This window comes from Vipera berus (genome assembly GCF_964194415.1).
Source record: "Vipera berus genome assembly, chromosome: 7".
NCBI classification, from domain to species: Eukaryota; Metazoa; Chordata; class Lepidosauria; order Squamata; family Viperidae; genus Vipera; species Vipera berus.
In genome coordinates, this window is record NC_138209.1 from 55,746,177 (window position 1) to 55,890,355 (window position 144,179).

At 42.4% G+C, this 144,179-nt stretch overlaps 2 protein-coding genes across 11 annotated transcripts; both read left to right on the top strand.

Annotated features, from left to right (window-relative positions):
• The first annotated feature begins 13,734 nt into the window (after positions 1 to 13,734).
• Positions 13,735 to 14,355, top strand: LOC308671263 (centromere protein R-like). Its single transcript, XM_081333364.1, has one exon. It carries the CDS (start codon positions 13,766 to 13,768, stop codon positions 14,348 to 14,350), a length of 585 nt encoding a protein of 194 aa, XP_081189490.1. The 5' UTR covers positions 13,735 to 13,765; the 3' UTR covers positions 14,351 to 14,355.
• Positions 14,356 to 16,845: 2,490 nt separating this feature from the next.
• Positions 16,846 to 54,446, top strand: QDPR (quinoid dihydropteridine reductase). Of its 10 annotated transcripts, XR_014027061.1 has the most exons (9): positions 16,846 to 16,992; positions 17,375 to 17,467; positions 20,949 to 21,045; positions 23,003 to 23,143; positions 40,129 to 40,237; positions 40,708 to 40,762; positions 41,475 to 41,558; positions 47,112 to 47,151; positions 54,287 to 54,446. XR_014027061.1 is itself a non-coding variant. In XM_081332363.1 (8 exons), the coding sequence occupies exons 1-8, from the start codon at positions 16,900 to 16,902 to the stop codon at positions 54,296 to 54,298; spliced, it is 669 nt and encodes a 222-aa protein (XP_081188489.1). In that variant the 5' UTR covers positions 16,846 to 16,899; the 3' UTR covers positions 54,299 to 54,446. The 10 variants fall into 10 exon arrangements, 6 of the variants coding, with proteins under 6 accessions (XP_081188489.1, XP_081188488.1, XP_081188486.1 ...); XR_014027062.1 differs by lacking the exon at positions 47,112 to 47,151; XR_014027063.1 differs by lacking the exon at positions 47,112 to 47,151 and having other exon boundaries at positions 23,003 to 23,113.
• Positions 54,447 to 144,179: the final 89,733 nt, after the last annotated feature.

The window sequence follows — 144,179 nt, forward strand, 5'->3', positions numbered from 1 at the left end:
TACAGTATAGTTCCCCCACATTAGGTTGTAGTTCCCCCACATTAGGCTGGCAGTATGTTCCCCCCACATTAGGTGCAATATAGTCCCCCACATTAGGCTGGCAGTATGTTCCCCCACAGGCATACAGCCTCCAGCGATACAGTATGGCTGGAGGCTATATGCCTGTGTACTGCCCCATTTCAGTGTTCCGACCACCGCTCTGGCCATAGCAGGACCGGAGGATCAGTGGTCAGAACACCGAAGGGACGCGCCGCTGGTAAACACTTACCTACCAGCGCGCGTCCTTGCTTCTTCTCTTCTTCTCCGCTCCTCCGCGCTCGGTTGCCATGGGCGCACGCATGGGACGTCAGTGATGTCGCTGCGTGTGTCTGCTCCCGGCGGTCCCCGCTTGTGGCCCGCGGGCCGTAGTTTGAGGACCCCTGGCCTAAAACCACTGTCCTTCCCGTGTTCCAGGAAGCCCCTTCTGTCCATATCCTATCTTTCACCATCTAATTTTCTGTTACCACAGTCCATCTCCTGTAGTTGTTTCGATATTTCCTCTTACAATTTGTAACTTCTGCTTTACACATTTGTACCTGTCAATACTTAGATAAAATATTATTTCTGATCTTCAGTTCGCTTCTGCTTCAACCTGTAGACACATTAGAAATTTCTGAATAATACTTTTATTCCTTTCAATCCACCCTTTCTTTTCTTTATCCTTTCAGAAATTTATAAACAAACAAAAAATACACTTTGCATATATGAGCTACGTTATATACTTATATGTTGGCAAGCAAGCTTAAGCTATAATGATCCCAGTTATAAAAGGGTCTGGGATGTTGTTCTTCCTCCTCATTATTCCTCAAACATATTTCCTCATTTTTATATGGTGTAGGGGAGGGGTTTCTCCTAAAGACATTCTTTTAGTAATGGCAGTTTCTATTAATCTCTGTACCATTCAACTTGTATGTTTGATTAGCTTGTATAGACCTTAAATCTATCCATTCTATATCCCGTAGAATTTGAATATCACTATCTCCCAATATAACTGAATTTAAGTTAGGTTGTGTTTCTGCTGCCTAAATTTCAATTTCTCCTATAATTGGGTATGTGGGCTAAAGAATCTGTTGATGTCAGACCTTTACATATTTTTAACCATCCTCCACTATTACTATGTCACAAGTTTCTTCACAGGGACAGACTGTCCACAATCACAAAAGTGATAAGAACATTCGGTGACACCATTGCAATCACTGAACCAACACATTATGTAGAAGTTTGTAGAATGCAGAGGTCCACAGCTTCTTCTGGAATCCTTGGAATAACATAGGCCACCACTCAGATTGAAAAAGCCATAAAGCTGCTACTCCTGCAATGAGAAAAATCACAAACAAACCCAGGCTATTATTTCTTTACCTCACAATGACCATATCAGTTTTTGTAAATTTTTATTCAGAGCGGGTCTTCTCCAGGAATTATTTTCCACTCTTTTGGCTCCACCCTTTCTTTTCTTTCAAACTGCTGTTTCAATTGTTAGGAGGACTTGGTAGGGACCACCCCAGGCTGAAGTAAGTTTTTCTTTTTTCTTCACACCAGCTTTTTATCAGGACCCAATCACCAATCTGAAACCTGTGGTCAGCAAACTCCAATGGAGGTGTCTGGGCTAACAATCCTTGCTTGCTGAGAAAAGACAAAGCAGAAAACAGCCCCAGTATCTAATTCTTTATAAACATGTCATTAGTTTTATTATGTCGTGCGCTCTAATGAGCAGGAATGAAGACACACAGCTGAGTACAGAGAAACTCATTCTTTTATTAGCTGGAACTGTACTGAGGACTTGGGTGCACCCCGCCACAATATATAGCCAGACCCTCTGGAAGCAACCAATCGGATTGAACCCATGCTTGCCGCCCAAAGTTGACCAATTGCAGGACCAGAGTCTGGGTTGCAAGTGGTGAGGTACCAAAAGCCCAGTACATAACAAGTTTCATATTGTGGAATTTCCCACTTAAGGTAATTTAAAATCATCTTGACTGCATTGAAATAGCCTCACCACTAGATATTATAGAGCATTTTATGTATTTATTTACATATCATACTTATCATATAACCAACCATATATTAACCATAGAAAAGTATCAACCATCCCTCCGTTCAGTGGCTGCTTCAGTGTCCTAGCTATTGCTTTATTCAACAATGCTAACCAACAAGACTTCCCCAAATGTCAATTTTAGACAAAAATACCATTGGCTGCCTTTTCCCCTCCACTTCTGCGTAAAAACCCCTTCCTCTAGCCATTCCTTTGTCCGTATTTACAAACAAATTTCTTAGTAAAGAGCCAACAAAGGAATGCTCACCAAACTCTGCTTGAGTTTGTTTGCACACAAATCTTTACTTAAAACAACATAGCTCATTTATAATCCCAATTTTTTCTCAACTCCTTCGTTTTAAACAAGGGTTGAATTACAATTCCTTCAATTCTCTTAGGTATTATTTTCTATCAGTGTGTCCTGCACACAGACATAAAAACATTAAAAAATAAAATAAAATAAAATAAAATGACAACAAAAAGCAACTCCACAAAAAATAAATAAATAAACAAGCTTAATAAGATATTCTGAGTTACTGAAATAGTTTTGTATCAAACTCTAGTATCAACTCTTTGTTTTTAATATAAATTTAGTCAAATTTCAATTTACTCAGATTCCATTCAGATGGAAACAAATTTCCATTAAGGAGGTTAAAACATTAAATTTCACATCCACCCAGCTTCCTCAAACCAGAATTCTAAACAGAGGGGGAAAAATAGTTTAAAAGATCAGATCCCCTCCTTTTCCTTTCTCTCTCTCTTGCTCTTAAAGCAACACAACCAGAAAAGGGGGGGGGGGAGGAGACAGAAAAAGAAGAATTACACAAAAATCTCACCATTAACAAAATAGTTTTCTCTTCTTTACATGTATTTCCATGAATTCTCTCACACATCCTCCATGAGACTCTTCTCATGCAAATGCTTATATTGCTTTTTCATTTCACTTTTACAGCAACAATAGAGAAACAAAAAAATTCTGCAGTTTACTGTTTCTTTCACAGTCTGTGGTGGGGGAGAAACTCTCTCACACACAGAGACAGAGGGAAGCAGGGCTTTTTTTGTCATAGAACGCTCAGAACGGAGTTCCGACACCTTTTTTGGATGGAACCTTGTAGGGTAGGCAAGGTGGGTTGTATGACATGTGTGAGTTCCGGCACCTTTTTCTTTTACAAAAAAAGCACTGGAGGGAAGATTAGCATATCCACACATTCACTTCCATTCAAACTGCTTGCATAAACAATTTCACATACAGATATTTTATTTCATACTTTCTTCTGACAAATCAATAACTATTATTATTTATTTTATTTATTTATTTGTTCTTATATACCGCCCTTCTCCCGAGGGACTCGGGGCGGTGTACAGAGTAAGGTAGGTATACAGATTGAACAATAGTGAAAAACAATAGTAAAAACAACTGAGACCCCAAGAGCTATCAGGCCAGGCCGGACTGCTGGAACAGGTGAGTTTTTAAATCGCGCCGGAAGGTGCGGAGGTCGGGGGCCATCCGGATTTCGGTAGGCAAGCAGTTCCAGAGGGCTGGCGCACCCACTGAGAATGCCCTCCCCCTGGGGGCCACCAGCCGACATTCCTTGAGCGGTGGCACCCTGAGGAGGCCCTCTCTGTGGGAGCGCACAGGACGGAGGGGTGTTGACGTTGGCAGAAGGTGCTCCCATAGGTAGTCCGGACCCATGCCATGTAGGGCTTTGTATGTCATTGTTAGCACCTTGAATTTCACTCGGAAGGCAACCGGAAGCCAGTGCAGCTCACGGAGGAGAGGTGTGATATGGGAGTATCGGGAGGCCCCCAAAAGTGTCCGTGCAGCTGCACTTTGCACCAGTTGAAGCTTCCGAGTGGCTCTCAAGGGCAGCCCCATGTAGAGAGCGTTACAGTAGTCTAGGCGAGAGGTCACAAGTGCATGGGTGACTGTACGTAAGGCATCCAGGTCCAGATAAGGTCGTAGTTGGCGCACTAGTCGAACCCGGGAGAAGGCCCCCTTGGTCACAGCTCCTATGTGATCTTCCAGGGATAGCTGCGAGTCTAGGAGGACACCCAGGTTGCGGGCCCTATCAACAGGGGGTAATAACTCATCCCCGATGTTAAGGGATGGAATGATCTGAGTATCCTGGCTTGCCGGTACGTACAGCCATTCAGTCTTGTCCGGGTTGAGTTGAAGCCTGTTCCTCCCCATCCATTCCCGGACCGCTTTCAGGCAGCGGGACATCACGTCAAGGGCATCACTGATACTGTTTGGAGTTGAGATGAAAAGCTGGGTGTTATCAGCATACTGATGGTACCCTACTCCAAAACCACGAATGATCTCACCCAGCGGTTTCATGTAGATGTTGAACAGGAGAGGCGAGAGGACCGACCCCTGAGGGACTCCGCAAACGAGAGGCCTCGGGGTCGACCTCTGTCCCCCTGCCAGCACCGACTGCGAGCGACCCTGGAGAAAGGAGGAGAACCACCGCAGAACCGTGCCTCCCACTTCCAGTCCCCTGAGGCGCTGCAGCAAGATACCATGGTCGATGGTATCGAAAGCCGCCGAAAGGTCTAGTAAGACTAGGACAGAGGAATGGCCCCTGTCCCGGGCTCTCCAGAGATCATTCATCAGAGCGACCAATGCCGTCTCCGTGCTGTAGCCCGGCCTGAAGCCCGATTGGCACGGGTCTAGATAAACCGCTTCATCCAGGACCTGAGGAAGCTGATGCGCCACCACGCTCTCAACAACCTTCGTAAGGAAGCGAAGGTTGGAGACTGGACGAAAGTTATTCAATGAGGTTGGGTCCAAGGTGGGCTTCTTGAGGAGAGGTCTCACCACCGCGTCCTTCAAGGCGGTGGGGAAGTGACCCTCACTCAGAGAAGCAGAGATGACCGCCAGAAACCAGCCTCGTGTCCCCTCTCGAGCTGCATAAGCCAGCCAGGAAGGGCACGGGTCCAGTAAGCATGTGGAGGAGCTCAACCTCCTCATAATCCTGTCCACTTCCTTCGGAGTCACAGGATCAAATTCCTCCCAGATGACGTCGACAAGACTGTCCATGTCCTGTTCCTCCAACTCTGCCCAGTTGGAGTCCAGGCCAGTTCGAATCCGAGCGATTTTATCCAACAGATATTGACCGAATTCCTCGGCTCGACCCTGTAAGGGTTCCTCTCTCACCTCTTGGTTCAGTAGGGAGCGAGTCACTCTGAACAAGGCAGCCGGGCGATTATCTGCGGACGCGATGAGGGTGGAAAAGTAGTTGGATTTCGCCACCCTTATCGCTGCGAGATAAGACCTGGTGAGGATTCTTAGTCGCAATCGGTCAGATTCGGATTGACTGGATCTCCAACGGCTCTCTAGGCCCCGTCTCCGACGCTTTATCTCCCGGAGCTCCGCGGTGAACCATGGGGCTCGCTGGGATCTGCGCCGGGTCAGGGGCCGCAGGGGTACAACTCGGTCCAGAGCCTCCGTGGCTGCCCTTTCCCAGGCTTCCACTAAGGCGTCCGCCGAGCTGTGAGCAGGGAGTGCATGTGGGTTCCCAAGCGCTGCCTGGAACCTATCAGGGTCCATTAGGCGCCTAGGGCGGTACCATCTGGTTGGCACCGTGCACCCATGGCGGGGGGTGGCAAAGGGGAAGTCTAGCCGTAGGAGGTGATGATCGGTCCATGACAGGGGCGTAACGGTCGTGGCGCCCCCACCGATATCATCACGCCAAAGTCCAGACAAGAAGATCAAGTCGGGGGTGTGGCCTCCCTCATGAGTCGGTCCAGAAATTATTTGCGACAGGTCCATGGCCGCCATGGAAGCCATGAACTCCCGAGCTAGTTCGGACGATCCTCCCAGGGATGGTAGGTTAAAGTCGCCCAAGACCATGAGTTTTGGGAATTCAACCACCAACCCTGAGAGGACATCGAGTAGCCTGGGCAGGGCTGCCGCTGCACGATTAGGTGGTAGGTACGCCAGCAGCAGGCCCAACTGCGCCCCTGGGCCGTATCTCAGAAGGAGAGACTCACACCCGGATATCTGAGGGACGGTGGTCTCTCGCGGGCTAAGGGTCTCCCTGATGATTACTGCCACTCCTCCGCCCCTCCCATGGGCCCGAGGCTGGTGCAGCACCTGGAAACCTGGCGGGCAGAGGTCAACCAGAGGGACACCACCCTCTGGGCCCAGCCAGGTTTCCGTGATGCAAGCCAGGTCCGCGTGCTCACTCTCCACTAGGTCACGAACAAGGTGAGCTTTGTTAGCTACGGACCTGGCATTTAGGTAGACCAGCCTGAGCTGGTCTATTATAATTTCAAGGAGCTGTTCACAAGTCAATGAGGTCCTTTCTTTTTAAAAAAAATCTCTTTGTTTGTAAATAAGGCCTTTTTATTAATTATTATTATTATTAGACACAACACAGACACACATACACTACCTCCACACTCCTCTAACAAAAATGTACTATATATTGCCTGGGATCCAACAGGCATATAAATTTCTTTTATTAACCTATACAGTATGTTTAGTGCTTGACATAGCTAATTTTTAAAACTTCCATATTTTGAGCAAAAATGCACTAGTGCTTTTAATAGGATTTCTTGGCCACTCAAAATAACAATATTGAGTCATGGTACCTTTATTTATTTATTTATTTATTTAGTTATATTTATATACCGCCCTATTCCCTGAGGACTCAGGGCGGTTTACAGGGAATTAAAAATCCAAAATACAAAAATTAAGAACCAAATTAAAAAATATTAAATTAACCCTGTAGTCAGTTAAAAAGAACCCCAAATTAAAAATTCCTCCTCAGTCTGGGCCCGAGAGCTCGAAGAGCCAGGTCTTCAGGCCCCGGCGGAATGATCGAAGGTCGGGGGCAGTTCTCAGCTCCACCGGCAGCTGGTTCCAGAGGGCAGGCGCTCCCACCGAGAAGGCCCTATCCCTGGGTGTCACCCGCCGGCAGTCTCTTACCGGCGGGACCCTGAGCAGACCCTCCCTGTGGGAGCGCACTGGGCGAAGGGCATTTGATGCCGGCAGCAGGTGTTCCCTCAGATATCCCGGACCCAGGCCATGTAGGGCTTTATAGGTGATAACCAGCACCTTGAATTTCACCCGGAGGGCAACCGGAAGCCAATGCAGCTCACGGAGTAGAGGTGTTACATGGGAGTATCGGGAAACCCCCATTACAACTCGCGCGGCCGCATTCTGCACCAGTTGAAGCCTCCGAGTGGTCTTCAAGGGCAGCCCCATGTAGAGAGCGTTACAGTAGTCCATCCCATCCTGCTAACATTTAAAACAGCAATACTTTATCATAATACTTTTACTTTTACCTCAAGTATATAGTTTATTCTGCCAACCTTGCCTTCAAATGAAGTAATTAAAACTACCAAATTGTGGCCACTGAGTTCCCTCATCTATTTGTTTCTGTCCCCAAATAAATCTGTCCCCAAGTATTGAATCATCAGGTCTTTATCTAAATCTTTTACCATTCTACTATAAGGAGGATGATTGCATCCAGCCAGGATCTTCCCCAGGGGACTGTGAGGAGGGATGAAAATATTATGTCCCTTTCCCACATCTTTATCTCCTTTTCCCTGACCTTGGGAGTCCCCTCTTTGATCCTTTTGTGGCCTCTTGGAAGGCCTCTTACCCATCAGTGGTTACCGTCTGGTTCTCTTATCCTTACCAACCTAGTGAGACCATCTCACTTCCTCCTTTTCGCTCAGGAGTCCGCTCTCACTTCGCCTTGCCAGCCCTTATGGCTCTCAGGGCATCTCAGTCACCTTCTCACAGGTCTCAGATTCACACCACCCTACCCACTCAGCCACCTAGGTAACTGTGAAAATGCCCTGATTTTCTTACCTGGGTCTGTGTACAGAGTTTCCCAGCAGTTGGTATTTGACCCACCTCCTTGCCTTGCCAGTCCTTCAGACCCTCAGGACATTCACACCTAGTGTATGTATGTCTTGCCAGTCTTCCAGGACCCTCGGGGCATCCCAAAAAAAAATTGACCTGACTTCCTTTGTTCCTGGAATCCACTATTTAGTGTCCGGTTCTTCACGGGTACTGGGCCAGGGGTGGTCACCTTTCAGGAAACTGTGAAAATAGACATGGTGCCTGTCCCCTTAGGGGTGGCCACTCCCGGTGATCCAGGGACTGTTTAGATATCCTGGACAAGCCCCCAAGTTGTTTGGAATGTGGCTCAAGATCCAAAACAAATAAACTCACTTGGAATTCCAGCAACAAAGTTTTTATTTCAAAAGAAGCGTTTGCAAAGGCTTGGTAGACTGAAACACACACAAGAGTTCAGCCACTCCTTACAGAGCTCTTTGACACATTTTTATAAACTATCCCCGACACAGATTCCCCCTCCCCTATCGCACTCAATGCCCCTTCCCTAATCATCTGATAAACTTTCTGGACCACCTAAAACCATTGTTGTTCCCATGTTCCAGGAAGCCCCTTTGTCCATATCCTATCTTTCACCATCTAACTTTCTGTTCCCACAGTCTGTCTCCTATAGTTGTTTCGATATCTCCTCTTACAATTTGTAACTTCTGCTTTTCACATTTGTACCTGTCAATACTTAGATAAAATATTATTTCTGATCTTCAGTTGGCTTCTGCTTCAACCTTGAGACTCATTAGAAATTTCTGAATAATAATTTTATTCCTTTCAATCTGAAGGTAGAACAAGAAGCAATGCATGGAATATCATTAAAGAGAGATCCAACCTAGAATTAATGAGAAATTTCCTAACAATGAGAACAATTAAATGGAATAGCTTGTTGTGTGGTGAGTTCTTTGGAGGCAGGAAGCAAGATGAGAGGTTGCAAACAGGAACATTGTTTTATTGAGGCAAACAGGAACAGAACTGGAACAGAGGCTTCTGCACAGCTATTTATACAGTTGGCCACTAGGTGGTGGCCAATAGGTTTAAAGGAACCCATTCCCGCCCCAAATCATCCAATGATCTTTTTGGAGACCACATGTCTGGCTAATCAGTGACCATTACACAGACACCTCAATTGAGCAACCTTAAGCAGCATTCAAAAGACATGTGGAAGCAGTTTAAGTAAAATCCCAATACATTACATAGCTTGTCTTCCAGAGTTGTGGGTACTCCAGTGCTGGAAGTTATAAAGAAAATACAGAATAACAAAGGGACCTTAGAGGTCTTCTAGTCCAACTCCCTACTCTAGCAGGATTACTGTACCATTTTGGACAAATGAATGTCCAGTCTCTTCTTGAAAACCTCCAGTGATGGAGCACTCCTACCTTCCACTGATTAATTGTTTGCACTGTTAGGAAATTTCTACTTAGTTCTAGGTTGGTTCTCTCCTTAATTAGTTTCCATCCATAGTTATTTTTCCAGAATGGTATAAGGACTCCTGCCTTGGAATGGGGGTTGAACTAGAAAGCCCTATGATTCTAAAGCGATATTGCTAAAGGGGTCAAAGGTCAGCTCTTCAAATGCCTCTTTTCTTTCTGGGAAAGATTGAACCTGTCTTGATTTTCTTTGAGTCATCACAGCTTCCTTAATTGAATTGAATTGAATTGGACTGAAACCTCAGTTAAGCTCCAGATAATTTGCCATATGTTGGTAACAATACAGAAATAATATAGTTTTGCTTTTGTTCTAGAATCTTTTAAAAAATGACCCTATACAAGAGGGATTCCCTATGGTCTTCCATCCCAGCACTAAGTATTGCATGCCCTATCCCAGGGCTTTTCAACCTTTTCACCCATTGTACCTCTTTTAGGATATGGGAACATCCGAATACCACCAGTCGCCTAGCAAGGTGTCAAAAACTTGATGACAGAAAAGAAAAGAAAAGAAAAGAAAAGAAAAGAAAAGAAAAGAAAAGAAAAGAAAAGAAAAGAAAAGAAAAGAAAAGAAAAGAAAAGAAAAGAAAAGAAACAAGTGATGAAGTACAGGTAGTCCTCAACTTACAACAGTTCACTTAGTGACTGTTCGAAGTTACAATGGCACTAAAAAAAGTGCCCCCCAAGCCACAGCCAAGCAAGACACCTGCCTGCCTGCCCAGCAGTGCTCTTCCTCCTGTCCGAGGTTTTCATTGTTGTGAGCATTTCTGTTGAGGATTGGCAGTGGGGGTGGGGTGGGGATGTGTTTGGTTTTTATTCCCCCTGTCTGCTGGGTGGTTGCAGCAGGTTTTGGTCACTTAACATGACCCTGGGACACTGTGACCATCATAAATATGAATCAGTTGCCAAGCATCTGAATGTAAATCACAAGACCATGGAGATGCTGCAACATTCCAGCTGATCGGTGCTTCTTCTGGGCTCAGCAGAAGTGCCAGGATTGGTGCCGAGCTCCAGCTGATCCTGGTGCTTCCCCCAAGCCCTGACAGCCCTGCAGTTCCAGCCATCTCTCGCTCAGGCTTGTGCAGTGCTGCCATTCCCCTCCACCGCTACCACTTTTCTAGGATGGTCGCGTACCACCTGCCAGGTGCCAATGTACCACAGGTGATACCCGGACCACTGTTTGAAAAGCCCTGCCCTATCCTACTTTCCTGAGGTCCTGTCAGATCCCCAAAGAAATGTATTGCTTCTCTTCCTATAGTTTACATGCTTCTGTAACCATTTTTGGGGGCCTGTCATTTTGTTGGGAGGGCAGATGCTTTGGGGATGCTTCGCACTTTCTTACCACTTTGCCCTTCCCCCAGAAGAAGGAATGCAGCCGAATAACATCACCCTTATCTAAGAGACGGTTTGCGCTTGGAGCCAGAGGGAAATGAAAGCAAGAGAGTACTTGAAGAGCATGCCAAAAGAGTCAGTTACCAAAACAATATGCCACCTGTAGATTGGCTGGGATTCAAATGGATACTGGGACCCCAGGGTTGGAGGAGTAACAAATATTGCTTTTGATATACTGCTTACATGGGCTATTTCCTCTGACCTCAGTGTACATCCTTGCTATCACTAACTCCTTTCGAGACAATGCCTGGTTCAAGAGTTCTGCTTTCTTGGGAGACCTAGTTGTGGCAGGTTCTTACATAAAGTGAGGTCTGCATAGTGCCCAGCCCAGAGAGACAGCTACCCTACCAAGGTAGGTCGCAATCAATTTGCCCTTCCTACCAGCAAAATGGAAGAAGGTGAAGTAGAGACCTACTGCAAAGCCGTCACCCTGGCAGACCCTGAGGAAGGCACTTCCAGGGACCTGGAAGATGCTGGACCCTTGGCAGAAGGTGATCGAGCTAGGTCAGGGGTCCTCAAACTACGGCCCGGGGGCCACAAGCGGCCCGCGGAGCGCATTTACCCGGCCCGCCCGGTGTTTTTGTCTCAGGACATCCCTGCGGCCCGCGTTTACTTTAAAAATGCGGGGACCACCGGGAGCAGACGCACGCAGCGACATCACTGATGTGGCGGGGTGCACCCAAGTCCTCAGTACAGTTCCAGCTAATAAAAGAATGAGTTTCTCTGTACTCAGCTGTGTGTCTTCATTCCTGCTCATTAGAGCGCACGACATAATAAAACTAATGACATGTTTATAAAGAATTAGATACTGGGGCTGTTTTCTGCTTTGTCTTTTCTCAGCAAGCAAGGATTGTTAGCCCAGACACCTCCATTGGAGTTTGCTGACCACAGGTTTCAGATTGGTGATTGGGTCCTGATAAAAAGCTGGTGTGAAGAAAAAAGAAAAACTTACTTCAGCCTGGGGTGGTCCCTACCAAGTCCTCCTAACAATTGAAACAGCAGTTTGAAAGAAAAGAAAGGGTGGAGCCAAAAGAGTGGAAAATAATTCCTGGAGAAGACCCGCTCTGAATAAAAATTTACAAAAACTGATGTGGTCATTGTGAGGTAAAGAAATAATAGCCTGGGTTTGTTTGTGATTTTTCTCATTGCAGGAGTAGCAGCTTTATGGCTTTTTCAATCTGAGTGGTGGCCTATGTTATTCCAAGGATTCCAGAAGAAGCTGTGGACCTCTGCATTCTACAAACTTCTACATAATGTGTTGGTTCAGTGATTGCAATGGTGTCACCGAATGTTCTTATCACTTTTGTGATTGTGGACAGTCTGTCCCTGTGAAGAAACTTGTGACATAGTAATAGTGGAGGATGGTTAAAAATATGTAAAGGTCTGACGTCAACAGATTCTTTAGCCCACATACCCAATTATAGGAGAAATTGAAATTTAGGCAGCAGAAACACAACCTAACTTAAATTCAGTTATATTGGGAGATAGTGATATTCAAATTCTACGGGATATAGAATGGATAGATTTAAGGTCTATACAAGCTAATCAAACATACAAGTTGAATGGTACAGAGATTAATAGAAACTGCCATTACTAAAAGAATGTCTTTAGGAGAAACCCCTCCCCTACACCATATAAAAATGAGGAAATATGTTTGAGGAATAATGAGGAGGAAGAACAACATCCCAGACCCTTTTATAACTGGGATCATTATAGCTTAAGCTTGCTTGCCAACATATAAGTATATAACGTAGCTCATATATGCAAAGTGTATTTTTTGTTTGTTTATAAATTTCTGAAAGGATAAAGAAAAGAAAGGGTGGATTGAAAGGAATAAAAGTATTATTCAGAAATTTCTAATGTGTCTACAGGTTGAAGCAGAAGCGAACTGAAGATCAGAAATAATATTTTATCTAAGTATTGACAGGTACAAATGTGTAAAGCAGAAGTTACAAATTGTAAGAGGAAATATCGAAACAACTACAGGAGATGGACTGTGGTAACAGAAAATTAGATGGTGAAAGATAGGATATGGACAGAAGGGGCTTCCTGGAACACGGGAAGGACAGTGGTTTTAGGCCAGGGGTCCTCAAACTACGGCCCGCGGGCCACAAGCGGGGACCGCCGGGAGCAGACACACGCAGCGACATCACTGACGTCCCATGCGTGCGCCCATGGCAACCGAGCGCGGAGGAGCGGAGAAGAAGAGAAGAAGCAAGGACGCGCGCTGGTAGGTAAGTGTTTACCAGCGGCGCGTCCCTTCGGTGTTCTGACCACTGATCCTCCGGTCCTGCTATGGCCAGAGCGGTGGTCGGAACACTGAAATGGGGCAGTACACAGGCATATAGCCTCCAGCCATACTGTATCGCTGGAGGCTGTATGCCTGTGGGGGAACATACTGCCAGCCTAATGTGGGGGACTATATTGCACCTAATGTGGGGGGAACATACTGCCAGCCTAATGTGGGGGAACTACAACCTAATGTGGGGGAACTATACTGTACCTAATGTGTGGGGGAACTACAACCTAATGTAGGGGAACTACAAACTAATGTGGGGAACTATACTGCACCTAATGTGGGGGGAATGTTGCTGGTATATTGTTTTTGTAGCGCTGTATATATTTATTGGTATTTTACTAATAGCAATTTGGAATCCCTAGGAAACAATTATGTCAAGAAAGAGAAAAATTGACTCTGAGTGTAGGATATTCAAAGAACAGTGGACTTATGATTACTTTTTCATACAGTACAAGGAAAGAGCTGTGTGTCTGATATGCCAGAATATAGTGTCTGTGTTCAAAGAATACAATTTGCGTCGACACTATGAAACTCAACATAAAGATAAATATGATTGTTTGGCCGGAGAAGTGAGAAAAGATAAAATATTAAAACTGAAAAATACATTGACAGCTCAGCAAAATACTTTTGTGAAGCAGAAGCAGCTGGTGCACCGTTCGGACTTAGGGCGGGAGGCTCAGCTTCGCTGCAGAGGAAAGGCTTTGGAAGCGGTCCTGATGCCGCATGCTAAAAGAGCTTTGAAGCTGGAAAATCTTATTCCAGAAAAAGTGCCAGCAACATCATCAGTAAAAGGAAAGAAAAATGGCCCTTTTTCACCAATGACAGGAACATGTCTACTCAGTGCATTTTCAAGCCCCAGGAGTAATCATGTCAAAGAACAGAGAAATGACCTATCAAATGATTATTCAAGCTGCAAAAATAATGCTGAGGAATTGGATGAAATCAGAGTGTCTTCCGAAGTCCTGCCAATCCAATCCAATAGAAAGGAGCAGCGTCAAATGAAAGACGATGACAAATTCTTGGTATTGCAGTCTGAAGTTGAACATTCCCTGGAAAGATTCCTGCAAATCCGAAAAAAACTAACCAATCTGAAGGCTTTAGAGGGCACCAGAGAGCTGGAAAATATTCTGGGCACTTCAAAGAAGTCTGGTAACTTAAAAATTGAAATGAGAAAATCCAGGAAACTGATTGAGCAAGTCAGAAAGAGAAATCTGCGAAAACTGGGTGCTGTTGGATTTTCTACTCAAGAGAATCTCCAACCTGACGATAGCTTTGCATTCCTGAAATCTCTCATTGGCTAAGGTTGTATATTCACAGCTGAGGACCGCCCCCGACCTCCGATCATTCCGCCGGGGCCTGAAGACCTGGCTCTTTGAGCTCCCGGGCCCAGGCTGAGGAGAAAATTTTTAACTGGGGTTTTTAAGAGTACAGGGTGAATTTAATATTTTTTAACTTGGTTTTTAACTTTTGTATGTTAGATTTTTAATTCCCTGTAAACCGCCCTGAGTCCTCAGGGAAAGGGCGGTATACAAATGTAATAAAATAAAATAAAAAAATAAATAAATATTTCATCACTGAGAGCAATTTTTCAAGTTGCCAAGCTAATAGCGTGCACTGGCAGACCATTCGTGGAGGGAGAATTTGTTAAAGAATGCCTTCTTTCTGTTGCCAAAGAGATGTGTCCAGAGCAGGCCGATTTATTTAGTACAGTGAGTCTTTCAGGACCTACAATTACACGGAGGATTGAAGAAATGGGAGACAATCTGTATCAGCATTTGCAAAACCTGACAAAAAAACTTTCCTATTTTTCCTTGGCACTTGACGAAAGCAATGATGTTCGTGATTCTGCACAACTTTTAATTTTTATTCGTGGGACGAATGACAATTTCGAAGTCACAGAAGAGCTTGCTGCACTGCAAAGCATCAAAGGAACAACTACAGGAGAGGATATCTATGAAAAGGTTTGCCAAACTGTGAATGGTTTGGAGCTGGACTGGGCTAAACTAGCCAGTGTGACAACTGATGGTGCTCCTAGCATGGTGGGGTCTAAGAAAGGAGTAATTGCTCGCATTAACCAAGAGATGGACAAACATAATTATTCTCATCCAATAGCCATACACTGCCTCATCCACCAACAAGCGCTGTGTAGTAAATCACTGAAGTGGGACTCTGTTATGACAATTGTGATATCTTGTGTTAACTTCATTAGAGCTCATGCACTAAACCACAGACAATTTCAGGAATTTCTGTCTGAGCTAAATGCTGACTATGGAGATGTTCTGTACCACACAGAAGTCCGTTGGCTGAGTCGAGGGAGAGTTTTGAAACGTTTCTATGACTTACTTCCACAGATTACAGCTTTTCTGCTTTCAAAAAACAAAGAAGTACCAGAGCTCAATGATGCAGAATGGAAATGGCACCTTGCCTTTCTAACAGATGTAACAGAGCTACTCAACAGTTTCAATGTGCAACTTCAAGGAAAAGGGAAGCTCATCTGTGATATGCAATCACATGTCAAAGCATTTGAAGTAAAATTAGGCCTCCTCATCAAACAAGTGAAGGAGGAAAACTTCTGCCATCTCCCCACAACTCAAAATCTGTTAGCGGAAAAACCATTGGTTGCATTCCCAAACAAAACATGTGTGGATTCACTGGAAAAATTGCAAAAGGAGTTCCAATTTAGATTTAAAGAGCTTCATCTCCATGAACAGGACATACAGCTTTTCCGTAACCCATTTTCTATTGACATTGAAAATGTGGATACAATTTACCAAATGGAACTGGCTGAACTGCAGAATTGTGACTCTCTGAAAGACGCATTCAAGTCAAGCAGCCTTCATAGTTTCTATGCATCTCTCCCCTCTGAGACATATCCTCATCTCAGGAACCATGCACTTAAAATGGCAACCATCTTTGGCAGCACTTATGTCTGTGAACAGACTTTTTCCAGAATGAAACATCTGAAATCTCCAACCAGATCTAGACTAACGGATGAACACTTGCATCACTTGTTACGACTAGCAGTGACAAATATGGAACCGGACATTGACCATCTCATTAGCCAAAAGCAGGCCCATAGTTCCCATTGAAATACTGGTAAGTTTGTTGATTTAACTTTACTTGTTCTTCATTTTAAATATTGTATTTATTCCCGTTTTGTTTCTTCACTTCAAAATAAGATATATGCAGTGTGCATAGGTATTTGTTCATAGTTTTTTTTTAACTATAGTCCGGCCCTCCAACGGTCTGAAAGATCGTGAACTGGCTCCGTTTAAAAAGTTTGAGGACCCCTGTTTTAGGCGGTCCAGAAAGTTTATCGGATGATTAAGGAAGGGGTGTTGAGTGCGATAGGGGAGTGGGAATCTGTGTCGGGGATAGGATATAAAAATGTGTCAAACAGCTCTGTAAGGTGCGGCTGAACTGTGTTTCAGTCCACCAAGCCTTTGCAAACGCTTCTTTTGAAATAAAAACTTTGTTGCTGGAATTCCAAGTGAGTTTATTTGTTTTGGATCTTGAGCCACGTTCCAAATAAGATGAAACTCTTGCCAGGTTTACTCTCCCGCCTTTGGAGGATTTGTGCACATCTCCCTGCTAGATTCGCTGAAGCAGCATGCTGGCTGAGGGGATTCTGGGAGGTGGCTCCCCGCTGCTTAAAGTTACTGAGACTGACAAGCACAGCTCTGGAAAGTCCGCCCTCCCTGTGCGGATGAGACAAACTAGGTTAGCCTAGCAGGGGGCGTGCCTCTTTTTCCGCCACTTAACCCACCCAGCGGGGGCGGAGAGCTCGGGTGCCCGCCTTCCGCCTTTCCTTTCTCCGCAAGAGCTGCTGCTTGTCGTCGGAGTAGCGGTCATGGCAGCAGGGGAGGCCTCCCGGGCGTTGGTTTACGGCGGTAGAGGGGCGCTGGGCTCCGCCTGCGTGCGGCACCTACGGGCGAAAAACTGGGTAAAGACCTGGCGGGGTGCGGAAAGGTTGGCAAAAGCCGCTCTGCGAAGCTCCGGCCTTAATGCAATAAACCTTGGAGACGGCGACTTTCTTGCACCCTCGGATGCAAGGAAGGGGGGCGGCTCGGTGGTGGGGAGGCCGCTGTGCAAACGAAGGAACGTACACGCAAAGGTGTTGCATGCTTCTGGCCCGGGAGAGAAGCTGCGTTGCCCTTAGCAAAAGACTGGCCGGGCGCGGAGAGGCGGTTGCAACGAAGCGCTTCGCTCTCTGCAGCGTAGCTTTGGGGCAAATGCTTGCCAACATATAAGTATATGTTACAAACATCAAAACAAAATCTTGGTGTGTGTGTGTGTGTCTGTGTTTTCCCCCCCTCCCCCCGCAGTGGGTGCTCAGCATTGATTTAGCAGAAAACCAAGAGGCGAGCGCCAACGTCGTGGTGCAAATGGGCGATTCGTTTGTGGAACAAGCAGAGCAGGTAAAAAAAGGGATTCAAGCTTTTAGGCATTTTGCGATTGGAAAAGAGCCCAGAGAAAACTGCGGAAATATTGACTTCAGTTTCCTACCCAAAGCTTGAAATATTTGCAAGTAGATTCCATTTCTTAGGGCCAGATTAGGAACACAAATGGCAGGTAATCAATCACTGTTCCTAATTGTCCTAAATCCCATTCTAGTTGGGAGATTCTGGGAATTGAAGTCCATGAATCTTAAAAATTGCTAAGGTTGGGAAATCCTGTTCTAAATCATTGCAAAATCAGGTGGAGTCTGGTGGCATCTTTTCAGAGGAACAAATATGAAGGCATTGAAATGAAAAACCATTGTTCCAAAAATATGCTACTAGACTCCTCATTTTTGACTACCATAAACTAACACTGCTGTTCTCCCATAATATCCATAAAAATTAGGACGCACTGAAGGGTGGATACTATTCTGATTGAAGTTTTGCCTTTCAGGTGGCTGCTAAAACAAGAGTGCTGGTGTTGGAAACCCTGAAGAAACATTTCACAACTGTTTATTCCATTACAGGAGTTAGGCCTTTAGTAAACCTGAGGATTTTGTATTGATTAGTATATTGGAGAAAAAGGAAAACATCCTAGAGTCCAATTTGTAGACCTCCGTTAGATGTGTCATATAGGTAATCCTAGACTTTACAGCCAATTGTTTAGTGACCATATAATTACAGTGGTACTGAAAAACAGGGGAAACGATTTCTCATACTTATGACCATTGCTGCATACCCATGGTCATGTGATCAAAATTTGGGCGCTTGGGAACTGCTTTATATTGTATTTATGATGGTTGCAGTATCCTGGGGACATGGGATTCCCTTTTGTGACCTTCTGGCACTTAACAATCATGTTACTAACTTAACAATTGTGGCAAGAAAGATCGTAAAATGGGGTAAAACCTACTTAACTGTAAGTTTTGGGGGTTCAATTGTAATTTTGTTCAACTGTAATTTTGTGTTCAATTATGGTGTAAGTCAAGAACTACAGTAGCGGCCAAAATTATGGAAACCTTTTGGGAAAAGTGTACATTTGAGGTTTGATGGCTAATAACACCACTTTTTTTGTAGTAGTAGATTAAAATTATATATCAATGGAAAGATAATTTAATCAATGCAACATTATTTGTTCAATTGTCTGCACTGTATTCTATGAAAAGTTATAGCCAAATAAGCAGAAAAAGGAAGCACAACTTGCTTAAGTTTAGTGAGCTTGTAAAACGCAATAAAATTAAAGTAATGGTGCAAAGAGTTGACTGGTTGCCCAGAAAGTAAAGTAAAATAGTATTATTAAGTGAACAAGGCTACAGTTATAAAGAAATTAGAAGAAAAATTGGTGGAAACTTAACCAAAGGTGACATTTCTAAGTTTTTGAAGAAGTATAAGGAGACTCAGTCACTACAAAACCACACTGGTAAAGGCAGGAAAATGTGCACAACAGCAAGTGATGATAGAAGAATTAAAAGACTGTGCCTATGTGACAGAAGAAAATCATCTGGGTGTATACAAGATGAAACGGCACAATGTAATGTGAAGTTGAGTGCAAGGACTATTCAGCGTAGACTGCAGGAATTTGGCCTAAAATCTAGAATTCCACAAAAGCATTTTTATCTTTCAAAGGTTGAAAAAAACTAAACTGGGCTAAAACCCGTGTTACCTGGACAGAGGAACAATGGGAACGTTATTTGGAGTGATGAGACCAAGATCTCCCTGTTTGGTAGTGATGGCATAAAATAGGTAAGGAGAAGAATTGGAGAAGATTTGCATCCTGATAGCATTACATGTACCGTGAAACACCCATTCAGTGTTATGGTGTGGGGTTGTACAACATCAAAAGGTGTGAGCAGAATTTGTGTGATTAATGGGATTATAAATGGCCAAAAATATATTAATGAAATACTTGAGCCCAAACTGAAGCCTTCCACACATGATCTTTTCCAAGACAATGAAGCATTTATATTTCAACAGGATTCAGCTCCATGTCATGTTGCTGCTGTGTGCAAAAAGTGGTTTCAAGATAATCATATTCCACTGCTAGAATGGCTTGGGAATAGCCCAGACAACCCAATTGAAAATCTATGGGGCCGACTAAAGAAACTTGTTAGTCAGAAGTGACCCAGCAATAGGTTTTATTATAACAGTTGCAGAACTAAAGGACTTGCTTCACTCCATGGGAAGATACTGTAAGGCCGTAATTCATGCTAAAGGTTACCCAATTAAATATTAACTGACACGGTGATAATTTTTGTATATCATTTTTTCTATAATGATAATTTTTGTATATTTTTTCTACATGTTTCACTTTCTTTATAATTGCTAATAGCAAATCCTTCATAAAAGTTATTGCATTACATTCTTGATTAAATTATCTTTCCATTGAGATATAATTTTATGGTACTACTCCAAAAAAAGTGGTGTTATTAGCCATCAAACCTCAAATGTACACTTTTCCCAAAAGGTTTCCACAATTTTGGCTACTACTGTATCTGTGTTTTCAGTGCATATTAAAACATAAAAGGATTTCCTGTGTTGCCATCAAAGTCGCCATCCTGACTTTTTTGACAGTCCTCTTGGGAGTAATATTATTGGTGCATGCTGAGCCACTGTTTGTGAGAGATCCACAGCTGAGAATGGAAAAGAGGGCTAGACCAGCGTTACAAAGCATAGGCTTATATTAAGCATTATGCTTTGCATTCTTGCTCCTATTTAGCGGTAGGGATGTATGGTTCATGCATGTTAATGAGATGAAAATTCAGGGGAAAAGGACCACGAAAAGTTTTGCAAAATTCCCCATTCCATTAGTTACATTAGCGTCTGCTCTGCAGCTTTCTGTCATATTTCACTCCTGAAACAATCAGTCTTATATTTCCCAGTAGCTTTCCAAAACCTGTTTTGTAAGTCTTGCTCAGTCTTAACTCATCCAAACAAATTTTGATGCATCTTCTTCATACCAAAGTGACATCCCTGCCCTCCTACCCCTCACCCCCAAGGAAAAGAAGCCACACTTTCCTTCCTTAGATCCCATTTTCTGTTATTTTCATATCAGTTATTTTTCAAATTCCCAATGTTAATAAAACAAAATGGTGAAAAGAATATGATGATTGCTTTGTCGCAGGTAAGGAAGGAGCTTGGAAAGTTCTCCTTGTTAACCAGGCAAGTAGAGCTCTTTCTACTCCTTTACATCTGAGTACGAGAAGTAAGAAAAAAACTGCAACCTGGCTACTTTAGTTTAATAAAATCTGTGCTAAAGCCGGATGATTTCAGATTACAGGTTACAATCTGCCGAAAGCTTAATACCAACAAAGCCAGGGTTCTAATGATTCCATATGCAGAAATATTTATCTCATTTTAGAGAGTCAGTATACCACTTTGGTGAGGGCTGGTTGAAATATTTACAAATCAAAGTTGCTGGTGCTTGTTCTGTAACTGCTCCCCCAACTCTGACTTTTGAAAGGTGACGGAAGATGTTAGAAAAGTCCTGGGTGAAAACAAGGTGGATGCAATCCTCTGTGTGGCTGGTGGATGGGCTGGAGGCAGTGCCAAGGCAAAATGTAAGTTCACAAAATGCTCTCTGCTTTCTCTTTCCCGTGGTCGTTCAGAATGGCCTCTTTCTGGTCTGTGATGGAGCTGCTCAGCAAAGAATGCTGGAGCTGCCCCATTTAATGCCTTCCTGATGTCTCCAGCTCTGAAATTCCATTGATACAATAGCAGCTGTGAGACAACATCTGTTTCCTGACTTCCAGCAGTGTCCTGGACTGGCTGGCATTGAAAACAAAGCCTGTTGGGAGAAAAATAGACCTCACAGCAGGTTTCTAATTTTCTAAGTTTAAATGCATTTCAGTAGGGCTGTGTTGCACAGTTGAGTCTGCCTTGAAGCTGTGTATGCTTGCCAAGATAGCGACTAGAAAGTATTTGGGATTTCTATTTTACTTATTTGATTTTTATCCCACCTTTATTACTTTATACAGCAGACATGTCAAACACAAGGCCCGGGGGCCGGATGAGGCCCGCGAAGTGGTTTCATGTGGCCCGTGAAGCCATCCTGGAAACAGTGAGGGAACGGCCCCCACTGCCTTGGCCTTGGCCCAGAGACCCTCCTTCTGCCAGAGACCCTCAGATCTGTCCCACTCCTGCCCAGGCCCCCATAGGCACCCTTGATGCGAACAATGTAGAGCTGGCCATGCCCACCCAGCAGGCCATACGCACTCTAGCCACGCTCACCCAGTAGGCCATACCCACCTGGCCCCCTGAGGGCAACCACAATGCTGATGTGGCCCTCAATGAAATTGAGTTTGACACCCCTGTTATACAGTGCTTTCAGAAAATATTCAGATCCCCTTCACTTTTGTCAATTTTGTTATGCTGTAGTCTGATTCTGCAGTTGTTGGAATTTATTTTTATCATTAATCTACACTTAGTACCCCATAATGACAAAGTGAAAACAGAATTTTAGAAATGTCTAAATTTATTAAAAAGAAAAAAACTGTAAGTAACTCAAGGTGGTGAACATACATAATACACCTTCTTCCTCCTATTTTTCCCACAGTAACAACCCTGTGAAGTGGGTTGGTTGAGAGAGAGTGATTGGCCCAAAATCACCCACCCGGCTTTCATGCCTAAAGTGGGACTAGAACTTATAGTCTTCTGATGATTGGCCCAAAGTCATGCAGCCAGTTTTCATGTATAAGGTGGCATTAGAACTCAGGCCTCCTGGTTCCTTGGCCAGCACTACTGGCTCTCAGATATGGATTATATTCCATACGCATAATATTTAACAAAAAGATTTGCATGGGCCATGTAGGGTAGCAATAGGTTAGTGTAGATCTTCCCTTTACATAACCTGATGTTAGTAGAAACAGTTCAGATTGTTCAAATGCATCTTTTGTGTAATGGTTGAACTGCAGACCTGGCATCGTGCTTCCTGCAAAATAAAATTGCCTCCTTTAACTTGCAATCCTAGTATGTAAGAAGATTTAAGTCCCAGTTTGTTGGTTATGGGAAATGGAGTTAGCAACCTATGAAGCTGATCAAAGGCATTGCTGTACATTGTCTGTTTTTCACTCCTGTCTGTCTAGAAACCAGATGGTTAATAGGGGAGTGTGAACTTGAAGCAGGATTGAGTCATCGGTGTCTCATTAAATTTAAAACAGATTAAAAAAAGTGTTGAGAAATGAGCACAAATATATTGCACTTGACAAATTATGTTTGAACTGGGAGAATGATCTAGATGTTCTGAAGACTTCCTTTGAATGTTACACGTGTCTGAATGCCATCAGTTGTTTTTTAATGTATGCCCATCTCATTGTTAAATCCACAAGTATCTGATTAGGCAGGCTGGAGTTAAATTCCTATTTCATGTCTGGCAGCTAAGCTAGGGAGCAGTTCTCAGGTGTCTTATGCAGAACAAGACCTCATTGGGCTAAGAGAACAGTTGGTGATGCTCTCTGCATAAGGTGAATATGTTTCATGATGTCTAATGTGTTCCATATCTTCTTGTCCATCCATTAGCTTTATACAAAAACAGTGACCTGATGTGGAAGCAAAGTGTTTGGACATCAACCATCTCTACTCACTTGGCTACAAAATACCTGAAGGAAGGGGGCTTATTAACTCTAACAGGTGCAAAAGCAGCATTAGTTGGAACGCCAGGTAAAATGGAAATGTTCCTGGGGTGTGCATGTTGGTTTGGTCAACATTTTCCTTGGCCTTTAATATTCAGACTGGAAATTTCAGTTGTAGAAATTCTGTCCTCCAGGGACAACTTTTAAAATTCTGTTATGGTTGAATGTATAGGTTAGGAAGAATGTATGTATGTTTGTGGAAAGCTTTTAGCTTGTACAGAAAGTGCTTTAGCTTGAATATAAGTTGCAAAAAGGCTAAGACCTAAGCTTGTATTTTGTTCCCTAAGTAATAATGCTGATTCTGCTGGTTTACTTTGGATTAGACCTTTGTATTTTCTTGCTTCAAATGACCTTCAACACTCTGACTCAATCCTTACAAAATAGGGCTGGCCCTATTAGTAGCTTTGTGTTTGTATAAAGTCTATAGAAATGTGCTTTCTGCTAAAAATTTAAATTCCCATTCTGCTATGGGAATCCATATTGAAACAGTGACTAATGTAATCAAATCAATGTTAATAACATTTGAAAAATTGCAAATGAAAAAAATCTCAGTCTTTGACCATTGAAATACTAACAGTTTTCACCAATCTTTTGCTGAATTGGCAGAGAGCTTCTAGTTCAGATCAGGGAATCTGCTTTTGTATATAGAACTCCAGCTCAAAGAAAAGGTGGAGGATTAAGGATTCCTATTTTCATTAACAGAGTAGTGTCTGAAATATATAGTAGGATATCATTAGTAGGATATCCACATTCAGATAAGGTCTTTGATTCTAAATGAATTTAGATGTCTTTTTTGGTTACAATTCACATTTTACCCTTCATTTAAGAAAAAAAGTACCCAGGGCAAGTAGCAGAATAAGCAGTTTTGTGGTAAGTAGGTAGAAAGGAAGGAAGGGACTTCCAATCTAAATTCATAAATATGGAATAGTTTAATAAATTCATTGGTTCATTTTATAATACAGATAGTCCTCAACTTACAACCATTCATTTAATGACCATTTGAAGTTACTATGGCAATGAAAAAAAAGACTTTCAGCAGTTCCAAGAAGGTTCTACACCCATTTGCACTATTCAGGACCCTGAAGACACAGACAAACCTCCAAGTGGCCTCAACGACTAAAAGAATGCAAATTACATTCCCCACCACCCAATCAGAGCTGAAGAAGCTTCTTGGATGAGAAGCAAAACATCTTCAAAGAAAAACAAGAAAGTCCAGTTGCCTCTTGAAAAAAACAGACAAAGTGAGTGGGGAAGCTGGCAGGGGAGATCCCAACTTGCAGTTACATTATGTCTTGCTTAACATCTATTGCAAAAAAGGTTATAAAATAGGTGACATGATACTTCACTTAGTAACTAGATTGCTTAACAACAAATATTGTGGCTGTAAGTCAAAGGACTACCGTATTTTCCGGCGTATAAGACGACCCGGCGTATAAGACGACCCCCTACTTTTAAGAAGATTTTGAAGGTTTTGTCTTATACGCCGGAAAATACTTACCCGCCGGCCCTCCCGCTGCTCCCGCGCTTCTGCCGGCCCCCGAGGCGCAGCGTTTCCCAGGCGGCAGGTAGCGCCGGAGGGCAGCCGCCACCCCGCCACGGCCGGCGCCCCTCCTGCTTCCCCCCCCAGGCCTTGAACTTCTCCCATTCGGCGCAGGGCGGGGCAGCTCCGCCCGCAGCCTCTTTTTTAGAACTCACGTGCCGCTTCCCTCTCACTGTCGGCCGAGGTGCGCTCGGCCCGGGCTCCCGGTCCCTCTTCCCGGCCGGCTTCCCGCCCTGCCCCTCATGGAGCTGGCCTGGGCGTGCAGCCTCTCGGTGTGGCTGCTTTTCCTGGGCAGCCTGGCGGTGCGGCTCCTGCGCTCCGACCTGTTGCTGAGCCGGCGGCTGCTGCTGCGCGTGCGCGTGGGGCTGCTGGCCGTCCTGCAGGCGCTGGGCCAGGCCGTCCTGCCGCTGCCCCTCAGCACCGCGCTCACGGCGGCTGCCTGCTGGCTCGTCTCGGTTGCGCTGATGCGCCCGAGCGGCTGCTTCTCCCGTCCTCGGCGGCTCGCACTCCTAGTTGCAGGCTGCTCTTCGGTCACCCGCCGGGAAACTTGCCAAACCGGGAGAGCGACTGCCGCGCCCACGCCCCGCCTGGGACGCCGCGCCTGCCTGCCTCTTCTGGGGACTCCTCCTCCTCCTTCCCCCCTCCTGCCGCCCTCTCGCCTCACGAAACGGCCTCTTAGTCCGGCGCGCAGCTCTGATCCCGGCCACCAGGCTGGCTTGTCTCCGACAGCACCGTCCGGCGGAAACGCATCCCCGCGGGGGAGAGAGCTGGGGAAGGACGACGAACAGGAAGTTTTCTCGAGTCCCTTGCCACCGCCACGGCCGCCGCCTCTTCGCAGAAACACGACTCCCGCTCGGCTGGAGCCCTGGGCTGAATGGAGGCAGGCGATGGCGACCCGTGGTTAAGCGGCCGACGGCAAACGGGTGATGGAAGGCAAACTCGTCAGCTTCTGGGGCGGCTACTGCAGCTGCTGCCGTTGCTCACTCAAGGACTGGGCGTGCTAGCGCCTCCAATGCTTGGCTGTCAGGTCCCCGACGAGAGGACGGGCAGGCGGTCCTCAGAGGCGCCCCGCTCGACCGTAGGAAGGGAGAGCCTTTGCTCCCGCCGAGGCACCGCCTGACTCGCGCTGACCACAAGAATTGCTTGCTCGGAGTGCGGAACTGAGAGCAGCAGCGCAGCAGGCAAGATAGCTCAGAGACAAGGCGAGGCGCCCCTTTGGCGGGAAAGGAGCAAAGCTGGGCCAATCACAGAGCAGGCGGAGCAGGGAAACAGGGAGGGAAACAGGGCAGCGGCTGCTCGAGACGACGGGTGCGGGCTAGTCCCGCTCCTCTCGTCGGGGACCTGACAGCCAAGCATTGGAGGCGCTAGCACGGCCAGTCCTTGAGCGAGCAACGGCAGCAGCTGCAGTAGCCGCCCCAGAAGCTGACGAGAGTTTGCCCTCTATCACCCGTTCGCCGTTCGCCGTCGGCCGCTTAACCACGGGTCGCCATCGCCTGCCTCCATTCACCCAGCGATCCCGCCGCCCAGCAGAAAAAAGATCCGAAGGTGTTTTTTTTCCAGCGTATAAGACGACCCGGCGTATAAGACGACCTCCCCAACTTTTGAGGTGATTTTCAGGGGTTCAAAAGTCGTCTTATACGCCGGAAAATACGGTATCTGTAAAACAAAATTTGAAGCATTGGTATTTATTACTAAATACTAATTTTTAATGAGTTACAAAAACCCACTAAAAACAGCAACTTGAAACAGTCCATAATATATTAAAATGATAGTTTAAATTAACATATTTGAAAGTCATTTTTTGAGCCTGCTTTTATATTCCCACGCTGATGCAATGAATGTGGGCTTCAAGAGGCCGATGTCAATGCTGCAAACATTGACATGTTTTTGCACTGACAATATAAGAGACAGCCTGTTACTTTAATTGCTTCATTTGGGAGGGAGGATTCTACCCGGATGTTGTGAGAAGATTAGAAAGCCCGTGTACAGAATGGGAAGTGAAACCTCATATGTAAAACTAATTGGATAATGTGATTTATGACGTGTAGATAAGGGCGGGGGATTGTGTGTGTGTATGATGGGTTTGTGGGGAGGAGATTTCAGATTCTGGCATCCCTCCACGAGTGCCGATGTTTCGTTTTATTACTAAGACTTTTTAGATAATATGCCTGCAATTTATTTGAATTGTATCATTTAGTGGAACCATGACATCATGCCAGAATCTCTTTCCTTTCAAAGGGGGGTCCTGAACCACCACGGCTGTCTCTGATAAAAGAGATAAGCTGGCAAAGATTCAGGGAAGAATCCTCAGGTTGGAAAGGGAAAGCCTGGCTCCTGGCGAAACTTCTGAAGAGGAAATAATAGATAGTTTTCTGTGGGAAGATGAATTTGGGCCGATCTCCAAACCTCAGCAGATAATTGAGCTTATCTTGTCATCAACCTGGAACCACTCCAGTGCAGAATACGGAGGCCAAACTGTGCTGCAAGAGGCCCCAGAAGCAGAATGGGGGGGGGGGGAGATGCCAGATCATCAGCCACTGAGAATCTGGGTGAGTGGAAAATCCTGTCTGCAGATCAGACTGCCTACCAGCCCCAGGAGTCCCCTTCCAAGCCCTCCAGACCCATAGAAACAGAGGACCCCAGCCTGAGGCCTCTGCAACAATGGGAGGTTGGGAAACCCCCACAAGTGATAGGCTAACAACCTCTGAGCTTGCCCCAGATAATAGAAGCCTTGCACCAGCTGGGGGTGGTGCAGAAGCCTGGAGATCAAGAGCTGGTGGGAGGACAACAGCAAGGGTGACAGCAGCAAGACCCAAACGTGCAACCCCTGAACATACAGCAGGACCAGTGGGGCCAGCAGCAACTGGAGACACAACAACAGCAGTGGGGCCCCCAGCAATCATTTAACCAACAACCAGGGTGGGGCCAGCAGCAATGGGGCCTCCAGCAACCAATGATGAGCCCACCCTTCAGAGCAACCTTCGATGGGCACTCAAAGAAACTGATTTTTTTCCTCAACCAAGTTCGTTCTCACTTGAATTTCTGGGGTCACCTTTACCCAGAACAAGGTGCGATGGTCGATGTGATTGCAGCCAGCTTAGAGGGAGAAGCATCTGAATGGTTGAACAATTTATATAACGAGCAGGCTCCTGAATTGGAGGACCCCCACCTTTTCCTCCTGGGGCTGAGGAAAAGATTTGAAGACCCATCCATTGCCCTCAAAGCAGAAGAACAAATCCATAAGATAAAGCAAGCTGGCTGGCCTGCCCTAGAGTATGTGTGGGAGTTTCAAAAGATGGCAGGTCAGATAGAGAGATGGCCTGAGCAATCCATAATTCATCTTTTCAGAGAAGGATTAGACGACCACCTTTCTATGGCATGCATCTACCGAGCTGTACCTGACCAACTGCATGAATGGTACCAGGCAGCAGTGAAATTAGACGTTCAGCTCGTCTGCTATAAGAAGCCTCACCAGCTTAACTTGAGCCAAGGTCAGAACAACCTGAATGGCAATCCTCCCCTGAAGATCTCCTACTACTGTGAGGGCTGAAAGACCCAAGCCACCTGTAGACCCGGCAATTAAGTGTTTCCGATGCGGACAGCAGGGACATCAAGCAGCGAAATGCCCGGTCCCCTTCCCCCAATGGCAGAACAGACCAGGACCAGCAGTGAGAGAGACCTGCACAGCGGCTAAACGGAGAGAAATCCAACCGGATGACACAGGAACCTGTTGTCCAGGTCACATCCCCCACACGGGAGGACACCAGAACTCAAACTGGATCCACCCCCATTCTACCCTCTTTGGACAGCGACAATGAAGGGGAGAACGACCCGATGGTGAGTCGACGCATCCTACCCTTTTTATTGCCTGCTAAACTCATAATCCCTAAGTCAGGGGCACAAGTAGACCTGAAAGTGCTAGTCGATACTGGCTGCTCTCGATACATCATTAGCCTGTCATGTGCCCTGAGACTGGGCATACGGGCTAAGCCGCTCTCCAAACCTGTGAGGTTTGAGCGAACCGATGGCTCCCTAATGGGAGGGACTTCAGTCACGCAATTAACGGAGCCCTTATGCCAGGAAATAGGCGAGCACTGGGAGTTTATTCGCTTCCTGGTAGCTCCAAAGATGTCTGAGATTGTGATCCTAGGACTAGCCTGGCTAGACAAATGAAAGCCATTTATCTGGTGGGAAAAAGGAATGAGAACTGTGAGATTACCCATAGGGCCCGATCCCCCCATTGATTCAACAGATGTTACAGAGGATTTTAGCCCACCAATGAGCAAGCGCGCATGGCTACGTTATGGCCACCTGGCAAGCTGCTCATTCCCAGCGAGTACCAGGACCTAGCGGAGGCGTTTAGTGAGAAAGAATGCGATACCTTGTCTCCTCACCATCCCAATGTTTGTTCTATTGAACTGTTAAAAAGGTAAAGGTTCCCCCGCACATGCGTGCTAGTCGTTTCCGACTCTAGGGGCCGGTGCTCATCTCCGTTTCAAAGCCGAAGAGCCAGCGCTTGTCCGAGGACATCTCCGTGGTCATGTGGCCGGCATGACTAGACACCAAAGGCGCACGGAACGCTGTTACCTTCCCACCGGAGCGGTCCCTATTTTTCTACTTGCATTTTTACGTGCTTTCGAACTGCTAGGTTGGCAGAAGCTGGGACGAGTAACAGGCGCTCACTCTGTTACGCGGCACTCGGGATTCGACCCGCCAAACTGCCGACCTTCTGATCGACAAGCTCAGCGTCCTAACCCACTGAGCCACCGCGTCCCTTGACTCTATTGAACTGTTACCAGGGGCCAAACTCCCCCGACCAAGAATGTACGCTATGTCCCCCCTTGAAATGAAGGAGATGCAGCGGTATGTCGATACAAACCTAGCGAGGGGATTCATCGAATGGGCCAAGTCTACTGTGGGAGCCCCTCTGTTATTCAAAGAGAAAAAAAGATAGGTCTTTTCTTTTTTTTTTTTTTTTTTTTTTTATTGAAAAGTTTTAAAATACAATTTTGACTTCCGCTGGCGGCGCGGCGCCGAAGACAGCCTCCTCTGGCTGCCCGCGGCTCAGCTGTTTGTTTTTTCGCCCGAAACAGCGCCGATCAGCTGTTCGGGCGAAATTGAAGCCCCCTCCTCGGGAGAAGAGGAGGGGGTGAGGCCCCAGGTAGGGGTAGAGTTCTCCGAGGCCGCCTGAGCTTCGAGCTTGGGCGGCTGAAGGATCGAACTCCCCCGAAGCCTGGGTTGCTCCCAGCTGGCCGTCGTCTCTGCTCCGAACTTCCTGGAGCAGAGCCAGGCGTCTGCGAACCATCCCTGCCTGAAGAAAGGACTATGATTTAAAGGAGCAGGCAGAGCGGTACAAGAGGAAAAGGTGAAGAGATGAAGAGGATTATTTTATTTTACTCTCAAGCTTGATGGACTATGCTTAAAACTTAAAGTGCAAGTGCGTCACAATTGTAAGTAAAAGATGGCGGCTAAACCTCCCCCTAGAACTTTTCGGAGTGCTGGAAATTCTCCGGTGCAACAACAATCATTACTGCAGGCGTTGCATTCTCCTGATGTACTGACATTGAAGGATCTTGAAAAACATACCCAGTTAATTTTGGAGTCAATGGGTGTTAAATTTGCACAGATGGAGGAGAAATTGGAGAAATTGGAGCAGAGAATGGAAGAAAGGATGGAGCAGAAACTTAGAGAGATGAAGGTAGACATTTTGTCCTCAGTGCATAAAGTAGCTAAATGTGTGGAGGTGCTGGATGATCAAGTGGAAGACTTGACTCAAAAGAATGCTATATTAGAAGCAAAAGTATTGGAAATTGAAGATTTAAAAGACAAAATGGATAGCGAACAGAGTTTGGCTCAATTTTACCAGATGCAGTTTGCTGTTAGAATTAGAGGCCTAAAAGAGAATATTAAGGAAGATTTAAAGCAGCTGGTTTCTGAGGCTTTTGAGGGGGTATTGAACCATCCAGCATCTGAAATAAAACAAGGCATGGACAAAGTGTTTCGTGTGAATTCCTGGATTGCTAAGCAGAGAAAGTTGCCTAGAGATGTGGTGGTTTATTTTGTAAAAAGGGAAATTAGAGATGAAGTTATACAAGCTGCCTATGATACTAAAGTTGTGATTGCTGGTCAAGAAGTTTTGGTTCTAAAAGAAATTCCTCCAAAGATTTTAAAGAGAAGGAAGGACTTTATATTTCTTGTGCAAGAGCTCAAGTAAAGAGATATAAGGTTCAGATGGGAGATCCCAGCTGGGTTGAGCTTCATGTATGATGGCAAAAGGTACTGTTTGGGTACTGTGAAGCAAGCGCATGATTTTTACAACAATGTTTTAAAAGCAACCCCATCAACACTTCTGGAAGCTGCAGAGGGCTCTGGAGAAGGAGAACATCAAGAGGATGAAGATGGACAGATAGACGAGAAGGGTACAGGAGGAGATCAAGCTGCAACTCTTTTGGATGATCCTAGAGAACAGAGGGTGACGCGTGCTGCCTTAAAACGCTCAAAAAAGATTAAAAAATAAGACCAGTAGAAATCTATGGAACTTCCACAATATACTTATAGTCAAGTGGTAGCTGTGTTTTTAAGAGTTTTGGGATGATATCTATGGTAACAGAATGTTCAATCTGGAATTAATGGACAATTTACTACAGAGGAAGAGGAAGAAAATTTTGTGGGTTAATGCGGGTTAATTTGTGTAAGAACTATCTATTATAGCCTATTTTGGCTAGAGAGGTTAATAGGGATAGGTGCTTGTGATGTGTAAGTGAGAATATGTCTAGGTAATAGTGAATTGTGGAAGAACATAGATGGGAATGATGCTAGTTTTCTTTTATTTTAGTTCTTTATACATATTTAGTATTGTTAAGGATTGGTTTACTCTATATAAGCTAGAGAGTGATGGATTTTAGAGTTTATAATTGTTAGTATATGATTGTTTATGATTGCTTTTTAGATATATACCTTGTATTTTGCTCTGGGAAGTCGGGGGGGGGGGGAGGGGGGGAGGAGGGGAAGTAGAGGGGTGGGAGGCAGGGGAGGGAGGAGGGAGAGGGGGAGGGGGGGAGATAGGGGGGAGGTAGGGAGGGGAGGAGGGAGGGGGAAGGGGGGTTTTTCAAAGGAAAAAGATAGGTCTTTTCGTCTCTGCGTTGACTATAAAGGCCTGAGTGCTGTGAGTGTGGAAAATAAATACCCTATCCCCCTCCTGAAAGACTTACCCACCTGGCAAAGGGGAGCATCTTCACCAAGTTAGACCTGAGAGAAGTGTATTAGCGGGTAAGAATAAGGGAGGGGGACGTGTGGAAAACGGCCTTCAATTGCCCCTTAGGAAGCTACCAATTCAAAGTCATGCCATTTGGACTGAAGGGGGCCCCAGCCATGTTTATGCAGTTGATTAATGAGGTCCTACATGATCATTTATACAAAGGGGTTCTGGTGTATCTTGATGACATTCTGATATACAGTACGAATATGACTGATCACATAAGACTGGTCAGAGAAGTGTTAAAGAAACTATTGAATGCCAAACTTTATGTCAAATTATCGAAATGTGAATTGCACCAGATTATCTCAGCTATAGAATTTCTGACGAGGGCATCGAAATGGACCCAGCCAAAGTGAAAAGTATAATTGAATGGCAGCCCCCACAGACTCAGCTCCAAAGCTTCCTAGGGTTTACCAATTTCTACCATCAATTCATTCCCTCTTTTGCTGAGATTTCTCTACCCCTTACAAAACTACTCAAAACAGGCAAGGGAGGGGGAAAACTGCGACCTGGCCAGCCACTAGCATGGACTATGAGTTGTCAGAAACCTTTTGAGAATTTAAAAAGACTATTTGCGGCTGAACTGGTCCTAAAGCACCCGTGCCCCAGGGAGCCCTTTGTAATTCAAGCGGATGCCAGCGACGTGGCAGTTGGAGCTGTGTTACTACAAAAGAATAAAAGTGGAGTCCTACAACTTTGTGACTACACCTCTAAGAAATTCATGGAAGGTGAAAGGAGATGGACAGTCTGAGAGAAGGAGGCCTTCGCAATTAGGTGGGGGCTATTAAACTGGCGACACTATTTAGAAGGGAGCAAGGTGCCTTTTGAAGTATGGACAGATCACAAAAATTTAGAGGTACTAAAAACTCCCTGCAAATTGTCCCCAAAGCAGGTGCGATGGGCACAGTACTTTAACCATTTTACCTTTACTTTAGAGTACATACCAGGAAGAAAAAACGTCCTAGCTGATGCGCTATCCTGACTGCCACAGTATAAAAGTGAACGCAAAGAGGTCTACGAGGCAGTTATCCCCAGTGCGCAACCTGCTGCACAGCTCATGCCACGCAGAAACCCTAATCCTAATGACCCGGGAGTGAAGAAGATAAAACGAGAGCTCCTTACAGATCAATGGTTCAAAGATAATCAAACCTCCCTAACAGGCAGGGATGGTTTGGCATACATGGGGGGAAAATTGTATCTACCTGAAACCCTCCATCTCAATGTTCTCAGATACAGCCATCATGTAAAACAGGCTGGACACTTCGGATATTTAAAAACTCTACACCTCATCTGCTGGCAATTTTTATGGCCAGGGCTAAAACGAGATGTGGAAAATATGTCAAGAGTTGTACCATATGTGTTACCATGAAAAGAATTCCAGGGAGAACCCCTGGGCTACTGTAGTCGGTGGCAGACCCTTCTCAACCATGGGAAGAAATAGCTATGGACTTTATTGTAGACCTACCCAACAGTAGAGGAAATAATGTCATATGGACTGTGATAGATCTGTTTTCGAAGCAGGCTTACTTTGTCTCCTGTAAAGGACTCCAATCTGCACAACCACTGACTAAATTGTTCCTGAAACATATCTACTGACTGCATGGTGCCCCTAAGGGAATAATTTCAGATAGAGGAGTGCAGTTCATGGCGAAAATTTGGAGGAATTTCCTTAAATTAATTGGATCATCTCAAGGCTTATCTGCTCTTCATCCAGCTACCAATCGGGCTGCAGAATCTGCTAACAAAATGGTGGAGCAATATCTCAGATGCTGTGTTTCCTATCAACAGACAAACTGGACTAACTTCCTCCCCTTCGCCTAGGAGGCCTACAATAATTCTGTTCACAGCAGCACAGGCTACACGCCTTTCAGAGTAGCCACAGGAAAAGATGCCTGACTATCCTCAGGTGCCCTCTGATTCCCAGACACTTGATCAGTGGGTGAGGGGGTGGGAAGAGGTTTGGAGAAAGATGAAAATGGCGTTAAAAAGACTTCTGAGACTTATAAAAATCATGGTGATAAAAAGAGGGCTCCCCAAAGAACATTCCAAGTTGGGGAAAAGGTCTGTTTGTTGACCAAATACTTACTCCTTAAACTACCCAATAAGAAATTGGGACCGAAACTCTTGGGGCCTTTCCCCTTTGTGAAAATCATCAACCCGGTCACAGTAAAATTGAAACTACCCAGACTTTTGGGGGAAATTCACCCGTTGTTCCATTGTAGCTTACTGAAACCTTTTCGAGCCTGCACTTTAAGACCTCCCCCTAAGAAAGCACCTGGACCCCTCATACTAGTGGGTTAGACCCATTATGAAGTGAAACCTATTCTTGACTATAATCTTTAAGGGAAAATTGCAGTACCTATTACAATGGAAGGGATACCCATTGTCTGAAACCATTTGGGTGAAATCTAGTGATGTGAAAGCTGACAGACTTATCAAAACCTTTTATGAGAAACACCCCAACAAACCAAAAACCAGCTCCTAACTTGTGTTTACATTACAGGATCTGTTCTTTTGTAAAGGGGCCAGATGTCAATGCTGCAAACATTGACATGTTTTTGCACTGACAATATAAGAGACAGCCTGTTACTTTAATTTTTTTATTTCGGAGGGAGGAATCTACCCGGATGTTGTGAGAAGATTAGAAAGCCCATTAACAGAATGGGAAGTGAAACTTCATATGTAAAACTAATTGGATAATGTGATTTATGATGTGTAGATAAGGGCGGGGATTGTGTGTGTATGATGGGTTTGGGGGAGGAGATTTCACATTCTGGCATCCCTCCATGAGTGCCAACGTTTCGTTTCATTACTAAGATTTTTTAGATTAATATGCCTGCAATTTGTTTGATTAGTATCATTTATCAAAACCATGACAGCTGATGTGGTAAGCTTCCAGGTAGTGCCTTATATCCACTAAGGTGCATTTCATAACAGGCTTCAGCTGAAAATCAAACTTTATTCTTACCATGAGATGACTGAGGAAGATACGGTTGCCATTAAAGCTATTTCTGTGGAAAACAAAAAAATCCAATGTCATGGGGTTCAGTTGTTAGGAAATACACAGGTAGTCCTCAACTTACAACACTGTTGAGTCCAAAATTTATGTTGCTAAGTGAAACAAATTTTAAGTGAGTTTTGTTCCATTGTTAAGTAAATTATTATGGTTGTTAAGTTTGTGTCTGTAGGAAGAGAGGGAGAAAGCTAACCATCAGATTACAAGAATAAAAGCAAGCAGTCAGTTTAGGAGACCCGAACTCATTGGTAACCTCACACTATAATGAACAAGGACACACATTCAATTCTGCAGCTATTAAGTTTGTTGGATGAGCAGGCACAAAACAGCCAGGGAAGTGACTGAAGCCTGCAAAACAGGCCCCTTGTCGGTCAACAGCAGTGCTGGTTTACCACCAATCTATCAAGTACTTAGAAGGCAAGGGCTGGGCAGCACAAGCAAATGACAGCCAATGACTTAAAAGCCATCCATCAACACACCCCAATCAACATCTAAAAAGCCACATACAACAGGCATTATAAATACCACATACAGAACAGCACACATTCTACTAGAGAGAAGTTCCCTGAAGATGGGCTTCAGCATGACTGTCATGGTTCTGAGGAATGAGACAAATTAAACAAATTGCAGGCATATTATTTATCTAAAAAGTCTTAGTAATGAAATGAAACATCAGCACTCATGGAAGGATGCCAGAATCTGAAATCTACACCCAAACCCATCATAACACACACACAAAATCCCCGCCCTTATCTACACGTCATAAATCACATTATCCAATTAGTTTTACATATGAGGTTTCACTTCCCATTCTGTATGCAGGCTTGCAATCTTATCACAACTTCTGGGTGATTCTTCCCTCCCAAATGAAGCAATTAAAATAACAGGCTGTCTGTTATATTGTCAGCGCAAAAACATGTCAATGTTTGCAGCATTGACATCCGGCCCCACTTACAAAAGAACAGATCCTGTAATGTAAACAAACACAAGTTAGGAGCTGGGGTCCCCATTGCTGCTGGCCCTACTCTGGTTTTTTGGTTAAATGGTTGCTGAGGCCCCCACTGCTGTTGTTCTGTCTCCAGTCACTGCTGCCCCACTCTGGTTGCTGATTTAATGGCTGCCAGGGCCCCCACTGCTGCTGGCCCCACTGGTCCTGCTGTATGTTCAGGGGTTGCATGTTTGGGTCCTGCTGCTGCCACCCTTGCTGTTGTCCTCCCACCAGCTCCTGGTCTCCAGGCTTCTGCACCATCCCAGCTGTTGCAAGGCTTCTATTAGCTGGGCAAGCTCAGAGGTTGTTAGCCTTTCACTTGTGAGGGCTTCTCAACCTCCCATTGGTGCAGAGGACTCAGGCTGGGGTCCTCTGTCTCTATGGGTCTGGAGGGCTTGTCAGGGGACTGCTGGGTCTGGCAGGCAGTCTGATCTGCAGACAGGATCTTCCACTCACCCAGATTCTCACTGGTTGATGATCTGACATCTCCTCCCCATTCTGCTTCTGGGGCCTCTTGCCGCACAGTCTGGCCTCCGTTTTCTCTACTGGAGTGATTCCAGCTTGACGATGAGATAAGCTCAGTTATCTGCTGAGGTTTGGAGATCAGCCCAAATCCATCTTCCCACAGAAAACTATTTATTATTTCCTCTTCAGAAGGTTCGCCAGCAATCAGGCCTTCCTCTCCATCTTTAGGATTCTTCCCTGAATCTTTGGCAGCTTATCTCTCTTACCGGAGCCAGTGGCGAGGGTTCAGGACCACCCTTTGAAAGAAAGGTGATTCTGGCATGATGTCATGGTTCCAAGGAATGAGACAATTCAAACAAATTGCAGGCATATTATTTATCTAAAAAGTCTTAGTAATAAAACAAAACATCGGCACTCATGGAGGGATGCCAGAATCTGAAATCTCCTCCCACCCAAACCCATCATAAAGTAAAGTAAAGTAAAGTAAAGGTTTCCCCGCACATGCGTGCTAGTTGTTTCCAACTCTAGGGGCTGTTGCTCATCTCCTTTTCAAAGACGAAGAGCCAGCGCTTGTCCGAGGACGTCTCCATGGTCATGTGGCCGGCATGACTAGATGCCAAAGGCGCACGGAACTCTGTTACCTTTCCACCATAGTGGTCCCTATTTTTCTACTTGCATTTTTACGTGCTTTCGAACTGCTAGGTTGGCAGAAGCTGGGACGAGTAACAGGCGTTCACTCTGTTACGTGGCACTCGGGATTTGACCCCGCCAAACTGCCGACCTGATTGACAAGCTCAGCGTCCTAACCCACTGAGCCACCGCGTCCCTTAACCCATCATAACACACACACAATTCCCGCCCTTATCTACACGTCATAAATCACATTATCCAATTAGTTTTACATATGAGGTTTCACTTCTCATTCTGTACACGGGCTTGCAATCTTATCACGACATCCGGGTGATTCCTGCCTCCCAAATGAAGCAATTAAAATAACAGGCTTTCTCTTATATTGTCAGTGCAAAAACATGTCAATGTTTGCAGCATTGACAACGAGTTTGAACGCTCGGAAGACAAAACCTGGTGACCGACCCAGATTGGATCCTGCAACATTATATTGGCACACATATATTCGCCTTCATTTGTGGATACAAACTATTCAAAAGAAACAGACCTAATTAAGGAGGAGATGGAATTGCATTATATGTAAGACATCATTTTTGTATAGAAATGCACAAAACCAAGGATGAAAACCACCTAGAATGCGTATGGGTCAATATAAAAGGAAAAAAGAATGCCATTATCATAGGTATATAATACAGCCCCCCCCCAACTAAGCAGAAGAAATAGATGAACTTTTTGCTAGCCAGTTAACAGTAGTAATTAGATACTTTAACTGCCCTGATACCAGCTAGGAGACAAACTGCATCAAGTGGGAGTTCAAACTGGTTCCTAATCAATCTAGTTGACTACTTTGTAACCAAAAGTTAAGAGGAGGGAACTAGAGGGACAGTTATACTGGACCTAATTCTTACTAACAGACAAGACATTATAGAGGGGGCTGAAGTTTCCAGAACTTTGGGGGAGAGTGACCATGTTATATTGAAATTCAATATAATGGAAGCACAAACAATAGAACATAATCTCAATGTCTTAGATTTTAAAAGAACTAATTTTAATATACTTAGAGCTTGGGAAGGATTCCATGGATGAAAATCTTAAACGTCAAAACAACTCAAGAAACTTGGGAAATTCTAAAAAATATCATAAAAGCTCAGTGGGTACAATAACACTAAAAAAGAAAAACAAGAAATCAGAGAAGAAACAAGCATGGTTGCACAAAGCTCTCTCTGATAAAACTAAAAAATAAAAAGGATAAATACAAAAAATACAAAGACGGACACATAATTAAGGTAGAATACCAACAAATTTCCCAAACTTGCAAACATGAACTCAGGAAAGCTAAAGCTCAGAATGAAGTAAGACTTGCAACAAATGTCAAAAACAGTAAAAAGTTTCTTTCAACATATAAAAAACAAGGAAAAAGTCAAGGCAAATGGTCCACTAATGGGAGAAGATTGTAAGGAAGTTAGCGGGCAGTAGAGAAAAAGCATAGCTGCTTAATTCATTCTTTGCATCTGTCTTCATACACACACACAAAATATAGCCCAGCCTACCAAAAACATAAATGTAAAAGACAGACTAGAAATAAAAATTAAAGTAAGCAAGCAAGTGGTGAAAGAACACCTGTCCCTTCTAGTCAGGGTCAAATCACCAGGACCTGACAGATTACATCCCAGAGTTCTGAAGGAGTTGGCAGATGTGGTCTAAGAACTATTGAACCATATCTTTCAAAGATCCTGGTGAACTGAACTGGAAAAAATCTGATATGGTTCCATCTTCAAAAAAGGGGGAAAACAGGTACAGGGAATTACAGATCAATCAGCCTGACATCAATACTTGAAAAGATAATCAAGCAACAGCAAACACCTAGAAACAAGCAAAGTTATAACCAGAATCTACCATGGATTTGTTTAAAACAGATCTTGTCAAGCAAATCTTATTTCATTATTTGATCAAGTGATCACATTAGTGGACCAGCAAAATGCTGTGGACATAGTATATTTGGATTTCAGTGAAGCATTCAACAAAGTAGACCATAACCTACTTCTTGATAAGCTAGAAAAATGTAGGATAGACATCACCAGTAGATGGATTTGTAACTGGCAGACAAACCACACACAATGTTTAGTCCTTAATGGAACGACATATACCTGGAGGGAAGTAAACAGTGGGATACCCCAAGGTTCTGTCTTAGGTCCCATACTATTCAATATCTTTATTAACAATTAAGATGATGTAGTAGAAGGGGAACTCAGCAGCAGCAATAGACAACACTAAGCTGGCAGGAATAGTCAACACAGATGATAAGCTCAAGATCCAGATGAATTTTGGCAGACTTGAACACTGGCCCTATCCAACAAAATGAAATTCAGTATAGAGAAAAGTAAGGGAACTTACACTTGGAAAACAAAACCAAGTGTACAGATTAGGCGCAGTAACTGTGAGAGGATCTTGGAGTCCTAGTGAACAGCCACTTAAATATGAGCCAGTAGTGTGTGTGGCAGTAAAAAGGCAATGCAATCTTAAGTTGTATAAACAGGCATAGACTCAAGATCACATGCAAGTATTACTGCTTTATAAAACCTTAGAATACTACATTTTAGAATACTTATGAAACCTGGAATATTGGATCCAGTTTTTAGCACCATGTTATAAAAAAGGTGTGGAGACTCTGGAACTAGTGCAGAAAAGAGCAACTAAAAAGATTAGGGGCCTGGTAGATAAAATACATGAAGACAGTCACAGTGGGTATGTCCAGTCTAGTGAAAAGATGGACTAGGAGCCACATGACAGCAGTGTTCCAATATTTGAGGGGCTGCCACAAAGAAGAGGGGTTAACCTATTTTCCAAAGCACCAGAAGGCAAAAGAAGAAACAATGGACGAGAACTAATTAAGGTGAGAAGCAGCCTAGAACTAAGGAGAAATTACCTAACTGAGAACAAATAATCAGTAGAATGGCTTGCCTTCAGGAATTGTAGATGCTTCTTCACTGGAGGCTTTTAAGAAGAGACTGGACAGTTACTTGTCTAAAATGGTATATGGTCTTCTGCTTGAGCAGGGGGGGTGGACTAGGTCCTCCAAGGTTCCTTCCAACTCTGTTATTTTGTATTCTGTATTTTAGGAATGATTGCATATGGCATGGCCAAAGGAGCTGTCCATCAACTCTGCCAGAGCTTATCTGGTTCAAATAGTGGCCTCCCCGCTGGTGCTGCAGCTGTTGCGATCCTCCCGTAAGTCATTCTAGAATCACATGGGAGTTACGTGGTTCAAGGGATGGCCTGAAATTCACTGGGTGCCAAACTCCTGCAGAGTTGAATGAATCTCATAGAGAAGTGGCTTGAACATTGGGCATGGATCCAGCGGCCTGTGCCACACATACAAAAAGAGGGTGGGACTTTGATAGTGTGGTCTCTGCTGCAATCTTGACATTTTTAATCTGATCAGGACTTGTAAATCCAAAGATGTGAAAGGACATTTAATTAACTTTCCAATTTTATTTGTCTAAAACAGTGTTTCTCAAACTTAACAATTTTAAGATGTGTGGACTTCAACTCTCAGAATTCCCCCACCAGTCATGCTGTCTTGGGAATTCTGGGAAATTAAGCCCATATATCTTAAAGTTGCCAAGGTTGAGAAACAGTGATCTAAACACTTTGATGATTAACATTTGAGCACATAAGTAACCTCTCTTTATCTCCAGTTCACTCCACATTCAGAACATTGTTAATCAGTGGAACAGCTTGCCACTCAGAGTTGTGAGTATTTCATTGCTGGAGGTTTTCAAGAAAAGATTGAACAGCCATTTGTCTGGGATAATATAAGGCAGGCATGTCAAACTGCTGGCCTGCAGGGTGGATAAGGTAAAGGTTCCCCCGCACATGCGTGTTAGTCGTTTCCGACTCTAGGGGCCGGTGCTCATCTCCGTTTCAAAGCCGAAGAGCCAGTGCTTGTTCGAGGACGTCTCCGTGGTCATGTGGCTGGCATAACTGGACGCTAAAGGCGCACGGAACGCTGTTACCTTCCCACTGTAGTGGTCCCACAGGGTAGATGGGTCATGCCAAAACCGCACCCACCCCATTGCTGACAATGGGGAAAAAGTTGTGATATGTCACGCCTGATATAAGGTCTGCTGCTTTGGGTTGGAGTTTGGATTAGAAGATTTCCAAGGTCCCTTCCAGTCCTATGATTCTTTGTAAAACTATATTTTCTATATCTGGGGGAAAAAACTATTGGATCTTTGGTGAATTTTGGATGAAATATTTTATTCTGGGTAACATGTTTGCTTTAATCAAGAAGTTTGTAATGAATGAAAGTGCTTTTTCCTGGAAACTGGATTGGAAGAAAAAGTGCTCTTATTCTGGGTTGAGCCTGGTGCTTTTGTTAGAGCACAGAAGAAACACAGACAGGATTGATTAGATGAACCAGACAGCAAGCAAAGGAGCTTATCTCTCTCTCTCTCTGTTCCAGGGTTACCTTGGATACTCCGATGAATAGGAAGTCCATGCCAGATGCTGACTTCAGCTCCTGGACGCCCCTAGATTTCATCGCAGGGTGAGTAAACAAGACTGTGTTGAGGAAACCGTTTTCTAGCTCCCAGTGGTGCCTTGAACATCTGTTGCATGCATTTTGGTTCAGAGTTTTGTGGAATAATAAAATCTGTTTTTTTGTAAATCTGCAAATTGATGCTGGGAGTCTTGGATGTTCACAGTGAGGGGGGGGAAGCCATTATGGTGGCCGTGATTGCAGAAGAAAAACAGAATAACAGACTGAGTTGGAAGGACCCTTGGAGATCTATTTCAACTCCCTGCTCAAGCAGGAAACCCTGTATCATTCCAGACAAGTGGCTGTCCAGTCTTTTCTTAACAGCCTCCAGTGATGGAGCACCCACAACTTCTAAAGACAAGCCGTTCCACTGGTTAATTGTTCTCACTGTTAGAAAATTTCTGCTTAGTTCTAGGCTGCTTCTCTTTATTAGTTTCCATCCATTGTTTCTTCTCTTGCCTTCTGGTGCTTTGGAAAATAGACTGACCTCTTCTTTGTGGCAGTGCTTCAGATACTGGAACACTCCTTATCATGTCATCCTTGATCCTTCTGTTAACTAGACTAGAGAAACCCAATTCCTGTAACTGTTCTTAATAGATTTTAGCTCCAGTCCCCAAATCATCTTTGTTCCTCTTTTCTGCACTCTTTCCAGAGTCTCTACATCTTTTTTAATATGTTGATCAAAACTGGATACAATATTCTGCATGTGGTCTTACTAAGGCTTTGATCGTGATTATATTCTGCTATTAATGTAACATAGGATTGTGTTGGCTTTTTTGGCTGCTGCTGCTGCACACTGCTAGCTCATATTTAAGTGATTTCCACTAGCACTCCAAGATCCTTCCACAGTTACTGCTATTGAGCCAGGTTTCACCTAATCTCTATATGTACATTTGATTTTTCTTGCCTAAGTATAAAACTTTACTTTTCTCTATCTTGAATTTCATTTTATTAGATAGGGCCCTGTGTTCAAGTCTGTCAAGATCCATCTGGGTCTTGAGCCTATCTTTTGGGCTGTTGGCTATTCCTGCCAGTTTAGTGTCATCTGAAAATTTGATGAGTTCCCCTTCTCACTTAAATCGTTTATAAAGATGTTGAAGAGTACTGAGCCTGAAACAGAAACTATTTCTTTTTTTTTTTTTATTGAAAAGTTTTAACATACAATTTTTCTTTAAAACCCCCCCTCCCCCTCCCTTCACCCTCCCCCCCTACCTCTCCCCCCTCCCCCCTCCCCCCCCCGACTTCCCAGAGCTAAATACAAGGTATATATAAAGAAAAACCAATCATAAACAATCATATACTAACAACTATAAGCTCTAAAATCCATCACTCTCTAGCTTATATAGGATAAAACAAACCTTAGTAATATTAAATATATATATAAAAAAAAACTAAAAGAAAAAAAAGAAGAAAAAAGAAAGAAGACTTATTCAAATGCTACATAAAACTTCTTAACCCTATACTTATTCTGGATAAACTCAATCCATTTTCTTCATTCCATAATATAGCGTTCTTGCGAGTGATCTTTCAAATAGGCCGAAATCTTCGCCATCTGCCAGGTCGGAAACCTTTAAAGTCCACTCTTCTATAGACGGCAATTCCTCTTTCTTCCAATACTGACCTATCAAGAGTCTTGCTGCCGTAATTAAATTCAACATCAACTTAGTGTCCACAACTGTAGCATCTGTAATTATTCCCAACAAAAAAAGTTGTGGACAAAACTTTATCCTCTGTTTAAAAATCTTCTGCATGTTCCACCAAACTTTTATCCAAAAGGCCTTAACCTTTTTACATGTCCACCATATATGAAAATATGTTGCATCTTCATCACCGCACCTCCAACATTTAGGCTGATAATTCGGATACATACTTGCGAGCTTTTTAGGATCTAAATGCCATCTATAAAACATTTTGTAAAAGTTTTCTCTTAGATTTTGAGCTTGTGTAAATTTTACGTTCCTCACCCAAATCTTTTCCCACGTGTCCATTGTAATAACTTCCTGGATGTTTTGGGCCCATTTTATCATACAATCCTTAACAAGCTCTGTTTCTGAATCAATCTCTATCAATGCAAGGTATATCCGTTTAATATGTGCCGGTCCCTGGTTTCTAATTTGCTTTATCAAATTTTCATCAGTCATTGTAAAACCATTTTTCTGATCTTCTTTCCACCTGGCCCGTAGCTGAGTATATTGGAACCAGTTTTGAACAACCTTCTCTTCTCGCAAGAGACTATATGATTTCAAACACCAGACATTTCTTTCCAAACTTAGGATCTCCTTGTACGTAGTCACATCATGTTTGAAACCAGCATGTATATTTTCTATTGCGTGTTTTGGAATTGCCCACAGTGGTATCTTGCAATCTAACTTATGTCTGTACTTCTTCCAAACTCTCAGCAATGCCTGTCTTAAAATATGCACTCTAAACACATTGTCTACCTTCTTGTCATACAACAAATATGCATGCCAGCCAAACAACAAATCATGGCCCTCAAGATTTAATAATCTCTCCTGTGTCAAATTAATCCAATCACTTATTCCTACTAATGCAGCAGCTTCATAATATAGTTTAAGATTGGGCATTTTAAGCCCACCTCTCTCACGAGTATCCTGCATAATCTTAAGTTTAACTCGTGGCTTTTTCCCTGCCCACACAAATTTATTGATACCTCGCTGCCATTCCTCCAAATTAGAATCTTTCTTAAGAATCGGTATCATTTGAAATAGAAATAAAAATTTAGGCAGGACATTCATTTTCACTGCTGCAATCCGTCCCAACAAAGACAATTGCAATTTTTCCCAATTCTCCAATTCTTTTTGAATTTTCCCCCATAGTTTTTCATAATTATTTTTATATAACTTTGTATTAGAGGGCGACAAAAACACCCCCAAATATTTAACCCTTTTAACAATCTCAAATCCAGTTAGTCCTTCTAAAAGAGCCTTTTGCGAAGCTGTCATATTTCTGACCAAAATTTTGGTTTTCTGTGTATTAACTTTAAATCCAGAAACCTTCCCATATTGTGTTATTATCTCCATCAGGTCCACAACAGAGTTCTCTGGCTGGGTCACTGTAACAACCAGATCATCTGCGAATGCTCTCAATCTATAATCCTGATCTCTAATTTGTATCCCCTTAATTTTTTCCGAATTCCGTATTTTGACCAATAATATCTCTAATGTTAACACAAATAACAAGGGCGATAACGGACAGCCTTGCCTTGTGCCCTTCTCAATATTACATACTTCTGTCAAGCTATTATTAACTATAATTCGGGCAGTTTGTTTTTGATATAATGCCCTAATCGGTTGCAAAAATTTTTCCCCAAAATCCATTTTGTCTAAAACTTTCAACAAAAATTGCCAATTCAATTGATCAAAAGCTTTTTCAGCATCTAAGAAAATTAGCGCCGCAGAGATCTGGTTGTTCCTTTCCAAAAACTCTAACACATCAACTATATGCCTCACATTATTTTTCATTTGCCTACCACTAATAAACCCCGTTTGGTCCCCATGAATCACCTGTTGCAGAACCCTCATCAATCTATTAGCCAAAACCTTAGCAAATATCTTGTAATCTGTATTTAAAAGCGATATCGGTCTATAATTTTTAACTTGAGTAGCATCTTGGTCTTCCTTCGGAATCAAGGAAATAAAAGCTGTTCTCCAAGACGGTGGCACCTTTCCCCCCCTCTGGATTGTCTGGAACAGTTCCTTTAACGGTTTTATCATCTCTATTTGTAGATTTTTGTAATAGGCCGCAGTCAAACCATCCGTACCTGGTGCTTTATCCACCTTCAATTCCTTAATTGCTGTAACAATTTCTTCTTCTGTAATCAATTGATTAATCCCTTCTTTTTGTACTTGCGTAAGAACCGGGATGCTAGCATTTTCCAAATATATATCAATGTCTTTTTCATTAATTTTCTCCTTAGCATATAATTTAGAATAAAAATCCACAAAAGCGTCCTTGATAAAGTCCTGTTGAAACACAACCCTTCTTTTATGCTCAATCTTGTCTATATTAGAAGCCCTTTGTTTTTTCCTCAATCTATAAGCTAACCATCTACTTGGTTTATTAGCGTTGCAAAAAGTATTATGCCTGGCAAACCGCAAATTGGTTGCCACTTGGTCAGCCATTAATTTATCAAATTGTCCTCTTAACAATTTAATAGCCTCCTTAGTCTTCACATCCTCTGAGTTCAAAATCAAAGCCTTTTCTTTTTCCTTTATTTCATTCTCCAGTTCTTTCCTCCTAGCTTCCACAGCACGTCTATGTTTATTATTCATATATATCAACACCCCTCTCATGTAGGCCTTGCTAGCATCCCACACCATATCCATAGAGGTACCTTTGTTCATATTAGTTTCAAAAAAATCCTTCATCCGCTGTTTACATTCTTCCACATTTCTCTGATTTCTAAACAAATTCTCATTTACGCGCCACGAGCGCCTGTCCCTTTTCTCCTTATCAATCTCTAACCAAACTGGACTATGATCAGAGATAGTTCTTGCACAAATCTTCACCTTTTTAGTCCTCAAAAAAATCATTAGTCACCAAAATAAAATCAATCCTCGAAAAAGATTGATGTCTATCAGAATAAAAAGTATAATCCTTTTCCTGCAAGTGTCTCTCACGCCAAATATCTCGCAGTTCCAAGTCATCCTTCATTTCAAAAAAAGATTTAGGCAGTCTAGCATGACTTGGAATGCGCTTAAAAGCTCCAGCCTTATCCATCTGTACATCCAAAACACCATTCCAGTCCCCCATAAAAATAAAAGATTTATAATCCAACTGGGTAAGCTTTGTATGAAGTAAACTAAAAAAGTCAGCCTGTTGTTGTTGTTGATTAGGGGCATACAGTCCAACTAAAAGCGTCTTTTTGCCTTCTAGCAACAAGTCTATCAGTACATATCTTCCATGCTTATCTGCTTCAATTAAGTCCGCTGTTATGGCACTTTTAATATAAACAACCACTCCATTTTTCTTATTCATTGCAGAGGCAACAAAGTGCGTACCCAGTCTTGAGTTCAATAAAAGCTTTTGGTCCATAGCCCTAATATGCGTTTCTTGCAAACATATAACATCTATCTTGAATTGTTTTAAATATTGAAAAACTTTCTTTCTCTTCTGTGGTGAATTTAGTCCATTAACGTTCCAAGTCAAAAATTTAGTTGCCATGCATATCCTCCCAAAGCTCTTGAAGCACTGCTTTGATAGGACTATCTTCTTTAGGCCGTGCTCCTCCCACTGCTTGGCTATGAGTACGTTGTGAAGATTCCGAAGACTTTTGCTGGTCTTGTTCTTTTATTTTCTTTGCCCGTTTTAAAGCAGCACGCGTTATCCTTTGCTCTCTAGGATCATCCAAAGAAACTATAGCTTGATCTCCTATTTCTATTTCTTCTTCTTGGTTGGGGGGCCTGTGTTCCGGTGGTGGCAGAAAGGAATTAGGTGGGGAGGAGCAGGAGACAGGCACCACATACAGTTTTCACGCAGAGTATGAAAGTTTCTGAGGTTCATGCCTATCCATTTTCTGCTTCCATTGACTCTCCCTCAAAGGCAAAGAAACCGTGGCAGAGAGGAGACAGATCTTTGCAAGGTAAGTGAGTCTGGAGTGGCAGGATGGGAGGGGGAAGCAGTTCTGGGAAGGTGGGGAATAGGGTGAATGTTGCAGAGCCTCTGCAGAACAACTGCTATGGTGCTGCAACATTTGTAATTTCAGGACTTGCTCGCAAATACTAAGGGATGCCTATCATGTAACTTTGGGTGCTAAGTGAACGCTTGTAATTCGGGGATTTCCTGTACTTGCTCTTGTGCACTAGGACTTCACGTTCACCTTGTTTGTTTCCCAAACGTTGAGTTTTTGTGTGTAGACATTTGTGTGTATGGCTGATCCTGGGTTTACTTCCTTTATTTCCTATTTTATTTCTGAGTTTTTCTTCTTTTCCGTCATTCCCTATCTCATTGTTTAATTGGTTTATGGTTGGGATTAGGTCCTAAAGATCCTAAGGATTGGTCAACCTCCTCCCTCAATTTTAGTTTAAAGCCTTTCTGATAAATTGAACCAGTCATTTTCCGAATTCATTCTTCCTGATTCTTGTGAGGTGCAGCCCTTCCCTTGCCAGAAGCCTTTCATGTAGGTAATGCAGACCATGGTGTAGGAATCCGAAGTTCTCTTGGTGACAACAACTCTTAAATTGTTAAGCCAGTGGTTCATTTCTAAAAAAAATTGTTCCCTCACTAACTCCTAACTTCTTAACTTTCTTGCCTAGCTGCTCATAATTTCTTGATATTGTTTTCCAATTTATTGTCTTGTCATTTAGCCCTGTGTGAAGGAGAAGAAAGGGCTAGTAATCTACAGGTTTGATTATTTTAGTAAGGTTCTCAGCCACATTTTTTATTTTTGCTCCAGGGAGACAACATATCTCCAAAGATTGAATGTCTGGTTTACAGATAGCTGGTTCTGGCCTCTGAGAATTGAATCTCCCATCACCAACACCTACCTTCCCCCCCCCCCGAGCTACTTTTCCTCCTTTCACAGGAGTACTTGATGCCTCTTTTCTAGGTGTCTACATGATTTGTTCCAGGGGGTGGCTGTGAAATCAATTGTTCAGTTCCAGAGGGCCTGGACTTGACAGCAGGGCCATTGAGAAGACCTGCCTCTTTTTTTAATATAAAGAGCAAGGCATTTTATGTAACAAAGGCACAAGCCCTCATTAAAGAGAAACGAGACAATACACAACAAAATTCTCACTTTAGGATCCAGGTTTATTTAAACTTGACACACAATTTCAACAACTTATTGCAATAAGGACCAAATGGACAGCAGTCATGAAGTATGATGGCTGGGCCAGGTAGCAACACCCAGATCTTTAAGGCAGACTTTATACCTTAGCATGTGCCCACCCCTTGACATTCTGGTGCCACCCAATAGCCATCCCATTTCCCTCTTGTTAAACTTATCATCATATGATTTTCTGAAACGCTTTCTTTGCTACTTCCCTTTCTCGGGACTGACCTTCAGGTCAGCTTCCTATTCCTGGAACTGACCACCACTTTAGTTCCTTATTCTTATTCCGTTGTCCTGGCTACCAAGCCAGTTTCCTGTTCTTCCTTGTCCTTGCTCTAACCACTACGTTCCTCACCACCGTTCTACATGTGCCATTGACCCACGAACAAGGCTCAGTTCCTTAATTTTTATGCTATCTGGTTCCGCACTCTGTTCCTCTGGAGAAATGTGTGCCAACCACAATCTTTCACCGTCTACTGCAAAGGTCACAATTCTGTCTTTTACTAAATATTTCTCAGCAGACACCGGCCTTTATTTTAATTGACTATCAAAGTAATATGTTTGATTTATACAGAAAGAATTATTAAGATATTTTTTCTTTTCACATGTGGTTCAAGTATGCCTCAGATGTTGCTCAGCTCCCTTATATGGTTTTTTTTATATTTGATTAAAAATCAATAATGTTACATCTTAATAAATCTTTGGATTTAGGAGGTTTGTCTTTCCAGGAAAATAAAGAATTAAATAAATAGACCTTAGGCAGGAAAAACCAAAGGTAGACATACAGATTAATTGAAATCTGGCTCAAAAACAGTAATTGTGAGAGGAACCTTGGAGTCCTATTGGACTATCATATAAATATGAGCAAGCAGTGTGCGGCAGCAGCCAAAAAAGCTAATACAATCCTTAGTTGTATAAACAAAGGCATAGAATCAAAATCACATGAAGTATTAGTACTGCTTTATAAAGCCTTAGTAAGATCACACCTGGAATACTGCATCCAGTTTTGGTCACTCCCAGTGCTTTTTTTCTAAAAAAAAAAAAAGGTGCCGGAACTCAGAGGTGCTGTCACTGGGAGCGGTGTCTGTAAGAATCCCCTCTTGCTACGGCATTGCTGCCCGTCCTTTGCACCCCTGCCCCTGTGGCTTGGAGCCACAGGCTGTGGGGATTCCCCTCCCTGCAGTTGCCATGCCACAGCCCATGCTGAGCCCCCACCCGGAGCTGCTCCGAGCCCTGACGCAGAGCTGTGTTCCTCGTGGCAGCGGTCTCCAGTGCTGAACAGTTGACGGCCTCCAGCACCATCCCTGACACCATCTGAAGATCGCCCGGCCACGGAGTGCTGCATTGGGCCTCCCGGCGTCTCCAGCGCCAAACAGCTGATGGCCTCCGGCCCTGGCCCCGACACTCGTTCACTTACTGCCCCATCGCTTCCAAACGCAGTAAGTGAGCGAGTGAGCAAGTGGTGTTTGGAAGTGTTTAGAAGCGATGGGGCAGTGAGTGAGTGAATGAGCAAATGGCATTTGGAAGCGCTTAGAAGCAACGGGGAAGTAAGTGAATGAGCAAATGGCATTTGGAAGCATTGGAGCAGTAAGTGAGTGTGTGAACGAGCAAATGGCATTTAGAAGTGACGGGGCAGTAAGTGAGCAAGCGAGCAAAGAGGCCTTTGAAAGAGACGGAGTGAGTGGAGGAGAGCGACTGGAGGCTTTTGTGAGCAAAGTGTGAGTGAGTGGGGGGGCTTTTGCAAGCAAAGGGTGAGAGAAAAAGGGAAAATGAGGGAGAGAAGGGAAAAAGAAAAGGCACTGACTTCAGACTTCCTCTGTTGCAGGACTAGAAGGAAGCATTAACATTGAACCTCAACTTTTTACGTTTCTATAACATTATAAACTAGCCATTTCTATAACAGTAAATGAATCTAACCAATGAAACCCAAAATACCCCATCCTATTTGCAAATAATATCTTACTTACCTAGTTGAGATGGTGTACAGTAGTTGGGCAGCAGGGAGGGGTGCAAAGTTCCTGCCTTCGCTGCAGACAACTTGCCTGTGCAATGTTTGCCGGCCGGGTATTTTGGCATACTCAGCAGCAATTCCTATTGGCTTTCAAAAGCCAGTAGGTCAGGGGTAGACAACCTTGGCTCTTTTATGACTCGTGGACTTTCAAAAGCCAATAGAGGGAGCAGGACAGCTTCTTGAAAAGCTTTTTTTTTGCAAAAAAAAAAGGTGCCGGAATGCCGTTCTGAGCGTTCTATGAGAAAAAAGCCCTGCTGATAACCATCTATTTGAAGGGCCCAATATTCATCATAATTTTGTCAGTCACAATAGCAGAGTGCAGGTTTTTTTAGGTAAAACAGAGGAGCAGTTTGCCACTGTCTTCTCCTATAGAGTGTGAATTGATGTCTTTGCTATTGTCACTAAAGTGACCATCTACCTCCAACATCTTTCTGTATCTCTGCTATGCAGTATAGGTACCTGTTTGCTTTAGCTGGGCTTCAAAGAGTATAAACAGTCTTGATGTACTCTCACAACATTTTTGATCCATCCCTTACATAAACATCAATCTCCAGTATAATAAGGCTTGAGGGGACTCCTAGTAGTAAGCTACCCCAATAAAATTACCCCTTAATTCGTTCAATGTTTGCAGCTTCCTCAATTTCGTATACTCCAAGTATGTTGGGACTGCAATTCCTAGAATTCCCAGGTATCTGGGAACACATTTTCAAATTCCACATTTGAAAAGCCTGTTTACGGCATTATAAATTAAGTGCCTTAAATTTAAGGTAGACAATTGGATAAGCATGAAGGATTTTAGACATTCAGCTATAAATGGCATTTTCTTGCTTAGCAGCCAGAGGTGCAAGATTCTAAAACTAGATCATTTTCTTCTGTGATCTCTGTGTCCTATCTCTTTATAAGTTCTAAGAATATACATCTGTATAAACATCTGACAGCCTATCCTCTAGAATATCCATTTCTCTTTTTATTTTAATTCATTAGACAACTAACTTTATCTAGCTGACATTGACTTTTTTTATGCTTGTAGAGGTATGCTTGTTCAGAAAAAGTGAAAACGTTGATTATTTTTTATAAAAAGTTGGAATTATAATTGAGCTGATATAATACGATATAGCAGGGTTGATAAAGCAGTGTAAATTGATTATATAATTGAAGAGAAGCTGAACATTTCTTGCCAGAGTTATCAGGCTTAATACACAAGTGCATACACACCCACAACTACATGTATGTGCATGTATGTGTGGCCATGAATGGTTCCAGCATTTTCAAAATAGAAGATATTGTGGGAAAAGTGAGTGAGTGAGAGAGAGAAAGAGATGAGATTCTTAACTGAAATGTACAAAGAATATGGAAGATCTATGCAAGGACTTAATGTGGTTTTCGGAACACTTCCTGACACATAACGTCAGCTGACATTTAGGGCTGAGTTGGTGTCTTTCTTTTTTTAAAATGTGGCTTGTTTGAACCTGGAACAAATCTGTTCTTTGTTGTTTTTGTTTCCAAAACTATTTCTTCTGAGCTAATGTATGATTCACTTTTCCATTGGATGAACCATTTCTGTTTCTTGGACTTTTCCTTCTGTTATTTTTCTTTGTGAGGTTTTTGTTTTTTGTGTTTCTTTTTGGAGATATCAACTTTTAAATGCAGTGTGTTAAAGCAATTCAACACGGATTTTTCGTTTTTTTCACAATACAATAGCCTCTCATAATAATTGAGAGAGCCAGGGTTGCTAGCAATTGTAAGGGCTGAAGATAATTTAAAGGGATTTGATAAAGTAAATCATAGTCTTTTTGATAAAGTGGAAAAAATGGGCTTAATGGCCCCACTGTGCATGGTTTCACAGTTGACTTCAGAGTCATCCTGGTGAGATAGTCAGCATACAAATTTAATAAATAACTTTTTTTTCAAATGCCCCTATCAGGAATTGAATTTGAATGAAGTTTCAGAAAAGCAAATGTTCTGTGCGGGTGGTACTAAGCTCCCAAAGATCTAGCATGGGATAAATGAATTCTTCCTAATACAAATAACTTCCTGCCTTTTTCTAATCATTTCTTCCCTACAGCAATTTGAAAAGTAAAACAAAGTGAAACAAACCACTACTCCCTCCATGCAGGGAAAATTTCCTTGGATATCCTATTTGCAAATAATAACTTACTTACCTAGTTGAGATGGTGTAGTTGGGGAGCAGGGAGGAGTGCAAAGTTCCTGCCTTCGCTGCAACTTGCCTGTGTAACATTTGCCGGCCGGGTCTCTTGGTGCGCTCAGCAGCAATTCCTATTGGCTTTTGAAAGCCAATAGGCCAGGGGTAGGCAACCTTGGCTCTTTTATGACTCGTGGACTTCAACTCCCAGAATTCCAGCTGACTCAGGAATTCTGGGAGTTGAAGTCCACAAGTCATAAAAGAGCCAAGGTTGCCTACCCCTGGCAATAGGCTTTTGAAAGCCAATAGTAGCACAGTTTGTGCAAAAACTTTTTTTTTTTTGCAAAAAACAAAAAACCCGGTGCTGGAACGCTGTTCTGAGCGTTCTATGAGAAAAAAAAGCCCTGGTCACTACATTACAAAAAAGATGTTGGAAAAAATGCAAAGAAGAGTAACTAAGATGATTAAAGGCCTGGAGACTAAAACATATGAAGAACAGTTGCAGGATTTGGTTTTCACTAGTCTAGAGAAAAGAAGGACTAGAGGTGACATGATAGCAGTGTTCCAGTATTTGAGAGATTGCCACAAAGAGGAAGGGGTCATCTTATTTACCAACACACCTGTAAGCATGACAAGAAACAATGTATGGAAATTAATCAAGGAGAGAAGCAACCTGGAACTAAGGAGAAACTTCCTAACAGTGAGGACAATTAACCAGTAGAACAGCTTGCTGTCAGAAGTTGTGGGTGCTTGATCACTGGAGGTTTTTAAGAAGAGACTGGACAGTCACTTGTCTGAAATGGTATAGGGCAGGGGACGGCAACCTCGGCTCTTTTATGACTCGTGGACTTCAACTCCCAGAATTCCTGAGCCAGCATAGCTGGCTCAGGAATTCTGGGAGTTGAAGTCCACGAGTCATAAAAAAGCCGAGGTTGCCGACCCCTGGTATAGGGTCTCCTGCTTGAGCAGGGGGCTGGACTAGAAGGCCTTCAAGGTCCCTTCCAGCTCTATTCTGATTGACATGTTCTCAAAATCTTACACTATGGAGCAGTGTTTCCCAACCTTGGCCACTTGAAGATGTGTGGACTTCAACTCCCAGAATTCCCCACTCAGCATAGCTGACTAGGGTATTCTGGGAGTTGAAGTCCACACATCTTCAAGTGACCAAGGTTGGGAAACACTGCTATGGAGTATGGATGGATAAACAGACGGATGGATTGACAAGCAGACAGACATAGATTAATTTCTTTTCTTGGAAAGAAGACTGTCTTGCATAAGTTCCTTCCTGTTCCTTTATGTATCTGATCTATTTATTTATACTTTTTGCCTAGTCCAAGCAGGATAATCTGACCTACAGAAGAGGGATTTCCTTTAGCTGAGATGTCCTGTACCAACTTCAACTTCATAGTGCCTCTTTTAAATTGTAGATTGGGAATAATGATGGTTTATCTCCTTGAATTAGGAGGTGGTTTAGCTTCTTTTATTAGTAGCCCTGATGAAGCTGAGAATGTTGTTGTGCATGACAAAAATAATGTTACATCTTAACAAATCTTTGGACTTAGGAGGTTTATCTTTCCAGGAAAATAAAGAGATGTATCTCAAGCCCATTAAAATGGAAACTTCTGCACTGCAATCTTTTACAAGGTCCTCTGAATTGCTTTTCAGCTTGTTATCTCAGAACTTTATTAATAGTGATGTTATGGAATAACTATGGAAGCTCAATGAGCATTTGGAATGTGAAACTTTCCAGTGAAATTAACTCATGCAGTTGTTTCCATCTGTTCTGCCAGAACTTTTTATGACTGGATCATCGGTAAAAACCGGCCAGATTCTGGAAGTTTGATCGAAGTGGCAACAACTGGAGGAAAATCTGAACTTTCACCAGCCCATTTCTGACCCAGGAGTGACATTTGTACAAACAGGAGTGAAGTCATAAAGATATAAAATCTGTCTAGTGTGTTTGATCACCTTCTATTCCTGCCCATTATCTGGCCTTATTTGTGGAACCAGATCTGCAGTTGTGTTGTGTTGCTAAATGTTACCCAATGAGACTTAATTATTCAAAGGTGCAAGGCATCTTGCATTTAATTAGAGAAATGATTCAAAATGGATTAATGGGTTAATTTTGCAGAATGAAAACTAGGGAGGGAGAGCAAGTAGGAAGCAAGTGACAAAACATGGCTTGTGAGGCAAATCCCACAACTTACGTATTTGCATCTAATGTTGGTGTGCAAGTACAGAAGAATGAAGCTTGCATTGGGACATCTCTGCCCTCATTTATAGGTGAGGATGCTATGAATGGAAAATTGTCCTCTTGTAAGAATAGTTGTATTTCTGTGAGTGGCCATCTTGAATGTTATCCAAGTAGATATTGTGCTCAGTTGTCATATATTAACTCTGACCAAAGATGCAATACTGTTACTCTCCTTGACTAACTATGACTATGTCAAGGGGTTCCACAAAGACCAAGACCAAAACAGGGATATGTATTCTGCCTTCCCCCTTCACAAAAAATACCCTAAAGAATGTGAGTGCTTGCACTTAATTCTTCATTCCTGAATACTTTCTGAATTTTCTTTATAAATACAGAAAGAAGAGTTCATTTAACATGGACGTTATTGTTGCTGTCATTTGCCTTAAAAACAACAAAAATTGTCAGCAGAGTGCCAATTCTCAGGGCTGGTATATTTGGTGTATTCCTGCTACCATGTCCACAAAGAAAGCTGTTGACCTTATTTTTTTTCAGGAGAGTAATCCTTTCTTCAATCCATACCAGTGATGTTGCTAAGTTGTAGCTAAGAGTTTCAAAGTCTACAGGTTCCCTAACACTCCTGACCCAGGGTAGAAGGTTTAACCTTTGATATGTTTGATTTGTGCATCTGGAGGAAAAATGATGGTTTTCCTAGTAACCAACAGGAAGAGATGGTGTCATATACACACATGGGTTGCAGATTGACTTACAACTGCTTGGTGTTAGAAGCATTTGATGTACAGAATGTTTAGATTTTGGCCCCAAAATGTGTCATTCTGAAGATGATCTGACGTTTTTCAGAAGTAAATCTGAACAAAAAATGCTTGGAATGTAAAAGATTCACTTTCAGAAAACTACTGGATCTCCTTATGTGTTTCTAGAAAAATCAGATGTGAAGTGGTTTTTATCTACCTGAAACTGAGATACATAACAACTATCTCACCTTAGAAGAAATGCAGTTCTTCATTCTTGATCCAGCAATTTCTACTTTTACCTCCCTGGGCAGCTGTAAGAATCAGTTGGGCCTACCCATTCACAAACAACTTAATGAATACTCTCCACATATAACTTCTTAAAGCTGAGCTTTAAAGCAGTGAAATAGCCAAAATGATGTTATTGCCATATAGAATGTGTACTTAATAAATGTGCTTAATAGGAGAAAGTGTAAGTGTCTTTCATGGTCTTTTATGAGCCCTACTGGTGCAGTGGTTAGAATGCAATATTGCAGGTTAACTCTGCCCATAGCCTGGAGTTAGATCCTAACGGGGCTTGAGATTGAGGATCCGGATTGCTGGGTGCGATACATTGACATTGTAAACTGCCCAGAGAGTGCTGTAAAGCACTATGGGGCAGTATATAAGTCTAAGCGCTATTGCTGTTTGGTGCTTTGCCTCAAATGCTCCTTGAAAATTTATCTTCATATTGGATAAACTCTTTGTAATGATTTACAGTCTGCAAAATGATGGACATATAAGTATATTAAATAAATTTATTTAATGAATAAATAAATATTCTAAGACTGCACAAGGATATTGATATAAGAGGCAGTATACTACAAGCATTGTGAATATCCCTATATATAATAAAATGTGTTTCAACATTTTCTGTTCAACACAAACATGTTTTTCAAATAGGATTTCAGACAATTTTCTGTATAAGTGATGCTGAAGGCAAAATAGAAAAAAAATCCTTAGTTTGAGAATGCAAGTAAGGAGATATAATTGGTCATCCAAATCCTATTTCTTTGTGATAAGCTATTTACCTCTCCCTGCATACTTAAGCAATGTATAGAAAAGGATTTAATGCAACTATCTTAAAATACAAATCAAATTATTTCACCAGTTAAAACATATCTGAAATGTCTGCATTCCTATGCATATGTCAGACTCTGCCTGGACTGGAAGCAACCGAGGCCTGAAATCCTGACAAAGCACGAAGCATTTTAAAAATTGATTATTTCCAGAGCAACCCTGTAAACCAGAAGTTCATTGGCAGGTGATGAGGCCAGCAAGTCTCTGAAGAACTTAATGGGGAAAGCACTTCACCAAGATGTTGGGACCTTTATTTACCAACTGTATTACCTTAGCTTGGGAGCTATGAGGCAGTCTTTCAGGCCCCTCACTTCCTTATCAGGATGCTGCCATTCTGTTGAGAGGGGGGAATGTGTGGGCCCTGGGATGTGATTCTTTTGCTTTGTTCTACATTTTGATGTATCTTCATCTGTGAAGGGGGGAAGAATGTGCCTAGAGCCATCTGCCTTATCTCTGGTCTGCTGGGAAATTTGGGAGCACCAAATTTCTTGGTGTTCACTTGGCGGAGAATCTCACTTGGTCCCTCAACACCTGTTCCATAACAAGGAAGGCCCACCAGCATCTTTACTTTCTGAGGAAACTGAGGAAGTCACAGCTTCCACCACACATCCTCACAATCTTCTACAGAGGGGCTATTGAGAGCACCCTGAGCAGTTGCATTACTGCCTGGTTTGGAAACTGCACCATTTCGGATCGCAAAACCCTACAGCGAATAGTGAGGATGGCAGAGAAGATCATCGGGGTTGCTCTTCCCTCTGTCATAGATATTTACATCACACGTTGCATCTGTAAAGCCAGAAACATTGTGGCTGATTACACACACCCCTCATACACTCTTCACTCTTTTGCCATCTGAAAAGAGGTACATTCGGGCTCATCTAGATTGTGTAACAGTTTATTCCTACAAGCCATTAGAATTCTCAACGCGAAGAAACTGGAACTATAAATACTTGTATTTGTAGTGTTTTTTTTAAAGTTTTTAGTTTAGAGTTATGTGTAGTTTGTGTTCTATTCTTTTTTTTAATTTGTGTTGTCTGATGTAGCACCTTGGTCCTGGGGAAATGTTTCATTTCACTGGGTATTGTATTGTAAATTGTTGAAATGACAATAAAGTCTACTACTACTACTACTACTACTACTAAGAAGATGCAATGCCTGGGAACAGTGCTTTATAACACTTTTACCTTCCAGTTCCCATAAAAACTTTGCACCTGTGGATTGGCTGGAAATGGACTAGGCAGTTGGGCACTTGGGAGGGATTCTGAAGAGAGGGGTTTCATGTTATGTTTCACGTGGAAAATATTCAGATCTTGCCCTACTGTGCACATGATGTCCCACCATGGCAGTGAGCAGGAGGAGGCTAACTGCTGGGCAGAAACCTCCATGAAGACTCACCCTGATGAATGGATGGAGGAAGCTGCCACCATGGAAGAACCCCCAAAACTAAGATGGTCTGTTGGCATGGTAGCAGGAAGCTGGGCTGGAAGCATGAGATGAAACTACAGTACTATGACGATGAGCAAGGAACAGGTAGAAGAACTGGCATGCTTGGGGAGTCAGTCCCCTACCCCAGAGACATCAGCAAGCACCATTGCTTCTGCAGAAGGTGCGATGGCTGCCCTGGCTACTCTACCTCACGTCATCCCAATCAGGGTAAATGCCCAGAGAACTGGCGGAAGGGGAACCCAGCGACTGGAGCAAAAGGCATCCCCCTTGGTGTTAGGTTTGATGTGCATCCTCAGCAGTTGGGGCTTTTCCTCACCCATGTCCTCAAGTGCATGCAAGTATATGGGCAAGACCTCCCCAGCGAAGGAGCCAGGATTAGGCTCATCATCTTGGTCTTGGAAGGTGCTGTGGCCAGATGGATGGTGACCCTGCATAACACTAATGCACCAGAGCTCTGGAACTTCAACCGCTTCATGACAGCATTGAGGTGCCATTTTGAACACTCCCTGCCCGATTGGAAGGCATGAGACTGCATTAAGATGGTGAGGCAAGACTGCCGCTCGGTAGCCAAGTATACTGAAGAATTTCGAGACCTGGTTTGCTGCTTCAACTGGTCAGAAGACATCCTGGTGAACTGCTTTAAAGATGGGCTTAACAATGACTTATCCCATGCCTGCATCGCCCAAGAAGCCCTTGCCTGCCTCCTTGGCTGGTGCATCTTGGCCAAAGAAGTGGAAATCGACCAGGCACAGAACCAGTACTGCTCAGGTAGAGTGTGGAGGCGATCCCCACCAGAGAGGAAAAGGGAGGCAGCAAGGCCCTTGGCAGCACTACTATGCTCAACTGCCTGCTTCAAATGTGGCAAGGAAGGCCATTGGGCTGTGGAAGGCTGCATAAAAACCCCTGTGAAGAAAGGGACTTGGAGGAAAACCAAGTCAAATGCCCCAAAATGCCCCAAAACATGGCCCTAAAGAGTGCTGAGGTTGTACAGTTCCATCCCTCCCCAAAACTGGGAGGGGGGAATTCCAACCCCACCAGAGAAAGCATCAAGGATGTCTGACATTGGACTTCCGGGTGGCAAGGCTCCGTTGCCGGCAGCCATTTAGGCTGTCAGCCCCGTCGTTCCGTAGAACTGCTGAAAACAGCACCGATCAGCTGTTTTGGCGGCTCAGAAGCCCGCTCCTCAGAAGAAGAGGAGGGAGTGAGCGCCCAGGCAGGGGTAGAGCTCTCCCAGACCGCCAGAGTTGAAACTCTGGTGGTTGAAGGATTGAGCCCCCCCGAAGCCTGAGTTTGCTCCGGACCTCGGGACGCCTCTGCTCCAGGGCTTTGGAGCAGAGCAGGACGCAGCAACCATCCCTGCCAGCGAGAGTGAACTTTGGATTACTTGGATGCAGGCAGAGCTGTACAGGAGAATCATGTCATAGCAAGTATATGACCTTTAACTCAGTGGATTTCGTGGAGATTTTTAAAAAGTGAAAGTGCGCAACAGAATTGAGTGGGTGAAAATGGCTGCCAAATCATCTAAAGTTCCTAGAAGCGCGGGGGCTTCCCCGGTGCAGCAATCCTCGTTACAGGCTTTAATGCCCCCTCTCCCTGCACCTGCACCTGCACCTGCACCAGCTTTGACAGTAAAAGATTTGCAGGATGTTTTGCAAGAGGCTATGAAAAAGCAATCCCAACAATTAGTTGAACTTATGGATGAGAAGCTTACAGAACTTATGGATGAGAAGCTTACAGAAATGAGGGCAGACATCTTACGTGCATTTCAAGGCATGGCCGTTTGCATTGAACGTTTGGACGAGAGAGTGGAAGAACTTAGTCAAAATAATATCAGATTAGATGCTAAAATGATGGATGCTGAAACTGATGGATAAGATTGATGACGATTTAATCATGGTGCAGTACCATGAGATGGAGTTTGCTGTGAGAATTAGGGGCTTAAAAGAGGATTCTAAGGAAAATTTGAAAAAAGTAGTTTCAGAAGCCCTGGAAGGCGTTTTGGGGCGTTCAGCAGAAGATATTATGGTGGATATAGACAAAATATTTCGTGTTAATTCATGGATTGCAAGACAAAGGAAATTACCTAGAGATGTGGTGGTTTATTTTACAAAGAGAGCAATTAGAAACGAGGTTATTCAAGCTTTTTATAATAGTAAATTTGCAATTGCAGAGCAAGAAGTTTTGATTTTAAAAGAGATCCCTCCAAAAATTTTAAGAAGAAGAAAGGAGTTTGCTTTTTTGACAGAAGAATTAAGAAGACGGGATATCCAGTTCAGATGGGAGATTCCAGTGGGTATGGTGGTGATGTATGCAGGCACGAGACATCGTCTTCTTACAGTGTTACAGGCACATGACTTCTACGCCAATGTTTTAAAGGCAGTCCCTATACCACTTTTGGAATCTAAAAAGAAGAATGGTGAGGGAGAGCGTCAATCACAAAGTAAGAATGCACAAGGTGCTGAAGGAGTTATGCAGTTGAAAGATGGAGAATCCCAGAAAGTTACAGGAGTGGATCAAATTTCAGTATCATCGGAGGAGGTTAGAGACCAAAGAAAGACACGTGCTGCTGCTAGACGAATGAGACAAGAGCAAGAACAGCAGAGAGTTATGACGGTGCCTCAAAAACTTACTTACAGTGAAGCAGTGGGAGGAGCGCGACCAAAGAGAGTGCAGGTGATTTTGGAAGAGGCGCTCCAAAAGCTTCAGGTCGCAAAAGATGGCGACAAAGCTTCTAACCTGGAATGTTAATGGTCTAAATTCACATAAGAGAAAGAAAGTATTTCAATATCTAAAGCAATTTAAGAACAATGTTATTTGTCTACAAGAAACACATATTACAGCTACGGATCAAAAGTATTTGTTAAACTCGAGGTTGGGTACACAGTTTATTGCTTCTGCGACTGATAAGAAAAATGGAGTGGTTATTTATGTTAAGAATACTTTGACAGCGACTTTAATTGAAGCAGATAAACAAGGAAGATATGTTATGATTGAACTATTAATAAAGGCAAGAAAACGCTTTTGGTTGGATTATATGCTCCTAATCAACAACAAGGAGATTTTTACAGTTTATTACATAGCAAGATCATCCAGTGGGATTATAAATCTTGTATTTTTATGGGAGATTGGAATGGTGTTTTGAATGTACAAATGGACAAGGGAGGTCTTTTTAAAAGCATCCCAAGTCATGCTAAACTGCCTAAATCTTTTTTTGAAATGAAGGATGACCTGGAACTGAGAGATGTTTGGAGAGAAAGGAATTTGCAAGAAAAAGATTTACTTTTTTTTTCTGATAGGCATCAATCTTTTTCTAGGATTGATTTTGTATTAATTACTAATGATTTTTTTTCTAGGATTAAGAAGATCAAGATTTGTCCAAGAACTATATCTGATCATAGCCCAGTATGGTTAGAGATAGAAAAAGATGATAGAGATAGACGGTCTTGGCGTTTAAATGAAAATTTGTCTAGATACCAGGAAAATGTGGAAGAATGTAAAAAACAGATGAAGGAATTTTTTAAAATTAACATGCATAAAGGTACTTCTATTGAGATGGTTTGGGATGCAAGTAAAGCTTATATGAGAGGTGTATTAATAAACAATAAACATAGACGTAAATTGGAATTTAGGAGGAAAGAATTAGAGGATGAAATTAAGGAAAAAGAAAAGGCTTTAATTCTGAATCCATCTGATGGGAAGATTAAAGAGGTAATTACTTTATTAAGGGGTCAGTTTGATAAGTTAATGGCAGATCAAGTGGCAACTAATTTACGGTATGCTAGACATAATACTTTTTGTAATGCTAATAAACCAGGTAGATGGCTAGCTTATTTGTTAAGAAGCAAAGGGCTTCTAATATAGATAGAGTAGAGTATAAGGGTAAAGTAGTGTACCAGCAGAGTCTTATTAAAAAGACTTGCTGATTTTTATTCTAAGTTGTATGCTAGAGATAAGATTAGAGATGTAGATATAGATGACTATTTGATAAAAGCTAAGATTCCTGTTCTTACACAAGAACAAAAAGAAGGGATGAATCAATTGATAACTGATGAAAAAATTATTTTAGCAATCAAACAATTAAAAGTGGGTAAATCCCCGGGTACTGACGGTTTGACTGCCGTGTATTATAAAAATTTACAGTTAGAAATGGTGAAACCTTTAAGACAATTCAAATGGGAGGAGGGGTACCTCCATCTTGGAAGACTGCTTTTATTTCATTGATTCCGAAGGAAGATCAGGATGCTACTCAAGCTAAAAATTATAGGCCAATATCACTTTTGAATACTGATTACAAGATATTTGCAAAAATTTTAGCTAATAGATTAATGAGGGTATTACAACAAGTGATTCATGGTGATCAAACTGGATTTATAAGTGGTAGACAAATGAAGAATAACGTGAGACATATTGTAGATTTATTGGAATTTTTGGAAAGAAACAATCAGATCCCCGCAGCTTTGATCTTTTTGGATGCTGAAAAAGCCTTTGATCAATTGGATTTGCAATTTTTGATCAAAGTACTAGAGAAAATGGAATTTGGGGACAAATTTCTACAACCAATTAGGGCAATATATCAAAAGCAAACAGCCCGTATAATAGTCAATAATAGTTTGACTGAACTATGTAATATTGAAAAGGGCACAAGGCAGGGGTGCCCGTTGTCACCTGTATTATTTGTTTTAACATTGGAAATATTACTGATTAAAATATGTGACTCGGGAAAAATTAGGGGAATTCAAATAAGAGATCAGGATTATAGATTGAGGGTGTTTGCAGATGATTTGGTTGTTACAGTAACTCAGCCGGATTATTCAGTTGTAGAATTGATGGAGATAATAATGCTATATGGGAAAGTTTCGGGATTTAAGATCAACATACAAAAAACAAATATTGTCTAAAAGTATGACAGTATCACAAAAGGCTGTTTTAGAAGAGCTAACGGGATTTGAAATAGTTAAAAAGATTAAATATTTGGGGATATATTTGTCAGCTTCAAATTTGAAGTTATATAAAAATAATTATGAAATGTTATGGGGAAAATACAAAAAGAATTAGATAGTTGGAAAAAATTACAATTATCCTTATTGGGAAGAATTGCAGCAGTGAAAATGGATGTTTTGCCAAAATTTCTATTTTTATTTCAAATGATACCTATACTGAAAAAGGACTTAAATCTGGAGGAATGGCAAAAAGGAATTAATAAATTTGTCTGGGCAGGGAAAAAGCCACGAGTTAAATTTAAGATAATGCAAGATACGCATGAAAGAGGTGGTCTTAAAATGCCTAATTTTAAATTATATTATGAGGCTGCTGCTTTGTCATGGATAAGTGACTGGTTTAATTTAACACAAGGGAGATTATTAAATCTTGAGGGTCATGATTTGTTATTTGGTTGGCATGCATATTTATTGTACGATAAGGTGGATAATGTGTTTAAGATACATATTTTAAGGTATGCTCTGTTGCGGGTTTGGAAAAAGTATAGACATAAGTTAAATTATAAGATACCCATTTGGGCAATACCTAAACATGCAATAGAAAATATAAATATTGGATTTAAACATGATGTGACTACATATAAGGAAATTTTAAGTTTAGAGAGGAATGTATGGAAACTAAAGTCATATAAAATTTTAAAAGAAGAAAAAATTGTACAAACTTGGTTTCAGTATGGGCAATTACAGGCTAGATGGAAAGAGGACCAGAAAGTTGGTTTTTCGATGACTGATGAAAATTTGGTAAAACAAATTAGAGATCAAGGTCAAGCACATATAAAAAGGATATATAATGCATTGATAGAAATTGATTCAGAAACGGAACTTGTCAAAGACTGTATGATAAAGTGGGCTCAGAATTTTCAAGAAGTTATAACAATGGATATTTGGGAAAAGATCTGGGTTAGAAATGTAAAATTTACACAAGCCGAAAATTTAAGAGAGAATTTTTATAAAATGTTTTATAGGTGGCACCTAGACCCTAAAAAATTAGCAAGTATGTATCCGAATTGCCAGCCCAAATGTTGGAGGTGTGGTTGTGAGGATGCAACGTATTTTCATATATGGTGGACTTGTAAAAAGGTTAAAGCTTTTTGGATTAAAATTTGGTGGAATATGCAAAAGATATTTAAGAAAAGGATAAAGTTTTCTCCGTAATTGTTTTTATTGGGTATTATTACAGATACTACTGTTATAGATGTTAAGTTGATGTTGAATTTAATTACGGCAGCGAGACTTTTAGTAGCTCAATATTGGAAGAAGGAAGAACTGCTGACTGTAGAAGAATGGACTTTAAAAGTTTCTAACTTGGCGGAAATGGCAAAGATTTCAGCGTATTTGAAAGACCAATCGCTGTTCTGTACCAGGCTGCTACCGGCCCTGCAGAAAAGGCAGGGACAACCCCTTTACAAACGGCAAGAGGCTGGAATTAAGCCTGCCAAATTTAGTAAGATAAAACAGAGCAAAACAAGACACCAACCATGAAACAGGAGCTATGAAACAGGAACTATTCAAACGGTTGCCTTCAGCAAACCAGCCCTCCCACGCATTCCCCTTTTATACAGTTCAGGGCGTGGCTTCTCTCTGCCTCCTTCCGAGGTGCCCCATTGCCTTCCTCTGTTTACTCCTGATTGACTGCCTCCTGCATCGGGCGTCCTTGAACAGGGCCAGCTGTGGGTCATCTTCATCCACGCTGTCAGGCTCACACAGCTGGGTCTCCGTCATGACCAGGTGAGAGGGGCCTGGTTGAGGGCTCTCATCAGCAAGATCTTCAACCCCCTCAGCAAGCTCTTCAACACCCCCCTCCTCCTCTGAGTCGTCCGACCCAACTGCCGAACCCACAGGCTGACCCTGAATCACAACAATCGCAACAGAGATACATTGTGGAATGGAGGAGATGGATTGAATATATTCAGAATAAATATGGGACTAAAAAGTTTCATTTAGCATTTGAATAAGTAGTGGATCTATATGATGTATAATTAGCTAATAGTTATTTTATTAATAATTTGACGATGGAGAGTTAAAGTGCGATAGAACTTAATGTTTTATTGTTGTTAGCATATTTTAGATTATGTTTGTTTGTATTTTTATACCCTGTATTCAGCTCTGGGAAGTCGGGGAGGGGGGAGGGGAGGGGAGGGAGGGGTTGGGGAGAGGGGAGGGGGAGGAGGGGGGGCTTTTTTGTATCTAAAAATGTATTGTAAAACTTTTCAATAAAAAAAAGGATGTCCGACATCGACTATGATGACGACCCCCTAGTAAGTGGGCTGATCGCGTCATTAACTATGCCCATAGAACTGTTAATCCTAGGCATAGGGAAGAAAGTGTTCCTAAAGGCCCTACTAGATGCAGGGTACACCAGATGCTTAATAAGCCCCACCATAGTGGAAGACTGGGATTCCATCTTAGGAGACTAAAGAACCCAATTGCATTCTGCCAACTAGACTGGGATGGCAGATTAAAGTCCCCCAAAATCATAAGCTTGGGGAACTCAATCACCAACCCCGAGAGGATGTCGAGAAGTTTAGGCAGGGCTGCTGCTACGCAACTAGGCGAAAGGTACACCAGCAGCAAGCCCAACTGAGCCCTAGGGCCACATCTCAGGAGGAGTGACTCGCACCCGAGTATCTGGACAACGGTGGCCTCCCGTTTGTGATTGTGATTTTAGGATTAGCCTGGTTGGACAAATGGAAGCCATTTATCTGGTGGGAGAAAGGAATGAGAACTGTGAGACTACCTATAGGGCCTGATCCCCCCATTGATTTAACAGATGTTACAGAGGATTTTAGCCCACCAATGAGCAAGCGCACATGGCTGCCTCACGGCCACCAGGTGAGCCACTCATCCCCAGCAAATACCAGGACCTAGCGGAGGCATTTAGTGAGAAAGAATGCAATACCTTGCCTCCTCACTGGCCCAATGATTGTTCCATTGAACTGTTGCCGGGGGGCAAACTTCCACAACCAACAATGAACGCTATGTCCCTCCTTGAAATAGTGAACATGCAGCGATATGTGGATACAAACCTAGCAAGGGGATTCATTGAACGAACCAAGTCTACTGTGAGAACCCCTGTGTTGTTCAAAGAAAAAAAATGGGTCTCTTCATCTCTGCGTGGACTAAAAGGGCCTTAACGCTGTGAGTGTGGAAAATAAATACCCTCTCCCCCTCCTGAAAGGCTTACTAACCCACCTGGTGAAGGGGAGTGTCTTCACTAAGTTAGATTGGAGAGAAGCATATTACTGGGTGAGAATAAATGGGGACAAGTGGAAAACGGCCTTCAACTGCCCCTTGGGAAGCTACCAATTCAAAGTCATGCCATTTGGACTGCAGAGGCCCCCAGCCGTATTTATGCAGTTGATTAATGAGGTCCTATATGATCATTTATACAAAGGGGTTCTGGTGTATCTTGATGACATTCTGATATACAGTACGAATATGACTGACCACATAAGACTGGTGTCAACGCTGCTAACATTGAATGTTATTGACAACAGATGAAGAAGTAGCCATTTCATATGTTAAACTTGTGTATTGCTTTAAGAGATTGAGTTTAAAGTTGGGAGGGGGGATGAGTAGGATTGTACCTTCAAGACCATCTGATATAAAGAAGATAAGACCTTGGCGGGTTTTCTAACAGAAGGGAAACTGATTCTTTAAATTAATTGGAGAATATGATTAATGACAAAATTACAAAGGTGGAGAACTGTGTTATAATATATTGTGCAAGGGGCGGAGATTTCAGATTCCAGCTTCTTTTGAGCAAGCATTTGCCGGTGTATTGGGCTGAAAAAAGGACTTTTAAGGTAAACAATGCCTCACGGTCACTTGAAAAGCCCATACGTCAGAAACTTGACATCAAGCTGGAATCCACACTACTTTTTAAACTAATTAGGGAGTCCCGACCTCCCGTCACTGTCACCAAGTTTGGGAGGCAGTCTGGCAAAGAGATGGGGAAGATCCCATAATGGAGGGAGAAAAATTGCCTGAAGCCAGCTCCCCGGCACCAGCAGCCAGCCCAGTGGGGGAAGGGCCAGTGAAGAAGCCGGCAGGGAAAGAGTTTCAGCAATCCTCCCAGCTGGGAGCTAGACCCAAACAACCAGGAGAATTGGTCTGGTCGTCAGAGTGGATTAAGCCCAGTGGAGACTCGAGGCGCCTCGGAGCAGTCTTGCCATCCCCAAGGGCTTCAAAGGCAGAGGAGTGGGATGACAACAAAGAGAATCCTGCACATCGTAGTCCCTAGACCGGTGGGGAGCAGCCAGGCCAGCTGAGATTAAATACTCGGGTGAGTGGAAAATCCTGCCTGCAGATCAGACTGCCTGCCAGACCCAGGAGTCCACTGCCAAGCCCTCCACACCCATAGAGACTGAGGACCCCAGCCTGGGGCCTCTGCAGCAATGGGACGTTGGGAGGTCCGCACAAATGGAAAGGCCAACAACCTCTGAGTTTGTTGTTGGAAAGGCCAACAACCTCTATTAGCAGGGGCAAACACCCCCAGCTGTTGCAAGGGGCTGTTGCCCCTTGCAACAGCTGGGGGTGGTGCAGAAGCCTGGAGATCAGGAGCTGGTGGGGGAAAAACAGCAAGGGTGGCAGCAGCAGGACCCAAACGTGCAACCCCTGAATGTACAGCAAGACCAATGGGGCCAGCAGAAGAGGGGGCCCTGGCAGCCATTAAATCAGCAACCAGAGTGGGGCAGCAGCAACTGGAGACACAAAAGCAATGGGGGCCCTGGCAGCCAGTGAATCTACAACCAGGAGGGGGCCAGCAGCAACTGGAGACACAACAACAGCAGTGGGGGGCCCAGCAACCGTTGATCCAACAACCAAGGGGGGGGACAGCAGCAATGGGGCCCCCAGCAAGCAATGATGAGCCCACCCTTCAGAGCAACCTTCAATGGGGACCCAGAGAAACTGATTTTTTTCCTCAACCAAGTACACTTTCACTTGAATTGCTGGGGTCACATTTACCTGGACCCGGGTGCGATGGTCAATGTGATTGCATCCAACCTAGACGGAGAAGCATCTGAATGGTTGAACAATTTGTATAATGAGCAGGTCCCTGAATGGGAGGACCCCCACCTTTTCCTCCTGGGACTGAGGGAAAGATTTGAGGACCGATCCATTGCCCTCAAAGCAGAAGAACAAATCTACAAGATAAAACAATCTGACTGGCCTGCCCTGGAGTATGTGCGGGAGTTTTGAAAGATGGCCAGTCAGATAGAGAGATGGCCTGAGCAATCCATAATTCATCTTTTCAGAGAAGGGTTAGACGACCACCTTTCTCTGGCATGTATCTACTGAGCTGTACCCGACCAGCTGCATGAATGGTACCAGGCAGTGGTGAAATTAGATGTCCAGCTCGCCCGCTATAAAAAGCCTCCCCCACCTGAAGCTGCACCAAAACCAGGATCCAGATGGCTACCACTCTCCTGAAAACCCCCAATGACTGCTACTTCCAAAAGACCTAGACCACCTACAGGTCCGCCAATCGAGTGCTTTCAATGTGGACAGCAGGGACATCGAGCAGCGAACTGCCCAGTTCCTTACCCGCAACAGCCGAGTAGACCAGATCCAAAAACGAGGAAGAAACCTGCACAGCAGCCATTGAGAGAAAAGTCCAACTGGTCTACCCAGGAGCCTGTTACCTAGGTTACGTCCCCGACCCAGGTGGACGCTGGCCCACCGACAGGACCCACCCTCACTTTACTCAGTTTTGACAGCGACGATGAAGGGAAGAATGACCCGATGGTGAGTCAATGCATCCTACCTTTTTTATTGCCTGCTAAACTCATAATCCCTATGTCAGGGGCACAAGTAGACCTGAAAGTGCTACTCGATACCGGCTCCTCCCGATGTATCATTAGCCTGTCATGTGCCTTGAGACTGGGCATACGGGCTAAGCTGCTCTCCAAACCTGTGAGGTTTGAGCAAGTCGATGGCTCCCTAATGGGAGGGACTTTAGTCAGGCAAATAACGGAGCCCTTACGCCTGGAAATAGGTGAGGACTGAGAGTACTTTAATCATTTTAATTTTACTCTAAAGTACATACAGGAAGAAAAAAAACTTCCTAGCTGATGCGCTATTCCAATTGCCACAGTACAAAAGCGAACGCGAAGAGGTCTACGAGGCAACTATCCCCATTTCACAACCTGCGGTCCAACTCACACTTCGCAGAACCCCTAATCCTGATGACCCGGGAGCAAAGAAGATAAAATGAGAGCTCCTCGCCGATCAATGCTTCAAAGATAATCAAACCTCTCTAACATGCAGGGATGGTTTGGCATACAAGGTGTGGGGGGGAATTGACCAGTTCAACTATGTGTATTGGAAATAAACAGAATAACCCCATACCAGTCTCCATGTCATCTGTCGCCGTACCGAACACAACAGAAATCCTAGACTCATGCAGACACCTTGGAGCCACCCAGTATTTGGTGGCCTGGAAACACCCAGTATTTGGTGGCCTGGAAAGATCTTCCAGCCTCCCAAAAGGAATGGGTTCACAAGAAACATATTAGAGCCCCTAGGTTACTCAAATGTTTTCATGTACATTACTTTGATAAACCTGATTAATCTATGAATTCTCTTTCTCTACCCATATCATTATTATTTATTTCTCCAGGTGGATGCCTCCTTCTTTTAAGGGGGTTGGCATGTCAGGCCCCTCAGATCATTATCGAGACACTGCCATTCTATTTGGAGGGGGGATGTGTGGGCCCTGGGATGCGTTACTTTTGTTTTGTTCATCTACATTTTGATGTATTTCTTTGCTGTGAAAGGGAGGGAGGAATGTGCCTGGGGCCATCTGCCTTTGCTCTCCTCTGCTGGGAAGAGGATGTAATGCCTGGGAACAGTGTTTTATCGCTCTTTCACCTTCCAGTTCCCATAACAACTTCACACCTGTGGATTGGCTGGAAACAGACTGGGCATTTGGGCATTTGGGAGGGGCTCTGAAGAGGGGTTTAATGTAACATTTCATGCGGGAAATATTCAGATCTTATCTTGCTTTTCTGCTTTCACTATCTCTCAATAAAATTTCCTTTTGAAACAATGCCAGTTTCAAGAGTTCTGCTTTCTTGGGAGCAGTAGCTGAGGCAGGACCTTACACAGTCTGTGTACCTGCCTTCCCCTTTGCAGAATGCATGCCAAACCATTTGTCCAAACATCTGCATCCTGGCTGTTAAGATTTTGCACTACCTTTTATTTCCAGGCTTAGTCAAAGAAGAATCCCTTTGATGTACGAAATTTGGGAAACAAGTACTGTTTTTGGATTTTTATTGCTAGTTGGATATTGTTGCAGAAACCTGATAGTCTTAACTGTTTTTTAGTCCGTTTTTCATTCTTCCTCCCTCCTTTGGACCTAGTTGTCTCTTGCAAGGGTCCCATTTGCTCTTGCAGAATTTGCCAGACATTTCATTTCCCTACAAGATGCCCTTAAGTTGAGATGACTTCATGCAATTTTTCTGCAGGATCATGAAGTGGTTTTATATGGTCTCCAAGAGTGCCACAGTCTAGCCAATATCTTCCATTTCTCAGATAGTTCCCCCCAACTTTGTGCAAATTATGCATAATTTCTTACGTAAACAAAAATTATTCTAGAATAAATGTGGAGGTGTGAAAGTAGGAAATAATAGTTTCTCCTTCAGATTTCATCAAATAATGTTAAATTGTGTGAATCTTAAACACCTTGGCAGCCTATTTCTTCTCAAATAAGAACAACTTTGAACTTGGTATTGAAGCATGCAACATTTATTTTCCTTCTTCTCTGCTATTCTGCTCTTTTTCCAAAAGACTCAAGATCAACAGAAATAAGGCAAACCCCGACAACAATTTTTGTATAACCAATCAAACACCTTTTGTCCTCAACTTTTGTCATTGATAGTAATCTCTTAACCATTACACAGCTGAATAGAATAGAATAGAATAGAATAGAATAGAATAGAATAGAATAGAATAGAATAGAATAGAATAGAATAGAATAGAATAGAATAGAATAGAATAGAATAGAATATTGACCAAGTATGAATGGATAAACAAGCTCTCATTGTACATACAAACAGCAAAGTGATAGGTTATAAATCATAAATCATAGTTACAATTATTAATTTTATTTACTTATTTACAAAATTTATTGGCTGTACATCTGACCATAGGTTAACTCTGGGTAGTTTACAGTTATATATACAGTTACAACATAAAAAGTTAAAATCAAACATTAAAACTAAGGACATATGGGGAAGGCAGGGACAGAGTTGGGGAAAGATGGGCTCTATTATTAATGAACCACCTCCATTGTGCTATTCCTCCACTGGGACCCCAAGCTGACTGGCAGAGCTACATTTTTAGGCCCTTACAAAAAGATAGGAGGGTTGGGGTAAACCTCACATTGGGGGGCAAGATGTTCCAGAGGGCAGGAGCAACAATAGAGAAGGCCCTCCTCCTAGAACCCACCAGCAGGAATAATTGGGTTGACAGGACCTGCAGCATGTCTTCTCTGCCAGCATGAATGGTATGGGCCAATCGCAGTGGGGTGAGATGGTCCCTCAAATAACCTGGACCATGAAGAGCATTAAAGGTGATCACCAACACCCTGAATTTCACCTGGAAGCAGATAGGTAACTAATGTAGCTTGCGAAGCTAACATCAAATGTTATTGCTTGACAGATGAAGAAGTAGCTATTTCATATGTTAAACTTGTGTATTGCTTTAGTTTAAGGTTTGGAGGGGGGATGAGTACGATTGTACCTTTCAAAGCCATCTCTAACTAAGAAGATAAGACGTTGGCGGATTTTCTAATGGAAGGGAAACTGATTCTTCAAATTAATTGGAGAATATGATTAATGACAAAATTAGAAAGGTAGAGAATTGTGTTTTAATATATTGTGCAAGGGGCGGAGATTTCAGATTCCAGCTTCCTTTGAGCAAGTATTAGGGTAATAAAGGACTTTTAAGGTAAACAGTGCTTCAGAGTCACTTGAAAAGCCCATACGTCGGAAACTTGACATCAAGCTGGAATCCACACTACTTTTTAAACTAATTAGGGAGTCCTGACCTCCCATCGCTGTCTACAAGTTTGGGAGGCAGTCTGGCAAAGAGATGGGGAAGACCCCATAATGGAGGGAGTAAAATTGCCTGAAGCCAGCTCCCCTGTACCAGCAGCCACCCCAGTGGGGGAAGGGCCAGTGAAGAAGCTGGCAGGGAAAGAGTTTCAGCAATCCTCCCAGATGAGAGCTAGACCCAAACAACCAGGAGAATTGGTCTGGTTGTCAGAGTGGATTAAGCCCAGTGGAGACTCCAGGAGCCTCGGAGCAGCCAGGCCAGCTGAGATTGAATACTCGGGTGAGTGGAAAATCCTGTCTGCAGATCAGACTGCTTGCCAGACCTAGGAGTCCACTGCCAAGCCCTCCAGACCTATAGAGACAGAGGACCCCAGCCTGGGGCCTCTGCAGCAATGGGAGGTTGGGGAGCCCCACAAGTGAAAGGCCAACAACCTCTGAGCTTGCCCCAGCTAATAGAGCCTTACAACAGCTGGGGGTGATGCAGAAACCTGGAGATCAGGAGCTGGTGAGAGGACAACAGCAAGGGTGGCAGCAGCAGGACCCAAACATGCAACCCCTGAATGTACAGCAGGACCAGTGGGGCCAGCAGAAGAGGGGGACCTGGCAGCCATTAAATCAGCAACCAGAGTGGGACCAGCAGCAACTGGAGACACAACAACAGCAGTGGGGGCCCTGGCAGCTGGTGAATCAACAACTAGGGTGGGGCCAGCAGCAATGGGGGGCACAGCAAGCAATGATGAGCCCACCCTTCAGAGTAACCTTCGAAGGGGATCCAGAGAAATTGATTTTTTTCCTCAACCAAGTACACTCTCACTTGAATTGCTGGGATCACATTTACCCAGACAGGGGTGCGATGGTCGATGTGATTGCATCCAACCTAGACAGAGAAGCATCTGAATGGTTGAACAATTTATATAATGATCAGGCCCCTGAATTGGAGGACCCCCACCTTTTCCTCCTGGGACTGAGAGAAAGATTTGAGGACCCATCCATCGCCCTCAAAGCAGAAGAACAAATCCATAAGATAAAGAAAGCTGGCCGGCCTGCCCTAGAGTACGTGCGGGAGTTTCGAAAGATGGCCAGTCGGATAGAGAGATGACCTGAGCAATCCATAATTCATCTTTTCAGAGAAGGGTTAGACGATCACCTTTCTCTGGCATGTATCTACTGAACTGTACCCGACCATCTGCATGAAATTAAATGTCCAGCTCAGCCTCTATAAAAAGCCTTCCCCACCTGAAGCTGCGCCAAAACCAGGATCCAGATGGCTACCACTCCCCCAAAAAACCCCAATGCCTACTACTGCCGAAAGACCTAGACCACCTACAGGTCCGCCAATCAAGTGCTTTCAATGTGTACAGGAGGGACATCGAGCAGCAAACTGCCCAGTTCCTCACCCACAACAGCAGAGTAGACCAGATTCAACAACGAGGAAGAAACCCACACAGCAGCCATCGAGAGAAAAATCCAACTGGTCTACCCAGGAGCCCGTTACCCAGATTACGTACCCCACCCAGGAGGACGCTGGCCCACCAACCGGACCCACCCCCACTTTACCCGGTTTTGACAGCGACAATGAAGGAGAGAACAACCTGATGGTGAGTCGACGCATCCTACCTTTTTTATTGCCTGCTAAACTCATAATCCCTATGTCAGGGGCACAAGTAGACCTGAAAGTGCTACTCGATACCGGCTGCTCCCAATGCATCATTACCCTGTCATGTGCCTTGAGACTGGGCATACGGGCTAAGCTGCTCTCCAAACCTGTGAGGTTCGAGCAAGTCGATGGCTCCCTAATGGGAGGGACTTTAGTTACACAATCAACGGAGCCCTTACACCTGGAAATAGGTGAGGACTGGGAGTTTATTCACTTCCTGGTAGCTCCAAAGATGCCTGAGACTGTGATCCTAGGAGTAGCCTGGCTAGACAAATGGAAGCCATTGATCTGGAAGGAAAAAGGAATGAGAACTGTGAGATTACCCATAGAGACTGATCCCCCCATTGATTCAACAGATGTTACAGGATTTTAGCCCACCCAATGAGCAAGTGCACATGGCTGCCTTACGGCCACCTGGCGAGCCGCTCATCCCCAGTGAGTACCCCTGAATGCGGAGGCGAGAAAGAATGCGATACCTTGCCTCCTCACCGTCCCAATGATTGTTCCATTGAACTGTTTCCAGGGGCCAAACTCCCCCGACCAAGAATGTATGCTATGTCCCCCCTTGAAATGGAGGAGATGCAGTGATATGTGGATACAAACCTAGCAAGGGGATTCATTGAATGGGCCAAGTCTACTATGGGAGCCCCTGTGTTGTTTAAGGAGAAAAAAGATGGGTCTCTATGTCTCACGCTGTGAGTGTGGAAAATAAATAAATACCCTCTCCCCCTCCTGAAAGACTTGCTAACCCGCCTGGCGATTAGAGTGTCTTCAGCAAGTTAGACCTGAGAGAAGCATATTACCAGATAAGAATAAAAGAGGGGGATGAGTGGAAGACAGCCTTCAATTGCCCCTTGGGGAGCTACCAATTCAAAGTCATGCCATTTGGACTGAAGGGAGCCCCAGCCATATTTATGCAGTTGATTAATGAGGTCCTACATGAACACCTATACAAAGGAGTCCTAGTATACCTTGATGACATCCTGATATACAGCACGAATATGACTGACCATATAAAAGTGGTCAGAGAAGTGTTAAAGAAACTATTGAATGCCAAACTTTATGTCAAATTGTTGAAATGTGAATTTCACCAAACCTGATTAGATTATCTTGGCTATAGAATCTCCAATGAGGGTATTGAAATGGACCCAACCGAATTAAAAACCATAATTGAATGGCAGCCCCCCAAAACCCGCAAACAGCTCCAGAGCTTCCTAGGGTTTGCCAACTTCTACCATCAATTTATTTCCTCTTTTGCCGAGATTGCTCTACCTCTTACAGAACTACTCAAAATAGGCAAGGGAGGGGGAAAACTGTGACTTGGCCAACCGCTAGCATGGACTATGAGTTGTCAGAAAGCTTTTGAGAATTTAAAAAGACTATTTGAGGCTGAACCAGTCCTAAAGCACCCCTGCCCAGGGGAGCCCTTCGTAATTCAGACAGACGCCAGTGACGTGGCAGTCGGAGCGGTGTTATTGCAAAAGAATAAAAGTGGAGTCCTGCAACCTTGTGCTTACACCTCTAAGAAATTTACTGAAAGTGAGAGGAGATGAACAGTCTGGCAGAAGGAGGCCTTCACTATTAGGTGGGGGCTATTAAACTGGCAGCACTACTTAGAAGGGAGCAAGTATGGACAGATCACAGAAGTTTAGAGGCACTAAAAAGTCCCCACAAATTGTCCCCAAAACAAGTACAATGGGCACAGTACTTCAACCATTTTAACTTTACTCTAAAGTACATACCAGGAAGAAAAAACTTCCTAGCTGATGTGCTCTCCTAATTGCCACAGTACAAAAGCAAACGCAAAGTTCACCAGGCAATTATCCCTGGTCCACAAACTGTGGCCCAAATCACACCTCGCAGGACCCCTAATCCTGATGACCCCGGGGTAAAGAAAATAAAATGAGAATTCCTCACTGATCAATCGTTTAAAGACAATCAAACATCCCTAACATGCAGGCATGGTCTGGTTTACAAGGGGGGAAAATTGTACTTGCCTGAAGCTCTTCGTCTTAATGCCCTCAAACACAGCCATGATGTAAAACATGCTGGACATTTCGGATATCTAAAAACTCTACATCTCACTCGCTGGCAATTTTGGTGGCCAGGACTAAAATGAGACGTAGAAAACTATGTCAAGAGCTGTACTGTATGTGCCACCATGAAAAAAAATCCCAGGAAAGACCCCTGGGTTACTGCAACCAGTGGCTGAACCTTCTCAACCATGGGAAGAAATAGCTATGGACTTTATAGTAGACCTACCCGACAGTAGAGGAAATACTGTCATTTGGACTGTGATAGACCTATTTTCAAAACAGACTCACTTTATTGCCTGCAAAGGACTTCCATCAGCTCAACACCTGACTAAGTTGTTCCTAAAACTTATCTATCGACTACATGGCGCCCCTAAGCAAATAATTTCAGACAGAGGGGTGCAGTTCACAGCGAAATTTTGGAAAAACTTTCTTAAATTAATTGGATCATCTCAAGGGCTATCAACTGCTTTTCACTCGGCTACTAACCGAGCTGCAGAATCCGGCAACAAAATGGTGGAACAATACCTTAGATGCTATGTCTCTTACCAACAAACAAACTGGACCGACTTCCTCCCTTTTGCAGAGGTGGCTTACAATAATTCAGCACTGATGGTAGCTGTACCATCCTTTCCGTGTAGCCACAGGGAAAGAATTCAATCCCATACCGGAATACCCTCAGTTACCCTCCACTTCCCAGACTCTTGATCATTGGGTGAGGGGTTGGGAAGAAGTTTGGAAAAATACAAAAGTGGCCTTAAAAAAGGCTTTTGAGACCTACAAAAAGCAAGCTGACAAAAAGAGAGCTCCCCAAAGAACATTCCAAGTTGGGGAAAAGGTCTATCTGTCGACCAAATACTTACACCTTAAACTACCCAATAAGAAATTGGGACCAAAATTCTTGGGGCCTTTCCCCATTGTGAAAATCATCAACCTGGTCACAGTAAAATTGAAAATTTTGGGGAAAAGTCACCTGTTGTTCCATTGTAGCTTATTGAAACCTTTTTGAACCTCCACTTTAAGACCTCCCCCTAAGAAAGCACCTGGACCCCTCGTGGTAGCCTCGTACCAATGTACCACAGGTGGTACCCGTACTACTGGTTGAAAACACTTGCTATAAGGGATTTTTCCTAACAAATGCAACATATAACCTGGGCTCCACAAGGACACATCAGATGCAGAAAACTCATGTTTTTTTTTGTCTTTTCTTAGCCGGGGGAACAAGAATATGTGTTTGTTTTTCGAATTTGGGCTCTATTTGCAATTTGCACTTTTCATGCTATAAGGCATTTTTCCTAACAAATGCAACGTATAACCTGAGCTACCTCCACGGGGACACATCAGATCTGCAAAAATCATGGGTTTTTTGGGCTTCCGTGAGCTGGGAGAACATGAACATGTGTTTGTTTTTCGAATTTGGGCTCTATCTCAAATTTGCACTTTTCATGCTATAAGGAATTTTTCCTAACCAATGCGAGATATACCCTGGGCTGACTCCACAGGGACACATCAGATCCACAAAACTCATGGTTTTTTTGTCTTTCCTGATATGTGTTTGTTTTTTGAATTTGAGCTCTATTTGCAATTTGTACTTTTCATGCTATAAGGCATTTTCCTAACAAATGCAACGTATAACCTGGGCTACCTCCACAGGGACACATCAGATCTGCAAAAATCATGGGGTTTTTTGGCTTCTGTGAGCTGGGAGAACATGAACATGTGTTTGTTTTTCAGGGAGGGAGCCAAGATGGTGGAGAGGCAGCAAAGGCTGTAAAGAGCTCCTCCAAAAGTAAAGGTTTTATTTTATTTTACTTTATTTTTATTTTAACTTTTTAACCTCTTTTAATATTGTATTTTAACCTACCTCTTTTAAACTTTTAAAACCCATTTTTAACCCATTTCAACCTTTTAAACCATAGTTTTAAACTTATTTTTAAACCTGTTTTAACAAACCTGAATGGGGAAAAGAAGGAAGAGACAGCACTCTGCAGCAGAAAGTATATCCAAGCCTTTGAAGCAGCAGAAAATGGAGGATTATATTGCAAACAGACAGTCTGCTCCAGTAAGTAACTCATTCGCAGGCACCTTATCAGATAAATTTAATTTATGTGACTCATTGGAATGGGACTTACAAACTGAACTGGAGAGCAGACAGCGTGTGGAGTTGTCCTCCTCCCTCTTGGAGAATGGCTCCCCTCCTTGGAATCTGGCAACAGCCTCTTTTACACAGGAGGGAGATGTAGCAAATTTGAAGGGGGAAAATGTGACAGACTTCCTCTCTAGACAATGTTTGCTTACAGCTCAAACTGTAAACTCAATATATAATCTCTTGTCAATTGTCATGGATAAGGTTGATTGTCTGAGTCTTTTGCAGAGTTTGTTAGGAGCCACCCAAATACTGTGGAAGGACTTGGGAGGATAACCATGGACAGACATGGGATGGCTAACTCAGAAGGTGAAAGTAGAGAAGGACCTTGTTCTCCTCCCAAAAATTTGAACACCTACAGAGAAAACACTCAATCAGGCAAAGGTCTAAGAGATGACCAATATAACTACAGTCTGCAAACTAACCAGGTTACTTTGCAAATTTATGACAAGAGAGTAAATAGAGGGCGTTGGAGCAATAGAAAAGCTATTAGGCTGTCCCTGAGCCAGCTGCTCCACTGTGAATTCACTCTGATAGATCTACTACATGTAGAGTGGCTGCCAGCAAGAACACAATGTATGAGAATTCTCCTATCATTCAAGCAGCCCACAATTCCCTCCATGTTCTTCAGAATGAAGCCCTTTCTGAGCTTTTTCTCTATATTTCCAATAAGGGTCTTTTGCTCAGAAAAAGTGTGCCCACTCCTGAAACAGCGTCACCAAGAGGGAACTGTCGCTTTAAATCTAGGCTGCAACAGCCCTCACACTACTAAGCCTGAGGCTGCTGCAACTGAACTGACCCTGAGAAAGCAAAGAAGCAATATACGAACTGTGTTACCCACAGCTGCAGGAACTGCTGAGGATGTGCCAGAGGAAATGTTGATTGACCTATTCAGTGCATTGCCAGAACCTGAGCAAGTTAACATCATTCAAAGATTGGACGACCTAAAAGAGGCACTGACAACAACCCAATCTACAGCAAAGCCTCTATTTAATTTGGCTCCACTAAACACGCAACCTTGTGACAAGATATTTAATCAACAATCTGCCTTTACCTCAACAGTAAAAAAGGGTGTTGTCACACAGGCTGAGAGTGGAGTAACTGCACTGACTGACCCAGCCTCTGAGAAACAACTGAAAGACAAAGGGCTTCATCACACAGTGCCCCCTAAGCTGACAAACACTAAGGACATAATCCAGCTTCCATCCTCATTTGATTTAGAAGTTCCCACAACATCTCTCCACAAGATGAACCCTCAGCCATGCCCCTCCAAAAATGGACATAAATCTACATTTATAGACTTAAGCCAGAGTACCTGCTCTTTGGAAAAAAAATCATTCTTGGAGCAAGAGCAGAGGCACACTGGCAACTGAGATATAGAGGAGCAACAACAAGTTCTGCAACCCACGAGGAGAAATATCGAACCTCACAACAACTGTGTTTATATGGGAAGCTTAGATGATATTGACCCAGCTCCATTGTCAAGTTGACATCTGGCATTTCCACCATCTAGCCAATCAACCAAGTCAGACCACCTTGCCTCTGAGAACCCCATACAGTTGATGACCTGGAACATAGCTGGCTGGAAAAGGATGGTTGATAGTGGACTAATGAGCTTTCTTTCTAGATTTGACGTAATAGCCTTTCAAGAAACCTGGCTAACCGAAGTGGATGAACCAGTACAATTGCCAGGCTTTCAGGGATGGGCCTCCCCAGCCCTAAAAACAAAGAACAAAGGGAGACCCTCTTGTGGGCTATGCATTCTTATAAAGGAAGAGTTGCAATGGCAGGGAGAGAAATTATATAACGAAGATAAGTATCCGTACTTTCTAGCTGTCAAATTTGAATATGACCAGTTTGAGTTAATATTGGTAAATGTGTACATTCCTCCAAGCACATCCCAGCACTATAATTTTGAATATTGGATGGGCTTGGAAGTTTTCTTAGAAGATATATCTATATTGTACCCTCAGTCCATAGTGGTATTATTAGGAGATCTGAACGCTAGACTGGGTCCCTCTCTGTATGAGCTTGCCCAGAAGAAGGGAATCCCAGGGGAGTTCTTTGATAACCATCCTCAGTGGCTCTCAAGAGACTGTAAAAGTAATGCCGCTGGCCTGCTCCTAGTCTCCTTAATTTTTAAGGGTAATCTCCAAATTTTGGGAGGTAAGGACAAGAATTATACATACCCTTATACATACCACTCAGCCAATTCAAGTAGTGTACTGGATCTCTTTTGTGTGTCTAGAGATAAGGCTGACCTCTTCTCAGAGGTCACAGTACACCTTAGCGACAATAGCGACCATCAGCCTGTAAGTGTGACATTGCGAGGCCGCTCAGATTTAAGACCATATAACATGGCTGACAGATGGCTCACCAAAAAGGTAGAGGTGACCCAAAATAAAAGGTTAATTTGGGCCAAAGTTGATACTAAGGCAATATTAGAATGCCTTAAAACAGAGAATGCTACTAAGTGGGCTAGAACAATACAGTCATCTACTACTGACTGGATGTCAGCCTTCAATGCATTCTCCAATCTGTGTAACATACTGAAGAAACACCTAACAGCTAAACCTACTACAAAAAGAGCCCAAGTGGGTAGACTTCGCTGGTTTGAGCCTGATTGCCAGCGACAGAAAAAGAAATTGAAGGCAGCCATGAGGCTTGCCCAGAGGAATCCTACTGCCCATATACAAGCTAAGATGCTGCACACAAGAAGGGAATATAAAAAAACTATAACATTAAAGAAAAAACGTTTTGCCATTTCAATCTGGTCAGAACTTGAGTTGGCTGCCAGAAGTCATAATTCAGTATTATTTTGGCACTCAGTAGCAGGTATTCTGAAGGAACAGAGATTTGCATTTGACATACCAATCTCTGCTGCGGACTGGGAGAATTATTATCAATGCTTGTTTTCCCCCACCGAACCGGTAAAGAAATTATTTTTAAACAGTGATTTGGTAAATCCTAGAACTCTCCCCCCTTGGCCACCAGTCTCAGAAAAGGAGATACAGTCCATCATTAAAAGCTTAAAGAGCAATAAAGCCCCAGGCGAGGATTTTTTACCAGCAGAATTATTTAAGAAATTTCCCAACTGGTGGGGCCCTGTATTAGCAGGTCTTTTTACACACATAAATAACACCTGCCATATACCAGACGGGTGGAAGATGGCAATAGTTGTCCCCATATATAAAAAAGGGAATAAAAAGGATCCTAGTAATTATAGGCCCATTAGCCTGATTGACATTGTAGCAAAAATATATGCTAGGTACCTTTTGAACAGAATTGAAATCTGGGTAGAGGAAAACAACATCCTCACAGAAGAACAAGCAGGTTTTAGACAGAACAGATCTACTATTGATAACTGCTTTGTTTTGAACCATCTAATTGCCAAATATGCCTATAAGAGGAGACCCCTGTTTGCTGCTTTTATAGACCTTACAGCAGCATTTGATATGGTAAATAGAGACGTACTATGGAGTAAATTGACATCTCTTAAAATAGAACCCAGACTTCTGGCTTTGATTAAAGCCCTTTACACAAATACCTGTTTGAGGGCGCGGTATGGGGTTAATGGGGCCCTGACTAACAGGATTCACACAAATAAAGGGATAAGGCAAGGGTGTATCCTGGCCCCATTATTATTTAATTTATACATCAATGACTTGCCAGGGTTAATGAAGGATACCATGGTACACATGCCGATGATCCTAAATACTTACTGTAACAGCTTGCTTTATGCTGATGATATGATTTTATTATCATACTCACAAGTAGGATTACGTAGGCTATTAAGAAGATTCAGCTCTTATTGCCAGGATAACTCCCTAATTATTAGCAAATCCAAATCGAAAATAATGGTGTTTGGAAGAAACCATCAGAGACATAAGTGGCAATTAGACGATGAACCAATTGAGCAGGTTAATACCTTTGTATATTTGGGAGTAACTTTTTCCAAGACTGGATCTTGGGCCTGCCATCATCAATGAAGTACATTTAGGGCAAAAGCCCGTTTGAATTTATTGCTCAAACTAAAGAACCATAGTTACCCAGGGTCCCTAGCTCCACTACTCAAAGTTTATAAGGCTAAGGTTACGACAATGCTCTTGTATGGAGCAGAAATTTGGGGTCTTTATTCAACCACAGCTTTAGAACGAACACAGTCCCAGCATCTGAGATGTATTTTGGGTGTAGATCCAAGAACATCTGCTGCAGCAGTTAGAGCTGAATTGGGAATTCATACAATTCAGGCATTATCTAAAATTAGAGCTTATAACTACTGGTGCAAAGTTAATGAAATGGAGACTGATAGACTCCCCAAATTATGCCTACTAGAGCAAATAAAACTACAATCACAAATCTCCTGGATCACCAAACTAACAAATTTTGTAAGAAGCTGTGGCCTTCCTGTTTCTTGCGTAACAGGAGAACAATCTAAAAAAAGAGTTGCCCAAAGAATTAAGGATATAGAAGCACAAACTGATATAGCTATCCTTAGTAAGGTGGGTAACTTGAAATGGCTGAGTAAATACAAATGTACTTTTCAAGTGGACAGTTATTTGAAGTTACAACTCCCAAAACATCTTAGGGAGATATTTACGAGAGCGAGATTCGAACAGCTTGATACAATGGTCAGATATGGGAGATTTCATGCTATACCGTACACTGAGCGTCTCTGCATTTGCGGAGCGGGAGAGGTAGAGGACCTGGCTCACATCCTATTTGACTGTTGTTTGTATAAGAGGGTGAGAGACAGGTATCTTGGTCTATATACCAAACGAATGACCCATTGGGATCCCCATATCAAAATAACTTACCTTATGTCCGGCCAGAACTTGAAAATAACATCCAACGTAGCACAGTATTTGAACAAAATGATCCAGTTAAGATCTGCATATGTGGGACTGATTGGGGTAGATTGTAAGGGCGACTCCGAAATATAATGTTTCCATATTTTATCTATATCTTAAATTTGTATTTTATTACTATTTTAACTTAAATTGTATTTTAATTCCATTTTAAATTGTATTTTATCAAATTCCATTTCGGATTGCTTTTATCTAGTTTTGGTGACGGTTTGTTGCTGGAACTTTGTACTTTGATATGGCCCAAGGGCTAATCAATAAAGTTGTTGTTTGTTTTTCGAATTTGGGCTCTATCTCAAATTTGCACTTTTCATGCTATAAGGAATTTTTCCTAACCAATGCGAGATATACCCTGGGCTGACTCCACAGGGACACATCAGATCCACAAAACTCATGGTTTTTTTTGTCTTTCCTGATATGTGTTTGTTTTTTGAATTTGAGCTCTATTTGCAATTTTTCCTAACAAATGAAACATATAAGCTGGGCTAACTCCACAAGGACACATGAGATACAAAAAACTCATGGTGTTTTTGTCTGTCCTGAACCAGGGGAACATGAATATGTGTTTGTTTTTCGAATTTGAACTCTATCTCAAATTTGCACTTTTCATGCTATAAGGAATTTTTCCTAACAAATGTGAGACATAACCTGGGCTAACTCCACAGGGACATATCAGAGACAGAAAACTCATAGTTCTTTGGTTTTCCTGAGCCGGGGGAACATGAATATGTGTTTGTTTTTCGAATTTGAGCTCTATCTGCAATTGGCACTTTTCATGCTATAAGCATTTTTTCCTAAAAAAGGGAACATATAACCTGGGTGACCTCAACAGAGACACATTAGGGACACATCCACAAGGAGACGTAAGATCTGCAATACAAGTGGTTTTTTGTGGTTTGCTGAGCCGGGGCTAACTCCGCAAGGAGACATCAGATCTGCAAAACTCGTGGTTATTTGGTGTTTGCTGAGCCGGAGGAACATGAAAATGTGTTTGTTTTTCATATTTGAGCTCTATCTGCAATGGGCACTTTTCATGCTATAAGCAGTTTTTCCTAACAAATGCAACATATAACCTGGGCTAACTCTGCAAGGAGACATCAGATCTGCAAAACTCATGGTTTTTTGTTCTTCGTTGAGCTCGGGAGTTCATGGCTTCCATGACGGCCATGGACCTGATGCAAGTAATTCATGGACCGACTCATGTGGGAGGCCACACCCTTGACTTGGTTTTTCTATCTGGACGGTGGTTAGATGATCTTGGTGGGGGCTCCCCAATTGTTATGCCCCTGTCATGGACCAATCATCATCTCCTGCGGCTGGTCTTCCATTTTGTCACTCCTCGCCGTGGGTGTGTGGAACCAACTAGATTGTTCTGCCCCAGGCGCTTAATGGACCCTGAGAGGTTCCAGGCAGCGCTGGGGTCCCCACCTGCCTCCTTTGCTCACAACTCGGCAGATGCCTTAGTGCAGGCATGTCCAAAGTCCGGCCCGCGGGCCATTTGCGGCCCGGGGGGCGGTTTAATACGGCCCTCTAACAGCCCTCCCTGCTCTGTGTAAATGCGGCCCTCCCACGGCCCTCCCTTCTGATTGAGGGCGGCAAGCAGAAGACTGTCTGCCACAGGAGGGAGGGCGGTGAGAGGGCCGCATCGGAAGCCCGATCCTGACGTCACTGCCCAAACTTGGAAGACGAGCGGCGCAGGCGCGGGGCTGGCCTGGCGGGACTCGCTGCCCTACTACAACTGTGTCAAGTTCGCGCTCTCAGCGTCCTCCACCCTCTTCTCGATAGGCCACTTCCCCAGACACGCTAGCCGGCCAGCAAGCAGAGTGGAGTGGGCGCCCCGGGCGAGCTCCGCTCGGCAGCAGCGCAGCCCGGCCGGCCGCTCCCTCGGCGCTCTTCCCTCACTGGTCCACGGCCACCTCGCCATGAGCGCGTGCTCGCTCGCCGCCTCCGCGTTGTGAGCCCAAAGGCATTTGTCACAAACACAGCCCAATACCATACATTTCCCAGCATTGCAGGAAATAATGAACAGTTTTTCACAGGACAATATCAGTGTGCAAATGAGCAGGTATGCAGCAGACATCGCATCTCTGGCTGGAGAGTTTAAACGGCGCTTTCAAGATTCTGCAGCTATTGAAACGGAGATCAGCCTTTTCTCCTCTCCATTCTCTGTTGACCCCGATGATGTTCCAGATCAGCTGCAGCTTGAGCTCATTGAGCTGCATTGTGACAGCGAGTTACGCAGTCGTCACCAACAGCTCTCTCTTGTGAACTTTTACTACCAACTGGATAAGGGCAGGTTTCAGGAGATTCGGACATTTGCTAACAAAATGCTGAGCTTGTTTGGCTCAACATATTTGTGTGAGAAGACATTCTCTGCTATGAACGTTAACAAGAACCGTGTGAGGACAAGACTAAGTGACTCTCATCTGCGTGACATTTTGCGCATCAAAACCACTGCCTTTGTACCAGACCAAGCCTATTTGCTGCAGTACAGATCTCAGTTTCACCCTTCACATTAGTGCAGGTAAGTTTTTTTAAAAATTTATTTAAAATACATTGTGAAAACTCAGCTGTCAGTTGATCTTAATGTAATAAAATGAAAAGTATAGCATTTGCAATTAACTTGGCATAAAATAATTCATTTGCATTTAATTGCAATTGTTCAAAGAATGTTCAGAAAAATGTTCGGCCCTCCAGCATGTTTACTTCATCCAATCTGGCCCTCTTTGAAAAAAGTTTGGACACCCCTTAGCAATTTTTCCAAACGAATGCAAGATATAGCATTGGCAATCTCCGCAAGGAGACATCAGATCTGCAAAACCCATGGTTTTTTGGTCTTCGGTGAGCCGGGGGAACATGAATATGTGTTTGTTTTTCGAATTTGAGCTCTATCTGCAAAGGGCACTTTTCATGCCATAAGCAGTATTTCCTAACAAATGCAAGATATAACAAGGGCTATCTCCGCAAGGAGACATCAGATCTGCAAAACTCATGGTTTTTTGGTCTTCGGTGAGCCGGGGGAACATGAATATGTGTTTGTTTTTTGAATTTGAGCTCTATCTGCAAAGGGCACTTTTCATGCTAACGAAGTTTTTCCTAACAAATGCAAGATATAGCATGGGCTATCTCCGCAAGGAAACTTCAGATCTGCAAAAGTCATGGTTTTTTGGTCTTCGGGGAGGCAGGGGAAGATCAATATGTGTTTGTTTTGCGAATTTGAGCTCTTTCTGCAATGGGCACTTTTCATACTATAAGCAGTTTTTCCTAACAAATGCAAGATATAGCATGGGCTATCTCCGCAAGGAAACTTCAGATCTGCAAAACTCATGGTTTTTTGGTGTTCAGTGAGCCGGGGGAACATGAATACGTGTTTGTTTTTCGAATTTGAGCTCTATCTGCAATGGGCACTTTTCATGCTATAAGCAGTTTTTCCTAACAAATGCAAGATATAGCGTGGGCTATCTCCGCAAGGAAACTTCAGATCTGCAAAAGTCATGGTTTTTTGGTCTTCGGGGAGGCAGGGGAACAGGAATATGTGCTTGTTTTGCGAATTTGAGCTCTATCTGCAATGGGTACTTTTCATGCTATAAGCAGTTTTTCCTAACAAATGCAAGATATAGCATGGGCTATCTCCGCAAGGAAACTTCAGATCTGCAAAAGTCATGGTTTTTTGGTCTTCGGGGAGGCAGGGGAACAGGAATATGTGTTTGTTTTTTGAATTTGAGCTCTTTCTGCAATGGGCACTTTTCATACTATAAGCAGTTTTTCCTAACAAATGCAAGATATAGCATGGGCTATCTCCGCAAGGAAACTTCAGATCTGCAAAAGTCATGGTTTTTTGGTCTTCGGGGAGGCAGGGGAAGAGCAATATGTGTTTGTTTTGCGAATTTGAGCTCTATCTGCAATGGGCACTTTTCATGCTATAAGCAGTTTTTCCTTTCAAATGCAAGATATAGCATGGGCTATCTCCGCAAGGAAACTTCAGATCTGCAAAAGTCATGGTTTTTTGGTCTTCAGGGAGGCAGGGGAACATGAATATGTGTTTGTTTTTTGAATTTGAGCTCTTTGTGCAATGGGCACTTTTCATACTATAAGCAGTTTTTCCTAACAAATGCAAGATATAGCATGGGCTATCTCCGCAAGGAAACTTCAGATCTGCAAAACTCATGGTTTTTTGGTGTTCAGTCAGCCGGGGGAACATGAATACGTGTTTGTTTTTCGAATTTGAGCTCTTTCTTCAATGGGCACTTTTCATGCTCTAAGCAGTTTTTCCTAACAAATGCAAGATATAGCATGGGCTATCTCCGCAAGGAAACTTCACATCTGCAAAAGTCATGGTTTTTTGATCTTCGGGGAGGCAGGGGAACAGGAATATGTGTTTGTTTTTCGAATTTGAGCTCTTTCTGTAATGGGCACTTTTCATACTATAAGCAGTTTTTCCTAACAAATGCAAGATATAGCATGGGCTATCTCCGCAAGGAAACTTCAGATCTGCAAAAGTCATGGTTTTTTCGTCTTCGGGGAGGCAGGGGAACAGGAATATGTGTTTGTTTTGCGAATTTGAGCTCTATCTGTAATGGGCACTTTTCATGCTATAAGCAGTTTTTCCTAACAAATGCAAGATATAGCATGGGCTATCTCCGCAAGGAAACTTCAGATCTGCAAAAGTCATGGTTTTTTCGTCTTCGGGGAGGCAGGGGAACAGGAATATGTGTTTGTTTTTTGAATTTGAGCTCTTTCTGCAATGGGCACTTTTCATACTATAAGCAGATTTTCCTAACAAATGCAAGATATAGCATGGGCTATCTCCGCAAGGAAACTTCAGATCTGCAAAACTCATGGTTTTTTGGTGTTCAGTGAGCCGGGGGAACATGAATACGTGTTTGTTTTTCGAATTTGAGCTCTATCTGCAATGGGCACTTTTCATGCTATAAGCAGTTTTTCCTAACAAATGCAAGATATAGCGTGGGCTATCTCCGCAAGGAAACTTCAGATCTGCAAAAGTCATGGTTTTTTTGTCTTCGGGGAGGCAGGGGAACAGGAATATGTGCTTGTTTTGCGAATTTGAGCTCTTTCTGCAATGGGCACTTTTCATGCTCTAAGCAGTTTTTCCTAACAAATGCAAGATATAGCATGGGCTATCTCCGCAAGGAAACTTCACATCTGCAAAAGTCATGGTTTTTTGGTCTTCGGAGAGGCAGGGGAACAGGAATATGTGTTTGTTTTTCGAATTTGAGCTCTTTCTGCAATGGGCACTTTTCATACTATAAGCAGTTTTTCCTAACAAATGCAAGATATAGCATGGGCTATCTCCGCAAGGAAACTTCAGATCTGCAAAAGTCATGGTTTTTTCGTCTTCGGGGAGGCAGGGGAACAGGAATATGTGTTTGTTTTGCGAATTTGAGCTCTATCTGTAATGGGCACTTTTCATGCTATAAGCAGTTTTTCCTAACAAATGCAAGATATAACATGGGCTATCTCCGCAAGCAGACATCAGATCTGCAAAACTCATAGTTTTTTGGTGTTCAGTGAGCCGGGGGAACATGAATATGTGTTTCTTTTGCGAATTTGAGCTCTTTCTGCAATGGGCACTTTTCATGCTCTAAGCAGTTTTTCCTAACAAATGCAAGATATAGCATGGGCTATCTCCGCAAGGAAACTTCACATCTGCAAAAGTCATGGTTTTTTTGTCTTCGGGGAGGCAGGGGAACAGGAATATGTGCTTGTTTTGCGAATTTGAGCTCTTTCTGCAATGGGCACTTTTCATGCTCTAAGCAGTTTTTCCTAACAAATGCAAGATATAGCATGGGCTATCTCCGCAAGGAAACTTCACATCTGCAAAAGTCATGGTTTTTTGGTCTTCGGAGAGGCAGGGGAACAGGAATATGTGTTTGTTTTTCGAATTTGAGCTCTTTCTGCAATGGGCACTTTTCATACTATAAGCAGTTTTTCCTAACAAATGCAAGATATAGCATGGGCTATCTCCGCAAGGAAACTTCAGATCTGCAAAAGTCATGGTTTTTTCGTCTTCGGGGAGGCAGGGGAACAGGAATATGTGTTTGTTTTGCGAATTTGAGCTCTATCTGTAATGGGCACTTTTCATGCTATAAGCAGTTTTTCCTAACAAATGCAAGATATAACATGGGCTATCTCCGCAAGCAGACATCAGATCTGCAAAACTCATAGTTTTTTGGTGTTCAGTGAGCCGGGGGAACATGAATATGTGTTTCTTTTGCGAATTTGAGCTCTTTCTGCAATGGGCACTTTTCATGCTCTAAGCAGTTTTTCCTAACAAATGCAAGATATAGCATGGGCTATCTCCGCAAGGAAACTTCACATCTGCAAAAGTCATGGTTTTTTCGTCTTCGGGGAGGCAGGGGAACAGGAATATGTGTTTGTTTTGCGAATTTGAGCTCTATCTGCAATGGGCACTTTTCATGCTATAAGCAGTTTTTCCTAACAAATGCAAGATATAACATGGCCTATCTCCGCAAGGAAACTTCAGATCTGCAAAAGTCATGGTTTTTTGGTGTTCAGTGAGCCGGGGGAACATGAATACGTGTTTGTTTTTCGAATTTGAGCTCTTTCTGCAATGGGCACTTTTCATGCTCTAAGCAGTTTTTCCTAACAAATGCAAGATATAGCATGGGCTATCTCCGCAAGGAAACTTCAGATCTGCAAAAGTCATGGTTTTTTGGTCTTCGGGGAGGCAGGGGAACATGAATATGTGTTTGTTTTGCGAATTTGAGCTCTTTCTGCAATGGGCACTTTTCATGCTATAAGCAGTTTTCCTAACAAATGCAAGATATAGCATGGGCTATCTCCACAAGGAAACTTCAGATCTGCAAAACTCATGGTTTTTTGGTCTTCGGGGAGGCAGGGGAACAGGAATATGTGTTTGTTTTTTGAATTTGAGCTCTTTCTGCAATGGGCACTTTTCATACTATAAGCAGTTTTTCCTAACAAATGCAAGATATAACATGGGCTATCTCCGCAAGGAGACATCAGATCTGCAAAACTCATAGTTTTTTGGTGTTCAGTGAGCCGGGGGAACATGAATATGTGTTTGTTTTGCGAATTTGAGCTCTTTCTGCAATGGGCACTTTTCATGCTCTAAGCAGTTTTTCCTAACAAATGCAAGATATAGCATGGGCTATCTCCGCAAGGAAACTTCAGATCTGCAAAAGTCATGGTTTTTTGGTGTTCAGTGAGCCGGGGGAACATGAATACGTGTTTGTTTTTCGAATTTGAGCTCTTTCTGCAATGGGCACTTTTCATGCTCTAAGCAGTTTTTCCTAACAAATGCAAGATATAGCATGGGCTATCTCCGCAAGGAAACTTCAGATCTGCAAAAGTCATGGTTTTTTGGTCTTCGGGGAGGCAGGGGAACATGAATATGTGTTTGTTTTGCGAATTTGAGCTCTTTCTGCAATGGGCACTTTTCATGCTATAAGCAGTTTTCCTAACAAATGCAAGATATAGCATGGGCTATCTCCACAAGGAAACTTCAGATCTGCAAAACTCATGGTTTTTTGGTCTTCGGGGAGGCAGGGGAACAGGAATATGTGTTTGTTTTTTGAATTTGAGCTCTTTCTGCAATGGGCACTTTTCATACTATAAGCAGTTTTTCCTAACAAATGCAAGATATAACATGGGCTATCTCCGCAAGGAGACATCAGATCTGCAAAACTCATAGTTTTTTGGTGTTCAGTGAGCCGGGGGAACATGAATATGTGTTTGTTTTGCGAATTTGAGCTCTTTCTGCAATGGGCACTTTTCATGCTCTAAGCAGTTTTTCCTAACAAATGCAAGATATAGCATGGGCTATCTCCGCAAGGAAACTTCAGATCTGCAAAAGTCATGGTTTTTTGGTCTTCGGGGAGGCAGGGGAACAGGAATATGTGTTTGTTTTTCAAATTTGAGCTCTTTCTGCAATGGGCACTTTTCATGCTATAAGCAGTTTTTCCTAACAAATGCAAGATATAGCATGGGCTATCTCCGTAAGGAAACTTCAGATCTGCAAAAGTCATGGTTTTTTGGTGTTCAGTGAGCCGGGGGAACATGAATACGTGTTTGTTTTTTGAATTTGAGCTCTTTCTGCAATGGGCACTTTTCATGCTCTAAGCACTTTTTCCTAACAAATGCAAGATATAGCATGGGCTATCTCCGCAAGGAAACTTCAGATCTGCAAAAGTCATGGTTTTTTCGTCTTCGGGGAGGCAGGGGAACAGGAATATGTGTTTGTTTTGCGAATTTGAGCTCTATCTGCAATGGGCACTTTTCATTCTATAAGCAGTTTTTCCTAACAAATGCAAGATATAACATGGGCTATCTCCGCAAGGAAACTTCAGATCTGCAAAAGTCATGGTTTTTTGGTGTTCAGTGAGCCGGGGGAACATGAATACGTGTTTGTTTTTCGAATTTGAGCTCTTTCTGCAATGGGCACTTTTCATGCTCTAAGCAGTTTTTCCTAACAAATGCAAGATATAGCATGGGCTATCTCCGCAAGGAAACTTCACATCTGCAAAAGTCATGGTTTTTTGGTCTTCGGGGAGGCAGGGGAACATGAATATGTGTTTGTTTTTCGAATTTGAGCTCTTTCTGCAATGGGCACTTTTCATACTATAAGCAGTTTTTCCTAACAAATGCAAGATATAGCATGGGCTATCTCCGCAAGAAAACTACAGATCTGCAAAAGTCATGGTTTTTTCATCTTCGGGGAGGCAGGGGAACAGGAATATGTGTTTGTTTTGCGAATTTGAGCTCTATCTGTAATGGGCACTTTTCATGCTATAAGCAGTTTTTCCTAACAAATGCAAGATATAACATGGGCAATCTCCGCAAGGAGACATCAGATCTGCAAAACTCATGGTTTTTTGGTGTTCAGTGAGCTGGGGGAACATGAATATGTGTTTGTTTTGCAAATTTGAGCTCTTTCTGCAATGGGCACTTTTCATGCTCTAAGCAGTTTTTCCTAACAAATGCAAGATATAGCATGGGCTATCTCCGCAAGGAAACTTCAGATCTGCAAAAGTCATGGTTTTTTCGTCTTCGGGGAGGCAGGGGAACAGGAATATGTGTTTGTTTTTCAAATTTGAGCTCTTTCTGCAATGGGCACTTTTCATGCTATAAGCAGTATTTCCTAACAAATGCAAGATATAGCATGGGCTATCTCCGCAATGAAACTTCAGATCTGCAAAAGTCATGGTTTTTTCATCTTCGGGGAGGCAGGGGAACATGAATATGTGTTTGTTTTGCGAATTTGAGCTCTTTCTGCAATGGGCACTTTTCATGCTCTAAGCAGTTTTTCCTAACAAATGCAAGATATAGCATGGGCTATCTCCGCAAGGAAACTTCAGATCTGCAAAAGTCATGGTTTTTTGGTCTTCGGGGAGGCAGGGGAACAGGAATATGTGTTTGTTTTTCAAATTTGAGCTCTTTCTGCAATGGGCACTTTTCATGCTATAAGCAGTTTTTCCTAACAAATGCAAGATATAGCATGGGCTATCTCCGTAAGGAAACTTCAGATCTGCAAAAGTCATGGTTTTTTGGTGTTCAGTGAGCCGGGGGAACATGAATACGTGTTTGTTTTTTGAATTTGAGCTCTTTCTGCAATGGGCACTTTTCATGCTCTAAGCACTTTTTCCTAACAAATGCAAGATATAGCATGGGCTATCTCCGCAAGGAAACTTCAGATCTGCAAAAGTCATGGTTTTTTCGTCTTCGGGGAGGCAGGGGAACAGGAATATGTGTTTGTTTTGCGAATTTGAGCTCTATCTGCAATGGGCACTTTTCATTCTATAAGCAGTTTTTCCTAACAAATGCAAGATATAACATGGGCTATCTCCGCAAGGAAACTTCAGATCTGCAAAAGTCATGGTTTTTTGGTGTTCAGTGAGCCGGGGGAACATGAATACGTGTTTGTTTTTCGAATTTGAGCTCTTTCTGCAATGGGCACTTTTCATGCTCTAAGCAGTTTTTCCTAACAAATGCAAGATATAGCATGGGCTATCTCCGCAAGGAAACTTCACATCTGCAAAAGTCATGGTTTTTTGGTCTTCGGGGAGGCAGGGGAACATGAATATGTGTTTGTTTTTCGAATTTGAGCTCTTTCTGCAATGGGCACTTTTCATACTATAAGCAGTTTTTCCTAACAAAAGCAAGATATAGCATGGGCTATCTCCGCAAGAAAACTACAGATCTGCAAAAGTCATGGTTTTTTCATCTTCGGGGAGGCAGGGGAACAGGAATATGTGTTTGTTTTGCGAATTTGAGCTCTATCTGTAATGGGCACTTTTCATGCTATAAGCAGTTTTTCCTAACAAATGCAAGATATAACATGGGCAACCTCCGCAAGGAGACATCAGATCTGCAAAACTCATGGTTTTTTGGTGTTCAGTGAGCCGGGGGAACATGAATATGTGTTTGTTTTGCAAATTTGAGCTCTTTCTGCAATGGGCACTTTTCATGCTCTAAGCAGTTTTTCCTAACAAATGCAAGATATAGCATGGGATATCTCCGCAAGGAAACTTCAGATCTGCAAAAGTCATGGTTTTTTCGTCTTCGGGGCGGCAGGGGAACAGGAATATGTGTTTGTTTTTCAAATTTGAGCTCTTTCTGCAATGGGCACTTTTCATGCTATAAGCAGTATTTCCTAACAAATGCAAGATATAGCATGGGCTATCTCCGCAATGAAACTTCAGATCTGCAAAAGTCATGGTTTTTTCGTCTTCGGGGAGGCAGGGGAACATGAATATGTGTTTGTTTTGCGAATTTGAGCTCTATCTGTAATGGGCACTTTTCATGCTATAAGCAGTTTTTCCTAACAAATGCAAGATATAGCATGGGCTATCTCCGCAAGGAAACTTCAGATCTGCAAAAGTCATGGTTTTTTCGTCTTCGGGGAGGCAGGGGAACAGGAATATGTGTTTGTTTTTTGAATTTGAGCTCTTTCTGCAATGGGCACTTTTCATACTATAAGCAGTTTTTCCTAACAAATGCAAGATATAGCATGGGCTATCTCCGCAAGGAAACTTCAGATCTGCAAAACTCATGGTTTTTTGGTGTTCAGTGAGCCGGGGGAACATGAATACGTTTTTGTTTTTCGAATTTGAGCTCTATCTGCAATGGGCACTTTTCATGCTATAAGCAGTTTTTCCTAACAAATGCAAGATATAGCATGGGCTATCTCCGCAAGGAAACTTCAGATCTGCAAAAGTCATGGTTTTTTCGTCTTCGGGGAGGCAGGGGAACAGGAATATGTGTTTGTTTTGCGAATTTGAGCTCTATCTGTAATGGGCACTTTTCATGATATAAGCAGTTTTTCCTAACAAATGCAAGATATAAAATGGGCTATCTCCGCAAGGAAACTTCAGATCTGCAAAAGTCATGGTTTTTTGGTCTTCGGGGAGGCAGGGGAACAGGAATATGTGTTTGTTTTGCGAATTTGAGCTCTATCTGCAATGGGCACTTTTCATACTATAAGGAGTTTTTCCTAACAAATGCAAGATATAGCATGGGCTATCTTCGCAAGAAAACTACAGATCTGCAAAAGTCATGGTTTTTTCGTCTTCGGGGAGGCAGGGGAACAGGAATATGTGTTTGTTTTGCGAATTTGAGCTCTATCTGTAATGGGCACTTTTCATGCTATAAGCAGTTTTTCCTAACAAATGCAAGATATAACATGGGCAATCTCCGGAAGGAGACATCAGATCTGCAAAACTCATGGTTTTTTGGTGTTCAGTGAGCCGGGGGAACATGAATATGTGTTTGTTTTGCAAATTTGAGCTCTTTCTGCAATGGGCACTTTTCATGCTCTAAGCAGTTTTTCCTAACAAATGCAAGATATAGCATGGGCTATCTCCGCAAGGAAACTTCAGATCTGCAAAAGTCATGGTTTTTTCGTCTTCGGGGAGGCAGGGGAACAGGAATATGTGTTTGTTTTTCAAATTTGAGCTCTTTCTGCAATGGGCACTTTTCATGCTATAAGCAGTATTTCCTAACAAATGCAAGATATAGCATGGGCTATCTCCGCAACGAAACTTCAGATCTGCAAAAGTCATGGTTTTTTCGTCTTCGGGGAGGCAGGGGAACAGGAATATGTGTTTGTTTTGCGAATTTGAGCTCTATCTGTAATGGTCACTTTTCATGCTATAAGCAGTTTTTCCTAACAAATGCAAGATATAGCATGGGCTATCTCCGCAAGGAAACTTCAGATCTGCAAAAGTCATGGTTTTTTCGTCTTCGGGGAGGCAGGGGAACAGGAATATGTGTTTGTTTTTTGAATTTGAGCTCTTTCTGCAATGGGCACTTTTCATACTATAAGCAGTTTTTCCTAACAAATGCAAGATATAGCATGGGCTATCTCCGCAAGGAAACTTCAGATCTGCAAAACTCATGGTTTTTTGGTGTTCAGTGAGCCGGGGGAACATGAATACGTGTTTGTTTTTCGAATTTGAGCTCTATCTGCAATGGGCACTTTTCATGCTATAAGCAGTTTTTCCTAACAAATGCAAGATATAGCATGGGCTATCTCCGCAAGGAAACTTCAGATCTGCAAAAGTCATGGTTTTTTCGTCTTCGGGGAGGCAGGGGAACAGGAATATGTGTTTGTTTTGCGAATTTGAGCTCTATCTGTAATGGGCACTTTTCATGATATAAGCAGTTTTTCCTAACAAATGCAAGATATAACATGGGCTATCTCCGCAAGGAAACTTCAGATCTGCAAAAGTCATGGTTTTTTGGTGTTCAGTGAGCCGGGGGAACATGAATACGTGTTTGTTTTTCGAATTTGAGCTCTTTCTGCAATGGGCACTTTTCATGCTCTAAGCAGTTTTTCCTAACAAATGCAAGATATAGCATGGGCTATCTCCGCAAGGAAACTTCAGATCTGCAAAAGTCATGGTTTTTTGGTCTTCGGGGAGGCAGGGGAAGAGCAATATGTGTTTGTTTTGCGAATTTGAGCTCTTTCTGCAATGGGCACTTTTCATACTATAAGCAGTTTTTCCTAACAAATGCAAGATATAGCATGGGCTATCTCCGCAAGGAAACTTCACATCTGCAAAAGTCATGGTTTTTTGGTCTTCGGGGAGGCAGGGGAACATGAATATGTGTTTGTTTTTCGAATTTGAGCTCTTTCTGCAATGGGCACTTTTCATACTATAAGGAGTTTTTCCTAACAAATGCAAGATATAGCATGGGCTATCTCCGCAAGAAAACTTCAGATCTGCAAAAGTCATGGTTTTTTCGTCTTCGGGGAGGCAGGGGAACAGGAATATGTGTTTGTTTTGCGAATTTGAGCTCTATCTGTAATGGGCACTTTTCATGCTATAAGCAGTTTTTCCTAACAAATGCAAGATATAACATGGGCAATCTCCGCAAGGAGACATCAGATCTGCAAAACTTATGGTTTTTTGGTGTTCAGTGAGCCGGGGGAACATGAATATGTGTTTGTTTTGCAAATTTGAGCTCTTTCTGCAATGGGCACTTTTCATGCTCTAAGCAGTTTTTCCTAACAAATGCAAGATATAGCATGGGCTATCTCCGCAAGGAAACTTCAGATCTGCAAAAGTCATGGTTTTTTGGTCTTCGGGGAGGCAGGGGAACAGGAATATGTGTTTGTTTTTCAAATTTGAGCTCTTTCTTCAATGGGCACTTTTCATGCTATAAGCAGTATTTCCTAACAAATGCAAGATATAGCATGGGCTATCTCCGCAAGGAAACTTCAGATCTGCAAAAGTCATGGTTTTTTCGTCTTCGGGGAGGCAGGGGAACAGGAATATGTGTTTGTTTTTTGAATTTGAGCTCTTTCTGCAATGGGCACTTTTCATACTATAAGCAGTTTTTCCTAACAAATGCAAGATATAGCATGGGCTATCTCCGCAAGGAAACTTCAGATCTGCAAAACTCATGGTTTTTTGGTGTTCAGTGAGCCGGGGGAACATGAATACGTGTTTGTTTTTCGAATTTGAGCTCTATCTGCAATGGGCACTTTTCATGGTATAAGCAGTTTTTCCTAACAAATGCAAGATATAGCATGGGCTATCTCCGCAAGGAAACTTCAGATCTGCAAAAGTCATGGTTTTTTCGTCTTCGGGGAGGCAGGGGAACAGGAATATGTGTTTGTTTTGCGAATTTGAGCTCTATCTGTAATGGGCACTTTTCATGATATAAGCAGTTTTTCCTAACAAATGCAAGATATAACATGGGCTATCTCCGCAAGGAAACTTCAGATCTGCAAAAGTCATGGTTTTTTGGTGTTCAGTGAGCCGGGGGAACATGAATACGTGTTTGTTTTTCGAATTTGAGCTCTTTCTGCAATGGGCACTTTTCATGCTCTAAGCAGTTTTTCCTAACAAATGCAAGATATAGCATGGGCTATCTCCGCAAGAAAACTTCAGATCTGCAAAAGTCATGGTTTTTTGGTCTTCGGGGAGGCAGGGGAACAGGAATATGTGTTTGTTTTGCGAATTTGAGCTCTATCTGTAATGGGCACTTTTCATGCTATAAGCAGTTTTTCCTAACAAATGCAAGATATAACATGGGCAATCTCCGCAAGGAGACATCAGATCTGCAAAACGTATGGTTTTTTGGTGTTCAGTGAGCCGGGGGAACATGAATATGTGTTTGTTTTGCAAATTTGAGCTCTTTCTGCAATGGGCACTTTTCATGCTCTAAGCAGTTTTTCCTAACAAATGCAAGATATAGCATGGGCTATCTCCGCAAGGAAACTTCAGATCTGCAAAAGTCATGGTTTTTTGGTCTTCGGGGAGGCAGGGGAACAGGAATATGTGTTTGTTTTTCAAATTTGAGCTCTTTGTGCAATGGGCACTTTTCATGCTATAAGCAGTATTTCCTAACAAATGCAAGATATAACATGGGCTATCTCCGCAAGGAGACATCAGATCTCCAAAACTCATGGTTTTTTGGTCTTCGGTGAGCCGGGGGAACATCAATATGTGTTTGTTTTTTCAAATTTGAGCTCTATCTGCAATGGGCACTTTCCATGCTATAAGCAGTTTTTCCTAACAAATGCAAGATATAACATGGGCTGTCTCCCCAAGGAGACATCAGATCTGCAAAACTCATGGTTTTTTGGTCTTCGGTGAGCCGGGGGAACATGAATATGTGTTTGTTTTTCGAATTTGAGCTCTATCTGCAATGGGCACTTTTCATGCTATAAGCAGTTTTTCCTAACAAATGCAAGATATAACATGGGCTATCTCCGCAAGGAAACATCAGATCTGCAAAACTCATGGTTTTTTGGTCTTCGGTGAGCCGGGGGAACATGAATATGTGTTTGTTTTTCGAATTTGAGCTCTATCTGCAAAGGGCACTTTTCATGCCATAAGCAGTTTTTCCTAACAAATGCAAGATATAACATGGGCTATCTCCGCAAGGAGACATCAAATCTGCAAAACTCATGGTTTTTTGGTCTTCGGTGAGCCGGGGGAACATGAATATGTGTTTGATTTTCAAATTTGAGCTCTATCTGCATAGGACACTTTTCATGCCATAAGCAGTTTTTCCTAACAAATGCAAGATATAACTTGGGCTATCTCCGCAAGGAGACATCAGATCTGCAAAACTCATGGTTTTTTGGTCTTCGGTGAGCTGGGGGAACATGAATATGTGTTTGTTTTTCGAATTTGAGCTCTATCTGCAATTGGCACTTTTCATGCTATAAGCAGTTTTTCCTAACAAATGCAAGATATAACATGGGCTATCTCCGCAAGGAGACATCAGATCTGCAAAACTCATGGTTTTTTGGTCTTCAGTGAGCCGGGGGAACATGAATATGTGTTTGTTTTTCGAATTTGAGCTCTATCTGCAATGGGCACTTTTCATGCCATAAGCAGTTTTTCCTAACAAATGCAAGATATAACATGGGCTATCTCCGCAAGGAGACCTCAAATCTGCAAAACTCATGGTTTTTTGGTCTTCAGTGAGCTGGGGGAACATGAATATGTGTTTGTTTTTCGAATTTGAGCTCTATCTGCAATGGGCACTTTTCATGCTATAAGCAGTTTTTCCTAACAAATGCAAGATATAACATGGGCTATCTCCGCAAGGAGACATCAGATCTGCAAAATTCATGGTTTTTTGGTCTTCGGTGAGCCGGGGGAACATGAATATGTGTTTGTTTTTCAAATTTGAGCTCTATCTGCAATGGGCACTTTTCATGCAATAAGCAGTTTTTCCTAACAAATGCAAGATATAACATAGGCTATCTCCACAAGGAGACATCAAATCTGCAAAACTCATGGTTTTTTGGTCTTCGGTGAGCCGGGGGAACATGAATATGTGTTTGTTTTTCGAATTTGAGCTCTATCTGCATAGGACACTTTTCATGCTAACGAAGTTTTTCCTAACAAATGCAAGATGTAACTTGGGCTATCTCCGCAAGGAGACATCAAATCTGCAAAACTCATGGTTTTTTGGTCTTCAGTGAGCTGGGGGAACAAGAATATGTGTTTGTTTTTCGAATTTGAGCTCTATCTGCAATGGGCACTTTTCATGCTATAAGCAGTTTTTCCTAACAAATGCAAGATATAACATGGGCTATCTCCGCAAGGAGACATCAAATCTGCAAAACTCATGGTTTTTTGGTCTTCGGTGAGCCGGGGGAACATGAATATGTGTTTGATTTTCGAATTTGAGCTCTATCTGCATAGGACACTTTTCATGCTAACGAAGTTTTTCCTAACAAATGCAAGATATAACATGGGCTATCTCCGCAAGGAGACATCAGATCTGCAAAACTCATGGTTTTTTGGTCTTCGGTGAGCCGGGGGAACATCAATATGTGTTTGTTTTTCAAATTTGAGCTCTATCTGCAATGGGCACTTTTCATGCTACAAGCAGTTTTTCCTAACAAATGCAAGATATTACATGGGCTGTCTCCCCAAGGAGACATCAGATCTGCAAAACTCATGGTTTTTTGGTCTTCGGTGAGCCGGGGGAACATGAATATGTGTTTGTTTTTCGAATTTGAGCTCTATCTGCAATGGGCACTTTTCATGCTATAAGCAGGTTTTCCTAACAAATGCAAGATATAACATGGGCTATCTCCGCAAGGAGACATCAGATCTGCAAAACTCATGGTTTTTTAGTCTTCGGTGAGCCGGGGGAACATGAATATGTGTTTGTTTTTCGAATTTGAGCTCTATCTGCAAACGGCACTTTTCAAGCCATAAGCAGTTTTTCCTAACAAATGCAAGATATTACATGGGCTATCTCCGCAAGGAGACATCAAATCTGCAAAACTCATGGTTTTTTGGTCTTCGGTGAGCCGGGGTAACATCAATATGTGTTTGTTTTTCGAATTTGAGCTCTATCTGCATAGGGCACTTTTCATGCTAAAGCAGTTTTTCCTAACAAATGCAAGATATAACTTGGGCTATCTCCGCAAGGAGACATCAGATCTGCAAAACTCATGGTTTTTTGGTCTTCGGTGAGCTGGGGGAACATGAATATGTGTTTGTTTTTCGAATTTGAGCTCTATCTGCAATGGGCACTTTTCATGCCATAAGCAGTTTTTCCTAACAAATGCAATATATAACATGGGCTATCTCCGCAAGGAGACATCAAATCTGCAAAACTCATGGTTTTTTGGTCTTCGGTGAGCCGGGGGAACATGAATATGTGTTTGTTTTTCGAATTTGAGCTCTATCTGCATAGGACACTTTTCATGCTAACGAAGTTTTTCCTAACAAATGCAAGATATAACTTGGGCTATCTCCGCAAGGAGACATCAAATCTGCAAAACTCATGGTTTTTTGGTCTTCAGTGAGCTGGGGGAACATGAATATGTGTTTGTTTTTCGAATTTGAGCTCTATCTGCAATGGGCACTTTTCATGCTATAAGCAGTATTTCCTAACAAATGCAAGATATAACATGGGCTATCTCCGCAAGGAGACATCAGATCTGCAAAACTCATGGTTTTTTGGTCTTCGGTGAGCCAGGGGAACATGAATATGTGTTTGTTTTTCGAATTTGAGCTCTATCTGCAAAGGGCACTTTTCATGCCATAAGCAGTTATTCCTAACAAATGCAAGATATAACATGGGCTATCTCCGCAAGGAGACATCAAATCTGCAAAACTCATGGTTTTTTGGTCTTCGGTGAGCCGGGGAAACATGAATATATGTTTGTTTTTCGAATTTGAGCTCTATCTGCAATGGGCACTTTTCATGCTATAAGCAGTATTTCCTAACAAATGCAAGATATAACAAGGGCTATCTCCGCAAGGAGACATCAGATCTGCAAAACTCATGCTTTTTTGGTCTTCGGTGAGCCGGGGGAACATGAATATGTGTTTGTTTTTCGAATTTGAGCTCTATCTGCAATGGGCACTTTTCATGATATAAGCAGTATTTCCTAACAAATGCAAGATATAACATGGGCTATCTCCGCAAGGAGACATCAGATCTGCAAAACTCATGGTTTTTTGGTCTTCGGTGAGCCGGGGGAACATGAATATGTGTTTGTTTTTCGAATTTGAGCTCTATCTGCAAAGGGCACTTTTAATGCCATATGCAGTTTTTCCTAACAAATGTAATATATAACATGGGCTATCTCCGCAAGGAGACATCAGATCTGCAAAACTCATGGTTTTTTGGTCTTCAGTGAGCCGGGGGAACATGAATATGTGTTTGTTTTTCGAATTTGAGCTCTATCTGCAAAGGGCACTTTTCAAGCCATAAGCAGTTTTTCCTAACAAATGCAAGATATTACATTGGCTATCTCCGCAAGGAGACATCAAATCTGCAAAACTCATGGTTTTTTGGTCTTCGGTGAGCCGGGGTAACATCAATATGTGTTTGTTTTTCGAATTTGAGCTCTATCTGCATAGGGCACTTTTCATGCTAAAGCAGTTTTGTCACTGCACGTTTTTTTTTGTTCGTCCGAAAGTTCATTTCTAACTGTACATTTTCCCCTGCTCTCTGCACCTGTTGTGATAACTTATCTGGTAACCATAGTGAATCCCATATGACCAGTTATGTTATGGTTTCAGTCTGTTTATTGCGCATGTCTAGAGAAAGTTCTGAGTTGTTATCTGTATTGTTTTATTCACTTTGCTGTTACTGTCTGTTACGTTAGGATGTAGTGAGCTAGCTCTGTATAATATATATTTAGTTTTTATATTTTTGTAAGTTAAAGGTGTTTAGTAAGATTATGCGTCGTGTTTTTATTGCCTTCCTGCATGCACATCATGCATTCTCTGAAGCACGGTCCGTCGCCCTCTACAAAGGTGATTTTTACCTTGACATTTTGGTATCGAGGATGGTTTGATTTATGTTTTTGGAGATGCATGTTTCTGCGGCTGTTATCAGTTAGTTAGTGCTAGTGAGGCAGCGGTGATTAACTGCTGAACCATGTCAGGAAGGAAGCCACGGCTGAAAAGGAGTCTTTCTGTGGGCCAGCTCCCTTCAACTTTAAGAACTCCGATAGCTTCGGCCACACGCCTTGGAGAAGACGCACCTGCTCCTGTCGATGATGCAAGGTCAGTCACTCTTTTTCCTACTTTTCCAAGCTCCCTGGCAGCTGTTTTTGGAAATGTTCACACTCCAGGGGCTCAAGATGAATTTCAAAGGCTTGGAGTGAAACCTAAAGTTCAGCCGAAGAAAATTCCTTCTGCTCCTTCAAGCCTCAAGCAAACTATGCGAGATAGGGCTATGCAAGGCTACTGTGAACAAATTGGGGTTTTTGAAAGGCGTTTGCAGCAGACAAAGGAATATGTGTCAATGGTTCAGCAATATGAGAGGAATTATGAGCATGAACCGGCCATATTGCCACACCCACAAGGAGAAGCCATATTGCCTCCTTCTTCCCCAAAGCCAAAGTCACGCCCATCATTGAGTGTCATGCAAGACGAATGGGAACCGGAGGCTCCTATGTCACATGATTATGGGCTGTCCCAAAGGACATACAGAGCCACAGTGATGCCTGAAGCAAATGTTATAGCACCATCTACTGGTGAAGCTGCATTAAGACATGAATTGGAGCTCTCACTCTCGCAATTGTCTATGGAGGAGTCTTTGCTCAGAGATACAAGATTTCTGCCGTTATCTGAGGCTCCAGTCTCTGATGGTGCTAGGATTCCTGTTACTATTGCTTCTCCTGTTAATATTGCTTCTATGCAAGCCCCTCTACCTGGCAGAACACAGCCATATTTAACCCACATGCAATTGCCACCGGGTTCTTATATGCGAAGGCTAGTGTCATCTGCAGGTTATGCTACTGCACCAGCCCCAGCGCCAGCGCCTCCTGCTGGCCAGGGTGGAGTAGCAGCTCAAAGACAGTCACAGCCAGCACCAAGACTACCGGCAGCTTCAATGCAACTGCCGCATGTCCAGGCACAGACGCCACTGGTGCCCCCTGCAGGTTATGGTCGGATTGCACAACCTGCACAGCCAGAACCTCGATTGTATATTCCTCATCAAACACCTTCCATTGTACCACTGGCTGGTGACTCAAAATTAAAGAAGTCAGGACAGAATTACAGGGCATGGGTCAGTGAGGTTGGACTTTTGTTACGCAGAGAAGGTACTCACATGATGGTGTTTAATCCTCCTGCCCAGCCATGGACTCCTGACATATGGGACTTGGATAATAGAGCATGCACAACATTATTGATGTCAATGGACACTGAATTGCAGCTCACGTTTTCACAAGATGCAACTGCCCAACAAATTTGGATTCAGTTAGAGGCATGTTATCGGCCTACATCAATTGAGTCTACATGTTTACTTTTGTCTGAGTTCCATGGTTCCAGATTAAAACCTGGTGAACATATTGGAGCACATTTGACTAAAATGAAAGGTATTAGAAAAGAACTGGGTGAAAAAGGCTATCCTATTGATGATTTTCAAATGATCAGCATTATCATCAATTCTTTGAATCATGAGTGGAAAGATGCTATTTCCAAGATTAATCAAGTGCCTATTGCTCAACGCACAGTGGATCATGTATGCAGAATTTTAGCCGAAGAAGAGGCACTTATGCAAGCTGCGCCACATTTAAGGGAACCACCTGCATCAAGAGCTTCAGCGAGGTGTGCCTTCCGTGGAAGGACCTACGTTCCAAGGATGCCAAGATGCTACATCTGCAATCGTGTGGGACATGCCACCCGGGATTGTCCCCAACGAGTTCCAGCGCCCGTCACATACCAGCCCAGAGGAACAGATTCCAGAGGAGGCAGAGGTAGAGGCGGACGACAAGGTCGTGGTCGTGGTTCCAGGCGTGATCCACAAGCTCCACTTGTCACATTGGTTGTGACCAACGATCCACAGCCTCAACCAGAGTATGACAGACGACTTCTTTGGACTTTGGACAGCGGAGCAGCATTACATGTTACCTACAGAAAAGAGCTTTACACTGAGATGCACGAGCCTGAACCTGAACTTCGTGAACTTTACTCTTTTTCCAATCATCCTGTTCAGGTCATGGGAAAAGGAACTGTTTACATTGAAGAGCTTGATGCTCTCATTCCAAATGTTTACTATGTTCCGTCTGCCAGTAGTAATTTGCTTAGTCAGAGTCATTTGTCTAGGTTTTCTCATTTTCAGGTCCACCATCTTGAAAAAGCAAGTTATATAGTCAAAGACGGAGATATTGTTGCTGAAACCATGTTGATTGGTGGTGTTTATTACTTAAAACCAAAGCCTAAGCAACAAGAGCAGGCAAGTATACACGTTCCAAAGAGCACGGGCCCAGAGAGAGACGTCCCAGAGAGAGATCCTGTTGCTATTCCAAAGGTTCCTAATAATGATAAAAATACAAAAAATACACAGGTTGCTCACAGCAAGCCTGGGGTTCCTAATAAAAATGCTAATGTTGAGAATTCACTAACAGGTAAACCTTTGCATTCCAGGTGTATCCATAAGTGGCACAGAAGATTGGGTCATGCCAGTTTCCGTGTTCTGAAGAAGATGCCAGAGTTCGCAAGAGGTTTGGATCTAAATGGGTGTAAGGTGTTCTTGGACTGTGCTGTCTGCAAGAAAGCCAAATCCAAAGCAGCAGCAATTCCAAAACGCGCTACACGCCTGTCAACACGCATTTTTGATTTGGTACACACTGACATAGTTGGTCCTTTTGCACCAACACTTGGTGGTAAAAGATATTTCTTGACAATCGTTGATAATTATTCTAGATATGGATATGTATATCCTATGAAAGAAAAATCTGAGACCTTTCAGATCTTTAAAGACTTTGCTAGTCTTGTCTATACCCAATTCGATGTCAACATTGCCAGAATCCAGAGTGATCGTGGTGCTGAATTCATGTCTCAGCGTTTCCAGGACTGGATGCGTGAGAATGGGATAGTACATCAGACATCTGCTCCTTATACTCCAGCTGAAAATGGGGTGGCAGAACGCAGAAATGGGGTTTTGCAAACCATGATGCGTTGCCTTCTTGAAGATGCTAACCTCAGTCTTCCATACTGGGGTGAAGCTATCAAATATGCTAACCATATCATCAACCGTACTTGGAGTAGTGTGATAAATCAGACCCCTTATTTCATGTTGTATGGACACAAGCCTGATCTTTCACATCTCCATATTTTTGGTTCCTATGCTATGGTCAATATTCCTTTAGCCCAAAGAAAGAAAGGGAGTCCTGCAGCAAAAAGGATGAGATTTATGGGCATTGATGATAATTCAAAATGGAGCAAATACATTGACTCTCATCATGTTATTGTGGTTTCACAATCTGCTACTTTTGAGGAAGATGCTGACTGGTCCAGGATTCATTCTAACGATCCTGGAGTTTATTTTCCTAGAGATGATGTTGCTGATGCCATGCAACCTGATCAAGAATCACAGGAGACTGTTCCTTCCACGGGTTCTTCTCAACCTACTGTTCCGTCTTCGCAAGCCGCTGATGTTGCTGCTGGCAACGATGATGAAGACGAGGACGACACGGAAGAAGAATGGACGGTTGGCCCGAGATGTTCCAAGAGGTCCACAAAGGGAATTCCTCCAAAACGGTATTCGTGGCAAGTAACAAAAACACCTGTACCTTTGATTTGTAATGTTACACTTCCACCTGAGAAGTTCACACAGATCAAACATCTTCCTGAATCAGAACAAGATAAATGGTTTGAGGCAATGCAGGCTGAAATGGACAGTCTAAAGAAACTCCAAGTGTTTACGCCTGCAAGCCCTCCAGCAAACAAGAAAGTTATTGGTACTCGATGGGTCTACAGGATCAAAAAGAAGCCGAATGGTGAGTCGTTGTACAAGGCCAGACTCGTAGCCCAGGGTTTCGCTCAACGTTATCCTGAGGACTATACAAATACATACTCACCCACAGTGCGGACTGAAAGTGTGAAAATTGCATTAGCCACTGCAACTATCCTTGGCCTAGAGGTTTTCCAGTTCGACGTTGAAATGGCTTATCTACACGCTGATCTTGATGAGGACATTTACGTCAAAGGTCCTCCAGGTTTCCGACAGCAAGAAGGGGATACCTGGTTTCTACACAAAAGTCTTTATGGTCTGAAACAGTCTGGTTTAATGTGGTAAGTAAAGGTAAAGGTTCCCCCGCACATGCGTGCTAGTCATTTCCGACTCTAGGGGCCGGTGCTCATCTCCGTTTCAAAGCCGAAGAGCCAGCGCTTGTCCGAGGACGTCTCCGTGGTCATGTGGCCGGCATGACTAGACGCCAAAGGCGCATGGAACGCTGTTACCTTCCCACCGTAGTGGTCCCTATTTTTCTACTTGCATTTTTACGTGCTTTCGAACTGCTAGGTTGGCAGAAGCTGGGACGAGTAACAGGCGCTCACTCTGTTACGCGGCACTCGGTATTCGACCCGCCAAACTGCCGACCTTCTGATCGACAAGCTCAGCGTCCTAACCCACTGAGCCACCGCCTCCCTTAATGTGGTACTTATGTCTTTCTGACAAACTAAATTCAATGGGCTTTATTAAGTCCGAAACAGATGAATGCGTGTTTACTAAAAGATCCGGTAATAGGTATGAGATAATTCTTGTTTATGTCGATGATATTGTTTATATTGGTCCAAATAAGCAGATGAGTGAGGTTTTTGCTAAAGCTTTACAAAAGTTTTTCACGTTGAAGTGTTTAGGGTGTATTAACACTTATTTAGGTGTTCAAATTGCCAAAACTCAGAAGGGGTTTAGTCTCACACAAGAAGAGAAGATTGAACAACTGTTACATCACTGTAACATGGAGGACGCTAAGCCTGTGAGTATACCCATGCAAACTGATTTTCACATTTTGGCACATGAACCAAGTCCTGAGTTTGAAGATCAAACACTATATCGCTCAGTCATTGGGTCGCTGCTGTATATTAGTAGTTGGACTAGACCCGACATTGCACTTAGTGTTAATCTGTTATCACGACACGTAGGCAAGGCAAAACAGTTTCATTGGACATGTGTTAAAAAGTTATTGAGGTATCTAAAACACACCAAAGACATGAAGTTGTTGTTGGAACCCACACATACTGACTATGCAGAGTTATGTTGTTTTGCAGATTCAGATTGGGCGAGTGATAAGAAGTCACGGAAAAGTACATCAGGTTACATGATGTTTTTAAATGGATGTCCTGTTTACTGGCATGTGCGTAAACAGAATCTTGTTTCTTGTTCCTCTACAGAAGCTGAGTATGCTTGTGTGTCTGATGCATGCAATTCTTTAACCTGGTTTGATGCTTTGGTCACAGATATCTGGACACATCCGATTCGACCGATCACAGTGATGGAAGATAATGAATCTGTGGTTTATATTTCTGAAACACGTTTTACAGGTTCAAGGTCCAGACACATTGACATCCGATATCAAAACATAAGGCAACTGGTGAAACAAGGTTTTGTGTCATTACAGTATGTGCCTACACGTGATCAAATTGCTGACATGCTGAACAAACCACTTCCTACAGCCCAGCATGAGTATCTGCGTGAGAAGATGTGCCTTACTTGAGTCTTCACTTTGCTGACGAAAGAAGGGGAATGTCACTGCACGTTTTTTTTTGTTCGTCAGAAAGTTCATTTCTAACTGTACATTTTCCCCTGCTCTCTGCACCTGTTGTGATAACTTATCTGGTAACCATAGTGAATCCCATATGACCAGTTATGTTATGGTTTCAGTCTGTTTATTGCGCATGTCTAGAGAAAGTTCTGAGTTGTTATCTGTATTGTTTTATTCACTTTGCTGTTACTGTCTGTTACGTTAGGATGTAGTGAGCTAGCTCTGTATAATATATATTTAGTTTTTATATTTTTGTAAGTAAAAGGTATTTAGTAAGATTATGCGTCGTGTTTTTCTTGCCTTCCTGCAAGTGTATCATGCATTCTCTGAAGCACGGTCCGTCGCCCTCTACAAAGGTGATTTTTACTGCACGTTTTTTTCAGCTGGAGTATAAGGAGCAGATGTCTGATGTACTATCCCATTCTCACGCATCCAGTCCTGGAAACGCTGAGACATGAATTCAGCACCACGATCACTCTGGATTCTGGCAATGTTGACATCGAATTGGGTATAGACAAGACTAGCAAAGTCTTTAAAGATCTGAAAGGTCTCAGATTTTTCTTTCATAGGATATACATATCCATATCTAGAATAATTATCAACGATTGTCAAGAAATATCTTTTACCACCAAGTGTTGGTGCAAAAGGACCAACTATGTCAGTGTGTACCAAATCAAAAATGCGTGTTGACAGGCGTGTAGCGCGTTTTGGAATTGCTGCTGCTTTGGATTTAGCTTTCTTGCAGACAGCACAGTCCAAAAACACCTTACACCCCTTTAGATCCAAACCTCTTGCGAACTCTGGCATCTTCTTCAGAACACGGAAACTGGCATGACCCAATCTTCTGTGCCACTTAAGGATACACCTGGAATGCAAAGGTTTACCTGTTAGTGAATTCTCAACATTAGCATTTTTGTTAGGAACCCCAGGCTTGCTGTGAGCAACCTGTGTCTTTTTTGTATTTTTATCATTATTAGGAACCTTTGGAGTAGCAACAGGATCTCTCTCTGGGCCCGTGCTCTTTGGAACATGTATACTTGCCTGCTCTTGTTGCTTAGGCTTTGGTTTTAAGTAATAAACACCACCAATCAACATGGTTTCAGCAACAATATCTCCGTCTTTGACTATATAACTTGCTTTTTCAAGATGGTGGACCTGAAAATGAGAAAACCTAGACAAATGACTCTGACTAAGCAAATTACTACTGGCAGACGGAACATAGTAAACATTTGGAATGAGAGCATCAAGCTCTTCAATATAAACAGTTCCTTTTCCCATGACCTGAACAGGATGATTGGAAAAAGAGTAAAGTTCACGAAGTTCAGGTTCAGGCTCGTACATCTCTGTGTAAAGCTCTTTTCTGTAGGTAACATGTAATGCTGCTCCGCTGTCCAAAGTCCAAAGAAGTCATCTGTCGTACTCTGGTTGAGGCTGTGGATCGTTGGTCACAACCAATGTGGCAAGTGGAGCTTGTGGATCACGCCTGGAACCACGACCACGACTTTGTCGTCCGCCTCTACCTCTGCCTCCTCTGGAATCTGTTCCTCTGGGCTGGTATGTGACGGGTGCTGGAACTCGCTGGGGACAATCCCGGGTGGCATGTCCCACACGATTGCAGATGTAGCATCTTGGCATCCTTGGAACGTAGGTCCTTCCACGGAAGGCACGCCTCGCTGAAGCTCTTGATGCAGGTGGTTCCCTTAAATGTGGCGCAGCTTGCATAAGTGCCTCTTCTTCGGCTAAAATTCTGCATACATGATCCACTGTGCGTTGAGCAATAGGCACTTGATTAATCTTGGAAATAGCATCTTTCCACTCATGATTCAAAGAATTGATGATAATGCTGATCATTTGAAAATCATCAATAGGATAGCCTTTTTCACCCAGTTCTTTTCTAATACCTTTCATTTTAGTCAAATGTGCTCCAATATGTTCACCAGGTTTTAATCTGGAACCATGGAACTCAGACAAAAGCAAACATGTAGACTCAATTGATGTAGGCCGATAACATGCCTCTAACTGAGTCCAAATTTGTTGGGCAGTTGCATCTTGTGAAAACGTGAGCTGCAATTCAATGTCCATTGACATCAATAATGTTGTGCATGCTCTATTATCCAAGTCCCATATGTCAGGAGTCCATGGCTGGGCAGGAGGATTAAACACCATCATGTGAGTACCTTCTCTGCGTAACAAAAGTCCAACCTCACTGACCCATGCCCTGTAATTCTGTCCTGACTTCTTTAATTTTGAATCACCAGCCAGTGGTACAATGGAAGGTGTTTGATGAGGAAAATACAATTGAGGTACTGGCTGTGCAGGTTGTGCAATCCGACCATAACCTGCAGGGGGCACCAGTGGCGTCCGTGCCTGGACATGCGGCAGTTGCATTGAAGCTGCCGGTAGTCTTGGTGCTGGCTGTGACTGTCTTTGAGCTGCTATTCCACCCTGGCCAGCATGAGGCGCTGGCACTGGGGCTGGTGCAGTAGCATAACCTGCAGATGACACTGGCCTTCGCATATAAGAACCCGGTGGCAATAGCATGTGGGTTAAATATGGCTGTGTTCTGCCAGGTAGAGGAGCTTGCAGAGAAGCAATATTAACAGGAGAAGCAATAGTAACAGGAATTCTAGCACCATCAGGGACTGGAGCCTCAGATAACGGCAGAAATCTTGTATCTCTGAGCAAAGACTCCTCCATAGACAATTGCGAGAGTGAGAGCTCCAATTCATGTCTTAATGCAGCTTCACCAGTAGATGGTGCTATAACATTTGCTTCAGGCATCACTGTGGCTCTGTATGTCCTTTGGGACAGCCCATAATCATGTGACATAGGAGCCTCCGGTTCCCATTCGTCTTGCATGACACTCAATGATGGGCGTGACTTTGGCTTTGGGGAAGAAGGAGGCAATATGGCTTCTCCTTGTGGGTGTGGCAATATGGCCGGTTCATGCTCATAATTCCTCTCATATTGCTGAACCATTGACACATATTCCTTTGTCTGCTGCAAACGCCTTTCAAAAACCCCAATTTGTTCACAGTAGCCTTGCATAGCCCTATCTCGCATAGTTTGCTTGAGGCTTGAAGGAGCAGAAGGAATTTTCTTCGGCTGAACTTTAGGTTTCACTCCAAGCCTTTGAAACTCATCTTGAGCCCCTGGAGTGGGAACATTTCCAAAAACAGCTGCCAGGGAGCTTGGAAAAGTAGAAAAAGGAGTGACTGACCTTGCATCGTCGACAGGAGCAGGTGCGTCTTCTCCAAGGCGTGTGGCCGAAGCTATCGGACTTTTTAAAGTTGAAGGAAGCTGCCCCATAGAAAGACTCCTTTTCAGCCGTGGCTTCCTTCCTGACATGTTTCAGCAGTTAATCACCGCTGCCTCACTAGCACTAACTAACTGATAACAGCCGCAGAAACATGCATCTCCAAAAACATAAATCAAACCATCCTCGATACCAAAATGTCAAGGTAAAAATCACCTTTGTAGAGGGCGACGGACCGTGCTTCAGAGAATGCATGATGTGCATGCAGGAAGGCAATAAAAACACGACGCATAATCTTACTAAATACCTTTTACTTACAAAAATATAAAAACTAAATATATATTATACAGAGCTAGCTGGGCTACATCCTAACGTAACAGACAGTAACAGCAAAGTAAAAAAAAGAATAGAGATAATATCTCTGGGAACTTTTTCTAGACATGCGCAATAAACAGACTGAAACCATAACATAGCTAGTCATATGGGATTCACTATGGTTACCAGATAAGTTATCACAACAGGTGCAGAGAGCAGGGGAAAATGTACAGTTAGAAATGAACTTTCTGACGAACAAAAAAAAACATGCAGTGACAAGTTTTTCCTAACAAATGCAAGATATAACTTGGGCTATCTCCGCAAGGAGACATCAGATCTGCAAAACTCATGGTTTTTTGGTCTTCGGTGAGCCGGGGGAACATGAATATGTGTTTGTTTTTCGAATTTGAGCTCTATCTGCAATGGGCACTTTTCATGATATAAGCAGTATTTCCTAACAAATGCAGGATATAACATGGGCTATCTCCGCAAAGAGACATCAGATCTGCAAAACTCATGGTTTTTTGGTCTTCGGTGAGCCGGGGGAACATGAATATGTGTTTGTTTTTCGAATTTGAGCTCTATCTGCAAAGGGCACTTTTCATGCCATAAGCAGTTTTTCCTAACAAATGCAATATATAACATGGGCTATCACCGCAAGGAGACATCAGATCTGCAAAACTCATGGTTTTTTGGTCTTCGGTGAGCCGGGGAAACATGAATATGTGTTTGTTTTTCGAATTTGAGCTCTATCTGCAAAGGGCACTTTTCATGCCATAAGCAGTTTTTCCTAACAAATGCAAGATATAACATGGGCTATCTCCGCAAGGAGACATCAAATCTGCACAACTCATGGTTTTTTGGTCTTCGGTGAGCCGGGGGAACATGAATATGTGTTTGTTTTTCGAATTTGAGCTCTATCTGCAAAGGGCACTTTTCATGCCATAAGCAGTTTTTCCTAACAAATATTACATGGGCTATCTCCGCAAGGAGACATCAAATCTGCAAAACTCATGGTTTTTTGGTCTTCGGTGAGCCGGGGTAACATCAATATGTGTTTGTTTTTCGAATTTGAGCTCTATCTGCATAGGGCGCTTTTCATGCTAAAGCAGTTTTTCCTAACGAATGCAAGATATAACTTGGGCTATCTCCGCAAGGAGACATCAGATCTGCAAAACTCATGGTTTTTTGGTCTTCGGTGAGCCGGGGGAACATGAATATGTGTTTGTTTTTCGAATTTGAGCTCTATCTGCAAAGGGCACTTTTCATGCCATAAGCAGTTTTTCCTAACAAATGCAAGATATAACATGGGCTATCTCCGCAAGGAGACATCAAATCTGCAAAACTCATGGTTTTTTGGTCTTCGGTGAGCCGGGGGAACATGAATATGTGTTTGTTTTTCGAATTTGAGCTCTATCTGCAATGGCCACTTTTCATGCTATAAGCAGTATTTCCTAACAAATGCAAGATATAACTTGGGCTATCTCCGCAAGGAGACATCAGATCTGCAAAACTCATGGTTTTTTGGTCTTTGGTGAGGCGGGGGAACATGAATAAGTGTTTGTTTTTCGAATTTGAGCTCTATCTGCAAAGGGCACTTTTCATGCCATAAGCAGTTTTTCCTAACAAATGCAAGATATAACATGGGCTATCTCTGCAAGGAGACATCAAATCTGCAAAACTCATGGTTTTTTGGTCTTCGGTGAGCTGGGGGAACATGAATATGTGTTTGTTTTTCGAATTTGAGCTCTATCTGCAAAGGGCAGTTTTCATGATATAAGCAGTTTTTCCTAACAAATGCAAGATATAACATGGGCTATCTCAGCAAGGAGACATCAGATCTGCAAAACTCATGGTTTTTTGGTCTTCGGTGAGCCGGGGGAACATGAATATGTGTTTGTTTTTCAAATTTGAGCTCTATCTGCAATGGGCACTTTTCATGCTGTAAGCAGTTTTTCCTAACAAATGCAAGATATAACATGGGCTATCTCCGCAAGGAGACATCAGATCTGCAAAACTTATGGTTTTTTGGGCTTCGGTGAGCCGGGGGAACATGAATATGTGTTTGTTTTTCGAATTTGAGCTCTATCTGCAAAGGGCACTTTTCATGCCATAAGCAGTTTTTCCTAACAAATGCAAGATATAACATGGGCTATCTCCGCAAGGAGACATCAAATCTGCAAAACTCATGGTTTCTTGGTCTTCGGTGAGCCGGGGGAAGATGAATATGTGTTTGTTTTTCGAATTTCAGCTCTATCAGCAATGGGCACTTTTCATGCCATAAGCAGTTTTTCCTAACAAATGCAAGATATTACATGGGCTATCTCTACAAGGAGACATCAAATCTGCAAAACATATGGTTTCTTGGTCTTCGGTGAGCCGGGGGAACATGAATATGTGTTTGTTTTTCGAATTTGAGCTCTATCTGCAAAGGGCACTTTTCATGCCATAAGCAGTTTTTCCTAACAAATGCAAGATATAACATGGGCTATCTCCACAAGGAGACATCAAATCTGCAAAACTCATGGTTTTTTGGTCTTCGGTGAGCTGGGGGAACATGAATATGTGTTTGTTTTTCGAATTTGAGCTCTATCTGCAAAGGGCAGTTTTCATGATATAAGCAGTTTTTCCTAACAAATGCAAGATATAACATGGTCTATCTCCGCAAGGAGACATCAGATCGGCAAAACTCATGGTTTTTTGGTCTTCGGTGAGCCGGGGGAACATGAATATGTGTTTGTTTTTCGAATTTGAGCTGTATCTGCAATGGGCACTTTTCATGCTATAAGCAGTTTTTCCTAACAAATGCAAGATATAACATGGGCTATCTCCGCAAGGAGACATCAAATCTGCAAAACTCATGATTTTTTGGTCTTCGGTGAGCCGGGGGAACATGAATATGTGTTTGTTTTTCGAATTTGAGCTCTATCTGCAATGGGCACTTTTCATGCCATAAGTAGTTTTTCCTAACAAATGCAAGATATTACATGGGCTATCTCCGCAAGGAGACATCAAATCTGCAAAACTCATGGTTTTTTGGTCTTCGGTGAGCCGGGGTAACATGAATATGTGATTGTTTTTCGAATTTGAGCTCTATCTGCAATGGGCACTTTTCATGCTATAAGCAGTTTTACCTAACAAATGCAAGATATAACATGGGCTATCTCTGCAAGGAGACATCAGATCTGCAAAACTCATGGTTTTTTGGTCTTCGGTGAGCCGGGGGAACATGAATATGTGTTTGTTTTTCGAATTTGAGCTCTATCTGCAAAGGGCACTTTTCATGCCATAAGCAGTTTTTCCAATCAAATGCAAGATATAACATGGGCTATCTCCGCAAGGAGACATCAAATCTGCAAAACCCATGGTTTTTTGGTCTTCGGTGAGCCGGGGGAACATGAATATGTGTTTGTTTTTCGAATTTGATCTCTATCTGCAAAGGGCACTTTTCATGCCATAAGCAGTTTTTCCTAACAAATGCAAGATATAACATGGGCTATCTCCGCAAGGAGACATCAAATCTGCAAAACTCATGATTTTTTGGTCTTCGGTGAGCCGGGGGAACATGAATATGTGTTTGTTTTTCGAATTTGAGCTCTATCTGCAATGGGCACTTTTCATGCCATAAGTAGTTTTTCCTAACAAATGCAAGATATTACATGGGCTATCTCCGCAAGGAGACATCAAATCTGCAAAACTCATGGTTTTTTGGTCTTCGGTGAGCCGGGGTAACATGAATATGTGATTGTTTTTCGAATTTGAGCTCTATCTGCAATGGGCACTTTTCATGCTATAAGCAGTTTTACCTAACAAATGCAAGATATAACATGGGCTATCTCTGCAAGGAGACATCAGATCTGCAAAACTCATGGTTTTTTGGTCTTCGGTGAGCCGGGGGAACATGAATATGTGTTTGTTTTTCGAATTTGAGCTCTATCTGCAAAGGGCACTTTTCATGCCATAAGCAGTTTTTCCAATCAAATGCAAGATATAACATGGGCTATCTCCGCAAGGAGACATCAAATCTGCAAAACCCATGGTTTTTTGGTCTTCGGTGAGCCGGGGGAACATGAATATGTGTTTGTTTTTCGAATTTGATCTCTATCTGCAAAGGGCACTTTTCATGCCATAAGCAGTTTTTCCTAACAAATGCAAGATATAACATGGGCTATCTCCGCAAGGAGACATCAAATCTGCAAAACTCATGGTTTTTTGGTCTTTGGTGAGCCGGGGTAACATGAATATGTGTTTGTTTTTCGAATTTGAGCTCTATCTGCAATGGGCACTTTTCATGCTATAAGCAGTTTTTCCTAACAAATGCAAGATATTACATGGGCTATCTCCGCAAGGAGACATCAAATCTGCAAAACTCATGGTTTTTTGGTCTTCGGTGAGCCGGGGTAACATGAATATGTGATTGTTTTTCGAATTTGAGCTCTATCTGCAATGGGCACTTTTCATGCTGTAAGCAGTTTTTCCTAACAAATGCAAGATATAACATGGGCTATCTCCGCAAGGAGACATCAGATCTGCAAAACTCATGGTTTTTTGGTCTTCGGTGAGCCGGGGGAACATGAATATGTGTTTGTTTTTCAAATTTGAGCTCTATCTGCAAAGGGCACTTTTCATGCCATAAGCAGTTTTTCCTAACAAATGCAAGATATAACATGGGCTATCTCCGCAAGGAGACATCAAATCTGCAAAACTCATGGTTTTTTGGTCTTCGGTGAGCCGGGGGAACATGAATATGTGTTTGTTTTTCGAATTTGAGCTCTATCTGCAAAGGGCACTTTTCATGCCATAAGCAGTTTTTCCTAACAAATGCAAGATATAACATGGGCTATCTCCGCAAGGAGACATCAAATCTGCAAAACTCATGGTTTTTTGGTCTTCGGTGAGCCGGGGTAACATGAATATGTGTTTGTTTTTCGAATTTGAGCTCTATCTGCAATGGGCACTTTACATGCTATAAGCAGTTTTTCCTAACAAATGCAAGATATAACATGGGCTATCTCTGCAAGGAGACATCAGATCTGCAAAACTCATGGTTTTTTGGTCTTCGGTGAGCCGGGGGAACATGAATATGTGTTTGTTTTTCGAATTTGAGCTCTATCTGCAAAGGGCACTTTTCATGCCATAAGCAGTTTTTCCTAACAAATGCAAGATATAACATGGGCTATCTCCGCAAGGAGACATAAAATCTGCAAAACTCATGGTTTCTTGGTCTTCGGTGAGCCGGGGGAACATGAATATGTGTTTGTTTTTCGAATTTCAGCTCTATCTGCAATGGGCACTTTTCATGCCATAAGCAGTTTTTCCTAACAAATGCAAGATATTACATGGGCTATCTCCGCAAGGAGACATCAAATCTGCACAACTCATGGTTTTTTGGTCTTCGGTGAGCTGGGGGAACATGAATATGTGTTTGTTTTTCGAATTTGAGCTCTATCTGCAATGGGCACTTTTCATGCTATAAGCAGTTTTTCCTAACAAATGCAAGATATAACATGGGCTATCTCCGCAAGGAGACATCAAATCTGCAAAACTCATGGTTTTTTGGGCTTCGGTGAGCCGGGGGAACATGAATATGTGTTTTTTTTCGAATTTCAGCTCTATCTGCAATGGGCACTTTTCATGCTATAAGCAGTTTTTCCTAACAAATGCAAGATATAACATGGGCTATCTCTGCAAGGAGACATCAGATCTGCAAAACTCATGGTTTTTTGGTCTTCGGTGAGCCAGGGGAACATGAATATGTGTTTGTTTTTTGAATTTCAGCTCTATCTGCAAAGGGCAGTTTTCATGATATCAGCAGTTTTTCCTAACAAATGCAAGATATAACATGGGCTATCTCCGCAAGGAGACATCAGATCTGCAAAACTCATGGTTTTTTGGTCTTCGGTGAGCCGGGGGAACATGAATATGTGTTTGTTTTTCGAATTTGAGCTCTATCTGCAAAGGGCACATTTCATGCCATAAGCAGTTTTTCCTAACAAATGCAAGATATAACATGAGCTATCTCCGCAAGGAGACATCAAATCTGCACAACTCATGGTTTTTTGGTCTTCGGTGAGCTGGGGGAACATTAATATGTGTTTGTTTTTCGAATTTGAGCTCTATCTGCAATGGGCACTTTTCATGCTATAAGCAGTTTTTCCTAACAAATGCAAGATATAACATGGGCTATGTCCGCAAGGAGACATCAAATCTGCAAAACTCATGGTTTTTTGGTCTTCGGTGAGACGGGGTAACATGAATATGTGATTGTTTTTCGAATTTGAGCTCTATCTGCAATGGGCACTTTTCATGCTATAAGCAGTTTTACCTAACAAATGCAAGATATAACATGGGCTATCTCTGCAAGGAGACATCAGATCTGCAAAACTCATGGTTTTTTGGTCTTCGGTGAGCCGGGGGAACATGAATATGTGTTTGTTTTTCGAATTTGAGCTCTATCTGCAAAGGGCACTTTTCATGCCATAAGCAGTTTTTCCAATCAAATGCAAGATATAACATAGGCTATCTCCGCAAGGAGACATCAAATCTGCAAAACCCATGGTTTTTTGGTCTTCGGTGAGCCGGGGGAACATGAATATGTGTTTGTTTTTCGAATTTGATCTCTATCTGCAAAGGGCACTTTTCATGCCATAAGCAGTTTTTCCTAACAAATGCAAGATATAACATGGGCTATCTCCGCAAGGAGACATCAAATCTGCAAAACTCATGATTTTTTGGTCTTCGGTGAGCCGGGGGAACATGAATATGTGTTTGTTTTTCGAATTTGAGCTCTATCTGCAATGGGCACTTTTCATGCCATAAGTAGTTTTTCCTAACAAATGCAAGATATTACATGGGCTATCTCCGCAAGGAGACATCAAATCTGCAAAACTCATGGTTTTTTGGTCTTCGGTGAGCCGGGGTAACATGAATATGTGATTGTTTTTCGAATTTGAGCTCTATCTGCAATGGGCACTTTTCATGCTATAAGCAGTTTTACCTAACAAATGCAAGATATAACATGGGCTATCTCTGCAAGGAGACATCAGATCTGCAAAACTCATGGTTTTTTGGTCTTCGGTGAGCCGGGGGAACATGAATATGTGTTTGTTTTTCGAATTTGAGCTCTATCTGCAAAGGGCACTTTTCATGCCATAAGCAGTTTTTCCAATCAAATGCAAGATATAACATGGGCTATCTCCGCAAGGAGACATCAAATCTGCAAAACCCATGGTTTTTTGGTCTTCGGTGAGCCGGGGGAACATGAATATGTGTTTGTTTTTTGAATTTCAGCTCTATATGCAAAGGGCAGTTTTCATGATATAAGTAGTTTTTCCTAACAAATGCAAGATATAACATGGGCTATCTCCGCAAGGAGACATCAGATCTGCAAAACTCATGGTTTTTTGGGCTTCGGTGAGCCGGGGGAACATGAATATGTGTTTGTTTTTTGAATTTGAGCTCTATCTGTAAAGGGCACTTTTCATGCCATAAGCAGTTTTTCCTAACAAATGCAAGATATAACATGGGCTATCTCCGCAAGGAGACATCAAATGTGCAAAACTCATTGTTTTTTGGTATTCGGTGAGCCGGGGGAACATGAATATGTGTTTGTTTTTCGAATTTGAGCTGTATCTGCAATGGGCACTTTTCATGCTATAAGCAGTTTTTCCTAACAAATGCAAGATATAACATGGGCTATCTCCGCAAGGAGACATCAAATCTGCAAAACTCATGGTTTTTTGGTCTTCGGTGAGCCGGGGGAACATGAATATGTGTTTGTTTTTCGAATTTGAGCTCTATCTGCAATGGGCACTTTTCATGCTATAAGCAGTTTTTCCTAACAAATGCAAGATATTACATGGGCTATCTCCGCAAGGAGACATCAAATCTGCAAAACTCATGGTTTTTTGGTCTTCGGTGAGCCGGGGTAACATGAATATGTGATTGTTTTTCGAATTTGAGCTCTATCTGCAATGGGCACTTTTCATGCTGTAAGCAGTTTTTCCTAACAAATGCAAGATATAACATGGGCTATCTCCGCAAGGAGACATCAGATCTGCAAAACTCATGGTTTTTTGGTCTTCGGTGAGCCGGGGGAACATGAATATGTGTTTGTTTTTCAAATTTGAGCTCTATCTGCAAAGGGCACTTTTCATGCCATAAGCAGTTTTTCCTAACAAATGCAAGATATAACATGGGCTATCTCCGCAAGGAGACATCAAATCTGCAAAACTCATGGTTTTTTGGTCTTCGGTGAGCCGGGGGAACATGAATATGTGTTTGTTTTTCGAATTTGAGCTCTATCTGCAAAGGGCACTTTTCATGCCATAAGCAGTTTTTCCTAACAAATGCAAGATATAACATGGGCTATCTCCGCAAGGAGACATCAAATCTGCAAAACTCATGGTTTTTTGGTCTTCGGTGAGCCGGGGTAACATGAATATGTGTTTGTTTTTCGAATTTGAGCTCTATCTGCAATGGGCACTTTACATGCTATAAGCAGTTTTTCCTAACAAATGCAAGATATAACATGGGCTATCTCTGCAAGGAGACATCAGATCTGCAAAACTCATGGTTTTTTGGTCTTCGGTGAGCCGGGGGAACATGAATATGTGTTTGTTTTTCGAATTTGAGCTCTATCTGCAAAGGGCACTTTTCATGCCATAAGCAGTTTTTCCTAACAAATGCAAGATATAACATGGGCTATCTCCGCAAGGAGACATAAAATCTGCAAAACTCATGGTTTCTTGGTCTTCGGTGAGCCGGGGGAACATGAATATGTGTTTGTTTTTCGAATTTCAGCTCTATCTGCAATGGGCACTTTTCATGCCATAAGCAGTTTTTCCTAACAAATGCAAGATATTACATGGGCTATCTCCGCAAGGAGACATCAAATCTGCACAACTCATGGTTTTTTGGTCTTCGGTGAGCTGGGGGAACATGAATATGTGTTTGTTTTTCGAATTTGAGCTCTATCTGCAATGGGCACTTTTCATGCTATAAGCAGTTTTTCCTAACAAATGCAAGATATAACATGGGCTATCTCCGCAAGGAGACATCAAATCTGCAAAACTCATGGTTTTTTGGGCTTCGGTGAGCCGGGGGAACATGAATATGTGTTTTTTTTCGAATTTCAGCTCTATCTGCAATGGGCACTTTTCATGCTATAAGCAGTTTTTCCTAACAAATGCAAGATATAACATGGGCTATCTCTGCAAGGAGACATCAGATCTGCAAAACTCATGGTTTTTTGGTCTTCGGTGAGCCAGGGGAACATGAATATGTGTTTGTTTTTTGAATTTCAGCTCTATCTGCAAAGGGCAGTTTTCATGATATCAGCAGTTTTTCCTAACAAATGCAAGATATAACATGGGCTATCTCCGCAAGGAGACATCAGATCTGCAAAACTCATGGTTTTTTGGTCTTCGGTGAGCCGGGGGAACATGAATATGTGTTTGTTTTTCGAATTTGAGCTCTATCTGCAAAGGGCACATTTCATGCCATAAGCAGTTTTTCCTAACAAATGCAAGATATAACATGAGCTATCTCCGCAAGGAGACATCAAATCTGCACAACTCATGGTTTTTTGGTCTTCGGTGAGCTGGGGGAACATTAATATGTGTTTGTTTTTCGAATTTGAGCTCTATCTGCAATGGGCACTTTTCATGCTATAAGCAGTTTTTCCTAACAAATGCAAGATATAACATGGGCTATGTCCGCAAGGAGACATCAGATCTGCAAAACTCATGGTTTTTTGATCTTCGGTGAGCCGGGGGAACATGAATATGTGTTTGTTTTTCGAATTTGAGCTCTATCTGCAATGGGCACTTTTCATGCTATAAGCAGTTTTTCCTAACAAATGCAAGATATAACATGGGCTATCTCCGCAAGGAGACATCAGATCTGCAAAACTCATGGTTTTTTGGGCTTCGGTGAGCCGGGGGAAAATGAATATGTGTTTGTTTTTCGAATTTGAGCTCTATCTGTAAAGGGCACTTTTCATGCCATAAGCAGTTTTTCCTAACAAATGCAAGATATAACATGGGCTATCTCCGCAAGGAGACATCAAATGTGCAAAATTCATTGTTTTTTGGTATTCGGTGAGCCGGGGGAACATGAATATGTGTTTGTTTTTCGAATTTGAGCTCTATCTGCAATGGGCACTTTTCATGCTATAAGCCGTTTTTCCTAACAAATGCAAGATATAACATGGGCTATCTCCGCAAGGAGACATCAAATCTGCAAAACTCATGGTTTTTTGGTCTTCGGTGAGCCGGGGGAACATGAATATGTGTTTGTTTTTCGAATTTGAGCTCTATCTGCAATGGGCACTTTTCATGCTATAAGCAGTTTTTCCTAACAAATGCAAGATATAACATGGGCTATCTCCGCAAGGAGACATCAGATCTGCAAAACTCATGGTTTTTTGGTCTTCGGTGAGCCGGGGGAACATGAATATGTGTTTGTTTTTCGAATTTGAGCTCTATGTGCAAAGGGCACTTTTCATGCCATAAGCAGTTTTTCCTAACAAATGCAAGATATAACATGGGCTATCTCCGCAAGGAGACATCAAATCTGCAAAACTCATGGTTTCTTGGTCTTCGGTGAGCCGGGGGAACATGAATATGTGTTTGTTTTTCGAATTTCAGCTCTATCTGCAATGGGCACTTTTCATGCCATAAGCAGTTTTTCCTAACAAATGCAAGATATTACATGGGCTATCTCCGCAAGGAGACATCAAATCTGCAAAACTCATGGTTTCTTGGTCTTCGGTGAGCCGGGGGAACATGAATATGTGTTTGTTTTTTGAATTTCAGCTCTATCTGCAATGGGCACTTTTCATGCCATAAGCAGTTTTTCCTAACAAATGCAAGATATTACATGGGCTATCTCCACAAGGAGACATCAGATCAGCAAAACTCATGGTTTTTTGGTCTTCGGTGAGCCGGGGAAACATGAATATGTGTTTGTTTTTCGAATTTGAGCTCTATCTGCAAAGGGCACATTTCATGCCATAAGCAGTTTTTCCTTACAAATGCAAGATATAACATGAGCTATCTCCGCAAGGACTACATCAAATCTGCACAACTCATGGTTTTTTGGTCTTCGGTGAGCTGGGGGAACATGAATATGTGTTTGTTTTTCGAATTTGAGCTCTATCTGCAATGGGCACTTTTCATGCTATAAGCAGTTTTTCCTAACAAATGCAAGATATAACATGGGCTATCTCCGCAAGGAGACATCAAATCTGCAAAACTCATGGTTTTTTGGGCTTCGGTGAGCCGGGGGAACATGAATATGTGTTTTTTTTCGAATTTCAGCTCTATCTGCAATGAGCACCTTTCATGCCATAAGTAGTTTTTCCTAACAAATGCAAGATATTACATGGGCTATCTCCGCATGGAGACATAAAATCTGCAAAACTCATGGTTTTTTGGTCTTCGGTGAGCCGGGGTAACATGAATATGTGTTTGTTTTTCGAATTTGAGCTCTATCTGCAATGGGCACTTTTCATGCTATAAGCAGTTTTTCCTAACAAATGCAAGATATAACATGGGCTATCTCTGCAAGGAGACATCAGATCTGCAAAACTCATGGTTTTTTGGTCTTCGGTGAGCCGGGGGAACATGAATATGTGTTTGTTTTTTGAATTTCAGCTCTATCTGCAAAGGGCAGTTTTCATGATATAAGCAGTTTTTCCTAACAAATGCAAGATATAACATGGGCTATCTCCGCAAGGAGACATCAGATCTGCAAAACTCATGGTTTTTTGGTCTTCGGTGAGCCGGGGGAACATGAATATGTGTTTGTTTTTCGAATTTGAGTTCTATCTGCAAAGGGCACATTTCATGCCATAAGCAGTTTTTCCTAACAAATGCAAGATATAACATGAGCTATCTCCGCAAGGAGACATCAAATCTGCACAACTCATGGTTTTTTGGTCTTCGGTGAGCTGGGGGAACATGAATATGTGTTTGTTTTTAGAATTTGAGCTCTATCTGCAATGGGCACTTTTCATGCTGTAAGCAGTTTTTCCTAACAAATGCAAGATATAACATGGGCTATCTCCGCAAGGAGACATCAAATGTGCAAAACTCATGGTTTTTTGGTATTCGGTGAGCCGGGGGAACATGAATATGTGTTTGTTTTTCGAATTTGAGCTGTATCTGCAATGAGCACTTTTCATGCTATAAGCAGTTTTTCCTAACAAATGCAAGATATAACATGGGCTATCTCCGCAAGGAGACATCAAATCTGCAAAACTCATGGTTTTTTGGTCTTCGGGGAGGCAGGGGAACATGAATATGTGTTTGTTTTGCGAATTTGAGCTCTTTCTGCAATGGGCACTTTTCATGCTATAAGCAGTTTTTCCTAACAAATGCAAGATATAACATGGGCTATCTCCGCAAGGAAACTTCAGATATGCAAAAGTCATGGTTTTTTGGTGTTCAGTGAGCCGGGGGAACATGAATACGTGTTTTTTTTTCGAATTTGAGCTCTTTCTGCAATGGGCACTTTTCATGCTCTAAGCAGTTTTTCCTAACAAATGCACGATATAGCATGGGCTATCTCCGCAAGGAAACTTCACATCTGCAAAAGTCATTTTTTTTTGGTCTTCGGAGAGGCAGGGGAACAGGAATATGTGTTTGTTTTTCGAATTTGAGCTCTTTCTGCAATGGGCACTTTTCATACTATAAGCAGTTTTTCCTAACAAATGCAAGATATAGCATGGGCTATCTCCGCAAGGAAACTTCAGATCTGCAAAAGTCATGGTTTTTTCGTCTTCGGGGAGGCAGGGGAACAGGAATATGTGTTTGTTTTGCGAATTTGAGCTCTATCTGTAATGGGCACTTTTCATGCTATAAGCAGTTTTTCCTAACAAATGCAAGATATAGCATGGGCTATCTCCGCAAGGAGACATCAGATCTGCAAAACTCATGGTTTTTTGGTGTTCAGTGAGCCGGGAGAACATGAATATGTGTTTGTTTTGCGAATTTGAGCTCTTTCTGCAATGGGCACTTTTCATGCTCTAAGCAGTTTTTCCTAACAAATGCAAGATATAGCATGGGCTATCTCCGCAAGGAAACTTCAGATCTGCAAAAGTCATGGTTTTTTGGTCTTCGGGGAGGCAGGGGAACATGAATATGTGTTTGTTTTGCGAATTTGAGCTTTCTGCAATGGGCACTTTTCATGCTCTAAGCAGTTTTTCCTAACAAATGCAAGATACAGCATGGGCTATCTCCGCAAGGAAAAGTTCAGATCTGCAAAAGTCATGGTTTTTTGGTCTTCGGGGAGGCAGGGGAACAGGAATATGTGTTTGTTTTTTGAATTTGAGCTCTTTCTGCAATGGGCACTTTTCATACTATAAGCAGTTTTTCCTAACAAATGCAAGATATAGCATGGGCTATCTCCGCAAGGAAACTTCAGATCTGCAAAACTCATGGTTTTTTGGTGTTCAGTGAGCCGGGGGAACATGAATACGTGTTTGTTTTTCGAATTTGAGCTCTATCTGCAATGGGCACTTTTCATGATATAAGCAGTTTTTCCTAACAAATGCAAGATATAGCGTGGTCTATCTCCGCAAGGAAACTTCAGATCTGCAAAAGTCATGGTTTTTTCGTCTTCGGGGAGGCAGGGGAACAGGAATATGTGTTTGTTTTGCGAATTTGAGCTCTATCTGTAATGGGCACTTTTCATGCTATAAGCAGTTTTTCCTAACAAATGCAAGATATAGCATGGGCTATCTCCGCAAGGAGACATCAGATCTGCAAAACTCATGGTTTTTTGGTGTTCAGTGAGCCGGGGGAACATGAATATGTGTTTGTTTTGCGAATTTGAGCTCTTTCTGCAATGGGCACTTTTCATGCTCTAAGCAGTTTTTCCTAACAAATGCAAGATATAGCATGGGCTATCTCCGCAAGGAAACTTCAGATCTGCAAAAGTCATGGTTTTTTGGTCTTCGGGGAGGCAGGGGAACATGAATATGTGTTTGTTTTGCGAATTTGAGCTTTCTGCAATGGGCACTTTTCATGCTCTAAGCAGTTTTTCCTAACAAATGCAAGATATAGCATGGGCTATCTCCGCAAGGAAACTTCAGATCTGCAAAAGTCATGGTTTTTTGGTCTTCGGGGAGGCAGGGGAACAGGAATATGTGTTTGTTTTTTGAATTTGAGCTCTTTCTGCAATGGGCACTTTTCATACTATAAGCAGTTTTTCCTAACAAATGCAAGATATAGCATGGGCTATCTCCGCAAGGAAACTTCAGATCTGCAAAACTCATGGTTTTTTGGTGTTCAGTGAGCCGGGGGAACATGAATACGTGTTTGTTTTTCGAATTTGAGCTCTATCTGCAATGGGCACTTTTCATGATATAAGCAGTTTTTCCTAACAAATGCAAGATATTGCGTGGTCTATCTCCGCAAGGAAACTTCAGATCTGCAAAAGTCATGGTTTTTTCATCTTCGGGGAGGCAGGGGAACAGGAATATGTGCTTGTTTTGCGAATTTGAGCTCTATCTGCAATGGGTACTTTTCATGCTATAAGCAGTTTTTCCTAACAAATGCAAGATATAACATGGGCTATCTCCGCAAGGAAACTTCAGATCTGCAAAAGTCATGGTTTTTTGGTGTTCAGTGAGCCGGGGGAACATGAATACGTGTTTGTTTTTCGAATTTCAGCTCTATCTGCAATGGGCACTTTTCATGCCATAAGCAGTTTTTCCTAACAAATGCAAGATTTAACATGGGCTATCTCCGCAAGGAGACATCAAATCTGCAAAACTCATGGTTTTTTGGTCTTCGGTGAGCCGGGGGAACATGAATATGTGTTTGTTTTTCGAATTTGAGCTCTATCTGCAATGGGCACTTTTCATACTATAAGCAGTTTTTCCTAACAAATGCAAGATATAGCATGGGCTATCTCCGCAAGGAAACTTCAGATCTGCAAAAGTCATGGTTTTTTCGTCTTCGGGGAGGCAGGGGAACAGGAATATGTGTTTGTTTTGCGAATTTGAGCTCTATCTGTAATGGGCACTTTTCATGCTATAAGCAGTTTTTCCTAACAAATGCAAGATATAGCATGGGCTATCTCCGCAAGGAAACTTCAGATCTGCAAAAGTCATGGTTTTTTGGTCTTCGGGGAGGCAGGGGAACATGAATATGTGTTTGTTTTGCGAATTTGAGCTTTCTGCAATGGGCACTTTTCATGCTCTAAGCAGTTTTTCCTAACAAATGCAAGATATAGCATGGGCTATCTCCGCAAGGAAAAGTTCAGATCTGCAAAAGTCATGGTTTTTTGGTCTTCGGGGAGGCAGGGGAACATGAATATGTGTTTGTTTTTCGAATTTGAGCTCTATCTGCAAAGGGCACTTTTCATGCCATAAGCAGTTTTTCCTAACAAATGCAAGATATAACATGGGCAATCTCCGCAAGGAGACATCAAATCTGCAAAACTCATGGGTTTTTTGTCTTCGGTGAGCCGGGGTAACATGAATATGTGTTTGTTTTTCGAATTTGAGCTCTATCTGCAATGGGCACTTTTCATGCTATAAGCAGTTTTTCCTAACAAATGCAAGATATAACATGGGCTATCTCTGCAAGGAGACATCAGATCTGCAAAACTCATGGTTTTTTGGTCTTCGGTGAGCCGGGGGAACATGAATATGTGTTTGTTTTTTGAATTTCAGCTCTATCTGCAAAGGGCAGTTTTCATGATATAAGTAGTTTTTCCTAACAAATGCAAGATATAACATGGGCTATCTCCGCAAGGAGACATCAGATCTGCAAAACTCATGGTTTTTTGGGCTTCGGTGAGCCGGGGGAACATGAATATGTGTTTGTTTTTCGAATTTGAGCTCTATCTGCAATGGGCACTTTTCATGCTATAAGCAGTTTTTCCTAACAAATGCAAGATATTACATGGGCTATCTCCGCAAGGAGACATCAAATGTGCAAAATTCATTGTTTTTTGGTATTCGGTGAGCCGGGGGAACATGAATATGTGTTTGTATTTCGAATTTGAGCTCTATCTGCAATGGGCACTTTTCATGCTATAAGCCGTTTTTCCTAACAAATGCAAGATATAACATGGGCTATCTCCGCAAGGAGACATCAAATCTGCAAAACTCATGGTTTTTTGGTCTTCGGTGAGCCGGGGGAACATGAATATGTGTTTGTTTTTCGAATTTCAGCTCTATCTGCAATGGGCACTTTTCATGCCATAAGCAGTTTTTCCTAACAAATGCAAGATATTACATGGGCTATCTCCGCAAGGAGACATCAAATCTGCAAAACTCATGGTTTCTTGGTCTTCGGTGAGCCGGGGGAACATGAATATGTGTTTGTTTTTTGAATTTCAGCTCTATCTGCAATGGGCACTTTTCATGCCATAAGCAGTTTTTCCTAACAAATGCAAGATATTACATGGGCTATCTCCACAAGGAGACATCAGATCAGCAAAACTCATGGTTTTTTGGTCTTCGGTGAGCCGGGGAAACATGAATATGTGTTTGTTTTTCGAATTTGAGCTCTATCTGCAAAGGGCACATTTCATGCCATAAGCAGTTTTTCCTTACAAATGCAAGATATAACATGAGCTATCTCCGCAAGGACTACATCAAATCTGCACAACTCATGGTTTTTTGGTCTTCGGTGAGCTGGGGGAACATGAATATGTGTTTGTTTTTCGAATTTGAGCTCTATCTGCAATGGGCACTTTTCATGCTATAAGCAGTTTTTCCTAACAAATGCAAGATATAACATGGGATATCTCCGCAAGGAGACATCAAATCTGCAAAACTCATGGTTTTTTGGGCTTCGGTGAGCCGGGGGAACATGAATATGTGTTTTTTTTCGAATTTCAGCTCTATCTGCAATGAGCACCTTTCATGCCATAAGTAGTTTTTCCTAACAAATGCAAGATATTACATGGGCTATCTCCGCAAGGAGACATCAGATCTGCAAAACTCATGGTTTTTTGGTCTTCGGTGAGCCGGGGGAACATGAATATGTGTTTGTTTTTCGAATTTGAGCTCTATCTGCAAAGGGCACATTTCATGCCATAAGCAGTTTTTCCTAACAAATGCAAGATATAACATGAGCTATCTCCGCAAGGAGACATCAAATCTGCACAACTCATGGTTTTTTGGTCTTCGGTGAGCTGGGGGAACATGAATATGTGTTTGTTTTTCGAATTTGAGCTCTATCTGCAATGGGCACTTTTCATGCTGTAAGCAGTTTTTCCTAACAAATGCAAGATATAACATGGGCTATCTCCGCAAGGAGACATCAAATCTGCAAAACTCATGGTTTTTTGGGCTTCGGTGAGCCGGGGGAACATGAATATGTGTTTGTTTTTCAAATTTGAGCTCTATCTGTAAAGGGCACTTTTCATGCCATAAGCAGTTTTTCCTAACAAATGCAAGATATAACATGGGCTATCTCCGCAAGGAGACATCAAATGTGCAAAACTCATTGTTTTTTGGTATTCGGTGAGCCGGGGGAACATGAATATGTGTTTGTTTTTCGAATTTGAGCTGTATCTGCAATGGGCACTTTTCATGCTATAAGCAGTTTTTCCTAACAAATGCAAGATATAACATGGGCTATCTCCGCAAGGAGACATCAAATCTGCAAAACTCATGGTTTTTTGGGCTTCGGTGAGCCGGGGGAACATGAATATGTGTTTGTTTTTCGAATTTGAGCTCTATCTGCAATGGGCACTTTTCATGCTATAAGCAGTTTTTCCTAACAAATGCAAGATATAACATGGGCTATCTCTGCAAAGAGACATCAGATCTGCAAAACTCATGGTTTTTTGGTCTTCGGTGAGCCGGGGGAACATGAATACGTGTTTGTTTTTCGAATTTGAGCTCTATCTGCAAAGGGCACTTTTCATGCCATAAGCAGTTTTTCCTAACAAATGCAAGATATAACATGGGCTATCTCCGCAAGGAGACATCAAATCTGCAAAACTCATGGTTTCTTGGTCTTCGGTGAGCCGGGGGAACATGAATATGTGTTTGTTTTTCGAATTTCAGCTCTATCTGCAATGGGCACTTTTCATGCCATAAGCAGTTTTTCCTAACAAATGCAAGATATTACATGGGCTATCTCCGCAAGGAGACATCAAATCTGCACAACTCATGGTTTTTTGGTCTTCGGTGAGCTGGGGGAACATGAATATGTGTTTGTTTTTCGAATTTGAGCTCTATCTGCAATGGGCACTTTTCATGCTATAAGCAGTTTTTCCTAACAAATGCAAGATATAACATGGGCTATCTCCGCAAGGAGACATCAAATCTGCAAAACTCATGGTTTTTTGGGCTTCGGTGAGCCGGGGGAACATGAATATGTGTGTTTTTTTCGAATTTCAGCTCTATCTGCAATGGGCACCTTTCATGCCATAAGTAGTTTTTCCTAACAAATGCAAGATATTACATGGGCTATCTCCGCATGGAGACATCAAATCTGCAAAACTCATGGTTTTTTGGTCTTCGGTGAGCCGGGGTAACATGAATATGTGTTTGTTTTTCGAATTTGAGCTCTATCTGCAATGGGCACTTTTCATGCTATAAGCAGTTTTTCCTAACAAATGCAAGATATAACATGGGCTATCTCCGCAAGGAGACATCAGATCTGCAAAACTCATGGTTTTTTGGTCTTCGGTGAGCCGGGGGAACATGAATATGTGTTTGTTTTTCGAATTTGAGCTCTATCTGCAAAGGGCACATTTCATGCCATAAGCAGTTTTTCCTAACAAATGCAAGATATAACATGAGCTATCTCCGCAAGGAGACATCAAATCTGCACAACTCATGGTTTTTTGGTCTTCGGTGAGCTGGGGGAACATTAATATGTGTTTGTTTTTCGAATTTGAGCTCTATCTGCAATGGGCACTTTTCATGCTATAAGCAGTTTTTCCTAACAAATGCAAGATATAACATGGGCTATCTCCGCAAGGAGACATCAGATCTGCAAAACTCATGGTTTTTTGGGCTTCGGTGAGCCGGGGGAACATGAATATGTGTTTGTTTTTCGAATTTGAGCTCTATCTGCAATGGGCACTTTTCATGCTATAAGCAGTTTTTCCTAACAAATGCAAGATATAACATGGGCTATGTTCGCAAGGAGACATCAGATCTGCAAAACTCATGGTTTTTTGGGCTTTGGTGAGCCGGGGGAACATGAATATGTGTTTGTTTTTCGAATTTGAGCTCTATCTGTAAAGGGCACTTTTCATGCCATAAGCAGTTTTTCCTAACAAATGCAAGATATAACATGGGCTATCTCCGCAAGGAGACATCAAATGTGCAAAATTCATTGTTTTTTGGTATTCGGTGAGCCGGGGGAACATGAATATGTGTTTGTTTTTCGAATTTGAGCTCTATCTGCAATGGGCACTTTTCATGCTATAAGCCGTTTTTCCTAACAAATGCAAGATATAACATGGGCTATCTCCGCAAGGAGACATCAAATCTGCAAAACTCATGGTTTTTTGGTCTTCGGTGAGCCGGGGGAACATGAATATGTGTTTGTTTTTCGAATTTGAGCTCTATCTGCAATGGGCACTTTTCATGCTATAAGCAGTTTTTCCTAACAAATGCAAGATATAACATGGGCTATCTCCGCAAGGAGACATCAGATCTGCAAAACTCATGGTTTTTTGGTCTTCGGTGAGCGGGGGAACATGAATATGTGTTTGTTTTGCGAATTTGAGCTCTATGTGCAAAGGGCACTTTTCATGCCATAAGCAGTTTTTCCTAACAAATGCAAGATATAACATGGGCTATCTCCGCAAGGAGACATCAAATCTGCAAAACTCATGGTTTCTTGGTCTTCGGTGAGCCGGGGGAACATGAACATGTGTTTGTTTTTCGAATTTCACCTCTATCTGCAATGGGCACTTTTCATGCCATAAGCAGTTTTTCCTAACAAATGCAAGATATTACATGGGCTATCTCCGCAAGGAGACATCAAATCTGCAAAACTCATGGTTTCTTGGTCTTCGGTGAGCCGGGGGAACATGAATATGTGTTTGTTTTTTGAATTTCAGCTCTATCTGCAATGGGCACTTTTCATGCCATAAGCAGTTTTTCCTTACAAATGCAAGATATAACATGAGCTATCTCAGCAAGGACTACATCAAATCTGCACAACTCATGGTTTTTTGGTCTTCGGTGAGCTGGGGGAACATGAATATGTGTTTGTTTTTCGAATTTGAGCTCTATCTGCAATGGGCACTTTTCATGCTATAAGCAGTTTTTCCTAACAAATGCAAGATATAACATGGGCTATCTCCGCAAGGAGACATCAAATCTGCAAAACTCATGGTTTTTTGGGCTTCGGTGAGCCGGGGGAACATGAATATGTGTTTTTTTTCGAATTTCAGCTCTATCTGCAATGAGCACCTTTCATGCCATAAGTAGTTTTTCCTAACAAATGCAAGATATTACATGGGCTATCTCCGCATGGAGACATCAAATCTGCAAAACTCATGGTTTTTTGGTCTTCGGTGAGCCGGGGTAACATGAATATGTGTTTGTTTTTCGAATTTGAGCTCTATCTGCAATGGGCACTTTTCATGCTATAAGCAGTTTTTCCAAACAAATGCAAGATATAACATGGGCTATCTCCGCATGGAGACATCAAATCTGCAAAACTCATGGTTTTTTGGTCTTCGGTGAGCCGGGGTAACATGAATATGTGTTTGTTTTTCGAATTTGAGCTCTATCTGCAATGGGCACTTTTCATGCTATAAGCAGTTTTTCCTAACAAATGCAAGATATAACATGGGCTATCTCCGCAAGGAAACTTCAGATCTGCAAAAGTCATGGTTTTTTGGTGTTCAGTGAGCTGGGGGAACATGAATACGTGTTTGTTTTTCGAATTTGAGCTCTTTCTGCAATGGGCACTTTTCATGCTCTAAGCAGTTTTTCCTAACAAATGCAAGATATAGCATGGGCTATCTCCGCAAGGAAACTTCACATCTGCAAAAGTCATGGTTTTTTGGTCTTCGGGGAGGCAGGGGAACAGGAATATGTGTTTGTTTTTCGAATTTGAGCTCTTTCTGCAATGGGCACTTTTCATGCTATAAGCAGTTTTTCCTAACAAATGCAAGATATAGCATGGGCTATCTCCGCAAGGAAACTTCAGATCTGCAAAAGTCATGGTTTTTTGGTCTTCGGGGAGGCAGGGGAAGAGCAATATGTGTTTGTTTTGCGAATTTGAGCTCTATCTGCAATGGGCACTTTTCATGCTATAAGCAGTATTTCCTAACAAATGCAAGATATAACATGGGCTATCTCCGCAAGGAGACATCAAATCTTCAAAACTCATGGTTTTTTGGTCTTCGGTGAGCCGGGGGAACATGAATATGTGTTTGTTTTTCGAATTTGAGCTCTATCTGCAATGGGCACTTTTCATGCTATAAGCAGTTTTTCCTAACAAATGCAAGATATAACATGGGCTATCTCCGCAAGGAGACATCAGATCTGCAAAACTCATGGTTTTTTGGTCTTCGGTGAGCCGGGGGAACATGAATATGTGTTTGTTTTTCGAATTTGAGCTCTATGTGCAAAGGGCACTTTTCATGCCATAAGCAGTTTTTCCTAACAAATGCAAGATATAACATGGGCTATCTCCGCAAGGAGACATCAAATCTGCAAAACTCATGGTTTCTTGGTCTTCGGTGAGCCGGGGGAACATGAATATGTGTTTGTTTTTCGAATTTCAGCTCTATCTGCAATGGGCACTTTTCATGCCATAAGCAGTTTTTCCTAACAAATGCAAGATATTACATGGGCTATCTCCGCAAGGAGACATCAAATCTGCAAAACTCATGGTTTCTTGGTCTTCGGTGAGCCGGGGGAACATGAATATGTGTTTGTTTTTTGAATTTCAGCTCTATCTGCAATGGGCACTTTTCATGCCATAAGCAGTTTTTCCTTACAAATGCAAGATATAACATGAGCTATCTCCGCAAGGACTACATCAAATCTGCACAACTCATGGTTTTTTGGTCTTCGGTGAGCTGGGGGAACATGAATATGTGTTTGTTTTTCGAATTTGAGCTCTATCTGCAATGGGCACTTTTCATGCTATAAGCAGTTTTTCCTAACAAATGCAAGATATAACATGGGCTATCTCCGCAAGGAGACATCAAATCTGCAAAACTCATGGTTTTTTGGGCTTCGGTGAGCCGGGGGAACATGAATATGTGTTTTTTTTCGAATTTCAGCTCTATCTGCAATGAGCACCTTTCATGCCATAAGTAGTTTTTCCTAACAAATGCAAGATATTACATGGGCTATCTCCGCATGGAGACATCAAATCTGCAAAACTCATGGTTTTTTGGTCTTCGGTGAGCCGGGGTAACATGAATATGTGTTTGTTTTTCGAATTTGAGCTCTATCTGCAATGGGCACTTTTCATGCTATAAGCAGTTTTTCCTAACAAATGCAAGATATAACATGGGCTATCTCTGCAAGGAGACATCAGATCTGCAAAACTCATGGTTTTTTGGTCTTCGGTGAGCCGGGGGAACATGAATATGTGTTTGTTTTTTGAATTTCAGCTCTATCTGCAAAGGGCAGTTTTCATGATATAAGCAGTTTTTCCTAACAAATGCAAGATATAACATGGGCTATCTCCGCAAGGAGACATCAGATCTGCAAAACTCATGGTTTTTTGGTCTTCGGTGAGCCGGGGGAACATGAATATGTGTTTGTTTTTCGAATTTGAGTTCTATCTGCAAAGGGCACATTTCATGCCATAAGCAGTTTTTCCTAACAAATGCAAGATATAACATGAGCTATCTCCGCAAGGAGACATCAAATCTGCACAACTCATGGTTTTTTGGTCTTCGGTGAACTGGGGGAACATGAATATGTGTTTGTTTTTCGAATTTGAGCTCTATCTGCAATGGGCACTTTTCATGCTGTAAGCAGTTTTTCCTAACAAATGCAAGATATAACATGGGCTATCTCCGCAAGGAGACATCAAATCTGCAAAACTCATGGTTTTTTGGTCTTCGGTGAGCCGGGGGAACATGAATATGTGTTTGTTTTTCGAATTTGAGCTCTATCTGCAATGGGCACTTTTCATGCTCTAAGCAGTTTTTCCTAACAAATGCAAGATATAGCATGGGCTATCTCCGCAAGGAAACTTCAGATCTGCAAAAGTCATGGTTTTTTGGTCTTCGGGGAGGCAGGGGAACATGAATATGTGTTTGTTTTGCGAATTTGAGCTCTTTCTGCAATGGGCACATTTCATGCTATAAGCAGTTTTTCCTAACAAATGCAAGATATAACATGGGCTATCTCCGCAAGGAAACTTCAGATATGCAAAAGTCATGGTTTTTTGGTGTTCAGTGAGCCGGGGGAACATGAATACGTGTTTGTTTTTCGAATTTGAGCTCTTTCTGCAATGGGCACTTTTCATGCTCTAAGCAGTTTTTCCTAACAAATGCAAGATATAGCATGGGCTATCTCCGCAAGGAAACTTCACATCTGCAAAAGTCATGGTTTTTTGGTCTTCGGAGAGGCAGGGGAACAGGAATATGTGTTTGTTTTTCGAATTTGAGCTCTTTCTGCAATGGGCACTTTTCATACTATAAGCAGTTTTTCCTAACAAATGCAAGATATAGCATGGGCTATCTCCGCAAGGAAACTTCAGATCTGCAAAAGTCATGGTTTTTTCGTCTTCGGGGAGGCAGGGGAACAGGAATATGTGTTTGTTTTGCGAATTTGAGCTCTATCTGTAATGGGCACTTTTCATACTATAAGCAGTTTTTCCTAACAAATGCAAGATATAGCATGGGCTATCTCCGCAAGGAGACATCAGATCTGCAAAACTCATGGTTTTTTGGTGTTCAGTGAGCCGGGGGAACATGAATATGTGTTTGTTTTGCGAATTTGAGCTCTTTCTGCAATGGGCACTTTTCATGCTCTAAGCAGTTTTTCCTAACAAATGCAAGATATAGCATGGGCTATCTCCGCAAGGAAACTTCAGATCTGCAAAAGTCATGGTTTTTTGGTCTTCGGGGAGGCAGGGGAACATGAATATGTGTTTGTTTTGCGAATTTGAGCTTTCTGCAATGGGCACTTTTCATGCTCTAAGCAGTTTTTCCTAACAAATGCAAGATATAGCATGGGCTATCTCCGCAAGGAAACTTCAGATCTGCAAAAGTCATGGTTTTTTGGTGTTCAGTGAGCCGGGGGAACATGAATACGTGTTTGTTTTTCGAATTTGAGCTCTTTCTGCAATGGGCACTTTTCATGCTCTAAGCAGTTTTTCCTAACAAATGCAAGATATAGCATGGGCTATCTCCGCAAGGAAACTTCAGATCTGCAAAACTCATGGTTTTTTGGTGTTCAGTGAGCCGGGGGAACATGAATACGTGTTTATTTTTCGAATTTGAGCTCTATCTGCAATGGGCACTTTTCATGCTATAAGCAGTTTTTCCTAACAAATGCAAGATATAGCGTGGGCTATCTCCGCAAGGAAACTTCAGATCTGCAAAAGTCATGGTTTTTTCGTCTTTGGGGAGGCAGGGGAACAGGAATATGTGCTTGTTTTGCGAATTTGAGCTCTATCTGCAATGGGTACTTTTCATGCTATAAGCAGTTTTTCCTAACAAATGCAAGATATAACATGGGCTATCTCCGCAAGGAAACTTCAGATCTGCAAAAGTCATGGTTTTTTGGTGTTCAGTGAGCCGGGGGAACATGAATACGTGTTTGTTTTTCGAATTTGAGCTCTTTCTGCAATGGGCACTTTTCATGCTCTAAGCAGTTTTTCCTAACAAATGCAAGATATAGCATGGGCTATCTCCACAAGGAAACTTCAGATCTGCAAAAGTCATGGTTTTTTGGTCTTCGGGGAGCCGGGGGAACAGGAATATGTGTTTGTTTTTCGAATTTGAGCTCTTTCTCCAATGGGCACTTTTCATACTATAAGCAGTTTTTCCTAACAAATGCAAGATATAGCATGGGCTATCTCCGCAAGGAAACTTCAGATCTGCAAAAGTCATGGTTTTTCGTCTTCGGGGAGGCAGGGGAACAGGAATATGTGTTTGTTTTGCGAATTTGAGCTCTATCTGTAATGGGCACTTTTCATGCTATAAGCAGTTTTTCCTAACAAATGCAAGATATAGCATGGGCTATCTCCGCAAGGAAACTTCAGATCTGCAAAAGTCATGGTTTTTTGGTCTTCGGAGAGGCAGGGGAAGAGCAATATGTGTTTGTTTTGCGAATTTGAGCTCTATCTGCAATGGGCACTTTTCATGCTATAAGCAGTTTTTCCTAACAAATGCAAGATATAGCATGGGCTATCTCCGCAAGGAAACTTCAGATCTGCAAAATTCATGGTTTTTTGGTCTTCGGGGAGGCAGGGGAACATGAATATGTGTTTGTTTTTTGAATTTGAGCTCTTTGTGCAATGGGCACTTTTCATACTATAAGCAGTTTTTCCTAACAAATGCAAGATATATCATGGGCTATCTCCGCAAGGAAACTTCACATCTGCAAAAGTCATGGTTTTTTGGTGTTCAGTGAGCCGGGGGAACATGAATACGTGTTTGTTTTTCGAATTTGAGCTCTTTCTTCAATGGGCACTTTTCATGCTCTAAGCAGTTTTTCCTCACAAATGCAAGATATAGCATGGGCTATCTCCGCAAGGAAACTTCACATCTGCAAAAGTCATGGTTTTTTGATCTTCGGGGAGGCAGGGGAACAGGAATATGTGTTTGTTTTTCAAATTTGAGCTCTTTCTGCAATGGGCACTTTTCATACTATAAGCAGTTTTTCCTAACAAATGCAAGATATAGCATGGGCTATCTCCGCAAGGAAACTTCAGATCTGCAAAAGTCATGGTTTTTTCGTCTTCGGGGAGGCAGGGTAACAGGAATATGTGTTTGTTTTGCGAATTTGAGCTCTATCTGCAATGGGCACTTTTCATGCTATAAGCAGTTTTTCCTAACAAATGCAAGATATAAAATGGGCTATCTCCGCAAGGAGACATCAGATCTGCAAAACTCATGGTTTTTTGGTGTTCAGTGAGCCGGGGGAACATGAATATGTGTTTGTTTTGCGAACTTGAGCTCTTTCTGCAATGGGCACTTTTCATGGTATACGCAGTTTTCCTAACAATTGCAAGATATAGCATGGGCTATCTCCGCAAGGAAACTTCAGATCTGCAAAAGTCATGATTTTTTGGTCTTCGGGGAGGCAGGGGAACAGGAATATGTGTTTGTTTTTCGAATTTGAGCTCTTTCTGCAATGGGCACTTTTCATGCTCTAAGCAGTTTTTCCTAACAAATGCAAGATATAGCATGGGCTATCTCCGCAAGGAAACTTCAGATCTGCAAAAGTCATGGTTTTTTGGTCTTCGGGGAGGCAGGGGAAGAGCAATATGTGTTTGTTTTGCGAATTTGAGCTCTTTCTGCAATGGGCACTTTTCATACTATAAGCAGTTTTTCCTAACAAATGCAAGATATAGCATGGGCTATCTCCGCAAGGAAACTTCAGATCTGCAAAACTCATGGTTTTTTTGTGTTCAGTGAGCCGGGGGAACATGAATACGTGTTTGTTTTTCGAATTTGAGCTCTATCTGCAATGGGCACTTTTCATGCTATAAGCAGTTTTTCCTAACAAATGCAAGATATAGCGTGGGCTATCTCCGCAAGGAAACTTCAGATCTGCAAAAGTCATGGTTTTTTGGTCTTCGGGGAGGCAGGGGAACAGGAATATGTGCTTGTTTTGCGAATTTGAGCTCTATCTGCAATGGGTACTTTTCATGCTATAAGCAGTTTTTCCTAACAAATGCAAGATATAGCATGGGCTATCTCCGCAAGGAAACTTCAGATCTGCAAAAGTCATGGTTTTTTGGTCTTCGGGGAGGCAGGGGAACAGGAATATGTGTTTGTTTTTTGAATTTGAGCTCTTTCTGCAATGGGCACTTTTCATACTATAAGCAGTTTTTCCTAACAAATGCAAGATATAGCATGGGCTATCTCCGCAAGGAAACTTCAGATCTGCAAAAGTCATGGTTTTTCATCTTCGGGGAGGCAGGGGAACAGGAATATGTGTTTGATTTGCGAATTTGAGCTCTATCTGTAATGGGCACTTTTCATGCTATAAGCAGTTTTTCCTAACAAATGCAAGATATAGCATGGGCTATCTCCGCAAGGAAACTTCAGATCTGCAAAAGTCATGGTTTTTTGGTCTTCGGGGAGGCAGGGGAAGAGCAATATGTGTTTGTTTTGCGAATTTGAGCTCTATCTGCAATGGGCACTTTTTATGCTATAAGCAGTTTTTCCTAACAAATGCAAGATATAGCATGGGCTATCTCCACAAGGAAACTTCAGATCTGCAAAAGTCATGGTTTTTTGGTCTTCGGGGAGGCAGGGGAACATGAATATGTGTTTGTTTTTTGAATTTGAGCTCTTTGTGCAATGGGCACTTTTCATACTATAAGCAGTTTTTCCTAACAAATGCAAGATATAGCATGGGCTATCTCCGCAAGGAAACTTCAGATCTGCAAAACTCATGGTTTTTTGGTGTTCAGTGAGCCGGGGGAACATGAATACGTGTTTGTTTTTCGAATTTGAGCTCTTTCTTCAATGGGCACTTTTCATGCTCTAAGCAGTTTTTCCTAACAAATGCAAGATATAGCATGGGCTATCTCCGCAAGGAAACTTCACATCTGCAAAAGTCATGGTTTTTTGATCTTCGGGGAGGCAGGGGAACAGGAATATGTGTTTGTTTTTCGAATTTGAGCTCTTTCTGCAATGGGCACTTTTCATACTATAAGCAGTTTTTCCTAACAAATGCAAGATATAGCATGGGCTATCTCCGCAAGGAAACTTCAGATCTGCAAAAGTCATGGTTTTTTTGTCTTCGGGGAGGCAGGGGAACAGGAATATGTGTTTGTTTTGCGAATTTGAGCTCTATCTGCAATGGGCACTTTTCATGCTATAAGCAGTTTTTCCTAACAAATGCAAGATATAAAATGGGCTATCTCCGCAAGGAGACATCAGATCTGCAAAACTCATGGTTTTTTGGTGTTCAGTGAGCCGGGGGAACATGAATATGTGTTTGTTTTGCGAATTTGAGCTCTTTCTGCAATGGGCACTTTTCATGCTCTAAGCAGTTTTTCCTAACAAATGCAAGATATAGCATGGGCTATCTCCGCAAGGAAACTTCAGATCTGCAAAAGTCATGGTTTTTTGGTCTTCGGGGAGGCAGGGGAAGAGCAATATGTGTTTGTTTTGCGAATTTGAGCTCTATCTGCAATGGGCACTTTTCATGCTATAAGCAGTTTTTCCTAACAAATGCAAGATATAGCATGGGCTATCTCCGCAAGGAAACTTCAGATCTGCAAAAGTCATGGTTTTTTGGTCTTCGGGGAGGCAGGGGAACATGAATATGTGTTTGTTTTTTGAATTTGAGCTCTTTGTGCAATGGGCACTTTTCATACTATAAGCAGTTTTTCCTAACAAATGCAAGATATAGCATGGGCTATCTCCGCAAGGAAACTTCAGATCTGCAAAACTCATGGTTTTTTGGTGTTCAGTCAGCCGGGGGAACATGAATACGTGTTTGTTTTTCGAATTTGATCTCTTTCTTCAATGGGCAATTTTCATGCTCTAAGCAGTTTTTCCTAACAAATGCAAGATATAGCATGGGCTATCTCCGCAAGGAAACTTCACATCTGCAAAAGTCATGGTTTTTTGATCTTCGGGGAGGCAGGGGAACAGGAATATGTGTTTGTTTTTCGAATTTGAGCTCTTTCTGCAATGGGCACTTTTCATACTATAAGCAGTTTTTCCTAACAAATGCAAGATATAGCATGGGCTATCTCCGCAAGGAAACTTCAGATCTGCAAAAGTCATGGTTTTTTCGTCTTCGGGGAGGCAGGGGAACAGGAATATGTGTTTGTTTTGCGAATTTGAGCTCTATCTGCAATGGGCACTTTTCATGCTATAAGCAGTATTTCCTAACAAATGCAAGATATAAAATGGGCTATCTCCGCAAGGAGACATCAGATCTGCAAAACTCATGGTTTTTTGGTGTTCAGTGAGCCGGGGGAACATGAATATGTGTTTGTTTTGCGAATTTGAACTCTTTCTGCAATGGGCACTTTTCATACTATAAGCAGTTTTTCCTAACAAATGCAAGATATAGCATGGGCTATCTCCGCAAGGAAACTTCAGATCTGCAAAACTCATGGTTTTTTGGTGTTCAGTCAGCCGGGGGAACATGAATACGTGTTTGTTTTTCGAATTTGAGCTCTTTCTTCAATGGGCAATTTTCATGCTCTAAGCAGTTTTTCCTAACAAATGCAAGATATAGCATGGGCTATCTCCGCAAGGAAACTTCACATCTGCAAAAGTCATGGTTTTTTGATCTTCGGGGAGGCAGGGGAACAGGAATATGTGTTTGTTTTTCGAATTTGAGCTCTTTCTGCAATGGGCACTTTTCATACTATAAGCAGTTTTTCCTAACAAATGCAAGATATAGCATGGGCTATCTCCGCAAGGAAACTTCAGATCTGCAAAAGTCATGGTTTTTTCGTCTTCGGGGAGGCAGGGGAACAGGAATATGTGTTTGTTTTGCGAATTTGAGCTCTATCTGCAATGGGCACTTTTCATGCTATAAGCAGTATTTCCTAACAAATGCAAGATATAAAATGGGCTATCTCCGCAAGGAGACATCAGATCTGCAAAACTCATGGTTTTTTGGTGTTCAGTGAGCCGGGGGAACATGAATATGTGTTTGTTTTGCGAATTTGAACTCTTTCTGCAATGGGCACTTTTCATGCTCTAAGCAGTTTTTCCTAACAAATGCAAGATATAGCATGGGCTATCTCCGCAAGGAAACTTCACATCTGCAAAAGTCATGGTTTTTTGATCTTCGGGGAGGCAGGGGAACAGGAATATGTGTTTCTTTTTCGAATTTGAGCTCTTTCTGCAATGGGCACTTTTCATACTATAAGCAGTTTTTCCTAACAAATGCAAGATATAGCATGGGCTATCTCCGCAAGGAAACTTCAGATCTGCAAAAGTCATGGTTTTTTCGTCTTCGGGGAGGCAGGGGAACAGGAATATGTGTTTGTTTTCCGAATTTGAGCTCTATCTGCAATGGGCACTTTTCATGCTATTAGCAGTTTTTCCTAACAAATGCAAGATATAAAATGGGCTATCTCCGCAAGGAGACATCAGATCTGCAAAACTCATGGTTTTTTGGTGTTCAGTGAGCCGGGGGAACATGAATATGTGTTTGTTTTGCGAATTTGAGCTCTTTCTGCAATGGGCACTTTTCATGCTCTAAGCAGTTTTTCCTAACAAATGCAAGATATAGCATGGGCTATCTCCGCAAGGAAACTTCAGATCTGCAAAAGTCATGGTTTTTTGGTCTTCGGGGAGGCAGGGGAAGAGCAATATGTGTTTGTTTTGCGAATTTGAGCTCTATCTGCAATGGGCACTTTTCATGCTATAAGCAGTTTTTCCTAACAAATGCAAGATATAGCATGGGCTATCTCCGCAAGGAAACTTCAGATCTGCAAAAGTCATGGTTTTTTGGTCTTCGGGGAGGCAGGGGAACATGAATATGTGTTTGTTTTTTGAATTTGAGCTCTTTCTTCAATGGGCACTTTTCATGCTCTAAGCAGTTTTTCCTAACAAATGCAAGATATAGCATGGGCTATCTCCGCAAGGAAACTTCAGATCTGCAAAAGTCATGGTTTTTTGATCTTCGGGGAGGCAGGGGAACAGGAATATGTGTTTGTTTTTCGAATTTGAGCTCTTTCTGCAATGGGCACTTTTCATACTATAAGCAGTTTTTCCTAACAAATGCAAGATATAGCATGGGCTATCTCCGCAAGGAAACTTCAGATCTGCAAAAGTCATGGTTTTTTTGTCTTCGGGGAGGCAGGGGAACAGGAATATGTGTTTGTTTTGCGAATTTGAGCTCTATCTGCAATGGGCACTTTTCATGCTATAAGCAGTTTTTCCTAACAAATGCAAGATATAAAATGGGCTATCTCCGCAAGGAGACATCAGATCTGCAAAACTCATGGTTTTTTGGTGTTCAGTGAGCCGGGGGAACATGAATATGTGTTTGTTTTGCGAATTTGAGCTCTTTCTGCAATGGGCACTTTTCATGCTCTAAGCAGTTTTTCCTAACAAATGCAAGATATAGCATGGGCTATCTCCGCAAGGAAACTTCAGATCTGCAAAAGTCATGGTTTTTTGGTCTTCGGGGAGGCAGGGGAACATGAATATGTGTTTGTTTTTTGAATTTGAGCTCTTTCTTCAATGGGCACTTTTCATGCTCTAAGCAGTTTTTCCTAACAAATGCAAGATATAGCATGGGCTATCTCCGCAAGGAAACTTCAGATCTGCAAAAGTCATGGTTTTTTGATCTTCGGGGAGGCAGGGGAACAGGAATATGTGTTTGTTTTTCGAATTTGAGCTCTTTCTGCAATGGGCACTTTTCATACTATAAGCAGTTTTTCCTAACAAATGCAAGATATAGCATGGGCTATCTCCGCAAGGAAACTTCAGATCTGCAAAAGTCATGGTTTTTTTGTCTTCGGGGAGGCAGGGGAACAGGAATATGTGTTTGTTTTGCGAATTTGAGCTCTATCTGCAATGGGCACTTTTCATGCTATAAGCAGTTTTTCCTAACAAATGCAAGATATAAAATGGGCTATCTCCGCAAGGAGACATCAGATCTGCAAAACTCATGGTTTTTTGGTGTTCAGTGAGCCGGGGGAACATGAATATGTGTTTGTTTTGCGAATTTGAGCTCTTTCTGCAATGGGCACTTTTCATGCTCTAAGCAGTTTTTCCTAACAAATGCAAGATATAGCATGGGCTATCTCCGCAAGGAAACTTCAGATCTGCAAAAGTCATGGTTTTTTGGTCTTCGGGGAGGCAGGGGAAGAGCAATATGTGTTTGTTTTGCGAATTTGAGCTCTATCTGCAATGGGCACTTTTCATGCTATAAGCAGTTTTTCCTAACAAATGCAAGATATAGCATGGGCTATCTCCGCAAGGAAACTTCAGATCTGCAAAAGTCATGGTTTTTTGGTCTTCGGGGAGGCAGGGGAACATGAATATGTGTTTGTTTTTTGAATTTGAGCTCTTTGTGCAATGGGCACTTTTCATACTATAAGCAGTTTTTCCTAACAAATGCAAGATATAGCATGGGCTATCTCCGCAAGGAAACTTCAGATCTGCAAAACTCATGGTTTTTTGGTGTTCAGTCAGCCGGGGGAACATGAATACGTGTTTGTTTTTCGAATTTGATCTCTTTCTTCAATGGGCAATTTTCATGCTCTAAGCAGTTTTTCCTAACAAATGCAAGATATAGCATGGGCTATCTCCGCAAGGAAACTTCACATCTGCAAAAGTCATGGTTTTTTGATCTTCGGGGAGGCAGGGGAACAGGAATATGTGTTTGTTTTTCGAATTTGAGCTCTTTCTGCAATGGGCACTTTTCATACTATAAGCAGTTTTTCCTAACAAATGCAAGATATAGCATGGGCTATCTCCGCAAGGAAACTTCAGATCTGCAAAAGTCATGGTTTTTTCGTCTTCGGGGAGGCAGGGGAACAGGAATATGTGTTTGTTTTGCGAATTTGAGCTCTATCTGCAATGGGCACTTTTCATGCTATAAGCAGTATTTCCTAACAAATGCAAGATATAAAATGGGCTATCTCCGCAAGGAGACATCAGATCTGCAAAACTCATGGTTTTTTGGTGTTCAGTGAGCCGGGGGAACATGAATATGTGTTTGTTTTGCGAATTTGAACTCTTTCTGCAATGGGCACTTTTCATACTATAAGC

Excerpts from the sequence above, each read along its gene's own strand:
- LOC308671263 (XM_081333364.1), top strand. The coding sequence starts at position 13,766 with ATGCCGCATGCTAAAAGAGCTTTGAAGCTGGAAAATCTTATTCCAGAA.
- QDPR (XM_081332360.1), top strand. The coding sequence starts at position 16,900 with ATGGCAGCAGGGGAGGCCTCCCGGGCGTTGGTTTACGGCGGTAGAGGG. Across the intron at positions 16,993-17,374 it reads ACCTACGGGCGAAAAACTGG|TGGGTGCTCAGCATTGATTT; the intron begins GTAAAGACCTGG and ends CTCCCCCCGCAG. Across the intron at positions 21,046-23,002 it reads AGGCAGTGCCAAGGCAAAAT|CTTTATACAAAAACAGTGAC; the intron begins GTAAGTTCACAA and ends TCCATCCATTAG.